Genomic DNA, 121,896 nt, shown 5'->3' with positions numbered 1-121,896 from the left:
TTCTAGATACCCCTATCAGATTATGGTCACTGCAACCAACTGGAAGGGACACAGCTATTGAACATATATTAGGCACATTGGTATATATGTGATCAATACAGGAAGATGATAAAATGCCTTCCTTACTAACAACCATCCTTGTAGGCACAGACGCTGTTTTAGTTAAATTGCAAGTACTGGACATTAGCAGTAGTCTCTTCTTCATGGGACAGTTGTCTGCAAGCCAATTTACATTAAAATCACCAAGCAAGTACATTTCTCTGTTCTCATCAGTCACTCTCAGCAAATATCATTCAGGTACTCCATGTTAGTATTCGGAGGCTTATAGCAGCAGCCAACCACTATTGGTTTGATATGTGGCAAATGCACTTGTATCCACAGAGCTTCAATATTTTCATTCATTAAATCAGATCGAAGCTTGACTGGTAGGTGATCTTGTATGTAAATTGCTATGCCTCCACCAAAACAATTTCTGTCCCTACGAAATACAGAAAAACCATTGATAGATATTAAAGAATCATCAAATGAACCATCAAGGTGTGTTTCAGTTACAGCCATGATATGAATAGAGTTGATTTTTAAAAGTGTTTCAAGTTCATGTGTTTTATTCCTCAAACTACAGATGTTTAAATGTGCTAGAATTAAACCCTTAGGTAAGTTCATAGTAGGACGATCACTAGTCGATTGTTTGGTACAGTCCATAGTAAGCAGAAGAAGAACTGAAATAAAAAAACAAACAAAACAAACAAACAAGAAAAAAAAAGACTAAACTAAAGCAGACTAAAACAGGCAGAACAGAGAACTAGGCTCTAACTCCCATCCCTTGCTTCTGGGTGGGGAGTTGGACAATGAGCCTGTCGTATCGAATGTAGGCTATATCACCTCGTTCTCTGGCCGCTTTCATGGCAGGGATAAGTTCCCTGCGCTTTTGCTTGACACCTTCAGAATAATCTTCATTCATATAGATACTGGTTCCTTTCAGCTCCTTAGCTTTTCCCAGCACAGCCATTTTGTCTTTGTGCCTGAGGAATTTGATCACAACAGGTCTAGGCCTCTTACCAGAGTAGCCAGATGGATTACCAGACCTATGTGCACGTTCAATCTCCATCCGACTGCAGTCCAGATGAAGTTTCTCAGTGATCACACTCCTGACTTTATCCTCAGCTCTCATTTTGTGACTCTGAAATACCATCCACAACAATGTTATTCCTTTTTGATTGACCCTCCAAATAGTCAGCTTTATCAGTTATTTTTATCATAGACTCACACATTGTCTTGATGTCAGTGCGAGCAGATTTACTCTCCGACTCAATCCTCTCATTGTTCTTTATTAGATATTCAATCTCTCTATGAGAAAATTGCAGGCTGCATTTCAGTTCTTGTGTCTCTTTGGTCAGTTGGTCAATCCGTTTGTTCACATTATTCACCAGTATATCCACAACTGTCTTGAAATTACTTTCCTGCTGCTTTTTTTTTGCTGATTCAATAAGTCTCGTACCTGGGAAAGTGACACAGCCTCCTCTCCATTGTTTTGGGCCTTAGGTGGCATGATGTGAAGAGATTCCTTATTAGGAGGTCCTCAACACAGGCTTGAGATTCAGCAGGTGTAGTAGGCCGAGAAGGAATCCACCAAAAATCACTGCGTGAAAAGATCATCCACCACTTTTCACTCGATGTATCATAAAATATAGAGTCTTATCTCAGGTTGTTAAAAAATCTTCGGGTTCTTGAGTTAGATTAAAACAATTCTTTAAAAATAACAAGAGCAGGAGCAGGAGCACCAACAAGGTGGGATACAGGATACAGGACTTACTTGTTATGTAAGCTCTAACCTTTGGTTCATAGTCCTCATTACCAATGTGCTTTATTGTGTTTTCTTAACATCAATATAAGTTTAAGCAGAGGTGCAGAAAATGGAAACAGAAGACAATCATGTGTTTTATTGTCTCTACAGGAAGTCTGTGACACTAAAGGGAGGGGTGAGTGGAGGGATATTCAGCCGGTTCCCCACTCACCACACCTCACCACTAAATCCTACACACTGCTCCAGCCTTCTTTAAAAGCACACACTTGATTTCGGAGTTGTTTTTAAAGATGTATGTATGTTTGGGACTGAGGGTCAGTGTTAGGGCATGGAGCCAGAAAGCAATGATGCATGCTTTTCGTCATATCGTGAGATCATCACTGAGAGAACAAGTTTTCGGGGGGCCCTGGAGTTGCCAGATTTGCAATGTTCTTGACTTCAACAGCAGCAGGAGCTTCCCAGTGGTGAAGAGGTTACCACTGCTGCTCACTGCAGGAGAGATCTTCTGTATGGACTTTGTTGATCTGGACCTGTCCAGCTGTACCCTGGCTTCGCCCGATGTCAGCGGGGATCAGCTCCAGCCCCCTGTAACCCTGAACTGGATGAGCAGTTACAGATGGATGGTCAACAGCAGTATCACCTTGCAGCCTTAGCTACAGAACCATTCTTTAGAGAACGCTAGCAGTAATATCCACTCGTCAGTCACCTGAAGAGGTGAAATGACCTTAGACACAGCAGATGAAAAAAAACTGAAGAATGTCTTTTGCTGCATTTTTTCTTGAATTTTATTAAGCAGTAGTAGTACAAGTCTCGGAACACGTGTATTTAAAAGACATGTAAGAAGCCTTCATCATGTAACATTTTCAAATAAGACTTGTGAGGATTAGAAGACAAGCACAACACAAGCTAGGAAACATATATGATAAGCTAGCCATTTTAATGTGAGAAGTAGATGTTAAGCAGTCTGTAGTTCTATTAAGCAGTCTAATAAACTCATCCAATTAGGTTAAAGGTGCTATATATACAAGACTGGGAGCAATTTGTTTGCCTCTAAACAGCTCTTAACATCAACATGAGGCCAAGGCTCACAGCTCACAGCTAACAGCGCTGACAGCACTAACTGTGCAATCTGGCAAAAGTGCGACAGAGCTATTGCAACACACCCACACACACACACACACACACACACTAAATATCCAGTTGGATGATTAATGATGGAGATCATGATAGACGTCACTGTGAAGGTTGAGGAGAGAGAAAATCCCCATGGTGACCTTCTTCATTTACTAATAAAGATGATTTTGTAAAATACTTTTTTACAAAGCTGCTGTGAATTCAGGCTTTTTAATATGCAACAATCTCTTCATGAAGTATATTGCACCTTAAATGCTAAAAGATGTGATTGTGTCTAAGAGATAATGAGCTGCGACAGCATAGAGGAGTCTGGAGTGAACTCCGTGTTTGGACTGACGTCTGGTGTCAGTGTGTCTACTACTCATAAGCAGAGTGGGGTGTCCTCTGTGACGTGGTCCTGGTGTTCTGGCTGCTGAGGCTCATGTGACGCTTCAGACAGGGGACCCTGTTAGCCAGCAGCCTTCTGAAGTGGCTCTGGAACTTCTTTCCCACAAATGTGTAAAACACAGGACTAATGCAGCAATACAGATAGGCTACGTTCCGAGTCACGTACAGTGCGTAGTCCAAGGTCTCTGCAACAGAACAGGAGCCACGGGCCTCGCTGGAGATCTGAATCGCTCGAAGGAGGATCACAATATTGTAGGGCGTCCAGCAGGCGAAGAAGGTGAAGATGATGACAAATATGAGCTTGATGGCACGACACTTCTCCTTCATGCGGGTGGAGAGGATGCGGACAGTGATGCTGATGTAGCAGTACATCACCATGAAGAGAGGGAGGAGGAAGAAGAGCAGGAATTGCTGGTAATAGCTGACCAGACGCCAGTACTCCATGGTGCTCTCAGAGTATCCTGACTCCTCACATATCAGTCCTTCAAGCGGACTCGTCCACACATTCTGGAGCACCAGCTCTTTCACACTAGCCACAATACTAATGCACCAAACGACCACTGACGCAATGATGGCATATACCTTTTTCCTGCTCTTAGCAGCGGCCACCGCATGCACCACTGCAAGGTATCGGTCAAATGTCATTAATGTGAGGAAGAGGATGGAGCTGTAGAAGCCGATGAAGTAGGCACTGCTGACTATCTTACACATAGCCAAGCCAAAAATCCACTCAGACAGATGGTATGTGGCCCAGAAAGGGAGACTGGAGGCAAAGAGAAGGTTGGAGAGGACCAAATTCAGGAGGAAGATGTTTGTCACTGTGCTGAGTTTCTCATACTTGTAGAGAATGAAGAGGACAAGGCTGTTACCAAGGTAACTCAGGAGGAAGTTGGTGAAGTAGAAAATGGGGATGAACCTGGCACCAAACTTGTTGACTTCCTGCTTTGCACAGAGCTTGACAGTGTCACTGACCACATAGGCCGGGTCGGTCGCATTGTAATCTTCGTCGTCGTAAAATTCCTTGAAGAGCAGATATTGGTCTTCCTGGTTCATGGCTGGAGTTTGACCTGTGAGACATTAAAGATCCATATTAATCTGTTTCAACACAGTCTTGCAGCACTTCATGAAATAGATCTCCTAATTCATATACATGGACAGGAATTTTCCATTTATTTATGTTGAAACTGTGTAAAAGAATGTGTTTCAGTTTAAAGTATTGTGCCTCCACCTGGTTTTTGTCCTTCTAGACAGGATGATATTATTATAAAACCAACGTTAGGTTTAGACAACAAAACCACTTATTTAGATGTAGGGAAAACATCATGGGTGGCTTTAAATAAATACGTACAGTGTGAGGTTGTTGGGGAACTAGCAGAGGGTGGACCCAAAATGCAGGACACATCTCTCAGAGAAACAAGGTTTTAATCCAAAAACGGGTTTGGTACATAGGTAAACAAATCCAAATAGGCTCAGGCAGAGGCAGGGTCGAAGAAACAGCAAGTAAGCAAAAAAACTCTACGAACGCTAGGAAATAACTGGAACGCTAGACTAGCTAAAATGAAGTGGCCCCGGAGTGGGGGGGAGACAGACTATTTAAGACGATGAGACACAGGTGAAACACATCAGGGGAGGGACAGGTATCACACGGGGGGAGGACATGGGGCAGGAAGTGACGGACCTAGAACAGAGACAACAGGGTGAGTAACAAAATAAAACACAAGACAGTGGGCCCTAGTTTCGTGGCGCAGCGCAGGGCTGCGCAGGGTGGCGGAGCCGGCGCAATGCAAGTTTCAACCAGCGCAGCCTTGCGCACCGTCAGTTTGGCAGTTTGGTGCATCGCCTGCGCCAAGATGGGTGTGGCGGCGCAGCAGGGGGAGGCGTCACAGATTCAGCTTGGCGTAGCGGAAGTTTCGTGGCAAAAAGCCTCGCCGAGACTGCGCTGAAAGCTCGCCAGCTCCAACCTGGTCTACTCTCGGCGCAAGGCGTAAAAAAAGTCCATTCATTCAATGCGAATCACAGCTGGCGGAGTGGAAGTTTGGCTGACGGCGCGCAGTGCGTACACGTCACCGAGACCTCACAGGCAGGTTTCCACAGTTCCAGGCACATTTAAATGCAATACATAATCACAACAAACACTATTTAATGCAACTAATTGAATCAACACGTGAATTTATATCTATATAGATTGTCCCGTCACATCTGACGTCAGATCAAAGGCGGATGGCACGCGTAACGGAAACTCTGCCTCTCGGACCAAAACATCTCCCTCTCTCTCTCCTGTTTTTTATAATATCAGCATTGTTATTATTATGATACCCACGCACAGCGCGTGATGCGCGTGGTGGGAGCAGCGGCGCTGCTTCTGTCATCGGGTTGTCAAGTGACGGAATTTGCACTGAACCTCCCCTAACGCATTAAAGGAGAGGAGAGGAGCTCATTTGATTGGTGAAGATCTGAATCGGCTGTATTAATCCCAGTCCACGCCTCGTCTCCTCCTCGTCTCCCACTCACGCCTTCTTCTCCTCCCTCTTTCCCACTTGCGCCGGTGGGCGAGACGGGAGGTGTGCCTGCGCGAGCCTGCGCGGTGCACGAAACTTGCAAAGTCCAGGCGGACACACCCCGTCGGCGCGGCGCAGGTGCGCTGAGTGCTGACTGCGCCTGGTCTACGAAACTAGGGCCCAGAGACTGACAAAATAAGAGAAAAACACTTAGCTGGGGAGGCGTGACAGAGGTTTAGCTTTGGGAAAAGTTGGACCCATCCACCTCCCAACTAAACACTAGGGGCCCTAGTTTCGTGGCGCAGCGCAGGGCGGTGCAGGGTGGCGGAGCCGGCGTAATGCAAGTTTCGACCCGCACAGCCTTGCGCACGGTCAGTTTGGCAGTTTGGTGGATCGCCTGCGCCAAGATGGGTGTGGCGGCGCAGCAGGGGGAGGCGTCACAGATTCAGCTTGGCGTAGCGGAAGTTTCGTGGCAAAAAGCCTCGCCGAGACTGCGCTGAAAGCTCGCCAGCTCCAACCTGGTCTACTCTCGGCGCAAGGCGTAAAAAAAGTCCATTCATTCAAGGCGAATCACAGCTGGCGGAGTGGAAGTTTGGCTGACGGCGCGCAGTGCGTACACGTCACCGAGACCTCACAGGCAGGTTTCCACAGTTCCAGGCACATTTAAATGCAATACATAATCACAACAAACACTATTTAATGCAACTAATTGAATCAACACGTGAATTTATATCTATATAGATTGTCCCGTCACATCTGACGTCAGATCAAAGGCGGATGGCACGCGTAACGGAAACTCTGCCTCTCGGACCAAAACATCTCCCTCTCTCTCTCCTGTTTTTTATAATATCAGCATTGTTATTATTATGATACGCACGCACAGCGCGTGATACGCGCGCACAGCGCGTGATGCGCGTGGTGGGAGCGGCGGCGCTGCTTCTGTCATCGGGTTGTCAAGTGACGGAACTTGCACTGAACCTCCCCTAACGCATTAAAGGTGAGGAGAGGAGCTCATTTGATTGGTGAAGATCTGAATCGGCTGTATTAATCCCAGTCCACGCCTCGTCTCCTCCTCGTCTCCCACTCACGCCTTCTTCTCCTCCCTCTTTCCCACTTGCGCGGGTGGGAGTGACGGGAGGTGTGCCTGCGCAAGCCTCTGCATTGAATGAATGGACTTTATTTACGCCTTGCGCCTTGCGCCGAAAGTAGACCAGGTTGGAGCTGGCGAGCTTTCAGCGCAGTCTCACGAAACTTCCGCTACGCCAAGCTGAATCTGTGACGCCTCCCCCTGCTGCGCCGCCACACCCATCTTGGCGCAGGCGATCCACCAAACTGCCAAACTGACGGTGCGCAAGGCTGCGCTGGTCGAAACTTGCATTACGCCGGCTCCGCCACCCTGCGCCGCCCTGCGCTGTGCCACGAAACTAGGGCCCTAGCTCACTAGCTCTGGACGTGACATGGGCTCATGGATGTGTGTTCTGGATTTCAGCTCAACCTTCAGACACAGCAAAGACGCCAGATGCAAGATGTGGGACCAAATCTGCTTGTAAAAATGTCTCAAACCCATAAAACATTTTAATCAGAACCATCAACGTCTGTTTGTGATTACCTTCAGTAAGTAAACTCCATGACCATTTTGGAGAATGAATACATTGGTTGACTGATGACCGACCTCCTGACCAGAAGGCAGTATTTGTTGTGATTTGTGACCATTAATAAATATTTGAATCTGTTGGTGCATATGATCCTTTCCAGGTTATATCATTCAACAATGTGATTCAATGAAGGCTCCTCAACAAATACACAAAGGCTCTACTGGAGATCCAAATATACTGAGGATTCCAAGACAAGTTACCTTGTGAAGCTTTATTTTGAGAAAAAAAAACCTTTGGAATTCTACTTTGGAGTTTTTACTTACTGTATCTTACAAATAATACACAAAATGTATTGGCAAAAATGGAATATGATAACAAAGAAGAACAAGGTTGATGTATTACACAAACACAGTATCATTATCAGCCACTGACCTGTTTATTGAGACATGAAGTGCATGATGACGTGCATATGTCAGTTCTAAAGAAAAACATTTTATGTGTGGGTGCATTAGTCTTCTCACTGGGAAATGTCATACAAGTTTGAACAAAGCAGCTGAGATAGTCTGAACAAGCCAACAGCCCTGATACATATTGTTGGTATAGTCTGATCACCTGGAAGGTTTCTATACCCTACCATTTCTAACTAAGTGGATTGGTTCTCTAAACATAATGTTTTATGTACTGTCGTCCCGACAGACAGAAAATAATGTGGTGCAGGCACAAATGATACTTCCCATCAAAATCCTTAAATCCTTCAAATAGTTTTAAAGTTGTGCTGACTAATACATGTACACAAATCAGTAGATGTAAATCAGTAAATGTCGCTCAGTAAAGTCCAGACTCTTCTCTGTTCTCGCGCCTCAGTGGTGAACGAACTCCCGACTAATGTCAGGACAGCAGAGTCATTTGCCATTTTCCGAAAAAGGCTCAAGACTCACCTGTTCAGACTTCACCTCGACTCTACATAGCATGACCCACTAACACCCCCCCCCAAAAAAAACCTTACCTATAGCACTCTGATCATAGCACTGTTGCTCTTGAAGTACTAGTTTACTCAGATGAGGACCTAACACTTGTTCTATTTTTAGCTCTTACTTTATCAGCAATGATACGTTGTGGTTTCTTTGTTTCCTTCTTTTGACAAATGTACTTATTGTAAGTTGCTTCGGACAAAAGCGTCTGCTAAATGACCTAAATGTAAATGTAGATGTGTTTTTTGTGAATATTTCAGTAACTGCCATGACTGAATGATGATAGATGGAGTAAATCTAAAGGTAAAGTGCTTTTATTGTCATTATACATTGTACAACGAAATGATGGCGAGTGTTACTGGATTAATAATTCTGCTGCATGTTCTTGATTACATACATGTAATTCATATTTTGTTTTCATCTGTGGACATTGAGCAGTGACTACTTTCCAACAACACAGAGTTTCTGCTTTCTATACGGTAAAATAATAGTGTTTTTGAAACAGCTGACAGCTATAGAATAGTGATAGAGAACAGAAACTGCTGACTGAGCCGTAAAAAAATGTCCTGACTCTCGCAACTGGTGTGCAATCCTTGTTCCCAGAAATGAGTCATTACCCGCTAAGCAGCTTAGACTTTTATATTTTGTACCTCTGAAATTAAAGAGTAGATTCTCTGAGGTGTATTTTTTATTGTTATTTATGAATACAATTTTATTATTTACTCGCCTATGCTCTCTCATTGTTTGCCACATCCCTTTTTTAATAAATCCACCCTTCAGACTACACCCTGCTGACACACACAAACACGCACGCACACACACACACACGGTGGTATATAATGCTTGGTTAGTGGCCATCAGTATTCAATATTTTTTTAGATGAATTGGTGGATACTTTGAGTCCAATATTTAGGGTGTAATAACCACGACCTGCACATTCAGACAACAACACAACATGGAGAACTCACAATCTAGTGTAGTGAGTGAATTTAAGATCTGTATTAAGTAGTTGCAGGAAACAGGAAGTAGATCTTCCTCCAGTTATTTTGAGCCCATGTTAAGATCTCTTTTCACTGACATGTAGAGACAGACAGGTAACCAGTCTATCACAGGGCCGACATGTAGAGACAGACAGGTAACCAGTCTATCACAGGGAGACATGTAGAGACAGACAGGTAACCAGTCTATCACAGGGCTGACATGTAGAGACAGACAGGTAACCAGTCTATCACAGGGCTGACATGTAGAGACAGACAGGTAACCAGTCTATCACAGGGAGACATGTAGAGACAGACAGGTAACCAGTCTATCACAGGGCTGACATGTAGAGAAAGACAGGTAACCAGTCTATCACAGGACTGACATGTAGAGACAGACAGGTAACCAGTCTATCACAGGGCCGACATGTAGAGACAGACAGGTAACCAGTCTATCACAGGGAAACATGTAGAGACAGACAGGTAACCAGTCTATCACAGGACTGACATGTAGAGACAGACAGGTAACCAGTCTATCACAGAGCTGACATGTAGAGACAGACAGGTAACCAGTCTATCACAGGGAAACATGTAGAGACAGACAGGTAACCATCATGTCTTTGGACTGTGGGAGGAAGCCGGAGAATCCAGCATTTTAACTGTGTTGTCCTTTAAAAATGGATTATCAGTCATTGACATAGATCATGAGATCCTAAAATAATAAAATATAAAATCTTTGTCCTAGTGCTCCTTGTTAGGGCTTGTGCTTTTTAACTACTCAGCAGTTTTGTCTACTTTGCATTAAAGAATGGTCATTGGGTATTTGTTAGTCATTCATAATTACCTATGGAAGTTATCATAAAGTGTTACTATTACATCACATTAGAAACTCTCTGTCTACAGCTACATGAGCTGGTTAAGACTGCAGTTAGTTTGAATCAGTTTATTGGTTGTCAGTGTGACAGATTCGTTTTCATATCAGTATATAAGATCGAAACCTTAGCTTAACTGTCATTTCAAATGGTATTCATCGTATACATTCATTTTTCATAAGGAAGCAAAGATTATTGTGAAAACAAATTGAGCAAACAAAAAAAGGAGTGAATGAAGGCTGAGTGAACTCACCAGTGCAGTGCTGTGGTGCTGAGATGGACAATGAGGACACAAGGAAGCAGAATGACTGCAGCTGACTGAGCTCCAGAGGTTAAGTGCCAAAGAGGCCTCTGCAACAGAAGGGCAGTCCTCCAACACAAGCAAGACGGTGACGTTTGGCCTCAATGGAGATTCTACTTGAATGCATGAAGACAGCTGTATATATATATATATATATATATATATATATATATATGCATTTTAAATGGTGTGCGGGCAGGAAAAAATGGAAATTTCGATATTTTGGAGGTTTCGAATTTGGCCACAAAAAAGTGGCTCGCTAGCGCCACCTAGGGCCAGCATTTCCCAGCCCCGCCACAGCGTAACTCTGATTGACATGCTATTTTGTACACATGTGCAGGTGAGTTTCCTCTACAAAAAATCCCCTTGGAGTACTAAAGTTCGTCTTGAAAAATGTTGCTAATTTCTCAGACACCGTTGATCCGATTTGGACGAAATTCACTTCTTTTTTTGTGCATTAAGCTCCTGTTTTGGCGCCGGGCTCCTGCATCACTCCATTGGGGCCATAATGACCACCCCACGTTACATTATCCCTGATTTAAATCAATAAATTTAGTAGTTAGTTAGTAACGCCGTTACTTTTTTCAGTAACGAGTAATCTAATTGATAACTCATCTCATTATTATAACGCCGTTATCAGTACTGCCAAAAAATGTGTCGCGTTACTTCATTGAAGGCAGAAAAAAACAAATGTTACGCTATATTAAACAGAGAAGCGTCAAGCACTAGGACCAAGCGGAAAACAGCCGCTCAAGCTGAAGCCTGTGTGATTGGCCGTCCCCGCTGTCACTCCATCTTGCTTGCACACCGGTCTGCTAGTCTGCGGTCAGGAGTCCTACAGGAGTCCGCTACTGTAAGTTGGGAGTTTGTTCTGCCTGGTTCACGTCAGCTAGAAGGATGTTAATATCAGAGGTTTCATTTACATCAACGTTTGAGTCGGTGTCCATGTGAGTATGTGTGTGTGTGTGCGTATGTGTGTGTGTGTGTGTGTGTGTGTTTGGTAATTAGACGCAGCCAGGATGTCTAAAAAAGAAAAGTGGACATAAGAGACTTCTTTAGAAGTCAAAGTCACTCAAGTTACTCAAAGAAATCCGTTACACCCATCCTGCAACACCTTCACTGGCTCCTAATAAAGCAGCATATCCACTTCAAGATCCTCTTCATCATTTACAAAGCTCTCAATAATCGGATCAATAAAATATATTATTATTATTGTTGTTATTATTACTATTGGATTAGAATTGGGTGATAATGTTTTGCTACATGGCCCTGTGATAGACTGGCGTCCTGTCCAGGGTGTACCCTGCCTTCGCCCAATGACAGCTGGGATCGGCTCCAGCCCCCCCGCGACCCTGAATACAGGATAAGCGGTAGATAATGGATGGATGGATCGATGGATGTTTTGCTACATGATTTACAACCAGTCAAACCAAAAAAGGGAACAGTAAACTTTAAAGTAGCAATAGAAAACTAGAAGAACTACTAGAAAACACAGTGAACTGAAAGAGTTAGTTTTATTAATAATACCACCTCTGAAATCAAAACTTCCTCATTGCACACAACATTACGTAAAAACATACGTAGGCCTACAGTATGTCTACTGTTTTTTCCCCCTAATTTACACTACAAAGAGTAAATATATTTTTATTTATTTTTGGTACATTGCTTAACAAGCATAATTTAATTTTGCTTAGTTGTGACCTGTTGAGGTGCAATAAATATCAAAAGTTCCAAAAGATATATTGTGTTATTTTTATCAATCCACTCTATAAGCATAGTAATTATAATATCTCCAATAAAATTGTTTAGATTTGAGCACTGTGGATTTCTGTTTGTAATGTATTGAGTATCCATTTCATTATAATACTCAGATCTATCATAAATAATTGATCATGGACATGTATTTTAAGTTCCGTCAAGGGGTCCAAATTATTTGACACATCAGTATTTAAAAATGATTTGAAAGTAACGCAAAAGTTACTTTCCAAAGTAACTAGTTACTTTTAGAATTTGTAACTCAGTAACTACTTTAGTTACTTTCTGGGAGAAGTAACTAGTACTTTAACTAGTTACTTTTTTAGAGTAACTTGCCCAACACTGCTTGTAACGGAGTCAATTTTGACCAGTAGTATTTGTACTCTTACTCAAGTACTGGGGTCGAGTACTCTGTCCATCTCTGCATATTGTGTCCATATTGTGTCTTCCAGCACTACAGAGCGACTCTACCAGGGGCGCTCACACAGCGTGTTTTAACTGGGGCCAGTGGTGGACAGTAACGGAGTAAATTTACTTACCGTAGATGACCATTTAGTAGCCCGGGCGTTTAATATGCTAAATCGACTTGGAGCCCAGGCGTTTATAAGAACCAGGCGCGTATTTGCAACAGGCTACAATTTATTTTTGCAATGAGCAGCACCAGACCATCATGCAAAGAACAAGGAGCTCACCATAGCACCATAGCACCACTGGAACAAAACTACTTTTCCCCCCCGACGCATCTTTATTGACATCAGACAATAAATACAAAGACAGTTTGTCTGTGTTACCGCGACACAGGGAGCTGATCAGAGCAGTGTTATGAATGATAACGGAAGGGGGGGTCGATCGCGGTAATTTCAACACTGTACATTAGCGCATTTATCTATATCCCTATATCCCTCAGTCTAGCGCGCCTGTGTTTGTGTGTCTGTGTGTGTGTGTGCGCGCGCCTGCATGCGAGAGAGAGACAGAGAGAGAGAGAGCGAGAGGAGGGGCTGACTGACAGAAGAGGTGAGAGCCGGTGAAGTGCTGTTAAAAAAAAACTTTTGTTTTCTGTGCAAGACTATGGTAAACACTTAATCGCCCGGGCGTTTAATTGAACCGGCGTTTATTATGCCAAATGAGGTCGGACCCCGGCGGCTATTAGAGCACAGGCGCGTATTTGCACGCGGGCGATTATTTGGTCATCTACGGTAAGTACTGTACTTATGTACATATCCAGAGGATTTGTACTAGGGATGCAAACAATTAATCGATTATCGATTAATTGTCATTGAAATTACTCGATTAAAATAAATTAATTGCAATTAATTGCGTTTTGAACCCGTAATTCCCCGCCAGTCCACGTGAGGGCGCTCTTGACGACAGACGTACTTGACGCACATGCGCGAACACAAGCGAAGCAGGACAACAACAAGACAAATGAGAAGTGGTGTTTCCCACACACTACTAACGCGTTACAAAAGTAATGCATTACTGTAATGCATTACGTTTTGCTGTAACGCGGTAATGTAAGGCATTACTAAAAAAAAAACTGGTAATATTTTACTCGGTACAAATTTCAGTAACGCGCGTTACAATGCATTTTAAACCCGAAATCAATTGACTCTACATTCACGATCGAGAGATGGGCATACGCTCCACTTTGGGAAAAGTGTGACTCTACACTATGTTAATTAAGCGCTGTTGTTAGCAGGGTCCATGAGCTGGACACCGACTCACGGAGCGGCTCCCGGTCAGTCAGAGCGCAGCCGACCCGCCACACCGAGGATCAACAGCTGAGGGGCGGCGAAGAGGCGGAGGCTCCGATTCTTCCCGTCGGTTTGAACCGCTTTTATGTCCGCGTCATAACGCTTTTGGTGCGTGTTTAAAACAGTAGGTTTACTTCAAAACGCGAGCGTCAGACGCTGTCAGAGCGTTTATGAACAGTGTTTTAGAGCTCCCCTAAATGTCTCAGGTAGGCTTTCAGGTAATTTCGCAGCATAACACAGCGCCTTCAGGGTCATTAAAAAAGACGAATGGCAAATCTGGAATGAAAAATGGCACTGTTATTTCATCCCCGAATCCCATTCATGAACACAATATCTAATATCAGTTAACGAGTTGTTTTCCGTTTCTCGTTTTCCGTTTTTAAAACGAATAACGGGATACGAGTCATTTTCCGGGTTTCGTTCTTTTATTTTGAAGCGAAACACATCACATCCTGCTGTGTAATGAGGGTCCGTGTATGTTTTGGTCATTCGATTTTCAATTCACAAACGGATATTAAAAAACAAAAAATGAGTGGTTATTTGATTTTCGTTTTAAAGTACTAAAATTAAAATTGAATTACAAGGCGTTTTTCTTTGTCGAGGTCAGAAAGGGATGGAGTCAATTTAAAAAATGATTTGTTTTTCATTTTCTAGTTATAATAACAAAAATTAAAATCACTAGAAGACAGAAGCGAAAAAATGCCTGTTTTTTCATATTGTACGACCGGAAGTTGCCGTTTACCGTACACAGTTAACGTTAGAGCGCGCATGAGGATGGTGCTGTGTCGGAGAGGGGAAAACGTAATTGATGGATCATGGATCAGTAGGCTACGTTGTTTTTCGAAACAATAAGAGAGTGTCCCTCAGGGAAGACGACATGACTGCAGAAAAACTGAGCCGCATATTTCAGGTAAAGATGAAAATAATACTACATAATCAGGGAATAGCTAGCTAATAACGTTAGCTTACATTACGGGTCTGCTCTGCGTCAGCCTACTTGTTGTCGGGAGCCTCCTATAACATTATGTTTGTTACTAGCATAATATAGATGTTTAACGTTAGCATTTGGAGAAGTTTCCTCTCGGTAGTCACAGAAGAATAAAAAAAGGTTTCTTTTATTTTTTCACAGGTCTCAGCTCAAAGTATATACATAACTGATGATGCAAACGTGGCCTTGTTTCCTGGAGCAGCGTCAGGTGTTTTCAACTCATTAGACCTTGCTCCAAGAGCTCACTATGAGGTTCATGGTGAGGACGAAGTCACTCCATCAGCTCCAAATATCACGGGCCAACGGTTTTCATTCATGCGATCACCTGCGACTAGTACTGCTAGTTCAGCTGCACAGCGGGCTTCAGCCCCCCCTAGAGCCACTGCCTCCAAAACATTTCAAAGGTTACCCTGAACGACTAAACTACTTAAGTCGCTTACTGTGAAACGATTTATAATTTCAATTGTACTAATTGCAAGATGGGAAATAAATTATAATTTTATGTCGTTGCATAAGAGCTAGATTTGATAGATATGATCATTTCAACTCCAGTTGCCATTCTTTGTCTCATTTGTAATTACTAATTAATTACTTATTAATAAATATTAATAAAAAGTATTAAAATGTACATAAAGTGTGCATATAGTGGTATATATACACTCAACAAAAATATAAACGCAACACTTTTGTTTTTGCTCCCATTTTTCATGAGATGGACTTAAAGATCTAAAATTCATTCCAGATACACAATATTACCATTTCTCTCAAACATTGTTCACAAATCAGTCTAAATGTGTGATAGTGAGCACTTCTGCTTTGCTGAGATAATCCATCCCACCTCACAGGTGTGCCACATCAAGATGCTGATCTGACATCATGATTAGTGCACAGGTGTGCCTTAGACTGTCCACAATAAAAGGCCACCCTGAAATGTGCAGTTTTGTCTCACAGCAAAATGCCACAGATGCCACAAGCATTGAGGGAGCGTGCAATTGGCATGGCATCTGGAATGAATTTTAGATCTTTAAGTCCATCTCATGAAAAATGGGAGCAAAAACAAAGGTGTTGCGTTTATATTTTTGTTGAGTGTATATCACATGACTGAACCAGCCACTTAAATTATATTGTTTTTACCTGGTTACTACCACCACTCCTAAGGGTCCCAATACTGGAAGCAAAATGCACGAAAGATTCTTGCTGTACCAGAACAGGACTTCCATGAGTTTCAAGGCACAAAGAGGAAGAGACAGAGGTATCTTATGTATTCATATTACTCTCATTTATACACATATTGAAATACATTATGTGTTTTTACCTTTGAAATCAGCACCTATTTGCTTACCCTCCGACCATTACTGCTTCTGTATATACGGTGGCTTTTATGTTTGGGACATAACTTAATTGGACGTTCCAATATATTAACACATTTGCAGGCCGCTAGGGCAAAAGCTCCCCCACAAAAGTATAAGAGCCTATCAATTAAAAAACAAAAAACAAATCCACATAATCAAGGAGTGAAATTGAGCTTGTTTTGAATGCCCTGACCTGGCCAAGCTACATTCATGAATAAAAATACTTACTTTTGTTATTTAGTCCCCCCTTTTCTAATCTTTCAAATAAAAGGTTAGATAGCCATTACCAAAACCGATTTAACAATACCAGTAATTATCTCTTTTTTTCTGTTCAGCAGCCGAAGAGATGAAGATGCTGCAGGTATTGGAGAGGTCACCGAAAAAATCGAAGAGCTGGTACTGGCATCACAGAGCTTACCGGATGTCACTGCAGCAATCAGAGACCTCACCAATCTGACTGCCACTCAAAGAGTCATCCTGACTCCTTCCCAGCTACAGACCATCAAGCAAGGGTTCTGCTGTGTTGTTTGTTTGAGTAAGTATGTAATGGATAGTAAATAAATACCACACACATGTAAAATAATTCTGAATCTTTTTTGCCTGTTGTGTGCCAGAATTTGTGTTTTACAAATACATGTTTTTACATTCTCTAACCAAGGTCATATGTGTTTAATTCACTACAGTTACTTGCATGTACTGATGCAGGCAGGCCATAGTATGATATAATAACAAAAACATTTTTAAATGCATTAAAGTTAATAAAAAATAAAACACTGTCACCCAATACAGAATAATATTTTAATGGACACACAGAAAATTAGTAGTTTTTCTCAATTTCTTTTTTTAGAGTTCATCGAGGAGCCAGTCTTCACACAATGTTGCAAAAGCATCATTGGCTGCAAAAGATGTGTGGAACAGTGGCAGGAGACATCTGACTACTGTGCAAAATGTAGGGGGGACTCCAGAGGCAGCAACATATTTGAGGTTAATGGTCTGTCAGAGGTATTTTCTGTACTGAAATCCCTTTGTGAAGAGGAGTAACATTTTGCACTTTTATGCAGGCACGGTGTATTTGAGTTTACATAATTGACTTGGGTCAGAGTTCTTATTTAACACAAAGAAATAAGTTGAACATTTGATCATCTGGTCTTATTTACAACACTATTTGATTGACATTAATATTATCTTTATCAAACACCCACTGCCACCAATTACTTGTTCCTGTTACTATATTCTGTAAGTTCAAATGGAGCAAATGGATTTTCACACATTGCGCTGAGTTGTAGTTATGAGATAGAGCAATGCCTCTTTGAATGGTGCAAAGTCGTTGTTCACTGCTCTCGAGAACAAGTCTGATATGTCTGAATATGTCTCTGCAAACTGATTCTCCACTGTAATTTTGTTCTTTTCGGTTGAAAATGGATCAACTCCAAAAGTAGAATGTGCGGTCAGTTGTGATCCCAGCTGTTGGCTATAAAGGTCTGCTGCTTCAACTGAATGAGGCAACAGCTCCTCAGGGATTTGTTTTGGACAACCACTGCCAGCCAAGTTGTTTGGTATGCCTTTACCTGTAAAATAAAGAACATATACTTGATCTTGAAACTTATGAATGCCTGTTGTAATTATTTTAGTTTTCGCTTCACCGGTATATTTCACCTGGTATTCGGTGAGCGTTCCATGACTCCACTACCTTTGTAAGACCAATCTGGCACAACTGGATTGTCAGGTTGGACACACAATATCTAACAAGGTTGTCATCCATGTCTAGTTCCTCTTGATCCACCAATTGCAGAAGGGCTGTCTTGAGGGGATAGTTGACACGATTATTTACCTCAGGCCAGATTCGTTCAACTTTATGATTCTGGAACCAGAAACAGATTTGTCATCAGTTCATTTATTTTGATGGTTTAATGGAACTTATAAATGTTTTCTTAGATTTGGGAGACATAGTCATGCAGAACTGCCAGTCAATCTGTAACTTTACCAACTCAGTCATTATGCACATGTAACAGAAATTACTATATATGCAGGTATCATGCACAATGACTGCTAAGCTAGTAAATTCACAGTTTTACCAGGAATTGGTAGGACAATTATGCAAATGGACTGTAATAAAAAATGTTCATCACATAACTACAATATAAGGTTTGAATAAACTACAGTGTGGTTGCTTATGCAGTTTAATATTAAGTTATAACCAGATAATTAAAAAACTCCCTGTTCTTGGCCAAGGTTAATGTTATGTTCAATGGCATGTTACAACTTTACCCTTGTTGATGAAGTCTGTAAGTAAGGCCTTCTCTCCTGATTATGGCGATATGGCGACAACAGCTCCTGCATGAACAGTGTCAAATAAAATTCCTTGCCATGATCTACTCGCACCTGATCCCACATTCCATTGGCAAGTACTGCAGACCTATTGGATGAAAAAAAAATGTAATTTGGGGAAAACCTTTCAAACGCAACTGCTCTGAATAAGTTGCTCTAAGTATTGGCTATGATATGATAACAATGTTATAGCCTACTGACAATAACAATGTAGATGTTAAGCAGTCATTTAGCCACATTGTACAACTACTTCAAAGGCTTAATAGTATGGGATTAATGAATGTAGCTTTGTCATTTGCCGGTTTTTCTTTTTTCTCCATTGTCTAAAAGGAATTATAAATGACAGGTGGGTCAATGAATAGGGGAAATCTGCAAATGGCCAACACAAAATAGTGGGGGGAACGAGGGCCAAGCAATATAAACAAGTTCAAATATCATATCTTTGGCTGAATACCTTGAGACCTCATGAAATATTTATGCACAAGATATTTTTTTGATAAAGAACCATTAGTAATGTTGATATGATGACCGGGCTGGTTGGGGCAAAGAATAAAACAGCCACAAGTCTAATAACTTCATAGTTGCATAACTTTCCCTAAAATGTAGCCTTTTAAACCAGAGACTACACTTCTGTCATATTGTTATGATATCCCAGACCATATCTAGTATCATAGTACAGCACAATATTGATATAATATCCATAAATTGGCCGACAACCACTGTCTTGCAGAAATGACAGATTTAATTAATCCCTTCAGTGTCCACAACAATACATGGGCTGTTACCTGAAAACATCTTGGTAGATCACTAGGTTGTTTTTTATAGGCATTGTAGAATGAGCAACAACCTTTTTGCTGAAGCCATCAATGGCTACAACATGGGTGACCCCAAACATAGCCAGCTTTTCATTTTGGTCCATATGAACCTTTTGACCCATGTAGTCTGCTTGATATGGTGTGGGGTTGAGATTGCGGGCACCCTAAAAGATAGGAACATTAATTATCACAAATATGAAATCCCATTACTCCTTCTCTGCAATGGTTGCAGGTTTTGTAAATAAAATTCAATCTATTTGTAAATGTAATTACATATATTGTCACAAAAACGCTTAGTTTCTAGTGTTATACAAACTACACATGCATTCTACAAGTATAAAGGCTGAGACAGTAACATAGACTACCTGACGTCTTGCTTCATGGTAAGGCTGATGCAAAGTCCTGAGCACTGATCCAATTCGTGTCTCTGCAGCATGCACTCCTTTCATGGCGAGATACCCCTTCATCATCCTTCTTCCGTATGTAGGTCCCGTCTAAAAAAAAACAAAAAAAACATGACTTTAACATTCCTAAATTACCCCAGTTGATATATTAATCATGGAAATAGACAATGTTGTCTATTAAATTTACTCCATCCCTTTCTGACCTTGACAAAGAAAAACGCCTTGTAATTCAATTTTAATTTTAGTATTTTAAAACGAAAATCAAATAACCACTAATTTGTTTTTTAATATCCGTTTGTGAATTGAAAATCGAATGACCAAAACATACACGGACCAATGAGCTGCATTGAACACAAGAAGATCTATTGAGAACAAAAAATCCATATTTCCTTTTATTTTGGTGAAAAGTAATGCAAAAGTAATGTAAAAGTAGTGTAATGCCTTACAATTCAAAGACAGTAATATTGTAATGTAACTAATTACTTTGAAATGACAGTAACAAGTAATAAATAATGCATTACGCTTTTGAAGTAACTTGCCCAACACTGACTATGGCGCACCGCCATAGTCTAATTTAGGCTGCCATAGTCTCGATGTTCGCCCATAATTATTTCATCAAGGCAAATGGACTTAACTAGCGGCTCTAATGATAGGCCTAAACAGGAGGGCAGCAGCGCTTATTATAAGGGGAAATCCTCGCGGCTGGTTTGGCTCATCAACGTTCTGTTTTCCCCCGTCGCCATGGCAAGGCGTCCCCCGCGCCGACCCCCCCTCAGCTGGCGAGTTTGACGGCACGTATAGCCCCGTTCACATATGTCGCTACTCGCCCGTCACTCACTTTCTCGCTGAATTCTACTCGCTGGCAAGAAAAAACTCACTGCCGCCGACGGCTAGTTCAGGCAGCAATTCTCTCTGGAACTCTCTGTTGTCGTCACTGTCAATCATCTCTATTCTACATTGTGATTGGTACTCGCTTGGTACTCGCTTCAAGTTATTTTCTCTCCGTCCCCGCCCACATCGCATCGCCTGTCCTGGCCACATTCCGCTAGAACACATTCACATTCATTGACAGTTGTCGCTCAGAGATGGGCGAGTGGAGACGTATGTCAATGAGGCTTCAGTCAAAACCAAAACACCAAGGAAGGCTGAGGAATATTCACCCACTTATATTAATAATACTAGTTATAATAAACTAATAGTGTAAAGGCTCAGCACTGTGTTTTAGTCATTTTTGTTCTCATCTTTTCTTGAATGCTTAAACTCCTCAACCCCATTTAGTATGTCAACATTTGGATCAGAACCAGCAGTTTGTAAGAAATTGGTCAGTAATTGATATGTCATATTTTGGTTCTCAAAATTCACCAAATTGATGCATTAAAATTAAATTATTCAAAATATGATTTGCATTTTTCTTTGCATAAGGAAGATGGCATTTGATGTTACGTATACAGTAGATAGAACCTATTCAGAGGGAAAATTCAGCTTCTCAGAAGAATTGCCGCTTATCAATTAATCGATCGATAAGATGAAACAACTATCGTTTTAATGAATTACTCGATAATTTGCATCCCTTATTCCCTTTACTTGAGTACCGGTATTAGATTTCTTTGGTACTTATTACTCTTACTTGAATACATTTCCAAGACGAATACTTTTACTTTTAATCAAGTTAATTTCTAGAAAGGCTGAAAGGTACTCGTTACTTTCAGGTCTGCTCTTTTTTTTTTTTTATATATATAAAAATACTATTGGACACAAGCCGTTTGTCAAAGAAGGAAACCTATCACAGTGCATGCTCTCCACTGGGATCTACGTAAAAGCGGAAATACATAATCCCTCCCCATATGACAAGGCCTGACTCAGGATCTGAACCCAGAAGCACGACTCGGTAGTCTGGTTTTCACCATACTAAGGTCAATCTTTTAAGATTGAACATTAGTCTGGGGAAGCTGCGCTTTGTTTCTACTGCTCAAGAGGCGGGATCAATGGGCATTGTTCAAATGACTCCGTACGCAATTGGATAGTCCTACAACCAATCAGAGCGTGCCAGGAGAGAATGGCCGTTTCTGATTGGAGCCAAAGATTCTGGCAATGTAACAGCGAAAGTAAGCCTGAGGGTGTCCAGCCTAAACTGCCGAGCGAAATCCAAATTTCCCGGAAGTTCAGGCAGGGTTCACCCAGCCTAACGACTCGGTACAAAGTAGTCAAAGTAAAAAAATAGAAATTTATTAAATAAAGACAATATAATAATACACTGGCTGGTAAGTGAACAAAAGAACTCAGGCGCAAAGGCCAAACGTCTATACAAAAAAATGAACAGAAAAACTCAGGCACTGAGGCAGGCTAGTCTAAGGAAAGGAACTGAAAATCACTGAGCTAGAAAACTGACAGAAAAACAAAGGAGAAAACAAACTGAAAATCACTCTGGGAAAAGAACAGAGGAACTAAGGCTAGAAAGTAACAACTTAGGAGAAGCAAAGTAGCAAAACAAACCCTCAGCTCAGGAACCGACAGGACAAGGACAAGAACGCGGGTAAGCACGGGTGAACACATGACAAACTGGCAAAGGACAAGGGAAAGACGCTGACAATATATACACAGGGTAATGGGAAACAGGTGGAAACAATCAGGGCGGGGTTAGACAATCACAGACGCAGGAACAAGAGGGCAGGAAGCAAAAACACCTGAAACGGGAGGGAGAAAACATTACTTCAAAATAGAACAGGAAATGACCGGACAACAAGAGACGGGACAAAATGAATAACTTAACAGGAAAACAGACAGGACATTACACCATAAGGATACCGTCAAAGTAGCCACGCTCTCGACTGTGTTTGTCAACACAAAACCGCGACAATGGCTGAGTCTCAGACTGAGTGTGATAATGATCCGGAGGAACTTTCAGAAAATCCTTGGCCTTATCTGGACTCCATGTTTGAGTTTTACAGAGTAAAAAACATGGACACAGACAAACAGTCATATATTTTCAAATGTGTATTGTGTTCGCCGAAGGAAAACTACATCTCTGCTTTCAACAACTCGTCCAACTTAAAGAAACACGTTGACGTAAGTTAACCAGACTTTCACCATGTTTTTTTTTCTATTTGTCTCGGTCAATGTCATCATGTTGTGAGAATGTGTGTGTGTTGATCACAAAAACTACGTGTGCGTGTGCGTGTGTGTGTGTGTCCGAATGAAACGCTCTCGTAACGTTATTTGTTATTAACACTCACCAAACTTTTGTCGACCCCCTTGCTTTGCTTTAGTTAATCCTTTTGCCATATTACTGAGGAATATATAATATGCTGCTTTTGGGCTGAATAAACTGGATGTATACTTTGTCGTACAACATCCTTGCATGCCTGATTAACAGGCAGGCTCATAGCAGAAGTCAGAAGTTTGCGTTTGTGAGCTTGTAGATGGGCTATGTTCGATGCAGTTTCCCTGGCAATATAACACCGTAAGATACAGTATGTTAATCTAGTCATACTAGTTAAAAGTATATGTATTGTATTATATTTTACTTATCTTGTGTGACTGTATAGCAGTGGTTGGTATTTACTGGTGGTGCAGGAAGACATGAACCCCCATAGCCTTTTTTACACAAATATTTATTGTTATATTAATATTTGTTTGTATGTTAAGCCTAGAACCATTCATTTTATTTGAAATGTACTCTTACTCTTACTTAAAGTGAATTTAAAAGCATGTACTTTTGGATACTTAAGTACCTTTAAAAGCAAGTACTTTTTTACTCTTACTCGAGTACCATGTCGACTGAGCTACTTTTACTTGTAACGGAGTAAACTTTGACCAGTAGTATTTGTACTCCTACTCTGTCCATCTCTGACTGGGGCCTACGTCCCTGATGTGTGAATGAGTGTTGTAGAGTGTATTTTGATTATTTGAGTTAATTGTGGGCCATTGTTATTGTTTTTTAAGTTTATTTTTTTAGCAATTATAGTCTTGTTTATTTGAAATAATTTAGTTTAATTTGTTGGATTTGCCCACTGAAGTATTTATTTCTTTTTTTCAGTTGTTCAGGAGACCGGTGGTGGCGTGCTGTGTCCTGGTGGTGGTGCCCCCCCTTGTCTCGTCTGCTGTGCCTTGGGAGCGGGTTTCCTTCAGTGTGTGTGCCGGGTGATTTTTAGTTAATTTCATTATTTTGGTAGAACCCCCCTTGCACTAGTCACTGTCCACTTACTCGGCTCCAGCCTCTTTATTTGCTTTGCTTTTCTTTTGTTTAGTATGAATGATAAAAAGACCTTTTAAAGAGATTATTTAGATTTGGGGCACGTCGACGAGATGGCAGGCTGACCTAACGCTCTCCCCAAATCACAGATTATTTCCCCAGATTCAAGTGCTTTAGTGTGGCAATATAGTTGTTAAACGAAGGAAGGGGACAAAACCAGCAAAGCTAAAAGTAAAATGAATACAAGATCCGGAAAACATGATAAAGTAGCCATGGAGAGCGACGTCGAAGCTAATGCTAGCTCGCCTAGCCCGGCCGGACTTGACGCGACTGATGCTAGCCTGCTAGCTAGTATTCACACTGAGATCAAGGCAATGCGCTCCGATGTAAAAAGTGAGCTGCACTCATTCCGGTCTACACTGAGAGAGGACGTGAAGAAGGAGCTGACTGAACTCAGAGAAGAGCTTAACCAGGCCCTGGGAGATATCAAGGGGGACTTGGAAAGCACAACAACGCGAGTCGAGGAAGCCGAACAGCGTGTGGCCCGAGCTGGAGGAGCGCAACCTCGACCTCGAGGACTCGCTCCGACAAATGCAGCAAAAACAGGAATCCCTGCAAACGAAAATGACAGATTTGGAGGCCCGGTCACGGCGAAATAATTGTAGCCTAATTGGCGAAGTTTCGGGAGCAGGACCACACCTCAACAGCGCCAATTTCCGCATCCTATAAATAACCACCTGACCATCTCCTCCGCTTCGCTCCCGCACTCTGCGCCTTCGCTTTCGTGAGAGCACGCGACTTCGCCTCAAGAAAACGAGCAATTTTGCACGAGCAAACCCGTGTGGCTCACTTCATAGCCAACTCACCTCAAGATTGACTTCGTCTCTCTTTCCCCTTCCGACGACGACCTCTTCCACCGAGACCACAATTCACCAGAAGCCGACGTCACCTCCATACCCGAGACCCCGACTTCAGTGGCTCCAACGATGTCCCGGACGCCAGCGTCCCCGACGAAACCCAGCTCCGTCTCATCCATGGTTTGTATCCCGCCTCGTTCATCCCTTCTCCATATCCAAGACTATCATAGCTCGCCCGACGAATCATCCAGGTCTCCCAGCCCACTTCCTCCAGCAGCCAAGAGAGGACAGGGAAACGCGCGGACAGAACGTCGCCGTCGCCGGAACTCGCCGACCCCTTCACCGCCGAGGACCGCTCCAGCCTCCCGCCGCCATTCCGACAAACCCGGCCGAACAACTCGCCGGTCGCAACGGCAACATGCTCCAGCCAGATCCCCCGACCAGCCTCCAGCTTCAAAAATCTCCGACTGGAAAGTAGCCACACTCCAAAAGACCTTAAAAGATAAAGGCATTCCGTTTCACAGATCCGATAACAAAGCAAAACTGTTCTCCATACTCATGGCCGCCGGCTCCGTCAACACCAGGTCGCTTCCGGGTGACGTCACCACGCACACCCCTTCCAGCAGCGACGCCGACGCTCTCGTTAAAGGGACAGTACCATCAAACAACTCGGCCCAAAGGAAACAGAGTCAGAGATCATCCGCCAGAACTAACAACCCCAGAACCATCACCACCACCTCCCGTCATCCCCACACTCCAGAGGGGGCGCCCAGATGGATGTCAGGACCCTCCAACCCCCACCAGGTTCATCACCACCACCAGCATCAGCAACCAACTACCTTTTACCAGCAACCATCGCAGCCAGTTCCAGCCGGGGCACCTGACACCGGGATGTCAGTGACTCCCGCTCCTTACTTCCAACTACAGCAGCCAGTTCCAGCAGGGGCTCCTGGCACCGGGATGCCAGCGCCCCCTGCCGGCTATTTCCAGACACAGCAGCTCGCGGCAGCGGGGGCACCTGACACCGGGATGTCAGTGACTCCCGCTCCTTACTTCCAACTACAGCAGCCAGTTCCAGCAGGGGCTGCTGGCACCGGGATGCCAGCGGCTCCCGCCCCAGTTTTTCATCAACCACAGTCCGCTCCAGCTCCTGGCACCGAGATGCCAGCGCCCTGCGCTGGGTGGCAGGGACCCGTGCCATCCCAGTTCCAGCAGTCCGAGCAGCCCTGGTCAGCTGGGGTCATCGGCTCCGGGATGCCAGCACCCGGGCTCCCCCCCCAGCAGGCAACCCCTAGCTTCACTTCACGTTCTAGAGAACTTAACCCCACAGAGTTTGCCTACGCCTTCTCCCTTTTTCGAGACGTCTTATGTTCCAAATTCCCCATGCGACGACATGAACTGGACGACTATCTGTCCACCATCCTGAACCTTGCCCTCCGCTTTGGAGGAAACGTTTTTTATCAATACCACATACACTTCGTCTCCCAAGCTGCAGCCCGCCTCTCTCAATTTAACGAGGCCACCTACTGGGGCACTCTCGATAACGAAATATACTGCCGCATCTTCGCCGCCCGCGCAGCTCTCCAATGCCCCCTTTGCGGCGGCCCATCTCACCCAGCCTCTTCTTGCTCCATCCCCACCCACAATGAGCCGTATCGAAGCCGAACGAGAGCGTCAGCATTCTCCCGCTTGTCGTCGGCACCTCCACCAGCACCCATTTCTCCTAAACGGGTGTCATCCGCACCCTCCACCTTCCCCATCACCAAAGGCATCGATAAAAAAGGCAGACCCATCTTCCACCAAGGAGGACGTTCCATCTGCAACAACTTCAATAGCACCGGATGCTCCATGTCCCAGTGCCGCTTCCTCCACGTCTGCTCCTTCTGCGGCGGGGGCCACGCCCGCCCAGCATGCCCGCACAACCCTACCTCGCCGAAACCAGGTGAGCACTTATCTACACCCATTAATATCACAGCTTTAGCAGAAGCACTTCGTAACCACCCCGATCCAGCTTTCGTTCACTTCCTGATTAAAGGATTCAAAGAGGGTTTCCATCCCGGACTTTCCACACACCCATCCATTCCTTTCGAGGTTAAAAACCTCAGCCATAACCGATCCAGAATCAGTCGACTGCCTGCTGGCAATAGAAGTCAAGGAAGGCTTCATGATCGGACCATTCGTCCATCCCCCTTTTCCTAACTTTCGCATCAGCCCCCTCGGCATTGCAACTAGGAAATACTCCGGCAAGAAACGCATTATCATAGATCTTTCAGCACCCCACAGCAGTACCATCCCCAGCATCAACAGCTTGGTCCCGAGTGAGGATTTTTCCCTTCACTATGCCACCATCAACCATGCCATCGCCCTCATTAAACTTGCCGGCAAAGGGTCATGGCTCTCAAAAACCGACATCACCAACGCCTTCAAAGTCCTCCCCATCCACCCCGACTTCTGGCGCTTCTTCGGTGTCCGCTGGCGCGGTGTATACTACTTCGCCGTCAGGCTCACTTTCGGCTGTAAAAGCAGCCCCAAACTATTCGACACCCTGTCCGAAGCCCTTTGCTGGATCCTGTCCAACAACCATGGGATTCCTTACGTCATCCATCTCTTGGATGATTTTCTTATCATTTCCCCCCCATCGTCACCACCAGCCTCCGGCCTGGTCATCTTGACTTCAGTCTTTGCCGACCTTGGAGTTCCACTGTCCGCCGAGAAAACCGAGGGCCCCTCCACATCCCTAGAGTTTCTCGGTATCACCCTCGACACAAATAAGTTCCAGGCTTCTCTCCCGGTTGAAAAGCTCAACCGAATCAGCCTCCTGATCTCCAATTTCCTTTACGCCCCGTGCTGCACCAAACGTCAACTGCTGTCCCTTCTGGGCCACCTTAACTTCGCCCTACGCATCATCCCCCAAGGGCGAGCCTTCATATCCCACTTACTATCTGTCGCTTCTTCCGTTCCATCACTCTTGACCTCCATCTCCCTGGATAGCCCAAGCCGTGCTGAACTCCGCCTGTGGCTCAACCTCCTCTCCAACTGGAACGGTATCACCTTCTTCTACCACGACCAACTTAGGCACCCACATGACATTCACCTGTACACCGATGCCGCTCCTTCAGTCGGTTTTGGGGGTTTCTACAACGGAAGATGGTTCGCAGCAGCATGGCCCCCAGAGCTCGCAAATGAATGCCAAGTCGCTTCCTCTGCGCTCTTCGAGATCTACCCCATAATAGCCGCCGCCATCTTGTGGGGACACGAATGGTCCCGCGAATCCATTCTCATATATTCCGATAACCTCGCGGCAGTAGACATCATTAACAAAGGTCGCTCCAACTCCCCATCCATCATGCCATTCACACGACGTCTCACCTGGCACTCCGTCACCCACCAATATGTTCTCCGCGCAGCCCATGTACCCGGCCATGCCAACGCCATTGCTGACTCTCTTTCCCGCTTCCTTTTCCAGAAGTTCAGAAGCTTGGCGCCTCACGCCAACATCTTCCCGACGCCAGTTCCTCCATATTCAGCGCTGACATTCACCTTGTGACTCCAGCGCTAAGACTCCTGATCAGCGAATCCCAGAGCTCCATCATCAATAGCCTATCACCCTCAACACTCTCTTCCTACTGGACGGCTTGGAAAAGCTTCCACCAATTCCACAACCTATACAACATAACCTTTCCGTCGTTCGATCTCATCACTTTGACTTCTTACATCACTTATGCCCATTCCATCAGGGCAATCAAAACACACACCATCAAAGCTTACCTTAGTGGCTTAAGCTTCTTCTCCAAGTTAATAACCGGCAGTCCGGGGCTGGCCACCAGCCATCCCCAAATATCTTCCCTCATCAGAGGACTCCTATGCCAAGAGCCAGCCACGAAACCTCAGCGTCTCCCTCTTACTGCAGACCTGCTGTGCACCTGCCTCCACACAATCCACTCTGGGTACGGCACTCCCCAAATCGCCAGAACCCTGGAAGCCATGTTTCTGCTAGCCTTTTTCGGTGTCCTACTTCAACCATCTACTTCGACCCGAGCCGTCACGCTTGCATTTCCGATTTGTCCCACTTTTCAGACGACATCATGGTGTTCCACTTAAAGCAAACCAAAACTAACCAATTTGGTCCGCCTACACCCGTCTTCTTCTTCCGGGTCCAATCACCACTAAACCCCTTCGAAACCCTCTCGAACTTCTTGCAATTCCGCAAATCCCAGAGCTCTACCACGACAGATCCCCTCTTTATTTCCAAATCCGGCCAAGTGGCTACACGATTCTGGTTTCACCATCACCTTCGCCTCGTGCTCTCATCGTCCGGTATCGCGCCCCTCAACTATTCCGGGCACTCCTTCAGGATCGGAGCCGCCACTTCAGCCTCCCGTAGTGGCGTCCCAGAACATTTCATTCGCATCATGGGCCGCTGGTCCTCCCAAACGTACCACCGCTACATCCGTTCGGATCTCAAAGATCTCAGGTCCGCTCAATCCCTGTTAAAATAATTGGAGGTTTTGGGGGTCCGTCGCCGCCCGGGAGCAGCGGCTGATTCCCTACAGAAGCCCCACAACGCTCCGCATCCGGTATCGAGATCTTCGACACGTCTTTTGTTCAATATCAATAAAACCCTTAAACGTATCTGGTTGACGGTGTGGTCCTTGCTAGTGAATTGTAGCCTAATTGGCGAAGTTTCGGGAGCAGGACCACACCTCAACAGCGCCAATTTCCGCATCCTATAAATAACCACCTGACCATCTCCTCCGCTTCGCTCCCGCACTCTGCGCCCCTCCCCCCCACCCCTTTTCTCTCCCTGCTCTTCTTTCCATCCTCTCCTCACAGGTCCATGAGGGGGGTCCGTCGCCGCCTGGGAGCGGCGGCTGATTCCCTACAGAAGCCCCACAACGCTCCGCATCCGGTATCGAGATCTTCGACACGTCTTTTGTTCAATATCAATAAAACCCTTAAACGTATCTGGTTGACGGTGTGGTCCTTGCTAGTGAATGTCCGCATTTATGGAATACCTGAAGGTGAGGAAGAAAATAATATGATGGACTTTGTGGCCAAACTATTAAAGTCTGAGCTGGCTACTCCAAGCGAGCTCGATCTGAAAATACAGCGCTGCCACAGAGCCCTGGCTCCGTGACCACCACGAGAGGCTCCGCCGTGTTCCATAATAATTAACTTTCACAAGTATAAAACTAAAGAACTGATCCTGTCGTCTGCTTGGAAGAAGAAGGAGGTCTTTTACAAAGGCAAGAGAGTTTATTTTGACCACGACTTCCCGACGGAGGTAGTTAAGAAAAGAAGAGAGTATGCAGGAATAAGGAGAGTGCTTAAAGAGAAGGGTGTGCGGTTTCAGACCCCCCCACCCGCTAAGCTCAAGGTGTTTTTGGACGGTGGACCCAGGATTTACAACGACGCAAGAGAAGCCGCAGATGACCTGCGGAAAAGGGAGTTCCCCATCGACCAAAACGAGCCAGGTCCAGTCCCAGAGCCTCGCATCACAGCGTGGGAGAGGGTCAGGGATAAGCATCGTCAACGAGCATCCCACCCGGAGCTGATACGAAAGAAGCTGGGTGCTTTCCGCCACAACCCTCAGGAGACCTGACTCCAGTGCCAGGCTCTAAATGTGTCTGATCTCCCTTAGCCCCACCAGGTGATTTGATAATTAGCAAATGACTCATAATAACTGTTATCCTCTCCCTCCTGCCCCCCCCCCCCTTTTTATTATTATTATTTTATTAATTTATTTAATTTGATCTTCTTCACGTTGATCAAAGACTGACTTTTAGCTTGAGTTAAGCAGGCCAATTGAAAATGGGAGAGTGGTCTGGTGGAAAGACTGCCATGGTAGAGTACTATGCCAACTGAAGTAACTTTTGTAACCTCAAAGAGGGGCCCTTTTGTTAAATCAGGCTTTCCCCTCAATTTTAAAGAGCACGTAAACTCTTTACAGTTTTTCTCAAATGCTAAAACACATTTCACAAACGTTTCCTCTATGTTCCCCAATGTCTAAACACAACACCCTTTTCTAAAGCTACATAAACACAACCACACCTTCTCACTTCAAAACTCAAACTTTCACACCAAAAGAGCAGCTCGAAGCTTTCAAAAATGTAAACACTATACACATCATTACGCACTAAAGCAAAACAATTGAAAACACAATGCTCAATTTGTGAGAAGGTTCTTTGTTTCATAACTGCCAATGCATATTTTTAGAAACTTTACAGTAACGGATCTTCTTAGATCTCTGTAGAGGATTAGGCATTTAGATTTGTGAGTTTCATATGAAGAGTATAAATCTATAGAAAATACTACATGTACACTACTGTAACACAACTCAATGCAAAAACAGAATCTATTGCCCACAACAGTACTCTTGAAAACATGTTCAGGATGTGAAGTTTTTTTATTTAGTTTATTCACACCACACACACACCACAATCACTGTGCAGCATCATGTCGATGAGCTGCATCAGGCCACATCACCTCATCCACATCGCAGGCTATATTCTGTCTTGCCAGGCACCGCGGGAAAAACGCCCTGGAATGGTGCATCCATCCTTGGAAGGCTTCCACTGGGATGTCACCACAGGCCAGCTCCATTGCCCTTAGGAGGTTCTCTCTGGTGTATGGTTGTCGGTCATAAACCTTCCATCTCCACGATGAGAAGAACTCCTCTATAGGGTTCAGGAAAGGGGAGTAGGGTGGCAGACAGACGTTTAAAAACTGGTCACTGTTGGTGGTGAACCACTCTCTGATTTGGTTCGTTCTGTGGAAGCGGACATTGTCCCAAATGATCACATAAATGGGATGTGCAGGCCCAGGATGGTGTTGTTGGCGGTCCAGGAGGATGTCTCTTAGTTCCTCTAGGAAGGTGAGGAGACGTTGGGTGTTGTAAGACCCAAGGACAGCATGCCGGTGGACAAGCCCCTCTGAACCCATGGCCGCACAAAGAGTAATATTACCCCCCCGTTGGCCAGGAACCTCAGTGATTGCTCTTTGGCCAATGATGTTACGGCCTCTTTGCCTTCGTTTCTGCAGGTTGAAGCCAGCCTCATCCAGGAAGAGTTACTCATGACGTCTGGCCATCGTGTCCAACTGTAATATCCTCTGTGAAAATGTGAAAGTGCACAGGTGTTCAGAAGTCAATCAGGTAGCACAGTATTGTCCAGAAGTAATGTAGGCCACTGAGCAACACAGTATGTCCACTAACTGTACTGTGAACATGGATGTATACTTACTTGCACATACTCGTAACGTAGGTCTTTGTGTCGCGCAGAGTTGCGCTCAAAGGGAACCCTATAGACCTGTTTCATCCGCATCTTTTGGCGCCGGAGAACTCTGTCTATTGTGGCCAAGCTAACATCATCAATGCCCTCAAAGTTGACATTATCGGCAATGACTTTGTCTCTGATCTCCCGGAGTCTGATGAGGTTGTTCTCACGAACCATATCCACAATGAGGGTTTCTTGTGCCGCTGTAAATATGGCAACCCTCCCACCTCTATGCGGCATTCTTTCAACTCTAAAGAAAAAAACATGTGTTGTCAATTGACATGTTTTACAATAACAACTGATTTGAAACCAATAGACTACTTTCACAGGCTTGTAAAACTGTATTGTGACAAAGAAAGCAATAGAGTACAATACCTGTTGTGTTGTCTGAATGCCCTGATAATGGTGGCCACGGTGAACCTACTCAGGTTTGGACGGACTCTTAGTCCTGCTTCAGCCATTGTCATGCCATGGACAATGACATGGTCAATGACTGTTGCTCGCATCTCGTCCGTAATGATGGTGCGAGGTCGTCTTGCTCTTCGTCCTGGACCTTCTCCTCTCCCTCCTGGACATAAATGTGCATAAATGTAAATGTACTACAGATACCCTCTCCACCTTCAAGAAAACTCTTACAGTTTTTCTCAATTGTTTACACACAAATACTGGTACTTGAGACACAATGACCACAACATGTAACTCATTCACCAACATCCTGAACTAGCTCTGCTAAACTGCAAGCACAATTCCTGCTTTACACTCAAATTGCAGTTTTAAAACACACTTTTTTCAAAACACTACACACAATTCTCTGCATTTGGCACAATTTTCATGGGGAAAATCTCTTGTTTTCACAAGGAACACACTGCCATTCAAAATTCTAAAGTTAATTTCCCTACTATGCACACTGACTCATCACATGGGAAAACACCTGCAACACAGTTTTACAATTTGCAATCAGAACATTAGCATAAAAGTGCAACAGGTGAGCTCTTCTGTTTTGGAGCAATGGATGCCAACATTGGCAACAGGGGCAGAGCCAGAGGAGTGAGAGTACGAGGAGGAGCCTAGCATGGATTTGCCATGCTAGGCGATATTTCCCCCGCTGCTCGGCCATCGCTTGCATTGCCTGTACAGTAAATTCTTCTGGTTTTGTATGTAGACCACTGTATATGCAACTTTGTGTTGGTTGGGAGGAACACTGTGTACATTACAGTATTCTTGTGGGAAAAATAAAATATATAAAAACAATATTCTAAAATATTTTACAACACATTTATGTATGTATTGTCTGTAGTGAGTGTAACACTGAACAAAAAAAGGCCTAAGTCATTATGGTAAATGGAGAAGAAGTGTTCATCGTGTTTTACATTGAGCACATCAGTGTTCAACTGGTTCTTATAAATGTCTATTCATATGATGGTTTGTGTGTGTCATTTGAAAACAAAATACCATTTTGAGAAGAAATAACATTGTTTTGAATGTAAAGTTTCATTTTGCAGGAGAATTGAGGGGTTTTGCCCATTGTGTGTGTGTTTTTTTGATTTGTGTGTAGAGTTCTGAGAGTATGAGGCATGCTTTCAGAAAATGTGTGTAAACGATCGAGAAAAACTGTAAGAGATTTTCTCCAAGCCTAAATGCTGCACTTGACTTAGCACTTGACTTAGCTTAGTTTCCCTCACATTGTGCTGTTGTTTGAATGTTTTATCCTCGATTGTAAGTCGCTTTGGATAAAAGCGTCAGCCAAATGCATAAATGTAAATGTAAATGTAATGTACCTTCTCCTCTCCCTTGGCCTGCTCCTCTTCCTCGTTGGCCTGCTCCTCTTCCTCCTGGAACTTCTCCTCTCCCTCCTGGACCTTCTCCTCTCCCTTGTTGGCCTCCTCCTCTTCCTCGTTGGCCTGCTCCTCTTCCTCCTCTGATTCGAACTCCTCTTCCTCGTTGGCCTGCTCCTCTTCTTCCACGGCCAGCTCCTCTCCCTCCTCTCACTCGAATTCCTCTTCCCCTGACTCTGCCTTCATCCATTGTATTTGTTTGGAATCTTCAGCAAACTGTGCACTCTGAACTTGCTTTTATACATGTGGTTACAGCATTAGCAACAAGTGTCTTCAATTTTGAGTCGTTGTGTGTAATGAGTGACGCCAGGTGTGTTCATTGTGTTCAAATATTGCTGACTGTGGCAGCCATTTTGCATCACATGAGCTTTCATTTGAGAATATGAGCAGAGTTCTTTTGCAACTTGTGTTTTAGCAAGGAAAAATGTGTTTAGATTTATGAGAACGGAGGATTGTGTTTTGTGAATTGTGTCTTCATGTGAAATGTGTTTATGATATTGGCAAATGATTGCTAGATTTAGTAAATGTGTTTAGACAACTGGTCATTTGGTTTAGAGGATTGGCTTTTGTGTTTTAGCATTTGAGAAAAACTGTAAAGGCATTTCAATCGGAGGCAGTGAGTATAAGATAAGTCTGTTCGCAGATGACATATTGCTCACTTTAACTGATTTACAAAGAAGTATACCTAAGCTGATGTCTCTTTTGAGACTGTTTGGCTCATATTCCGGGTATAAATTGAATACACACAAGACCCAGATACTCACATATAATTTCACACCGAACACTGACTTGAAAGGCAGATTTGATTTTAAATGGGATGCCCCTGCCATTAAATATTTAGGAGTTTGGATCCCAAAAGACATTACCAAAATATATAAGACAAATTATGATCCAGTTATTAAGAATATCAAAGCAGATCTAGATAGATGGACTGTACTACCTTTAGACATGTCAAATAGAATTGAAACGATAAAAATGAATGTCCTTCCCCGGCTACTGTATCTATTCCAGTCACTTCCTGTAGAGATCCCCGCAAAAGATTTTAGGGAATGGAATAGAATTATATCAAGATTTGTCTGGAACAGTAAGAGGCCCGAATAAAATATAAGACCTTGCAGTTACCTAAAGATGAGGGGGGACTCTCTCTACCATGAGTGGAGGACTATTATATTGCTGCCCAGCTAAGACCTCTAGCTTGCTGGTGTAATCCAAACTATTCAGCTATATGGAAAGACTTGGAGTTAAAGCAATGTGAAACACCAATACAGGCTTTATTAGGTAATTGCCAACACCATGATCCCCACCTGGATAAATTAAATTGCTGGACCAGGGCTGCTCTTAAGGTGTGGTTTAGCTCCTGTAAAAAACTCCATCTTGGGAAGCATGCAAAATTATTGAAATGGGTGTCACATGACTCAGAATTTATACCATCACTTCTAGATAAGCGATTCAGGCAGTGGACACACAATGGTATTACCGCCTACTGCACTATAGTTGATAAGGATGGCCTACACAATCTTTCACCCACATCTGTAAATCATACAGACTGGGAAGAGAGGATATGTTCAGATATTTCCAGGTCAGAGATTACTTCAACAAGGAAATAAAACTAACAGATAATAAAGATGCCAATCTGATCAGTGTATTTATAGATGCATATAATGCTAAAGACAGTAAACATTTAATTTCACAAATTTACAAAAGACTACAAAACTCCAAGAACCATTCTACTATCCAGGTTAAGCAAAAATGGGAGGCGGAGTCTAGCCTGGAGATATCTGAGGATGATTGGAAATCTGTTTGGGCAGGTCAAGCTAAAACCACCAACTCCAGAGCTTGGCGAGAATTCTGCTGGAAGAACATAATAAAATGTTTTGTTACTCCTAAATTGAAATTTAAACAGCAGGGTTTTCAGGGACAGGATAAATGCTGGAGACAATGTGGCCAGACAATGGCCGATCACTTTCATATATTCTGGGCTTGCCCGCTTATCCAACCATATTGGCAAGAGCTTGCTGAAGAAATTCAGTCAATCCTTGGTTTAAAAGTTGATTTTTCTTTCATCACGTTATACCTGGGTAAATTCCCAGTTGGACTTATGGCTCAGGACAACTATCTTTACAAAGTGCTTTTGGCTGCAAGCAAAAAGGCCATTACACGGAAGTGGCTGCAGACAAATTTGCCATCAAAGAATGACTGGATCACCATTGTTAACGAAATACAGTGCATGGAAAAACTGACCTTCGTCCTAAGACTACGAGCTGAACAATTTGCCAAGTACTGGGAAAAGTGGACTTCATATTCTCTAACGTGTAACTCATTGTCTGTGTTAATGATAATCCCATTTTCTCTAATGTATGCCCTATGTCAACCTTGTCAACCTGTCTGTTCTATATGATTTTCTCTTTTCTCGGTTTTATGTTTCATTGTTTGTCCTTTATTGTTGAAAAAGGAATTGAAAACTTAATAAAAAGAAAGTTTCAAAAAAATAAAGAGATTATTTAATAAAACTATTTTTTTAATATAACATTCAAACCACGTCTCATGCCTGTTTATAAGTGAACTTACCTGTGTGCCTCGCACTCTAAATTAATTCCCTGGGTGAAACTCCCAGGGTGGCGTTGTTGGTTCTTTCTGGTTATTTTTGGTTAAATCCTTTAGTTTAATTTCTTCCCGCCTTGCTCCCTCGCCACGCTATCGCTACACTTAATGGCAAAAATGGCACTGGTCTGTTGGACTTGGTTGAACAAAAATAAACAATATTTTGTTGCTTAAGCTTATGTATTCAGTCATTATTCAATGGTATACTAAAAATCCATGTGAAAGAAATTACTTCTCACTGTTCTCAGGCGATTAAAATGCAATTAATTTCGATTAATTAATTACAAAGCCTCTAATTAATTAGATTATTTTTTTTTATTGAGTCCCGGCCCTAGTGTGTGTGTATATATATGTATATATGTATATATATACAGGGGTGCACATAATTTTTTCAGTGGGTTACTCAGGTGAGTACCAGGAGATGGTGTTTGGTACTGCAAACACCATCTACTCAAGTAGCGTGGTTTAAAGACTTAAAGTGCAGTCTTCCTCACTGTCGTCCTCAGTGTCGCCCCCACTGTCCTCCACAGTGTCAGCCCCCCTACCCACTGCTTCAGCTTCCTGCATGGTAGATGATGAAGATGCTGCAGATGCACCTCCCTGTCCTTGGTTGAGCCTCCGATTAGCTGTCTCCCTCCACAGGTCAACAGCTTGCTTTGGGTCAAATGTCTCTGTGGTCTGCTTTGACAGGTGAATGTGCATCAGGGCTGAGAGACGAGCATGTGACAGACGAGATCTGTACTTGGTTTTTATTATGTTGAGATGTGAGAATCCCCTCTCACAAGCTGCACTACTTAAAGGCAGTGTAAGAGACAGCTTAACCACCTTGTTGATGTTGGAGTAAGCATCTGGGTTACTTGTATTTACTATTTGGACTAAGTCATACACAGAAGAGGCTCCCAGGCGTTTTCCTGCCTGCTTTAAGCGCATCCATTCTGTCACAGTGGTGTCTTTGCCAAGTTGCAAGGTGGCCTCATATTTCTTGAGAATGTTGCAAACTGTTGTGTTTCCAAAACTGTGGAGGTCTTGCATTTCCTGAGGCCATGTTGAAGGATCAAATACTAAGAAATGATCACATGACTTGAGGGAGTCATATCTGATTTCAAACTCTTCAATTAACCCACTGAGTAAGTCTGTCTTGTCTCTGTCAGCATCAGCATTAGAAACAGTGTGTGCCCTGTGGCCTTCACCATCAAGCAGAAGTGTGAACTGTCCAATGGCCACCATGAGTTCATCCTTACATTCTCCAATGGTCAGCTTTTCCTTCTGAAACCTAATGGATGTGGTCTTCAAAATGTTGCCAATGTCAAGCATGTTTGATAGAAAGCACTGAAAACGCTCTGTGCAGATATGCTGCAAGTCACTGTTATCACTAGTAGCCAGTTGCATTTTAATGGCTGGCAATAGTCTTGATATTTTTAACAGAACATATATATATATATATACACATATATATATATATGTGTATATATACATCTATATATATATACACATATATATGTATATATATGTATGTATGTATATATATATACTGTATATGTATGTATGTATATATATATATATATACTGTATATATATGTATGTATATATATATATATATATATACTGTATATGTATATATATATATATATATATATGTATGTGTATATATATATATATATATATATATACACATACATATATATATGTATGTGTATATATATATATATATATGTATATATACATATATAGCCCCGACATGAACAAGGGGGGAGGAACAGTTCATGGCTGCTTGCAGCTTTCTTTCTTTTTTTTTACATATGTCGTATTGGCCAATCTCATTGAGACTGGAGGAGCAGCAGTGTACTTAATTGTGTTTTAATAGTATGTTGTTGTCAGAAATACCTGCAAATAAGAGGATTTTTGCAGCTGATTTTACATTTTCAGCAAATCACATTAAAAGCATAAGATGTGAAAAAGAATGGTTTAAATGGCAAATGAAAAAATGAATTCAACAAAGATCTTTAGTATTTTATTCAAAGGATATTGTATAAAAGTCTAAAAAGGTGGAAAAAAGGTATTAGCAATCCATCACTTAATGGCAGTGAGAGAGTAATGCAACAATCAGTATGTCAGTCTCATCAGACTTAAAAGAAACAGTTGGATAACATACCTTTAAATGTGCCAATAATATGACTTACAGTTTTTCTCAATTGTTTACACACAAATACTGGTACTTGAGACACGATGAACACAACATGTAACTCATGCACCAACCCCCTGAACTAACTCTGCTAAACTGCAAACACAATTCCTGCTTTACACTCAAATTGCAGTTTTAAAACACACTTTTTTCAAAACACTACACACAATTCTCTGCATTTGGCACAATTTTCATGAAGACAATCTCTTGTTTTCACAAGGAACACACTGCCATTCAAAATTCTAAAGTGAATTTCCCTACTATGCACACTGACTCATCACATGGGAAAACACCTGCAACACAGTTTTACAATTTGCAATCAGAGCATTAGCATAAAAGTGCAACGGGTGAGCTCTTCTGTTTTGGAGCAATGGATGCCAACATTGGCAACAGAGGCAGAGCCAGAGGAGTGAGAGTACGAGGAGATATTTCCCCCGCTGCTTGGCCATCGCTTGCATTGCCTGTGATGTGGATGAGGTGCTGTGGCCAGACCGAAACAGAAGAGAGGATGTGGGATAGTTGTTGTTTTTTTGTAACTGTGTACACAGTAAATTCTTCTGGTTTTGTAGACCACTGTATATGCAACTTTGTGTTGGTTGGGATGAAAACTGTATTCATTACAGTATTCTTGTGGGAAAAATAAAATATCTAAAAACAATATTCTAAAAGATTTTACAACACATGTATGTATGTACTGTCTGTAGTGAGTGTAACACTGAACAAAAAAAGGCCTAAGTCATTATGGTAAATGGAGAAGAAGTGTTCATCGTGTTTTACATTGAACACATCAGTGTTCAACTGGTTCTTATAAATGTCTATTCATATGATGGTTTGTATTTCTTCTCAAAATACCATTTTGAGAAGAAATAACATTGTTTTGAATGTAAAGTTTCATTTTGCAGGAGAATTGAGGGGTTTTGCCCATTGGGTGTGTGTTTTTTAATTTGTGTGTAGAGTTCTGAGAGTGTGAGGCATGCGTTCAGAAAATGTGTGTAAACAATCGAGAAAAACTGTAAGGGTAGTGTGTAAAGCAAATAATACAGGACCCAAGACAGAAACCTGGGGCATACCAGGGGAAAGGGCAGCAGTTTCTGACATGTATGGAGTGAAGTGGGGGAAAATCTCAGGAGAAGCATTCCAAGGTTCTCCCACAGAACAGAGTTTCTGGGCCAGACGTCCCTGATATGTCTGCACTGCATGTTGTGTGTTACAGCCAGCAACACTCAGCCCACTTATTTGAATGAATTCTGACTCTCTTTAAAAGAGATAGTCAGACCCAGAACACGTTCAAATGGTCAATAAACCCCAGCAAGCAGCCTGAAGTAATATAGCAATTGAAAACATGATCATCAAACCGTATGCATGCATTTGTTTACAAAAGTATTAATAAGTAGTGCCAACAGTCGTAGTAGTAATTATTATTCAGAAGAAAGTGGTGCCACACCTTTGTGCGTGTAAAACTTCATGGCGCATTCAATGTAATCCGTAATCTCAACGGCCACGATGGCACAGGAAGGACTGAGTACTTCCAGTTGTTTAAGTGATGATCCGGAATGTTCTGCCATCAAGGGGTGAGACCATCAGCTGGGCCGAGCCCGGTGAGTGGAGAGGCCGCCAGTAATTCCTCCAGATGACAGTACAGACTCGGGAAACCAGCAGGACACATGCCAACACCAGCAGGACCACTGATTGGACATAATAGAAGACTGATTTTAGGGAGTACGTGAAGGAGAACACGATGATTGTTATTGTAAATATAATAACAGATACAATATTTGGAAGCAGCCTTCCTCCTTTTGAAATAATCTGATGGTCTTCCTACAACTAGACAGATTGTGTTGATACTGTGTGTGAGTATATGCACTACATTTGTTTGCACACTTCATGAATATGTTCATCTAGGATTAGTTTCGACATGACACCCTTCCCTAAATATCATGATACTGATGGTGAAACGATACAAAAAAAACATCAGGAAAAGTAATTGAATAATAGATGGGCGAACATTAGGGGTGTGACGAGATCTCGTACCACGAGACCACCTCGCGAGATTTGTGAGCTATACATAGCTGAGGTTTTACAGAGAGCTGTTACTGACTGGGAGCTTAAAAAACCCAACTACGACATCGCTTATTGTTACCGACAATGCACGTAATATGGACGTGGCCGTGCGCGACGCGGGATTGAAGTCGCACATCTGTTTTGCGCACACTATAAATCTTGCAACCCAAGCTGGTTTCGGTGTTCCCTGCGTCGCTCGTTTACTCGGGCGGGTGAGACGTGGGACTGCTTTTTTTCATCGTAGTTCAGCGGCTACCGCGGTGAAAATGTCCAAGCAGAAACGGCTACAATTACCATCACACAAGTTAATGACGGGCACGTTGGATATGCTGGCTCGTTACCTTGAGGAGCAAGCTGCCATAGCAGCATCACCAGCCCAGAGATAAGACAAAACTCCCGAAGCATTGATACACTTGACAGCTGCGATGTCAGAGATGCTGAAGATGCTGTAGTTGCAGCATGTTGTTCATGACATACTTGGTCAGGCTCCGTTTGCACTATTTGCACTCTGTATTGACAAAGTAGAACTTTGATTTGGTTTTGCACATATTTACACTTGGGAAAAAGAAATATTTTAATATTTTATTAATGTTCCCATTCATTGTCTATGTAAAATCAAGACAGATTCAGCAACTGCATAGCTTATTTCTCGCCTAAAATGTTTTCAGAAACAAATTTCGCTGAATTATTTTCGTAAAATAAGAGGGAGGTGGGAGGCTGCGAGGGGAGAACGATACGAGCTCGGAGGAGCACAGAGGGGAGGGGTGTGTGTGTGTGTGAGGGTGGGGGGGCTCAAATCGTAGAATACAGCTTTAACTGAACTTAATAACCAGATATCACATTAAACTGCGTTTAATAAACCTCTTATTTATGTGACATCTGTAATAGTTCAGACGGAGAGAGGCTTCCAAAACAAAAACTTGCAAAAGTATAATACATTCAGATGAAGTTCTGTTGATTCAGAGAAGCTGCATGAATCAGGAAGACGCCACCGGCAGTAGCCGTAATGACGTCAAAATATACCGCGAACCGGAGCGTTTAGATAGAACTTTGTTTGTAGTGTTTAGATAGAACTTTTTAGTGTTTAGATAGAACTTTGTTTGTAGTGTTTAGATAGAACTTTGTTTGTAGCGTTTAGATAGAACTTTGTTTGTAGTGTTTAGATAGAACTTTGTTTGTAGTGTTTAGATAGAACTTTGTTTGTAGTGTTTAGATAGAACTTTGTTTGTAGCGTTTAGATAGAACTTTGTTTATAGTGTTTAGATAGAACTTTGTTTGTAGTGTTTAGATAGAACTTTGTTTGTAGTGTTTAGATAGAACTTTGTTTGTAGCGTTTAGATAGAACTTTGTTTGTAGCGTTTAGATAGAACTTTGTAGCGTTTAGATAGAACTTTGTTTGTAGTGTTTAGATAGAACTTTGTAGCGTTTAGATAGAACTTTGTTTGTAGTGTTTAGATAGAACTTTGTTCGTAGTGTTTAGGTAGAACTTTGTTTGTAGTGTTTAGGTAGAACTTTGTTTGTAGTGTTTAGATAGAACTTTGTAGCGTTTAGATAGAACTTTGTTTGTAGTGTTTAGATAGAACTTTGTAGCGTTTAGATAGAACTTTGTTTGTAGTGTTTAGATAGAACTTTGTAGCGTTTAGATAGAACTTTGTTTGTAGTGTTTAGATAGAACTTTGTTTGTAGTGTTTAGGTAGAGCTTTGTAGCGTTTAGATAGAACTTTGTTTGTAGTGTTTAGATAAAACTTTGTTTGTAGTGTTTAGATAGAACTTTGTAGCGTTTAGGTAGAACTTTGTTTGTAGTGTTTAGATAGAACTTTGTTTGTAGTGTTTGGGTAGAACTTTGTTTGTAGTGTTTAGATAGAGCTTTGTAGCGTTTAGATAGAACTTTGTTTGTAGTGTTTAGATAGAACTTTGTAGCGTTTAGGTAGAACTTTGTTTGTAGTGTTTGGATAGAACTTTGTTTGTAGTGTTTAGGTAGAACTTTGTTTGTAGTGTTTAGATAGAACTTTGTTTGTAGTGTTTAGATAGAACTTTGTTTGTAGCGTTTAGATAGAACTTTGTTTGTAGCGTTTAGATAGAACTTTGTTTGTAGTGTTTAGATAGAACTTTGTTTGTAGTGTTTAGATAGAACTTTGTTTATAGTGTTTAGATAGAACTTTGTTTGTAGTGTTTAGATAGAACTTTGATTGTAGTGTTTAGATAGAACTTTGTTTGTAGTGTTTAGATAGAACTTTGTTTGTAGTGTTTAGGTAGAACTTTGTTTGTAGTGTTTAGGTAGAACTTTGTTTGTAGTGTTTAGATAGAACTTTGTAGCGTTTAGATAGAACTTTGTTTGTAGTGTTTAGATAGAACTTTGTTCGTAGTGTTTAGGTAGAACTTTGTTTGTAGTGTTTAGATAGAACTTTGTTTGTAGTGTTTAGATAGAACTTTGTAGCGTTTAGATAGAACTTTGTTTGTAGTGTTTAGATAGAACTTTGTTTGTAGTGTTTAGATAGAACTTTGTAGCGTTTAGATAGAACTTTGTTTGTAGTGTTTAGATAGAACTTTGTTTGTAGTGTTTAGGTAGAGCTTTGTAGCGTTTAGATAGAACTTTGTTTGTAGTGTTTAGATAAAACTTTGTTTGTAGTGTTTAGATAGAACTTTGTAGCGTTTAGGTAGAACTTTGTTTGTAGTGTTTAGATAGAACTTTGTTTGTAGTGTTTGGGTAGAACTTTGTTTGTAGTGTTTAGATAGAGCTTTGTAGCGTTTAGATAGAACTTTGTTTGTAGTGTTTAGATAGAACTTTGTAGCGTTTAGGTAGAACTTTGTTTGTAGTGTTTAGATAGAACTTTTTAGTGTTTAGATAGAACTTTGTTTGTAGTGTTTAGATAGAACTTTGTTTGTAGCGTTTAGATAGAACTTTGTTTGTAGCGTTTAGATAGAACTTTGTTTGTAGTGTTTAGATAGAACTTTGTTTGTAGTGTTTAGATAGAACTTTGTTTATAGTGTTTAGATAGAACTTTGTTTGTAGTGTTTAGATAGAACTTTGTTTGTAGCGTTTAGATAGAACTTTGTTTGTAGCGTTTAGATAGAACTTTGTAGCGTTTAGATAGAACTTTGTTTGTAGTGTTTAGATAGAACTTTGTAGCGTTTAGATAGAACTTTGTTTGTAGTGTTTAGATATAACTTTGTTTGTAGCGTTTAGATAGAACTTTGTTTGTAGTGTTTAGATATAACTTTGTTTGTAGCGTTTAGATAGAACTTTGTTTGTAGTGTTTAGATAGAACTTTGTTTGTAGTGTTTAGATAGAACTTTGTTTGTAGTGTTTAGATAGAACTTTGTTTGTAGTGTTTAGATAGAACTTTGTTTGTAGTGTTTAGATAGAACTTTGTTTGTAGTGTTTAGATAGAACTTTGTTTGTAGCGTTTAGATAGAACTTTGTTTATAGCGTTTAGATAGAACTTTGTTTGTAGTGTTTAGATAGAACTTTGTTTGTAGTGTTTAGATAGAACTTTGTTTGTAGCGTTTAGATAGAACTTTGTTTGTAGCGTTTAGATAGAACTTTGTAGCGTTTAGATAGAACTTTGTTTGTAGTGTTTAGATAGAACTTTGTAGCGTTTAGATAGAACTTTGTTTGTAGTGTTTAGATAGAACTTTGTTTGTAGTGTTTAGGTAGAACTTTGTTTGTAGTGTTTAGGTAGAACTTTGTTTGTAGTGTTTAGATAGAACTTTGTAGCGTTTAGATAGAACTTTGTTTGTAGTGTTTAGATAGAACTTTGTTCGTAGTGTTTAGGTAGAACTTTGTTTGTAGTGTTTAGGTAGAACTTTGTTTGTAGTGTTTAGATAGAACTTTGTAGCGTTTAGATAGAACTTTGTTTGTAGTGTTTAGATAGAACTTTGTAGCGTTTAGATAGAACTTTGTTTGTAGTGTTTAGATAGAACTTTGTTTGTAGTGTTTAGATAGAACTTTGTAGCGTTTAGATAGAACTTTGTTTGTAGTGTTTAGATAGAACTTTGTTTGTAGTGTTTAGGTAGCGCTTTGTAGCGTTTAGATAGAACTTTGTTTGTAGTGTTTAGATAGAACTTTGTTTGTAGTGTTTAGATAGAACTTTGTAGCGTTTAGATAGAACTTTGTTTGTAGTGTTTAGATAGAACTTTGTTTGTAGTGTTTAGATAGAACTTTGTTTGTAGTGTTTAGGTAGAACTTTGTAGCGTTTAGATATAACTTTGTTTGTAGTGTTTAGATAGAACTTTGTAGCGTTTAGATAGAACTTTGTTTGTAGTGTTTAAATAGAACTTTGTTTTTTAGTGTTTAGATAGAACTTTGTTTGTAGTGTTTAGAAAGAACTTTTTCCTAACAACTCATATTAACACTGTCATATTTAAATTACCACTCCTAATAGAAATTGTGTATTGCAATACTTTTCTAATACCTGTATACTGTGCAACACTATCTAGGATTCACATAACACATTTCGCTGTTTGCCTATGCTTGAAAGATAGGACAGGTGCTGGTGAAGTGTGTTCACAAAGAAGAAGCATCTTTTTCACAAATTGCATAGAAAGTCAAGTGTCTGCTAAATGCCCTAAATGTAAATGTAATGCAAAGAACCAAAAGGAAATTGATGCAATGCAAATTAAGCAATGTGAATTAAGCTACGCTATACTGCTGTGTTTATGTCTAGATGACAGTGTTAGCATAGCATAGCTCCAATCGATCCGTCTTTTCGACCACTCAAAGTGCTGTAGAGATGCAGGTCCATTTACCATTTCTGCAACCCTTTGATCGGATTATTGCAATTAAATCACAACAAAATTGTATATTTAAAGTGATGGTTTGGAGTGAAATGCACCCTAGGTAATTTCCACCATGACATCCAGCCAAATACCCCCTCAGAAGCATTTTTAGCGATTATCAGCATTGGTCAAGATAGGGCTATCAGCCGAATGGCTTAGTACTAGCACTATGGTACAATTACCCCACTAATAATGCATGGAATGTAACCAAACTTCTGCAGTAGTACACATAGGGTCTGTACTCACAAAACGAGGCATTTGAAAGTTTATAAGTACACCAGGAGTTTATTTAAAAGAACACTTGCCTGATAGCTTCTATCCTCGGCTGCTATTGCTACCGCAGCGTAGGCGCCACTTCCGTGTTTACCCAGCCGAAGCTGTGACGCGAGTTTCACGCAAGAGTATGAAAAAGTTTTGCTGATTTTTTATAAATGCTTGCATTATCCGGTCAACGCTTGTCAACACTTGTTGACCTGATAATACAAGCATTTATAAAAAATCAGCGAAACTTTTTCATACTCGGCACGGCATCGGCTGGCGTCTACGCTGCGGTAGCAATAGCAGCCGAGGATAGAAGCTATCAGGCAAGTGTTCTTTTAAATAAACTCCTGGTGTACAAACTTTCAAATGCCTCGTTTTGTGAGTACAGACCCTATGTGTACTACTACAGAAGTTTGGTAACATTCCATGCATTATTAGTGGGGTAATTTACAAGATATACAAAATGTACCAAAATGTAAACTCACCCATAAACACAGAATTTGGAGTAGGATCATCGGGGTTAAAATGTTTGAGGATGTTTCCAACCAGAGCCACAATCACCACGGGGTACACTGTCAGGATGTTACGCACCCAACGGTCCAGCACCCAGTTCTCAAGGAGGAACCTGCACACAGCCAAAGGAACCACCAGTCAATCAATTAAATGCAGTGATGAGTGTCCCATCATTTTAATAATGAATGGAATGTTGCTGATGACTGAAATGACAAAGTAAAAGGTTGATACTGAAAGAGTCTTTCCGCAGTGAAGCAGCTGTTGTATTTTCTTCCAATCAAGCAGAAGAAATGTTATAGTACCTATAGTACTTATCCTACCTAGTACTATGGCAGCTAATATGCAAAGCACCATTAGTTCCTCCCATTAAAGTTACTCTGAGGAACTGTTACGTGGTAATGAAAAAGTCTTAATTTCATATTGATGCATCTCTATGACCTCCATATAAAGGAGACCATCACTAAGAAGATTTCTGTTGGGGAAGGGGGGCCCTGGAGAACAAGAACTGAGCGGGGCAGACTGTCAGACCTTGCTGGAGTAAAGTGAGACATTTTCTAAAGTGACTCCGGTTTTTGGAGTCACTTCAGCTTTTGTCCATGGGGATCACCAAAATCAACAAAAAACCTCATAGTATGTTTAAGTGGTGGATTTAAAATAACAGCATTGTCAGAAGTCGAGCTCTCTTTTACTTGTGAAATGTCTGTAATTGAACCTAGTCCGATCTAAGCTTACCATCCCACCACCTCGGCAAACAGGATGCACAGGGAAGCTGTTGCTGCTGTGCTCCTCGCCACACCCCACAGGTGGAGGACCAATGAAAAGTTGATCAGAGAAGCAATGGAGGTCCATGTGGTGTAGAGAGCCAGACCATTCTGGAGCTGAACAGATGAACATTTATGAGCACAAAGGTGACATAATTCACAGGGGACAGTCTTTAGGACTGAGACAGCATTGTTACAAAGAGAACATCTGCTCATACGGAGTGTGCAATACCAGTATTTTGAGACAGGCCAGGTCTTTGCGATGGTATGCCTTCAACCAGAGACCATAGTAATCAGTGGCATAGCAACAGAAGTACAAGGCAGTGTAGCTGGAAATCACCACGCCGATCAAGACAATCAGAGCTGCTAGCATCAACCTGCAAGACAGAAAAAGAGAGAGTGGCAGCAGTGTTTGGTCAGTGGTTTCCTTTACAAGTGCACATTTCAGAGGTTTGTAATCAGTGCGTTAACATTAACGCAGTCATTATCTCAGGCCTTGGTAGTGTCAGTCATAACCATAGAAACAGAATACGATCAGAAAAGACCTTCAACTGTCGTCAGTGGTCTTGAGATTACAACCAAATAAAATGGTGATTGTTGGTTGTTTTGAGTATAAAAAAAACAAATCCTCAAGGACTCCACTCAACTCGATAGTCATCTGTCTTGGACACCACACATATCTAATCTATGTAAGAAGCTGGTTCAGACTGCTGTTATGGTTGGTAGAATAGCCACATATTTACCCACAAAAATATTAAGACAAGTGACCCACGCTTTAATAGTCAGTCAGGTGAATTATTGTGCTGCCGTTTGGGGTAATGCTGGAGTGGGAGAAATAAGTAGACTCCAGGCTGCACAAAATAAGGCTGCAAGAATTATTCTTAGATGTCCAAATGATACCCCTATTGAAGAGCGATACAAAAAACTAGAGTGGTCATATCAGGGATATAATAGCTAGAAATGTTCTTAAATTATTTTATAACTTACATGTTAAAAAGAAGCCAAAACTGTTGATAAGCAGATTCCAGCAGGTAAAAGACAGATAGTTAGCACGAGAGCAGCTAGCACAAGTGATTATGTTTCACCCAGGACTAGGCTTGTAACTGGTAAAAGGATGTTTTGTTTTCGGGCTGTAAAGCTATGGAATTGTTTACCTGATCTCACTAGGAATTTACCAGAAAAACATTTTAAACAAAACATTAGGGGTATTTTCTAAGAAGTATTTGAACTTTTTTATTTTAATTGCATGATTGTGATTGAGGGTATAGTTTTTATTTAATATTATCTGTATAAGTTTTGTTTTGTGTGTATAATGCCATTCATGTGTTGTAATGTATGTTTTTTGGTTTGTGTCTGTTGTATATTGTGTTTCAGTTATATTGTATTGTGTTTGTATTGTATTCTGTAATGTTTTTATGCTATGGACTCTTGGAAGAATAGCCCAATTGGGCTAAAAGAGATCCAAATAAATAAACAAACAAAACTCCAGAAAGAACCCAGTGGAGATCGCCAGCCGTACCATCATCTTCACCGCGGACTTCAGTGACCATACGAGTAAGCGCAGACGTCCCTGTTACCCGGTGATGAACAGAGCCCGTGTCCTAGGTATGCAAGCCTTCCTACTCTACCCGGCTACCATCAGGCTGATCAACAGATCTGATCAGCATCTTTTCCGGGAGGTGTCGGAGGCAGAGAGGTTCATTGCATCATTTGAGGATAAGTAATATGTACTCAAATGGAGACGATTGTTTACCACTGTAGTTCCTCATACTACACGTTGGTTTGTTTACATCCGGGTACGTCATGCACTGAGGTCCCCTAAGGGTAAACGGCCCATCCATCCATCCATCCATCCATCCATCCATCCATCCATCCATTGTCTACCGCTTATCCTGTATTCAGGGTCACGGGGGGGCTGGAGCCGATCCCAGCTGTCATTGGGCGAAGGCGAGGTACACCCTGGACAGTCTATCACAGGAGGTAAACGGCCCACCTGAGTCAAAGTGGCCGGGGAAGCCTTGTTGTTTCACTACCGCTGGTATATGAGTTAAAATGAAATATGAGTTAAAATTGAGTTAAGTCTATGTTGGCTTGCTTGATTTATCACTAGCCTTATCTGATTTACATCTTTTTGTTCTATTTTTCTCCTTTTTTTTTTTCAACCAAAGAAATTATCAACTAATCAGGTAGGGTTAATTTTAAGGGAGAGGGATGGGTATCCATCTATCTTCTTACACTTCGTCACAGTAGTCTGATGGGGATTGGGTTTCGGATGGACTGGTTTTTCCATCCAATTCTGGGAGGGGACGGGGAATGTGGGGAATGTTTGTCTGACCTCATGTGTAGTCTGTTGGTTTTGTTGTTGTGTGCATTTGTGTGTGTGTTGTTGTGCATCATTTGTAATCGAACTCCATCTATGCTACGGAAGATCATTGATAGCTATATACCTGCGTCTTTCCTTAAAGTGTAAGTTTGGCGGAAATTGAAAATAAAGCTATTTTCTGAATGAAAATACATCAACTAAGCCGTGGAGGAAGTAATTATCGCTCATCACGCAGTTCAGAGCTAGCACGGGTCGGAGCTAGAGTCCAAAATTGCAAACAGTGGGTTAGCATGGGGCAGACAGCCACACGCTTTCAAAATCGCATTTTTAAACCACTAACATTGCTCAAAACAGCGCCAAACCTCGTCAGCAGCTTGCTCTGGGTGTCTACACATAAAACGAAGCACCAACAACTCAGTTCATGAACCCGAAGTTTATAACAGAAGACAGTTAAGAACACTCACCAATTCTACCCCTGCCAGCTCCTCGCGAAGGATAGTCCGTAAGTGTCGATTACCGAACGAGTTCCCGTGTGAGATCTCGCGTGACATGTATGTGCTTCAGATAAGGCTGCTGTCTTGAACTGATTGGAAGTGTATACAAACTATCCCGACGTTTTTACCCACCGTTATTAACTTATATTTGGCCAAACTGCCACTAATTTAAAAGTATACTCGTTTTATTCTGGGCGAAATCTTCAGTTTCACTTTCACTTTTGCATTGCGTTCGGTAATCGACACTTACGGACTATCCTTCGCGAGGAGCTGGCAGGGGTAGAATTGGTGAGTGTTCTTAACTGTCTTCTGTTATAAACTTCGGGTTCATGAACTGAGTTGTTGGTGCTTCGTTTTATGTGTAGACACCCAGAGCAAGCTGCTGACGAGGTTTGGCGCTGTTTTGAGCAATGTTAGTGGTTTAAAAATGCGATTTTGAAAGCGTGTGGCTGTCTGCCCCATGCTAACCCACTGTTTGCGATTTTGGACTCTAGCTCCGACCCGTGCTAGCTCTGAACTGCGTGATGAGCAATAATTACTTCCTCCACGGCTTAGTTGATGTATTTTCATTCAGAAAATAGCTTTATTTTCAATTTCCGCCAAACTTACACTTTAAGTCTGCTTTAAATGCATTTTCTACAGATCACCTATGACTGAATTGAATGTTCTATCACTAACTGTGCGCGGCCTTAATATGCCTCACAAAAGGGCAAGTATATTGGAGATGCTCAGAAGGAGAAAAGTAGACATTGCTTTATTGCAAGAGACCCATTTGGTCATCCATCCATCCATTCACAAGGATGAAAAAAGATTGAGTAATAAGATGTATCATGTTCTGGGTTTTTCCTCGGTAAACACAAAATCTAGAGGAGTGGCTGTTGTGATAAAGCGTAACATTGGTATTGGAGCTGTGGAGCAAATCCATATGGGGTCAGTTCAGTCTCATTAATAATGAATGCACAGAGACGGATTCACAAATGTATTTTGTGATTTATATATAAACGACTCTCTTCTCACAAATACATTTCGTTTTAAATAAATGTAATATAAATCCATAAACATATGAATTTAAAAAATATTTGCAATTTTCATCAAAAATGTATTTGTATGTTGTTACATTTATATACAAACTTTTAAACTTGAATTTAAAAGACGCTTTTCATTTGTGAACTTGTTTGCATTTGTTCGTGAACTGGTCTGTATTTATTTGTGGATTTTTGAGACACTCCTGACGTAGCTGGATTCACAAATGCATTTTTTCAACAAGGAACTCTCTGTAGCCAATCAGATGCCTCCCTCGTTTTCAGCCAATCACATGATTGCATTCCCACGAGGGGTACCTCACCATGGCCAGAGCACAGCTTTTTCTCTGCGCAATTTGCCCATTTGCGTTAGCTAACTAGTTAGACATAATGCTTTTAGACAACGTATCATAAGCTAACTTAGCTAGCATAATATGATCCTACTAACATCAGAAAACATAACCGTATCGGTCATTTGCTTGCTAAAGCTTACCTGTTGTTAATGGCTGCAAAAATAAGTTACAAGCAAACCATAATAACTAATAGGTAAATTGCTTACTACATTGGTTTCATAGTGCTGACTAAAAGAGCTAGCTAACGTTAGCTAGCTAATGGATTCAGCTAGCTACAAACAAGCTAACGTTAGCTAGAGAGAGAATAAAATCACTTTTTTAAATACTTTTTGTTCTTATTTCTTTTACCGAAAAGCAACGCAAAATGCGCAGAGAAAAAGCTGTCCTCTGGCCATGGTGAGGAGAGTTAATTTTGTAAGTTCTATGATACCGCTTGCTCCCTCAGCGGGAAGCTGGGAAAAATTACACAAAGATATCAACAGATTTATCTGGAGGGGTAAGAAGCCTCGTCTGAAAACTCCAACCATCCAGCGAAATAAACGGGACAGAGGGTTGTCTTTGCCCACAAATTTTATTTTTATATTTATTTTTCTTGGGCTTTTACCCTTCACTCACTTACTGTTTGGTTTAATCCCATAGCCAATATCTCGTGGCGCCCATTAGAAGAAAATATAGTGCATCCTTGGTCTCTCAGAGAAGTCCTCTTATCTAACTTACCAACTAAAATGTGCAAGTTAAAATTTGGCCGATTATATTCCAATTGATCTCAACCTGGCGTTGTGTGGAAAAGCTATGTAACATCACAATGTAATGGCATTCAAACAACCCAATTTTTAACAATTCCAATCTACGAATTGGGGGTAAACCTATTCAATTCCCACAATGGGGAGATCGAGGGATTCAGCACCTTAGTGATATCTATGATGGAAATGGCCTGCGCACATTTCAACATATTAAATCTAGTTTTGATTTACAGAACACATCTTTCTTTTTTTACTTACAGATTAGAGCACACACACTATCTTTTACCAAGTCAACGTTACACTTACACTCTCTTTCATAACTGTTGGTGTTTTGCTGTGTAAATATATGAAGTAATAAGCAGAAGACATACTCCCGGTCCCACAGCAGCAGCCATATCACGTTCATCACCATGTTGGTCAGCCAGCAAAAATAGAAGGAGTATGGCAACAGACACTGAGCCCAAGATCTATTTAAAGGAAGAGAAAGATCAAGTTTCAACTGCTTGCTGCTCTGAGATCGAGTTGTATCAGACAGGTTGAATCTACAGGATTCCACATTTAGCGGGACTATTTTATGTGAGCTTACCCTCTGAACACATATGTAGTCATGTATAAGACCATCAGGGTTAGCCAGGCATAGATGACACCCCAGATAGAGAAGGTCCAGGCAGCTGGAGTGATGTCTGTCTCATAGCGGCCAGACACATTACCTGTAGTAGAATGGAAAGGACCTGGAAAACAACAATAAGACCATTACTGAAGTCACACATTGATCCTGGCTCTCAGTCAGTGTTCCAGCTGAATGGGCAGGGCTCCAGACTGTGACCAACAAGAGGTCCCGACTCGGACCTAACTGATGAGGGGAGTGCAGGCTGCAGGGAACAAGCAGGGCTCCAGACCAGCTGTTTACATTGGTCATAATGGTGCAAATCACTTTTTCATTTAGGTGCACCCAAAATGTTTCACTGCACCTTTCTTTACAGTTCCCATGTACACTGGTAATTTCTCAATAAAGGATGTGAATGACTATTAACAGGAATACAGATAAGAAGAAAAAAAAGACAAAGATACATTTTTTTCTCTTTATTTAAATCTTAAGCAACACGCAATCGCAAAAATAAACGTAAAATGCTCTTCTTCGGTGATATTATAAGCAGTGTTTAATTCACTGCTTGGGTTTGTGGCTGCCTGGTGCTGAGACGCTGGGGGGGCTCTGTAATCTCTGGTCGTACTCTTAATAAATGCATAATGTCGGCTATTTTACCGTATCTGAGCCACAGAGATTGGAAGGCCATTCCTTCTGAGACACACATACGTTGGCCTGTTTGGATGTGGTGGCCTCTGGTTGGTGGAGAGTAGGGTTGCATGGTATACCGGTACTAATTTGGTACCGGGGTACTGAGGCATTTAAAACAGTACTATATTGCATTTGGACGGGACCGGTACTTGCAGCGCCCGCAACAGCGCGGCGAACTCGCCATGTGACGTCACCGCGTTGTTAGTACAGCTGAGAGGACGAGGAGCGAGCCGCAGCTTGGGGAGATAAAAAGACAAAGCAAGCAAACCGGAGGAAACAGCTAGCAAGTTAGCGAGCAGCGTGGACTGGAGCAACAAACGGAGCAGGAGGAAAGCTTGGAGAGAGAGACGTTGGAGAGGGAGGGGGGAGCACAGAGAGGAGAGTGGCTGCTGCAACCGTCACCACAGTGGCGGTTCTGGGGGGGGGCCAGCAGGGGCCAGGGCCCCTGTAACACTGAGTCTGGACCCCCCTGTGGCCCCCCCTCCGAACAAAGAATAATACAGTATTAATCAGTTCCGCCTTTTACGCCGACGCAAAAGGCGGAACTAATAATACGCCCCGGGTTGAATGTGCCCCTCTGACAAAACCTCTGGCCCCAGCCAGGCCCCCTCAGTAAAATTGGTCTAGAACCTCCACTGCGTCACCACGCCGCAACTTGTGGACAAACCAGGGGCGTGAAGTGCGATACGGCAGTACTTTAGCTTAAAAACAAATGAGCGAGGCGAGGTAGTTAACGCCGATGCACCACTGTGTAGACGGTGTTTAAAAACATGCATGGCTAACGGCAGAAACACCTCCGACTTAGCCAAACACCTAAAGGACAAGCACGCAGACCTGCACACTGAAGGGAACGACAGGTCATTTACTCAGGAAAAAAAGCCACATTCAGTGCTAAAAGCGCCACCCCCATTCACTCTTAACAAAAGTAGCTCTGGAAGAAAAAAATTAAATGTAAAATGCATACATGCATTATTTTAAAATTGTGTGCTTTAGAAAAGCTTGTCTTTGTGGTATTTTATTTACTGATTAATAAGTTATTGTTCGAAGATTTTCTATTAAAATAAAGTCAGTAATTACATTATTTGCATTCTCTTTTTATTTGAAAAAGTATCGAAAAGTACCGAAATACATGTTGCCGGTACCAAAATGTTGGTATCGTGACAACACTAGTAGAGAGTCGGTGGATTAACACCCAGCACTAACCGGGACTGAATCAAACAACCTGTTCTTAGAACTACGACCACCCGGTCTTCTAAGCTTCTACACTCTGATTTCTTTTTCCCAACAACATTCAACTAAGAAGAATACAGCCAATACAAAGGTAATACAGCGGTCAGCCAATCAGAGGTGAAGGCCCGCCCTTACTCTGCCTCTGATTGGCTCAGACCGTGGTATTTGTGTATGCTGGTGGGGAAAAACATTACGCTTCACGTGACAGAGCAGGGGCCTGTACTACGAAGCAGGATTTGTGCTTAGCGAGGTAACTTAAGCGTTAACTCTGGGTTTTCCGTCCTACGACGCTGGTTCACTTCTTACCGGGGTAGATCGCCATGGTAACTTATGCTGTGGAGCTAACCTGCTCCGGAGCAGGTTATGTTCCTGATAAGAGATCAACGTGGAGAAACACACCGCCGACTGACCAATCAGCTCTCTTGGTGCGCGGATATAAAAAAAAAAAAAAAGGTCGGTGGATCGTGAGAGGGTCTCGTAGGAGAACTATAGAGTGTACAGAGACCGGCAAAACCCTTTTGTCTGTGTCTGACGATGTTTTATATGAGAGATACAGATTCTCATCGGAGGGAAAGACTTTTCTTTGTCAGCGTACAGCCTACTTACCACTTTGAATTATGTTTTTATATTTATTTGATTTGCTCCCAAGTCCGTTTTACACCGCCGGGATTGCAGCTGAAAGAATGGGGCTGATATTGTCATAAACCACGTTATAAGAATACATCCAAGAAACACATTCATCATTTAAAGTTATATGTTTGGTCTTTTATTGCTGAAGGACATCATAAGAGTTAAAGAGACGAGAGAGAGCGACGACATGGTTTAAAAGACTGCCGAAAGGCGGATTCGAACCGGGGCCGCTCCAAGGAGCCTCGTAACATGGGGCGGTAACTCCACCACTAAGCTATCAGCGAAGTTAAGGAAATCATTTAATCAGTCAGCTCTAGTAGTGTCCTTATGATGGGGTAGTCATATTATACTACTACTAATAATATTAATACGACTTCTGCATTCACACAGTCGGTGAGTTTTTGCCAGCTGTCCTTCCTGCATTTGGCAGATGAAACTGTTGCCTTTTGCCTGTATTATATGTTTAACTTCTTCGTATTTCTGTAAGATTATGGTTCGCTCCTCGTACGTGAAATACGCTGCTCCGCTGCCGTAGACTGATCCATGTATGTGATTGGTCAAATGCTGCAAACGCCGCCTCTTTCATGTGCACGCGCTCACAGCTGGACAGGTAAACCCTGGGTTGAGTTAACGAGTTGATAACCAGCTTCGTGGGACCGCTTATCCCCCCCGATTGCCTTTGTTAGGGTTACTTAAGCTGGATCTCTGTAAGATACCCTGGGTATGTTGAACTCGCTTCGTAGTACAGGCTCCAGCTGAACTCTGGAGACCTGTGGGGTATTCCATCAAACTCGCTAAGCGCAAAGCCGGGCTAATTTCGATAAGCCTCGCTACCTTTAGTGAGAGTTGCGTTCCATCAATGTGACTTGAGGCACTCTCCGCTAAGTAACCATGGGAATTTATCCGACCAAACTAGCCTGCTCCGGGGCAGGCTAACCATCAGGCTTACTTTAGCAGGGGTTTCAGAGAAGTCCGTCTGTCGGAAACAACTGTACCAGCAGAAGGTTCCGCCAAGCCTAGTCCTCATGATTTCGTCACGTGAAAGACCAAAAATTACCAGAATTACATATATGAAGTACAAACAGACTATATTTTCATCAAGCGTCTAAAAATACATGCTTGCAATTTAAAAAATATGAATAAATCGTTTATTTTGTTTAAGACCGACTGGCCATATCATTATCTAAAGCCCCCAATTGGGTCAGTGGTGATGCTCCTGCCCCCGAATGTGGGCATCTCAGGTTCACATCCCGGCGAGGACATCTCATGTGTGTTTTTTTTGTTTTGTTTGTTATTTTTGCCTGTATAATTGTCTTTAGATCAGAGAATTAGACCAACATTTTACCTTAACTATGATAAATATGTCATACAATTTCCCCAGAACCCAAATATAACTTGCAAAAACATGATAGGCATAAATATGTTATTATATAGATCCCAATGACAAAGGCATTGCTGCATGCAATTTTCAGCCACATAAATTCCTTTCAGGTGAGTTCATTAATAGGTTCATTGAATGTGTTCATTGAATTGTTGAGATAAATGAGTTGATCAATGTAGATGCATTTACTAGACCTATCTTAAAAAAAAGAGAGAGAAAGAGAGGGAGAGAGAGAGAAAGAGAGAACGAGTGAGTGAGTTCCGGCCAAAGAAAGAAGTTTCACAAACTTCCATAGTCGGGAATTGAACCGTGGCCGGCCGCGTGCAAAGCCGGCGCATTACCTCTACACTATCCTCACGTTTGAGAAGTCGTAGTCAGTGTTATATTAGAACATGTTACTCTTATGGTACTTCCGTTTTTAATCGCTCGGCAATTCTTGCCCAAGCAGCCTCGCAATTTTTTATTTATCACTACAGTATTCCCTTTTTTGGTTATGATGGGTTTGTACTCCTCCTACAGTTCCATCAATAATTTTTGCTCTGGTGTTTTCTGCCATTTTCTCGATGATTCGACATTCACGGTTCTGGTCTGGCTTCATATCCCATGAACGCGTGTAACACACGACAACGTTGGCTTGAATTAGCCTCAACAAGGCGCGGCTGAAATGCGTTAATGGAACGGGTTTAGCCGCAAGTGGAAGTTGGCGTTAGTTCTAACCAGGCTTAACTAGGTAAGCGCCGCCTTAATTAGCGAGTTTGGTGGAATACCCCTCTGATAAGTATCAATTTTAACAACAGCGGCTAACACAGTACCTGTGGTTGCGATACGGGGGGGGGGGGGGGGGCTTTCAAGCTTGAAAAGTTGCACAACGACAGGACTGTGGCCGGTTTATAGGAGTGATATCAGACAACGCTGGGAGAAGACAAGACTGGTGACAACATTATAGTAGCGATCATTTATGATCGACAGTGACACTGACGTCTCCACCAAGGAATGTGATATTGTCTACGCCCAAGTCACTGATAGTGGAAGGCCTTCCAATATCCTAACTGAGTGTGTGTGTCTCATTTGTTTCAACATACATAATTAAATAATAATGAAAACTGCTGTATAACTTCAAAGTAATAGCCTAATATTTAGAATGTGATGTATATTTTAAAGTAAAGTACTATATTTATCCCTATAGGGAAATTTAAGTGTTAAAGCACATAAACATATTGCAGATATTGCTATCAATGTGTGACTGAAATGCAAAATAGGCATTGTGCATTACAAATTAAACATACAATGCCACACAATGTCCAAATGATAAAATATGATTTAATAATGATTAAACAACTCCATGTGTGCTTTATTTAAGGCAGGGGTGTCAGACTCATTTTAGCTCAGGGGCCACATGGAGGAAAATCTATTCCCAAGTGGGCCGGACCGGTAAGATTATGGCATAATAACTTAAAAATAACGGCAACTTCAGATTTGTTTCCTTTGTTTTACTTTGGTCCAAAATAGCACAAGCATATTCTCAAAATGTACACACCACAAATAATGCTATTTACAGAACACTACAAATTACTTGAACATTCTGAGGAAAAAATGGTGCAATTTCAAGAACACTATACCTCAGTGATTGGAACTTAGACTTCGTATCAGTGTAACTACAAAGGCGTACGAGACACGATATTGGGTCCACGAGAACGAGACGAGACGAGATTTTAAGAAAACTACAATGACAAAATATATGACTGGACCAACAGACTTTAATTTAACAGAGTTGCACATGCATTTTTAAATATTTTATTATAACTCTTTACATGCATGATGTAAGCATGATCTTTTAATAATTTTCTTCTTTCACAAATTTAAACTAAAACTAAAATTTATAAAAGTTAAAATAAAATAAAATATTTTCTTTTTCCCAAGTGTAAATATGTGCAAAACCAAATCAAAGTTCTACTTTGTCAATACAGAGTGCAAATAGTGCAAACGGAGCCTGACCAAGTATGTCATGAACAACATGCTGCAACTACAGCATCTACAGCATCTCTGACATCGCAGCTGTCAAGTGTATCAATGCTTCGGGAGTTTTGTCTTATCTCTGGGCTGGTGATGCTGCTATGGCAGCTTGCTCCTCAAGGTAACGAGCCAGCATATCCAACGTGCCCGTCATTAACTTGTGTGATGGTAATTGTAGCCGTTTCTGCTTGGACATTTTCACCGAGGTAGCCGCTGAACTACGATGAAAAAAAGCAGTCACACGTCTCACCCGCCCGAATAAACGAGCGAGGCGGGGAACACCGAAGCCAGCTTGGGTTGCAAGATTTATAGTGTGCGCAAAACAGATGTGTGACTTCAATCCCGCGTCGCACACGGCCACGTCCATATTACGTGCATTGTCGGTAACAATAAGCGATGCCGTGGTTGGGTTTTTTAAGTTCCCAGTCAGTAACAGCTGTCTGTAAAACCTCAAGGTGCGTGTCCACAGGCAGCGGTGTTTCCCCGCGTCCCATTCATTGTCTATGTGAAAAGCCGTGCAATGCATTCTGGTAGCGTTGCGGCGAATGTCGAGAGACGGCGCGCGAGTTGGCCGCTCCTCATTTGCCTAAAGTTGAAGTCGAATCTACTTTATGCTAATCAGAGGCGCCGGGCTCGACTCGCCGCCTCGGGAACGCTCGCGAACGCTTGCAAAAATCTGTTGTTTGAAGGAGAGCGCCTGTCAATCATCCTCTAGTGGCAGCCCACCAAGCGTGCAATACTGGGAAGCGGCGCGTCCACACGCGTTTAAAATCGCCCCTGTGGACACGCACCTTCAGCTATGTATAGCTCACAAATCTCGCGAGACAGATTTTTAACGCGACGAGAAATATCATCAACTTTAATCTTGCGAGATCTCGTCACACCCCTAGTCTAAACACTACAAACAAAGTTCTATCTAAACACTACAAAGTTCTATCTAAACACTACAAATAAAGTTCTATCTAAACACTACAAACAAAGTTCTATCTAAACACTACAAACAAAGTTATATCTAAACGCTACAAAGTTCTATCTAAACACTACAAACAAAGTTCTATCTAAACGCTACAAAGTTCTATCTAAACACTACAAACAAAGTTCTATCTAAACGCTACAAAGTTCTACCTAAACACTACAAACAAAGTTCTATCTAAACACTACAAACAAAGTTCTATCTAAACACTACAAACAAAGTTCTATCTAAACACTACAAACAAAGTTCTATCTAAACACTACAAACAAAGTTCTATCTAAACGCTACAAAGTTCTATCTAAACGCTACAAACAAAGTTCTATCTAAACGCTACAAACAAAGTTCTATCTAAACGCTACAAAGTTCTATCTAAACGCTACAAACAAAGTTCTATCTAAACGCTACAAACAAAGTTCTATCTAAACGCTAGGGCTGAACGATTTATCGTTTTCTGACCGAAATTGCGATTTCAGACAACGCGATCATGTGATCGCCAAAGCTGCGGTTTTTGCAGCGCTCCTGACTCACCCAGGATCTGTTGTCAACTATTTTACACATGCCGTCTCCCGACCATCCTGCCAAGCTCACCAATCAGACTACTCGTGAACAGGTCACGCTAACCAATCAGTATTAACCTGCTCCGTATTTGTAATTAGTCAGAAATTACTTCAACTGGACCAGAAGCAGAGTTAGGGGATTTAATCGCCAAGAAAAACAGCACGTCCGTCATTTGGGAGTATTTCTGGTTTGAGGCTGCAGACGTGCACCAGAAACGGGTACTGTGCAAAACCTGTCGCGCTAAAGTTGCAACATCCAGCAGAAACACAACCAATATATACCGGTGATATAATCTCCCGCGAGAGGGTGCATTTCACGGCAGGGGCGCTGATTACGGCACAACACCGGCACTTGAAAAATCACCACAGACATTTGCATGACGCGTGCATGACGAAAAAGTCAGGTGAAAAGTCCGGTAAAAAGTCCGGTGAAAAGTCCGGTGACTATGATGATCAGGCCCACTGTAGCAAACAGACTACAATTACAGCATCTTTTGCCAGTGTAACTCCGTACGATAAGAGCAGCGGAAGACACCGGAAAGACGGATTTAAAAACCTCCTCCGCACGCTGGACAGATATACGATTCCCTCCCGCACCGACTTCTACGCGTATCCCACAGCTATACGCGGAGTGTAAAGAAAAAGTGGTAAGCCATAAATGAATGACCCACCTATTTTAATGTCTGACATATTTTTTAGAAGGGTCATTTTATTTCAATAACAGTTTTTGTATTTGATTTACAATTAAATTATTACAGTTAAGGATTTTTGCACATTTTAAGACAGTCAAAGATGGCTCTTTTAGTTCATTTGTAATAACTGCCATTGGTCAAGGACTTTAAAGAATGAACATGCATGTTTCTTGTTAATAAATTCATTTGGAAGCAATTTTTAACTTTAGTCCTTGCATTAGAGTAATAGCATTCAATGTTTTAATGTTACTGTACATTGTGTATATTGCACTGAAGCTTGATTTGAAGGAAATCGTGAATCAAATCGAAATCGCAATATCTGTCAGAAAAATCGCAATTAGATCTTTTCCCAAAATCGTTCAGCCCTACTAAACGCTACAAACAAAGTTCTATCTAAACGCTACAAACAAAGTTCTATCTAAACGCTACAAAGTTCTATCTAAACGCTACATACAAAGTTCTATCTAAACACTACAAACAAAGTTCTATCTAAACGCTACAAACAAAGTTCTATCTAAACGCTACAAACAAAGTTCTATCTAAAGACTACAAACAAAGTTCTATCTAAACGCTACAAACAAAGTTCTATCTAAACGCTACAAACAAAGTTCTATCTAAACGCTAGGGCTGAACGATTTATCGTTTTCTGACCGAAATTGCGATTTCAGACAACGCGATCATGTGATCGCCAAAGCTGCGGTTTTTGCAGCGCTCCTGACTCACCCAGGATCTGTTGTCAACTATTTTACACATGCCGTCTCCCGACCATCCTGCCAAGCTCACCAATCAGACTACTCGTGAACAGGTCACGCTAACCAATCAGTATTAACCTGCTCCGTATTTGTAATTAGTCAGAAATTACTTCAACTGGACCAGAAGCGGAGTTAGGGGATTTAATCGCCAAGAAAAACAGCACGTCCGTCATTTGGGAGTATTTCTGGTTTGAGGCTGCAGACGTGCACCAGAAACGGGTACTGTGCAAAACCTGTCGCGCTAAAGTTGCAACATCCAGCGGAAACACAACCAATATATACCGGTGATATAATCTCCCGCGAGAGGGTGCATTTCACGGCAGGGGCGCTGATTACGGCACAACACCGGCACTTGAAAAATCACCACAGACATTTGCATGACGCGTGCATGACGAAAAAGTCAGGTGAAAAGTCCGGTAAAAAGTCCGGTGAAAAGTCCGGTGACTATGATGATCAGGCCCACTGTAGCAAACAGACTACAATTACAGCATCTTTTGCCAGTGTAACTCCGTACGATAAGAGCAGCGGAAGACACCGGAAAGACGGATTTAAAAACCTCCTCCGCACGCTGGACAGATATACGATTCCCTCCCGCACCAACTTCTAACGCGTATCCCACAGCTATACGCGGAGTGTAAAGAAAAAGTGGTAAGCCATAAATGAATGACCCACCTATTTTAATGTCTGACATATTTTTTAGAAGGGTCATTTTATTTCAATAACAGTTTTTGTATTTGATTTACAATTAAATTATTACAGTTAAGGATTTTTGCACATTTTAAGACAGTCAAAGATGGCTCTTTTAGTTCATTTGTAATAACTGCCATTGGTCAAGGACTTTAAAGAATGAACATGCATGTTTCTTGTTAATAAATTCATTTGGAAGCAATTTTTAACTTTAGTCCTTGCATTAGAGTAATAGCATTCAATGTTTTAATGTTACTGTACATTGTGTATATTGCACTGAAGCTTGATTTGAAGGAAATCGTGAATCAAATCGAAATCGCAATATCTGTCAGAAAAATCGCAATTAGATCTTTTCCCAAAATCGTTCAGCCCTACTAAACGCTACAAACAAAGTTCTATCTAAACGCTACAAACAAAGTTCTATCTAAACGCTACAAAGTTCTATCTAAACGCTACAAACAAAGTTCTATCTAAACACTACAAACAAAGTTCTATCTAAACGCTACAAACAAAGTTCTATCTAAACGCTACAAAGTTCTATCTAAACACTACAAAGTTCTATCTAAACGCTACAAAGTTCTATCTAAACGCTACAAACAAAGTTCTATCTAAACACTACAAACAAAGTTCTATCTAAACACTACAAACAAAGTTCTATCTAAACGCTCCGGTTCGCGGTATATTTTGACGTCATTACGGCTACTGCCGGTGGCGTCTTCCTGATTCATGCAGCTTCTCTGAATCAACAGAACTTCATCTGAATGTATTATACTTTTGCAAGTTTTTGTTTTGGAAGCCTCTCTCCGTCTGAACTATTACAGATGTCACACAAATAAGAGGTTTATTAAACGCAGTTTAATGTGATATCTGGTTATTAAGTTCAGTTAAAGCTGTATTCTACGATTTGAGCCCCCCCCCCCCCCCCCCCCACACACACACACACACACACACCCCTCCCCTCTGTGCTCCTCCGAGCTTGTATCGTTCTCCCCTCGCAGCCTCCCACCTCCCTCTTATTTTACGAAAATAATTCAGCGAAATGTGTTTCTGAAAACATTTTAGGCGAGAAATAAGCTATGCAGTTGCTGAATCTGTCTTGATTTTACATAGACAATGAATGGGAACATTCCCACCGGGTCGAACTCAGGCAGGACACCGTTTAGTTTCCCGGTGTGTCCGGGACTTCCACAACATGTACAAAGCAGTAATAGTGTTTATTACGGCCACGAATGATGAAACATTATCGGTGTAAATGCAGCGGGTGCCGGTCGGATTTCTTTCTCACCCCGACTGCAGTACGTCCCCTATCTCAACGATCGCTCGCCACAATCCCCCCCCCCCTCCTCAGCCTCAGCCAAAATCACGTGAGAGCCCTGCTCCATAGCTGAACGGCTCAGGGCAACAAGCGTCTCGTCCGCTCGTAGTTTCAAGCGCGGAAGTGAGTCGGGACGAGACGTGAGCAGGAGAGTGGATCGGAACATTTAGCCAATAGTAGCCATGCGGACCGGATGGCTAAAGTTTGGCTCAAGTGAAAAATCGTAGACTCTATCTTTAAGTATCAAAGAAATCACCTAAAAATAGGTTCACTACATACATGTACATTTTAAAATCAATATATTTGAACATTTTGATTAATTTTAAGTTCCATGATATGTATTGCAGATATCTCTAATTCAATTCTTCCTAGTCAAAAAGAACATTTCAGATATCCACAATGGAATTCTTCCTAGGACAAATGACGTCACTTTTGCCATTCATGTGTATTGGGCTTTCAATTTCAGATATCCACAATTACATTCTGGATATCTAGAATGAACATTCTGGATATCTGCAATTTAATTCTTACTAGGAAAAACTCCCATTTCAGATATCTTCAATCCAATTGTTACTAGTCATAATTTTCATTTCAGATATCCAAAATGAAAAACTATTCCAGATATCCAGAATGTAATTTTGAATATCGGGCTGCACGGTGGTGTAGTGGGTAGCACTCTCGCCTCACAGCAAGAGGGTCCTGGGTTCGATCCCCGGGTCGGCCCGGGTTCCTTCTGTGTGGAGTTTGCATGTTCTCCCCGTGTAAGCGTGGGTTCTCTCCGGGTTCTCCGGCTTCCTCCCACAGTCCAAAGACATGCAGGATGGGGATAGGTTAATTGATGACTCTAAATTGCCCGTAGGTGTGAATGTGAGCGTGAATGGTTGTTTGTCTCTACATGTCGGCCCTGCGATAGACTGGCGTCCTGTCCAGGGTGTACCCTGCCTTCGCCCAATGACAGCTGGGATCAGCTCCAGCCCCCCCGCGACCCTGAATACAGGATAAGCGGTAGAAAATGGATGGATGGATGGATGGAATTTTGAATATCCAAAAATACATTGTGACTAGTAGAAATGTCATTATGGATATCCACAATTAGAATTATGACTAGGAACAATACAATTGCAGATATTCACAAATGTATTGTTGATATCTGTTGACAGGTAGACAGGACGCCATTATCTGAAATTAAAATTATGACTAGTAACAATTGGATTGAAGATATCTGAAATGGGAGTTTTTCCTAGTAAGAATTCAATTGCAGATATCCAGAATGTTCATTCTAGATATCCAGAATGTAATTGTGGATATCTGAAACTGAAAGCCCAATACATATGAATGGCAAAAGTGACATCATTTGTCCTAGGAAGAATGTCATTGTGGATATCTGAAATGTTCTTTTTGACTAGGAAGAATTGAATTACAGATATCTGCAATACATATCCAGTCTAGCTATTAAATGATAAAACGGCCACTTATACTTTTTAAGGATTTTTAGATATCTTAAATTTAGTTTTGACTAGTACAATCAAAGTTGTAGATATCTTAAAATATCATTTTTACTAATAAGAATGTATTGTGGATATCTTTAATTACCATTTCTCCTAGTCAAAATGCAATTTTGACTACAACCAGTGACTTCTTCACTGGTTGTAGTTCTAATACAGTTCTCCTGGGGGCAAAGCCCCCCTGTCTTTAAATCCTAGTTACGTCCCTGGTGAGACTTGAGGTTTTGGAGAATGGGTCACATAGCTAGAGTGGTAATGAGGTGAAATTGTGTGTCATCTTAATGAATCATCAAGTTGTTTGTTGTTTCACAACAAGTACATTTGTTTGTGAAAGATTTCAAACTAAACTCGTTCCTCATTATTACCACTTGTTGGATTTTGTTCTTTCCAACCTGTAGCTGATACGGTTTTTGGTTTGTTCTTTAGATTTTACTCCAACCCTTTTGAGGGATTTTTAAACGCTCAAAACTGTTTTTGGCAAAAAAAAAAGATGAATGTGGAAGTGGGCTTGGTCAGGCCAAAGAATAACGTGGGTCCTCAGGATGTGGCCCTAGTCTTGGTTCTGCCGGCCTAGATGCTGCTGGCGGTTTTTCCTGTTTCTATGGAAGAGTCCACTGAGAGGTCTCGTCTCCAGAAAGGGATTAAAAGGGATTCAACTCCAGTTTAATGTTTGGATTGTCTCATTGTCAATATTTCTATAATAGTTATGGTGCAGCCCAGTGTTTACTGTTTGTTGTTGTATGCAGTGTTACTCCCTGGGTTGGTGTCAAATATTACCCTCGTTTGGATGGCGGTGGCCCTGCAGTTGTAAAATGTATATATTTTGTAAAGACCGTATTTCTTACCACGTCCTTGTACATGTAGTAGCCTAATATTCTCTTGTTTCTCTTGTTTTTATAAGCATATTCCATGTTAAGCAATGAGGCACTGGAACTGGATTAAAGAGGTAAATTAATTTACTGACATACGGTTTGAAAACATCATTAAACTGTCTGAACCAACCTCACTCAGGTTTCTCATTCAACAGGCTACATATGTTCACATCCCTTTAAAAATGCTGACACTTCAGTGTTTCATGAATTAGTACATTGCTACATTTGTATTTGTCTTGGAATATATTTATTGAATTATTATTTTTTGAAGTGCCTGTTTATGAACTTGGGCTCCTGCCTCTCTAACATCCTCTACTGTACTTAACAGGGAAAGGATGTTGTGTTGGATGTGACTCACCGGGGAACCACACCCTGGTCCCCGGTCCCCGGTCTCCTCTACTCAGACACATGCTAAACTGATGTACACTTGAGCCTACAGCAAAGCGTGTACGTAATCTGGCTGAACGGACCCGTACACGGCTAACAACTACGTTATTGCATGCTGCCACATCCACGGGTTCAAACAACGTGACGTAACGAGCCAGTATAACAGGCTGTGTAACTTTCCCTGCTCGGCCTACTCAGCGCAATAACAACATTCCATTGTCCCAGTGACGTCATATGAACTCACCTCTGCCCGCTCCAGCCAAAGCGTTCACTATTAACACTGCAATAAAGACCGCGGTACATGACACGATGACGACAATACGGGGCAAGCTGTGGTCCTTCATGTTGGCTCTGTTGGTGGAGTCTGTCTGCCGCTGGCTCGCTGCTGAGCTGCCTCCTCGTCTGTTCCCCGTGTCTCTGCTGGTCCTGGACCAGTTAGCTGCCTCCTCGTCTGTACCCTGTGTCTCGCGTATCTGCTGGTCCTGAAACGCCCACCACCTCTGAGCCAACGTTTGTAAAAAAACAGTTCATTCGATGCAGTTTCCACTGGAAGTCACACTTTCCGTCAAACTACACCAATGTTTGATGCGGTAATAATACTGACTGGGACTTAAGGCAGTGATACGCTTTCCTTTATTATCATGAGGTTCTTGATTTTGACGAGCGACACGTTTAAATCGTAATGGCGTCCTCTAGAGCAGAGGTTTTCAATAGGGGTCCGCGACCTCTAGGGGTTCCGCAGAGTTACTGCAGGGGTACCCGAAATGATTAGATAACACATTTTATTTTCTTCTAAAATTTTAAAATACACATTTAACATGAATACAACCTATAATAAGCAAATATAAATCTTCCAATTTGTTCAATGTTAGGAGGTGAAATTATGATGTAGAAATGCTAATATAGAATTAAAATGTTGTATGTTCTATTATAAATCTGTCAACAAATTGAATGGCTTAACATACATACATCATTACAAACCTACTGTTATACATGGCACTATAGCCCATGCTGCACATTATTATCGATCAGTTTAATAAGCAACACAATTTATATGATAGGGGGTCCCTCCACCGGGTTAATATAAGCCTTCAAGACCTCTGCTATAGAGGAATGAAACACATTCCACTTCAAGTTGCAAATATCCATGTTGTTTAGAATATGTCTTGATCGTAAAGTGGATTATTTGCTCATATTCCGAAGCTGTAAAACTGAGTTTGCGACGTAAACTGAGTCAGCACATGTCTATAACTATTACCGGCCTCACACCTTCCACGGGCTGAGCCTCGATCAGAAGGACTCAGGCCCCCGAGCGACACCGGGCAAGCGGTCTTCCGGGATTTTCAGGTATCTCTGTATTTGAGTATTTCTTTTTCTTTTTCATTTTACTCCCTACATTTTAAAACACAAATCTACGGAAGCCCTTTTCTACCACTGTATGGAAAAAATAGAAACCTTCTCAAGATAACGTTGTATTGACATACTACTTGTTGTTTAGTAGTATGTCATTATTCTGAGAAATTAAGTCAATATTTTCTTCAGGCTCAATAATACCCATCAAATGATGGGTATTATCAAAACACATTCTTATTAATATGCCTTGAGATTCACCTTGCAAAAAATGCCCTTCATACTTTTTACTTTCTACTTTGAGTGCATCTCGGAGCCTGTACTTGTACATTTGAACTTGAGTATATAAGTTGAATCAGTAGTACTTTAACCTCAAGTCTTTTTGAGTAGTATGTTTACTTGTACTGGAGTAGAGAATGTGTGTACACATCTGGTGTCCCTCAGTAATGATCAGGCCATGTTGTGACTTGCTGTTGCTATGGTTATTTATTTACTTTGTTTATTCTATTTATCTATTCAACATAAACTAAAGTGATAGTTATGGTTTTTCTGTCACCAATTTTTACAAATCCCAATCAGTTTAAACGTAAGCAGGAGTACTACGCACCAAATAAGCACTCCAAACTGCACACCTCCAGGTTGAGTTGGAAGAATAATCATCAAATACAGGTACATGACGATTGGCCTACACACTGAATCCATCTTCAACATTTTAGCGGGTTGGAAGCATGGAACGAGAGATAAATTCCGTTGCATAATAGAAATTGTAGATTTCAGTCATAGAAATAAAATAGGAGTAGAACGGACATTCATATGCAAATCATTGTAGCAGGATTGTCAGAGTGGTGGCCAATAGCTGTGTACCTTTGCCAAAGCGAAAGTTGTAGCGGATACTTCTGTATAAAATAAACCAACCTAAAACCTGTGTTGGACTCCCTGAAGTGAGTAGTGACATCACAAAGCAGAAAAACAGATAAAAAAAATCTAACAATTTACTGCTTCATCCACACTCTTATCACACCCTTGGAAACAACATTGATATTGTTAGATAATTAACAAATATTTTCAGATCGTTTTCTTTAACAAGTGCAACATTAACATTTTAGGGATTTTGTCCTTATTTAATGAAGGCCCTCTGAGGTAAATATGTGATCTGGGGCTATATAAATTAAAGCAGTGGAATTAGCTGCCTTCACCTGTCCCATTCACATGAACAACACAAAAGGAACACCCACCAAGAAATGCACCTTTCAACCTCACTGAAGACCAGGAGAGCAGCCGGTGGAGGAGACTTCGTGCAGCGAAGGATGTCTTCAACATGCGCTTGAACCTCCAGAGAGTCCCCTTGCTGTGGAAGACATCCTACCCTGTGTAGCCCAGCGGCTCCAAGGACTATAGACTGGAGGCTCTAACCATGAAGACCACGGAGAGACTTGTTCTGGAAAAATGTGGGACCATGGTAAACACTCAACTGGACCCCTCAAGCTCGCCTACCCGCCACTTGGAGTTGAGGACACCATCATCTTCCTGCTTAACTGCATATACACACAACCAGCAAGCACTGAGAGCGGCCGGCGCTAACAGACTCTACAAACTGATCCTCAAGGCTAGTGATTTTGTGAGGGAGGAGCTGGACTCACTGACCATAGTGTCGGAGAAGAGCATGCTGGGGAAGATCAGGTCTAGCCTAGACAACCTCTCCCACCTGCTCTTTAACAGACTGAACTGTCTGAGGAGTTCTTTCAGTAACAGACTCATTCTACTGAGATGCACCACAGAACAGGAGGTCATTCCTGCCCGTGGCCATCGGACTATACAACTCCTCATGCTAAATAGTGGCCACTGATTATTACCGGACTGTACAGCAACAAACCCTCCCAGTTGCTTATGTGCACTTTCTTCTAATGATACTGTAGCGGACCCTTGGTGTCAACAAATAAGGCAGAGAGATTCATGACGGGTGCTTACATTTTATTATTGCTGTTGCACTGTGAAAACTACGGAAAAGAAATACAGAAAGAAAAAAGAAAGAGATTAGACAAAACAAACATTTCACTCACAACTTCCACCCACTTTCAATAAAAAAAATAAAAAAGATACATTCATTGAAAAACATTTATTTCATTATTAACTCGGGAATAAAATAAAAGCCCAAATACGAGTTACACATACCTCGTTCAACTAAACCAAGGGAGCTAATAGTATTCTGTGTTGAAGGTGCCTTCTGGAGAACCATATTCCCCCTAATGACAATAAAACAAACTTGGAACAGATCGCAGCAACCTTAACAACATAAAGATGGTAGTGATTATATAAAATAAGGGCAAGCTTACTTCGGGATCAAAGGAACACCTCGGCAGCACATACGCCGTGCCAACCCAGCGGGAACAAAGGAGATGGTGATGGGAATGCGCACAGGTGAGGAGACGCACAGGTGAGCTTACAGAGCTCATAGTCTCCTCCCTTTTATAACCTGCCACCCTCTCTAAAGCCCAAGTTATGCTTCCGCGTTGACGCAACGCAAGGGGGCTTACGGACCCCTTACGTCCTTGCGGACCCCCCTTACGTCCAACGCAAGGGCCTGACGTGCACCTCTCAAAAATCCTAGATGCACGTCGAGGCGACGCAGCACCAACGCAGTGGCATTGGCTGGGATTGGTCCGCTAACTACATCCGCTGGAGACCGCTTTTCCGGTTTCCACTCATAAACACCGCCATTTCAACTTTTAATACTTTTATTGTTTGCACCTCGTTGCTTTTGCAGAAAGAAATAAAACACTGAAAAATTGTGGATGTTTAAAGCCGGAAGGTAAACAAATAGGCTATAACGAGGCTAAGGACGATGTACGTCAAGAGTCTTGGTCGGTCAGTCAGTCTTTACAAAAACCATAGCGCTCTTTACCGGTGTGGCACTGAATTGCATTTCGACACGTAAACCCAACGCAGAACCATCACGGTCTCCAAGCAACTGCGTGGCCATTGCGTGATCACTACGCGGAAGCATAACCGAGCCTTAAAGCCCAAGTTATGCTTCCGCGTTGACACAATGCAAGGGGGCTTACGGACCCCATACGTCCTTGCGGACCCCCCTTACATCCACCGCAAGGGCCTGACGTGCACCTCCTACAAATCCTAGACGTGCGTCAAGGCCACGCAACACCAACACAGCGGCATTGGCTGTGATTGGTCCGCTAACTACATCCGCTGGAGACCGCTTTTCCGGTTTCCACTCATAATTACCGCCATTTAAACTTTTAATACTTTTATTGTTTGCACCTTGTCGCTTTTGCACAAAGAAATAAAACACCAAGTTCTGAAAAAGTTGTGGATGTTTAAAGCCGGAAGGTAAACAAATAGGCTATAATGAGGCTAACGACGATGTACGTCACAAGAGTCTCGGTCGGTCGGTCAGTCTTTACAAAAAAAAAATAGCGCCCTCTACCGGTGTGGCATTGAATTGCATTTCGACACGTAAACCCAACGCAGAACCATCACAGTCTCACGGCTGCGTTCAAGCAACTGCGTGGCCATTGCGTGATCACTACGCAGAAGCATAACCGAGGCTTAAGACTGGCCACTAGATGGCAGTAGAAAGCCACCCACTGGCTCGCACAGACAGCCCAAAACAATCTACTGTTCCTTACAGATACTACTAGTAAAGTAAAATGCTTGTGTCTGGGTAGAAGCATAGTTAGTTTCCGTAATAAAGCACTGTATCATTTATATTACTGTGTGGGAACACTGCGTTCCCCTAAAAACTGTGTAATATTTGATTGTCATGGATGGTGGATGGATAGATGGATGACTTATTAATCCCCGAAGGGAAATTAATTTGTCATAGCAGAATTGAGCATGAGAGGGGTACTAGGTCCTAAGTGCCTTTGGACTTCCTCCTCCAGTTTGTTCCGTGGGTCCTTGTTCTCCTATGGAGCTAGAACAGTCTCATAATTCATAAATGCACACAGAAATTCATAAATGCACAAAAAAGATTTACAAATGTATTTGGGGATTTGTATATACATGTGACTCAAAACACAAATACATTTTCAATGCACACACAAATATGTTTCATTTCATATGTAAGTAAAAAATATTCACATATAAAAAACAAGATTCATAAACATATTTCCAATGCACACACAAATCTAAAAAAAAATCACAAATACATGAATGTTAAAGTATTTGCAATCTTCATCAAATACGCATTTGGGGCTTGTTACATTCATATATGAACTGTTGGACCTGTATTTACAAAGTGCTTTTAATTTGTAAACCTCCCTGCATTTGTGTGTGAAACTTTTGAGACTCCCCTGACGTGACTCTGATCCACAAATGCGTTTTTTCTAAGAGGAGGTTGTCTGTAGCCAATCAGATGTCTCCCTCCTTGGTGTATGAAGAGGTGTAACATGTGCAACCCGCCACCGGGGGATTTAAAAAGCACAGGACAACGATCCAAAGAAGATAGAAAGCCAGTAGCTGTTGTGAGGCCGCTGTTGTATCATCAACACGTTGCATAGGATGAAGAGTCGTGTAAATGTGCACGATGAGAAAAACAAACTCAACTCAACTCTAGGGGGGCATTAGCTCAGGAGGTAGAGCGGGTTGGCTGGTAACCGCAAGATTGCCAGTTCGATCCCCGGCTCCTCCTAGCTGAGTGCCTGGTGTCCCTGAGCAAGACACCTCACCCTAATTGCTCCTGACGAGCTGGCTGTCGCCCTGCGTGGTTGACTCCACCGTCAGTGTGTGAATGTGTGCGTGAATGGGTGAATGTCAGTCATTCCTGTAAAGTGCTTTGGATAAAAGCGCTATATAAATGAGGACCATTTACCAACTCTCGGTTCACCTGCCATTTCGCTGGGGTGTGCTATGTTCCACGTCAGCCTCTCAGGTTCCGCAGAGCCGCGATGCTCCTGTGGAAGGAGGACGTTGTGACGTTATGCTACAAACTAAAGTTCAGTATAAAGAGTGCGTTTGAGGACCGAGTCCAGAGCGATCCAGAGACCCCAGGGCTTAGAAAGCTTCCTAATGGAATAAATGACCCGAAACAATGACTTTCATGCAGACATATACTAATGAGTGATAATGATTATAATAATAATTGAATTCCATTTATATCAATCATGTTACACATATTCTTTAACAACAAAAACAAATAATTAAACAAATACAATGAAATGTAAATTCAGCAATTCATAATCAACTTAAATAAATATTGGCATGGCATATTCAACCGCGTATCTGGTGTCGGGTCGCCGGGGCAGCAGCTTTAGCACATGACCCCAAACTTCCCTTTCCCGGGCCACATCAGCCAACTCTGACTGGGGGATCCCAAGGCGTTCCCAGGGCAGTGTGGAGATATAATCTCTCCACCTAGTCCTGGGTCTTCCCCGTGGCCTCCTCCCAGCTGGTGCCTGAAACACCTCGCTAGGGAGGCGCCCACTGGGCATCCTCACCAGATGCCCGAACCACCTCAGCTGTCTCCTTTCAACGGAAAGGAGCAGCAGGTCTACTCCGAGTCCCTCACTTATGAATGAGCTTCTTACCCTATCTCTAAGGGAGAAGCCAGCCACCCTCCTGAGGAAACTCATTTGGGCCGCTTGTACTTGTGACCGATGATGCCAGCAGGACCACATCATCTGCAAAAAGCAGCGATGCGATCCGCAGCACACCGTACTGCAAACCTGCCGTGTGCAACAGTGTCCCATCCTTACTGTATACAGCTTGGATGGTTCCCCGTTTCCCCCTCACCTACTCAACCTAATCATATACAACTGGCCATTATTTTCTGTGTGGCGATTTCTCTCTAGTGATGATACCAAAATTATCTTCTATTTTGGTAGGGAGGGGAACATCTCTGCAAGCTGTGGAGACATTTTAATATGAATCAGCCAGAAGCATTTAATCTTTTTCATTTTGAAAAAGTTCAGCAGGTTCAGAAACATGTGGAAAGACTACTGCGTTTCAATAAACATGTCTCATCATGTTAGAGTGGCAGTCTCTAACATGTTCATCTATGTAATTGTCTTTTAAGTTCCTATCTATCAAAGAGTGAGGTAAAACAATGGTGGTTGATCATGTGACCACTAATGAAAGTGCTTGTTGCTGCTTTGTCCAGAAATAGGATCTCCGTGTCTGTGGCCACCTTCCCACTAAACTCTAAATTAGTTTTATTTTTTTCCGTCAGTCTGCAGCGGTTGGTCTGCATGTGGAGCTACTCACAGAAGTATGCTGCGTTTACTTTTAATTGGAAATCGGTAACTTCCAACTGCTGAGTCAGGCTCCCTCTAGTCTAAAGGGTTTGACCAGGTACATTTCATTACTGCTGACTCATAATGGAAGATCAACAGGCAGAGAAAGAAGACCATTCAACTTCCAGTCCAAGAAAAAGAAACAACAAACTAATGGAAGTGAAGAAGGAACGTCATCAAGAAGCAAAGTGACCGCCAACGAGGGAAAACCACGGACCTCCTTTCAGTGTGGAGCATTTGAAGGCATCACGCAGATGAGAGACAGTCACACTCAGGGCTGGACTGGGACCAAAAATCGGCCCGGGCATTTTCAGCCGAGACCGGCCCACCAGGTATCGATGGAAAGACAATGAAGCCTATGAATGAAAACAATTTTTTTTGTGACAATGCTTGTACACTGTCGGGCATCGCCCCTCGGCTGTAATTGGTCCAGCCCAGAATCAATCATGACTAAGGGGCCGATCTACCAGTTTTGTGTACCAATAGCAGTGTTTCCCACAGGATTCTATCGTGGGGGGCTTGTGATCTTGTAGGGAGGTCCAGGGGCATGTCCCCCCGGGAGAACATTTTTAATAGATTTAATTTTAATGCATCAATTTGGTGAATTTTGAGAACCAAAATATGACATCAATTACTGACCAATTTCTTACAAACTGCTGGTACTAATACAAAATGTTGACATACTAAATGGGGTTGAGGAGTTTAAGCATTCAAGAAAAGAGGAAAAGAAAAATGACTAAAACACAGTGCTGAGCCTTCCAGGGTTCCCCAATTAGTTTTCACTGAGGGCCAAATTATGTCCAGGTTGGTTGTAGTAGCAGATAGTAGTAGTAGTCATAGCCTGTGTTGAGGGACAGATAAAAATGTACGCTTGAAAGAAAATAAGTCCAATATCAACGATTTATTTATTTGAATGCCCCTGGAGAATATTTTGATCAACAACAAAAAACAACAGCACTACAGCAAGTGGTGCACAAGAGGAAAACAATATTGTATAACAGTGGAGTTAATGGTTTTTGTTTGCAGCGTCTTGCTTTTGTCTTGTAACTTGCAGACGGTCCCTGCGCACTCGCCCGGCTGCCGGCTGCGCATATAGATCAATGTTCTCCGTTCAGCTCGGAGGACAGCTGATTTTTGTAAAAAATCTGTGTTTTGGTGCTTGTAGCTCATAGTCTTTGATATTACGGTGGGAAAGAGGCATCATTTGTGTTTGAAAACGTTTCACTTCAGATGTATTGATCCCGAATCTGTGAATATATTTTCAACTTTACCGACTCTTTATTTCACCTTATGGCAGGTTATTAGTTAGTCACTGGGTCCGCACGGCCCGGATTTGCTCTTGCGGGCCGGATTTGGCCCGCGGGCCGCTAATTGGGGATGGCTGCTTTATACTATTAGTTTATTATGACTATTATTATTATTAATATAAGTGGGTGAATATTCCTCAGCCTTCCTTGGTGTTTTGGTTTTGACATACGCGCACGCACTGTCAAACTCGCGCAGCTAAGGGGGGTCGGCGGGGGGGACGCCTTGCCATGGCGACGGGGGAAAACAGAACGTTGATGAACCAAACCAGCCGCGAGGATTTCCCCTTATAATAAGCGCTGCTGCCCTCCTGTTTAGGCCTATTTTTAGAGCCGCTAGTTAAGTCCATTCAATATGTGGGAAACACTGAATATGTATCATGACTAATACCATTAATACCATTAGTAAAAAAAAAAAAAAAAAAGGCTCGGCCCAAAATCGCCATCGGCCCTTCGGGCAAATGCCCGATGGCCAGTCCAGCCCTGGTCACACTGTTGGGTGAGGGAGATGAGTCTCAGAGGCTCGCCTGCAGTTCCATTTACCTCCAAAGAGGCCGCTAGAAGCAACAGATCACAAATCTTACGGACTGCTACTTTGAGTGATTTAAGAGCCTGTCCACACAAAAACGTTTTAAGTGCGTAAACGCAGAAGTCTTGTGCGTTTCGGCCGCCCGTCCAACGAAACGTTGAAACGTTTTCAGGCATTTTCGCTGCCTGAAAACGCACTTTTTTGAAACCAGCTCTCAGGGTGGAAAAGAAAAAAACGGCACCCATCCGTTTCGTGTTAGTTTTCGCGTAGACGGCGAAAACGAATACGATGACGTCATCGGCCCGCCCCTCGAGCCTGATTTCTTCCCCCGCGATGTCTCGTAACAACAACAACAACGGCCTCCGGAGGCCTCCGTGCTCGTAGCAGATATTCTGCTCGTCTGTACGACGGCGTATCAGGGCCGCTGTATGGAAAAAAAACGGAGCGAAGAGAGGGGGGCGATATTCCGGGAAAAAAAGTTGCAGATATGCTACTTTATTACGATGCTAACAAACAACCGCTAGCTAACTTTCCATGAATGTAGGCATTTATTTGTCTAATTAATCCATCCCAACGATTGACAACGCCTCGTTAAGGTCCTTAGGGTGACGGCTGTTGATGCTTATTGTTGGTTTTATTTATACGGGCCAAATTGTCATTTTATGGGCGTTTATTGATCGGGTAGTTGGGCGGAGACTAGCCGTAACTCTCACGTGGATTTGTCTGGACGCAGATTTTCTTGAAACAACGCCAAGGCAAAACAGAGAAAAAAAGTTTGTTTTGCTTCGTATGGACGGCCTCTTAAGGCCCCCACACACCGCCCAGACGTCCAACTGCCTTATCTGCCCACTCTCCGCCCACTCTGTTGCATCTCGTCTGACCCGTTCGGCAGAAAAGTTACGTTGTACACACCGCTTCGACGTGCTTCCGACAACACAGCAGCGTGTACGTTCTGCGCTTGCGCGAGATGCAATAAGCCTCCTTAACAGCGGGTGGCGCTAGTCTCGTGCCAGTACTCCAAAACAGGAAAACAGGAAATGACGGAACTGAGTGCAGATAAAAACAATGCACACACAGTCTTGGTTCAGTATTCGTTCGACTCGAGAAGACCTTTGTGGACTAAATACTTGGCATTTCTGGAAAGATGACTGGCTAGGGTGACACTTGTGTTGTGTGCTCTCGGGCTCATTGTTTTACGAAGACGTCGTCTAAGTAGGGAACGAGTAATACGGATTGTTGTTTACCATCGTCACTTCCGCCCCGCCCACACACCGCCATTGGATACTCTGATTCGCTAGCACACCGCCAATCAGAGTATCCAATGGCTCAGACGTCCAACAGCCCACCTCCTCAGACTTCGTATGCTCAGGGTGCAGTCGAATAGTCTTTTTTGCTTAGGAAGGTTCCTAACTGAAGAAGTGACCCGGAAGTAAACAAGTGGCCGCCATGATAAGAGCTGTTCGAATTCTCTAAATGCATAGGAAAGGAGCTCCAATGCTTCCTTTCAGAGCTCCTTTAGCATAGGATGCAACGGACCTTCCTATGCCATAGGAAAGGAGATTACGCCGACCCACAATTCTTTGCGAGAGCAACATTTAAAGTGCCGCACACCTCGGCCGTTCATGAAAACAAACAATATGCCTATTTACATATTTAACAGTTACTTTCATGCAGACATATAGTCATTGGAATAGTGATGATAAATGTGTGTGGACAGTGATAATAATTGAATGTTTTTTTTTAAATTTCAATCATGTTACAAATGTTTGACAAAAACGAAACTAAAACCACAAATGAAAAGTAAATAAAGCAACCGGTCAAACAGAAAGGAGGAGCTGCTGGACCTGAAGCCGGTCAGTGAACCAGCTGTTGATAAAACCAACATGTGGAGAAGTGGACGATGCGCTTTTTGTAGTCCATTTTTGTAGTTTCTCCAGTGCAGACGCACGTCAATCGCTGGCGCTGATCATCAGCTGTCAATCATCAGCGGCCGCGTTATAATGACGTAGCTTAGTGAAAGTCCGGTCGGATTCTCTGAGCACCGCGGTCGACTATTCCTAAGTACTTTTGAGTCCTCCTATCGCCTTTCCTTAACCCCGTGACGTTTTCCCCAGAGGTCAAGGAATAGGAGTTAGGAATAGGAGTTAGGACCTTATTTTTTGACTATTCGACTGCACCCTCAGTCTGATCAGACAACGTCCGCGCGGCTCCGAAAGCTTCCGACGCAGCTGTACACACCAAACATATGTGTTCCCGACCTCGTCCGAGCCTCTCCAAACGCTTCAGACGTCCAACGGTTGGGCCGGTGTGTTCCTGCCTTAAGACTGGTTCCACAGCTTGGTTTGTGCTGGATGGTCCTGATGTCTTGGATACAGTATATACTCACTCAGATGGGTGTCAATATTTATTCATTGCTAGTTTTAGTCTGCATGTGGGATTCCTTGTTTGTTTATAACAAAATACTTCAGTAAACATTACATAAATTAATCATGAACAACAGCCTCAAAATATGTTCCAGCTTCTCAACCTAAAATCTAAATTGACTTTATTACAACAGTATCTGATGTTTTTTTTGTTTTTTGTTTGCATTTATGTGTTGGTTAAGAGGCTTGTGGTTGGCAGTCCTGAGTGTCTGTGCTGCTGGTTTCATAGTCTCTGTGTACGTCCAGCGGTCCATACAGGCTCTCCAGTACAGCCAGTACTCTGCTCTGGACCGAATCCACCTGCTCTACTGGGCAGTATTCATCTAGACTGGACCTGAAAGCACACACATTAACACATAATTATACCTCTCTTTACTATGATACAGTCTAGGATGTGCAGGCTTTTTTAGGAGATAAAGCTTACACACCATGTCTCTACCATTTTTGAAACAATGTTCTTAATCACACACACACACACACACACACACACACACACACACACACACACACACACACACACACACACACACACACACACACACACACACACACACACACACACACACACACACACACACACACACACACACACACACACACACACACAATATTCTAGGGCTGGAAACAAGAACAACAGATATTCAAATATGAAATAGAATATTTGACTGTGGAAAAAAGTACCACGATCTTTGCTTTCTGCCTCGCACACTCACCACACTGCAGGGCGGGACGTCACTTAAAACTAACTGCAACGTTAAGAATAAAATCATTCCTGTATTAAATACAGGAATGAGTTTGTGGTATGAATATTAGTGTAGTGTGTAATGCAGGTTTTATATGCCATTATGCTGATTATGCATACGTATTTTATTAATGTGTAACGTAGTTTTAGCATGTTGCTCATTTATATAATGTTGTGCTGATTATGTTGTTCATGTACAGTACACAAGAGTTGAAAAATAGCAATAGCTATCAACTCTCTGTACAGCACATCAGTTACATTCTTTGTATTGGAACTATGATAATGTCTATCATCCCTATTTAAATAAAATTCTATTCCATTCTATTTCAACACAAGCGTAGATGCCAGAGACCTCGCCCACAGAGACTCTGTGCCCAAAGTGTTATGTTACATCATGTAAAGTAACCACATATCTACTGGCTGTGATCCAGATCAGACTGGAGACTGAACCACTTAACAGATGAATCAATAGGGGTTACGGACTTCCAAGGTTTTTTCTTTTTAAACAGCATGCACATGTATTAGCAAGTAGGACATTCTCTGCTGATCTCCATCCTGCAAGTGTGTTAATTGTTGAGTTTGCACCATGGCGACTTCCTGGAGAGGCTTGAACTCTGAGTGGCTGCATCATTTACCTGGACATAGTGACCAGTGTAGGTTTAGGAAGAGCCTTCAGGAACAGTTGTACAGCTGAGATGAGTCTGTCAATCTCGTCGTCGGTGCTGATGTGGTGTGGCAGCTCACCAGAGTCACAGGTTAGTCCCGCCTGATGAACCTGAGAGAGACAGGGGAGAGTCAACAAGTGGGAATGGTTTTAATTCCTATGAACGTCCTTGAAAAGGTCAATAATACCAAAGATGTGGAATTTTTTAAGGTTTGTTGAAAAACTACACTGCATTACTGGCTGTAGTCTGTATAAAGAAGGTAAAGTAGTAGGAGCAGTTGGAAAAGTGTAAAAGTTGAACAGCAATTATTCCCTGTTAGGATGCCGCTAACTTTTGGGGCTTTTCATTTTAAAAACTAGGTCCATTCCTAGTTTCCTGTTAACACACAGTGAGAGTTGGGGGCTTTTATTATGACAAACAAGCCTTGTCCTGAGCATTCTCTTTGGGCCCACTCACACTAGGGCCTGTTGGTCCGTACTGTGCCGGGGCCCAAATGCCATCCCTCCCCAGTCCTCCGCCAGCCTGCACTCACACTGCTCCAAGAAACTCCAGAAATATAAAGATGAAGCTGCTAGATATGGCATCTTGTTTGGACCCCCAGTTCAACTTGGACTTCATCAGTGCAGACAACAAGCCCCAAGTCAAGGCCAGAGTGACAACAGAGATGTTGGAATGCCAGGAGACATCAAGGTGCAGCACAGTAGTGGAGCCCAAAGTTGCTGACACACCCCAGGAAAAGAAAGCCAAGAAGTTCTTGGGAAGTTTCTTTAAACAGAGCCAAGGGCGATTCCTCTCTGACCCTTAAGAATGCTGTGGATGCAGAGTTAAACAACTACCTGCTAACACAGACAAAGAGGAAGATCCACTTGCATGTTGCAAGTAAGCTTTCCACGACTCGCCCAGCTTTCCCACAAGTATCTAACATTTCCACTTGCCAACGTTCTTGTTCTTGTAAGCCTGCGATGGTGGATAGACTAGTATATTGGCCAAAATCCTTCTAAGCTTGAGTGAGCAATGCATACAGATTTGGGGGCTTTTATTATGACAAACAAGCCTTGTCCTGAGCATTCTCTTTGGGCCCACTCACACTAGGGCCTGTTGGTCCGTACTGTGCCGGGGCCCAAATGCCATCCCTCCCCAGTCCTCCGCCAGCCTGCACTCACACTGCTCCAAGCCCAACCGGGCCTGAGCACGGTTCCCTCTGTTACATATGTCATCACATCGTAATACGACACACATATGGCTTAACGTAGTTTCCAAGAAGCACCATCTCCGAGTCATCTGACTTGAACACAGAGATAATAAGAGGGACATCCTATAGATTAACGCCTATATCATGTCCGCGTTGTGTACCTGTGCATGTGCTCGTGCATGAACTGTACCATGGCAGAATCCATGGTCCAGATGATGAACAAAAGGGGCGTTGTGTGGTCCACTGACCTGGTGCCTGACCTTTTGTGCCCTAAGGACATCTCTGGACAGGAGTATTTTTGCTTCTGCACTTGGGATATATCTTTACGAGGCAGACCTGGACCACAGACTTCTGTGCAGCTTGTTCTAATAACAGCAGTGCTAGAATAATCTTCTACCTCCCCGCCATTCTCTTGTGGTGGTGAAGGAGCCTTTAGGATTTAGGAGGATGGGCCAGGATGCATAGCCGCATCATGATATGTGCCGTTACATTCAAAACATTTCACAGAGTATTTACAGTCTTTACCTGCATGTGAGGTTGAAGAACAGCATTTGAAACATATTCCTCTCCTTGAGGAAGGCCTTTCTTTCATCCAAGAGTTTGTTTCTGAATGTTCTACATCTGGGTCATTCCATGTGAAAACAGCCAAAATCGGGGTATCATGTACATGACACCTCTCAGATTTTGCTGAAAAGCGGTGAAAATATGCCTTATGTTACCAAACGAGGGAATCTGAAGTTTCAGGTCAGCCTGGGTGTCGTCCTAGACAGCTCTTTGTCATTCCAGACTCACATTAATAATGTTACCCGGTCAGCCTACTTCCATCTTCGCAATATCAACCGCCTCCGTCCTTCCCTCACTTCCAACAGCGCTGCCATCCTGGTCCACACCCTAGTCACATCCCGCCTAGACTACTGTAACTCCCTCCTCTTTGGTCTCCCCCACAAGTCCATCCGTAAGCTCCAACTGGTCCAGAATTCAGCTGCTCGCATTGTCTCCAGAACTCCTTCTATCAATCATATCACGCCCGTTCTTCAACAACTCCACTGGCTTCCTGTCAAATTTCGCATAGACTTTAAAATCCTGCTTCACACTTTCAAGGCCATCCACAACCTCGCACCCCCATACCTCTCTGACCTCCTCCACATCAACATTCCCTCCCGGGCACTCAGATCAGCCTCCTCCATCAGCCTCACTGTGCCCTCTGCCCGTCTGTCCACCATGGGGTCCAGAGCCTTCAGCCGCTCTGCCCCCCGCCTCTGGAACTCCCTCCCCCCCGACATCAGGAACATTAACTCTCTATCCATCTTCAAATCCCGTCTAAAAACCTACCTCTTCAAACTCTCATACTCACTTTAAGTTGTCTTCCACCCTGCAGTTTTCTGATTTTATTTTGTTTTTATTGCACTTATATGTGTCCTTTGCTTTTTTAAATGACTGTTTATATGTTGTGTAAGGCGACCTTGAGTGCCCTGAAAGGCGCCATAAATAAAATGTATTATTATTATTATTATTATTTTGTCATGAGATCCAATTCTTGCATTGTGTTGAGTTGAACTTCATCAGCTGCATTGGTGAATGAGGAGTACCACGCACGAGAATTCTCAGGCTTATCATCAAATTGGTACAGTCCTGAAGTGACAAGATACTTTGTCAAATACTGTGCCAAAGGCTCCACCAGAGGTGGCGGCTAGATGGAGAAACATACCGTGGTGTATATGGCTGAGCATGTACATTCATAGTGGGACTTCTGGTGTCAGGCTTTGTGTCCACTTTAGTTGGTACAGGTAAGTGCATACAGTTATCCTTTTCAAACTCACTGTTTCTAGCTTGTAGTTCTTGAATGTCTTTCACTGCTGGATGCCATGTTACAAAGCTGTTGTGTGATTCCGGGTGGAATCGGATAGCATCAGGTGAGAGTGGAGGAATAAAATGATTCTGAAGTTCAATTTGAGAATGAATATTTTCACTGGTGCATTCCATTTAACCTCTGATTCTGCTTTTCCATGTTCAATATTAGCATGCATTGCTTGAGCTTGCTTCCACTGCTTCCTTCACAGCTGCCTCAGCTTCCCTTTGTAGTGTTAGCACTTCAAACTGTCTCTATTATTGCTGCTTCAGACAGATTTTGTGCATCTCTTGTAGCTTTTGCCAATTTTAGCTTAACCTCTTGGCTAGCATATGACGCTCTCACATTAGCCGCTTCTGCTTTAGCACGTGCACGGGTACCAATTTACACAGTTACCAAAGAGGGTTTTAAAAATATGATCCGGTCACTTGACAAGCGGTATGTAATACCATCACGCACCTATTTTCCTCAAGTTGCCATCCCAGAGCTGTACGAGAAATGCAAGGGGGAAAAAAACAGAGCTGTCACAAGTGGAATATTATGCAACTACAACGGACTTGTGGTCCAGCCGGACAATGGAGCCCTACATAAGTCTGACCGTCCGTTCTTCAGTTTAATCAGTTTCATAAATGTTAGTTTTATAAGCAATTAATCAAAAATGAATTGTTAAAGGCACACTGATTTTAAACTGGAGGGTACACCACAAATGTAAAACTCATGAGACACAAGTTATATTCTTTGAGAATGAATGGGTTTTCATAGATCTTTAAAACATGTAAAGAAAGCATGCTGAAACTATACACATAACCTATGGTTTAATCAGTTTGCAAATGTGTATAATATTTAATGTGTACTTTTTTTGTTTACGCACACTCACTACCTTCGGGCCTGTACGGGCCACGCCAATACAAGTGTCATAAAAAAGGGGAAAAAAACCTTTTTTTTTCCACTTTCACTGCATAAACCTTTTCAACAACTTCAGACCTAACCTTAGATATAAAGTTTGTTATTAGTTTTTACATTTTTTTTCTGTTTTTAAGCCTTTTTCTCACACGAAAATTGTGTAATTTTTATGCAAAAAACAGCAAATATGCAATATTTTCCAAAAATGAGGTGCAAAGAGGATTATTTGAGATGAAGTTATTACAGCCTTGACTAGGTCAAAAATTGATAACATCATTGTTTTTGATGCATTATTATTTTTGGAGACATTAGAGTTTTTTCAAAAAACTTACACCTGTTACTTTCGGGCCCAAATGGGGTTCCTCTCATAAAAGTGTCATAAAAAATGAATGAATGAATTTTTTTTTTCACTTTCACTGCATCAAGCTTTTCAACAACTTCAGACCTAACCTTAGATATAAAGCTTATTATAATAATTATTATTATTTTATGTTTTAGGCCCTTTTTTCATACACAAAATGTCTAATTTCAATGCAAAAAGCACAAAATATGCAATATTTTCCAAAAATGAGGTGCAAAGAGGATTATTGGGGATGAAGTTATTACAGCCTTGACTAGGTCAAAAATTGATAACATCATTGTTTTTGATGCATTATTATTTTTGGAGACATTAAGAGTTTTTTTCAAAAAACTTACACCTGTTACTTTCGGGTCCAAATGGGGTCCCTCTCATAAAAGTGTCATAAAAAATGAATGAATTTTTTTTTTTTTCACTTTCACTGCATCAAGCTTTTCAACAACTTCAGACCTAACAATAGATATAAAGCTCATTATAATAATTATTATTATTTTATGTTTTAGGCCCTTTTTTCATACAAAAAATATGTAATTTCAATGCAAAAAACACAAAATATGCAATATTTTCCAAAAATGAGGTGCAAAGAGGATTATTGGGGATGAAGTTATTACAGCCTTGACTAGGTCAAAAATTGATAACATCATTGTTTTTGATGCATTATTATTTTTGGAGACAGAGGTTTTTCCAAAAAACTTACACCTGTTACTTTCGGGCCCAAATGGGGGGACCCCATAAAAGTGTCATAAAAAATGAATAAATTAATTTTTTTTTTCACTTTCACTGCATCAACCTTTTCACCAATTTCAGACCTAACAATAGATATAAAGCTTAGTTTTATTATTTTATGTTTTAGGCCCTTTTTTCATACAAAAATGCCTTGTTCACATCATCAAATCGCACCTTTCAGGTCACATGGAATAGCTTGATGTCCAAACCCTGTTCTCTGGACCCTAACCCTTACCCTCAAGGCTCAGTATTAGGACCGCTTCTGTTCTCACTATACACCAGATCACTAGGTTCTGTTATCACATCACATGGATTCTCCTACCATTGCTACGCAGATGACACCCAGCTGTTCCTCTCTTTTCCCCCGTCCTCTGACACTCACATTGCAACTCGCATCTCGGACTGTCTGGCTGACATCTCTGTCTGGACAACTGCACATCACCTCAAGCTTAACCTGAATAAAACCGAACTCCTCTTCATCCCAGGGAAAGACTGCCCTCGCATGGACCTGTCGGTCACTGTCGAGGGCATCACAGTATTACCTTCCTCAACTGCGAGGAACCTGGGTGTAATCCTCGATGACCAACTTTCCTGCACCCCCAACATCACTGCTGTGGCCTGATCCTGCAGATTTGCCCTCTACAATATCAGCAGGATTCTGACCTTCCTCACAAAGGATGCAACACAACTCCTGGTCCAAGCACTGGTCATCTCCCGCCTTGACTACTGCAACTCTCTCCTGGCCGGACTCCCGGCCTCCGCGATTAAACCATTGCAGTGTATCCAGAGCGCTGCAGCACGCCTTATCTTCAATCTACCCAAATTCTCCCATGTGACCCCCCTCCTCCGTGACCTCCACTGGCTCCCTGTTGCAGCACGCATCCAATTCAAGACGATGGCACTGGCCTTCAAGGCCATCAATTGAACGGCACCCATCTACCTCCAAACACGCTTTGGAGAAAAGCGCTATATACAGTAAATGAGGCCATTTACACTGGTCAAACCTCACGCCCTGAGGTGAGCACTTTGCTCCTCTACTTCAGCTGGCCGGCTGGTACCACCATCGCTGAAATCAAACAAATGTCGCTCAACAAAGTCCAGATTCTTCTCTGTTCTGGCGCCCTCAGTGGTGACTATTTTTTAGCTCTTACTTTATCGGCAATGATATGTTGTGGTTTCTTTCTCTCTTTCTTTTGACAAATGTACTTATTGTAAGTCGCTTTGGACAAAAGCTAAATTACCTAAATGTAAATGTAAAACCACACAGCCAATACTACAGAGGAGGGTCTCTTTTGATCAAGAAACAAAAACATAAACAAATCCCACCTGGCCCTTCGGAATTGAATTTCACAGACACAGAGACAGACACAGACACAGACACAGACACAGACACAGACACAGACACACACACACACACACACACACACACACACACACACACACACACACACACACACACACACACACACACACACACACACACACATTCACACCACTCTTTTATATCAATCCCAACACACCCAAACCATGTTTGAGCCGTTCTGGTCATGCATTTTGCAGAATACGAACTAGGCTCCTATTGTGACACTGTGCTCTGATCTCAGGCTGCTCCTCATGACTGTCTGCTGTCTGTTGGACAAATGACCAGTCTGACCAGGCTGCAAACTAGTTGTGCAGACTTCAGAGAAGCAACAGCATTGATATTTTATACCACACAGCCAACAGTGCAGTGGAGTCTCTCTTTTGATCAAGAAAAAAAGACATGCACAAATCTCCATTTGCCTGTGAAGAGCTCATTTTCACAGACACACACTCAGACACACACACACACACACAATTTATTATCAAACACATTCACACCACTCTTTTATATTAATTCCAACACACTAAGACCATTTTTGTGGATTTCAGCCTCTTCACTGTCATGCATTCTGCAGGATAAGACAACCATTCCATCCATTGAAACCGTGTGTGGTTAGCTCTACTGCCCCCAGTGGTTTGAGGGAGTCAGCACATCTCAAACCTTTTTTTCTGTTATTTTGAAGGGAGATGCTTGGGAAGTCACATTGATGCTGGCTTTAGAGAAAAAAATGACCGTTTCACAGTATGTAAAAAAAAAACAAATTTTACGGTTTTATAATGGGAGTTAATGGGGCCCGCCACGGTCCCGAAGGTGGCAGGTGTGGGAATTTTTTTTATGGTATATTCTATACACCTTGCAATCAAGGGGATGAAAAAAAAAAGTTTTAAAAATTAAAAGACAATCCTTGGAAAAGTTTCAGAAAAGTAGGCGTTAAACTGACAGAGATATTGATAATCAAAAATCAAAAAGTACCCAAACGGTCCCCCAAAGTGCCCTGAGGGTTAAGAATGCTGTGGATGCAGAGTTAAACAACTACCTGCTAACACAGACAAAGAGGAAGATCCACTTGCATGTTGCAAGTAAGCTTTCCACGACTCGCCCAGCTTTCCCACAAGTATCTAACATTGCCACTTGCCAACGTTCTTGTTCTTGTAAGCCTGCGATGGTGGATAGACTGGTATATTGGCCAAAAATCCTTCTAAGCTTGAGTGAGCAATGCATACAGATTTCCAAAAAAGTTAATTTGACTAGATTATGCAACAGTTGTTGTGAGAAAGAAATGTTAGGATTTATTTTACCAGCTAGGTACTCTGTTAAGAAAGAAACCAGATTTTATACAATTGAAAAGTTTCATTTCATCTTTTTTTGTTTAGCCATGATGACCAACACTTTGTTTTACTTTGGCACTGTTGATAAGAAAAGTTGATTTAAAAAAAAGTTTGGGAAACAAATTGTTCTGTGTTGATATTTGTTATTTAATACAAGTTTATATTTTAAGTTCAATTTAGCTTAGCTTCTCTGCACTGGCTCCCAGTAAAATCCAGAATAGAATTTAAAATCCTTCTCCTCACTTACAAGGCTCTTAATGGTCAGGCACCATTATATCTTAAAGAGCTCATTAAACCCTACTGTCCTCCTAGAGCACTACGCTCTCAGAATAACGATGCCTGGTCTGACGAGTCTCTATTTCTGCTGCGGGTCATAATTTGGTGTAAACAACATGAAAGCTTGGCTCCATCCTACCTTGTATCAACTGTTCAGGCTGATGGTGGTGTAATGGTGTGGGGGATATCTCTCCTTCCCCCACAAAATAAAACATTTCATCATCAAAGAAAGTGCATTAAGATTCTTACCATTTCATAGTCAGGGCACAGATTTCTCGACTTCAAACTGGAAACCAGTCGGGCTAATGGAGCCATGCTGAAAACAAATGGGGGGAAAAAAGGAAGATGATACACTCTAGTAGAGCTGTCAATGTTCCTCTATAATAGTATTTGAATTTCATTCCATATTTTTTCAATATTCAAACTATATTTTAATATTTAACGCTCAAATTCAACCTTTTCTTAATATTAACTACACTACACAGGCTTATACGTTGCCAATGCCATTGTCGGTAATGTGGTTGTTTTACCTCCTGTCCACTAGAGGGCGTTCCAAAAACATTACCAATAAATAGGTTGAATTACCAACAGCTGACAGCTTTCTACATAAGTAATAATTAATAAAGTAAAACAACCACATTGCCGTTCTCCTGGGGATGCTGGGTCCCCATTGCCATGGCTACGCCCTCCTCGTCTCCGCGTCAGCTCTACTTTCACTTTCTCACGTACATCCTGCTGTCGGTCTCGTTCCAGATGAATCAGCTGATGGAGACGTGGGTCGATCTAGCTAGCAGTAAGCAGCATGAATGCATCTTTGTCATGACGTCATCACTTCTAGAGCTCCGTCCATATCTTTGTTCATTATTTCACAGAGTACTGCCAGCGGTTATCTCCGCTGGGAGCTTCTGTGTTGCGTTGTTCTCCTGAGTCGACTGTTTCCGCGATCGTCAGTGTCTTCAGGTGTCAATATGCCATGGTGAGCAGGCACCAGGCCTGAAAACAATTCTGGGGTAACACCGAATGGCATGGACTTTATGCTCTCTATACCTTCTGTTCTATTGAGATAGTATTGTGACATTGGCGTTTTAATTGGTGTTTCATGTTTTTTTTGCTCTTTTGTTCAACACTTGAGGCTGCAATTTTGCATGAAATCTGCTACACAAATAAAGTTATAACATCATCATGCTTGTTTTCTGAATGGAGTCTGGCCTTATGTTTCTGTGCGATGCTAACATTTTTGCTGCATCATCAGTACTTAAAATAATAATGTCTTCTAGACATAAATACGACAGCGACGTAGACAGTCTCTGGTTTCTACACATACATTTATACACATAGTCTGGTCTCTGGACCAATATGAGGCATTGTAGAGCTCTGGGGGACCACAGGTGGAGACGATATTTGTTTCTGATTCAACAATGTCAGGACATCAGTGACGAGACGACGAGAATCTCTATATTGATAAGCTTCGGCGATACGACGTCATGGGAATTTCTGGTTCAAGCTAATTTTGTGTATTTGCCGCATTCGCATTGCGTCATTTGAGTCTTTCACACACGGTGCAAATTTGTGCATCGACTTTGATTGCCTTGCTTGGTGTTTGTGAAAACAGCAACATAGTGAAATGAAGCCAAGGAAACTTTACCCAGGGTTGCTGGCCCAGCGTGTAACCGTCTCCTCCCCATCATCCTCTAGCAAATCAGCGAATGCTGCTTCCAGGTCTTCTAACTGGTGTACACGTCGATCCACACACTCATCCAGCTCCTCCTGGAATCACACAAACACCTTCATTAGTTATGCAACAAACCACCAAAATTATACAACATATTCTTCTGTAACGTTATCGTGGCATGACACCCAACATACAATTTGTATTTTTTTTTTTTTTTTTTTAAACACAGCTCCAAAGAATACAACACTAAACAGTAATACTCCTAACGATTTTTAGGACATTACATATTTTTTAAGACGATACATCTGCTGTTTAGTGACCAGCAGAGGGAACCTGATGTTATTCATAATTTCAACATTGCGGCTGGTAAAGTCGTGGCTCAACAGTTTTGAACTTCCCTTAAATCAATACTTGGAGAGGATGGTGTCTTGACACCATAGAGAGAAGTTTCTCAGCTAAAGGTGATTCCTTTTACTAGTCTGTGGGAATTCACCGTGGGAATGCTCAATGCAGTTATTGTGGTGTGGGGGGCAACACAAGCATGTGAACAGACTGTAGAGTAATGCTGCGCTCACACCAAAAGTGAAGCAAGTTTACATACAAAGTCAATGCAAAGACGCGGCGCCAGCTAGCATGAATGACACAACATGAAGGAGGAGTATTTCAACTCACCAAAGCATGACTTCAGACTTCAGACTGATCACCATCATTATGGAGTTATGTCAGCATCCTTTATGTAATTATTGCAATTAAATCACAGCTTAATACTTTATTCTGGGTTTCTCCAACTGTGGTAAACCAGCCCACGTGGGTCTTGTTAGATCCAGTGAATCCAGCTTGGTGAAATCCACTGAGCACCTCTGGATGAAGTCATGAACTCAGACAGGAAGGTGATGTACAAAGCAGCAATAGCGATGGATGAAACCATACAGTGTCTATGTGGAGGGAAGCCCCGCCTCCTCTCTGCTGCATCTAGTACTAGTGACACAAATAAACCCAAATCATCATGTGGTCAAACTCACTCGAGGAATTCAAGGCAGGCGAAAATGTGCTTCATGTTTGGTGTGAACGCAGCATAACACCGAGTATTTTTCTTTAGGAACATCCAATCACACCTCTTTCACAGAGTATCCTATTCCTCAGGACTCTAAGGTTAAGAGTATTCTCAGAATGTTTGTGAATGTGACCCTGGTGCATGATGAGTTATAGCTTGTGTGTGTGTGTGTGTGTGTGTGTGTTTGAGGGTGGATGGATTGACTGTAATCTTTGGTTGAAAACCTTTTAGAAAACAGAGTCTGACCTCATCAGCATCAGGGCGGGGTCCTCTGAAGTTGTAGAGCTCCTTCAGGATGCCATACTCTTCCTTGTCAGACGAGAGACGAAGAGATGAATGAGTGAAGGGCAGTAAAACAGTCCCAAGCAAAATAGAGTCATACCTTTCATACATAACAGTGAGCACCCGGGACCTGCCGTGCCTACCTCACGCCATTGCTCTGTGATGTCATACAATGATGTAATGGGTGTGTCATAAGAGATTATAAATGAAATATTCACTGAGCTCCTGAGAGCGACCGATTCTTTCACACATGATTGTAGAAACACTCTGCATGCCTAGGTGCTGCTTTTATACACCTGTGGCCATGGAAGTGATTGAACACCTGAATTAAATTATTTGGAAGGGTGAGAGGGACAAGACAGGATATCAAAGCCAGTCACCCATCCCCTAACACAGTTTTGCAGCAGGCTGTGCATTCATCAGGTTCCCACTGGTGTACCCATAGCATCCAGCAGAGAACTGTGTGAGTTGGAAAGAAGGTTACGATATTTTAACACTAGTTTTATAAACACAGGTGAAGCTCTGAACTAGCGGGCCCTGCTGCTCCGCCGCTTACTGAAGAGGATGTAGCATGCTGAGCAGCCATGTGTGCCGCATGGATACAAGTAGTCAAGTCCTGATTGGCCCGCTGCACTTTTACAATTATTCAGCCGGGGAACGTGTGCTGGTGATTGGAGAAGAGTATTACTCACGGAGTCCAGCAGAGGGCTCCGATTGTGTCTATAGAACCAGGGTTACAATATTCTATCCTTCGTTACTGCAAGAAACAATTATGCAGTGTGTATTTTGGTGGCCCCTGTGGATAAAAGCAGTAGGACCGGCGTAGTTAAGCAATCACATCTGCTGAAAGGAGCGCTTACCGAACTCGAGGTAGAGGAGTAGTATATACCTGTGTGTATAATTCCTTGAAGGGATTCTTACATGAGAAGAAATCCAAATCAATGTCCAAGATGTATGGCTCGGTCTCATATAGAAATGCAGATATTATTTTAACAACATAACTGGTGGAGCCTTCACTATCCTCATCACCATCATCATCGCCCAAGCTCGTCCTGTTGCTGCCCCCGGCTGGTTGCAATGTGTCAGTACATCTTAAGAGCAGCTCAGAGCAGCTGGCTTCCCCAGCTTTACTGCATTCTATACGGGCTCTCTTGGCAAACCATCTCTCTGTGTCCTCTTCGGTTTTCTTCTCTGAAATGTCGAACACATAAACAGAAAAGACTCAAATCTATTAGTGAATAGATTTATTATCTGGAATTTAAATTAAAACGTATACGAGAAGAAAATTAAATACTAGTAAATAACTAGAAAAGCCATTTCTGAAGAAATTGCAGTGTGAATGCTGGGTGCTGCAAAGCTGATGCTACGCTGGGATGCTGGTTTAAATGTGTCAAAGGTGAAGTGAAGTTTTGGTGTCAGTTAACATGACTGGCTATGCAGCCTCGTACTATCAGACTCCTGACATCAAATGTGTCTCTTTGCTTCCACAGTGACATTACAAGAAAGCGCAACATCATGTACCTACATTTTGACTTGAAATTATGTGTGAAGAGTGAACTTGTAGGAATGAAAATGAAGGTGGAGGGAGGCTTTTTTGTTCAATGTAATTTAAATACAATGTTAAATGAGTCAACTCAATTAATTAATTAATGTTCAACTCAGTTCACACACACACACACACACACACACACACACACACACACACACACACACACACACACACACACACACACACACACACACACACACACACACACACACACACACACACACACACACACACACACACACACACACACACACACACACACACACACACACACACACACACCTGGTTGAACGGGATTGACTTTGACCACATTCAGCCTGAGGGGTTTGGAGTTTTCCAGCTGCTTCTCTGAGAGATACAGCCCATCGCTGAGGAAGTAGTTGTCTGTACTGCTCACCCTGCAGGAGAAGAGAGGACGTGGATTGTATCCATTATAGTTCTATGTCATAATGCACAATGCTCTGTGGCAACATGGGCAGTGAGCCGGCCAATGCTGCAGCTTGCAGCTGACATGATGAATTACAGGCATTACTACCACTATGGAGTAGGGGGGGGATGACTATTCTTAGATGCATTCACAAATGTCAAAAATGTATTATTTTTATTCCATATTGTTCACGGAGCGCAAAAGGCGTTATTCGGAAATGCAGCGCCCGGACAGTCTGTGGCGTTACACATAACGGACACGGCTGAGAGAGAAATCCGACCGGCACCCGCTGCATTTACACGGATAATGTTTCATCATTCATGGCTGAAATAAACACTACTACTGCTTTGTACATGTTGTTGAAGTCCCAGACACACCGGAAACTAAACGGGGTCCTGTCTGAGTTTCTACCTTTACCCAGAGGGAGGTCGGTGAATCTCATAGGCCAAGTCCCAATGTCCCCCCCTAAGGTCTAAGCCCTGAACCCTCAGGGACTTAACTGAAGTCAGATGGTGAGTGTGGGAGGCTGTGAGGGTTTGAAATGGTAAATACAAATGGGACAGCACTCGGCATGTCACTTAACTTTGATGACACACAATATATGATCTAAAAGTGTTGGTTTTTATTCAAAAACATGTACAGCCTGATCTGAATGTCTTCCAGGATTTTATCATCCCAGACCAGATGTACCTGGAAATAATGCATTTACTTGTTTTAGTTAAAACGGCTTCAATAAGTTCAATTCAAATGACTGGTTGATGATTAAACCAGGTGTGTAATGTAATATAATAATAATAATAATAATAATAATAATAATAATAATAATAATAATAATAATAATAATAATAATAATAATAATAATAATAAACTGGGCGTATAGCCTATGATGGCATTCCTATGATTTCAAGTGTTTTATGTTCCATATTAAATCTTTAATGTTAATGTTTCTGTGTAAATTTAATATTTCACACATGCGCCGTCCTCTTTTTTTACCTTTTGTTTTTTTCCCCTCTGGCTTCCCCTGGTAACCCTGTGTTTCACGTCGCAGCACTATGAACTGTGGGTAATTCCCTCAGGCAAAGTCAGCATCTGCTGTCTTACGGAAAGTGGGCATGAAGGGCTCAAAAAGAACCTCGCACACTTTACGATGTGACTGTGGGACAGACCTGAACCCTCAGGGACTCAACGGGAACAACATGAAGGTCTGTGAGGGGGGTGTTGGGATTTGGCCATAGAGCTGCATTCACAGCAGCGGTCGCTATCGTCACCGCGTTGTTAGTACAGCTGAGAGGACGAGGAGCGAGCCGCAGCTTGGGGAGATAAAAAGAAAAAGCAAGCAAGCCGGAGGAAACAGCTAGCAAGTTAGCGAGCAGCGTGGACTGGAGCAACAAACGGAGCAGGAGGAAAGCTTGGAGAGAGAGACGTTGGGGAGAGAGAGAGAGAGAGAGAGAGAGAGAGAGAGAGAGAGAGAGAGAGAGAGAGAGAGAGAGGGAGAGAGAGAGAGACAGGGGAGCACGGAGAGGAGAATGGCTGCTGCAACCGTCACCACGCCGCAACTTGTGGACAAACCAGGGGCGCGAAGTGCGATATGGCAGTACTTTAGCTTAAAAACAAATGAGCAAGGCGAGGCAGTTAACGCCGATGCACCACTGTGTAGACGGTGTTTAAAACATGCGTGGCTAACGGCGGAAACACCTCTGACTTAGCCAAACACTTAAAGGACAAGCACCCAGACCTGTACACTGAGCTCAGGGAACGACAGGTCATTTACTCAGGAAAAAAAGCCACATTCAGTGCTAAAAGCAAGCGCCACCCCCCTTCACTCTTAACAAAAGTAGCTCTGGAAGAAAAAAATAGAGCTGGTTTATTTATATTTTATATTATATTATTGTATTTATATTTTCACAGTGATTTTTAAACTGTTTGCCATACATGTAGCCATGCTGATTTACAATAAATCTGAAGTGGTCCCTTATTTTTTTCCAGAGCTGTAAAATGCATACATGCCTTATTTTAAAATTGTGTGCATTAGAAAAGCTTGTCTTTGTGGTATTTTATTTTATTTACTGATTAATATGTTATTGTTCTAAGATTTTCTATTAAAATAAAGTCAGTAATCTTTTTATCTGAAAAAGTATCGAAATACATGTTGGTACCGGTACCAGTACCAAAATGTTGGTATCGTGACAACACTACGTTGACCTCTGAATCCTAATCGAATGGTGAGGTGCCAAGAGATTCCCACCCTACTATGGAGTAAACATTTGAAAAGTGACCAACGACACAGCAGAGGAAAGGAGGGCAGGACAGCGACGGATTACAGGTTCTCATTTAAAACAGCTACCAGAACGAAATACCTTCCTGTGATTCATCAATGTAACGTGTGGTGGAGGCTTCCATAATGAAACGGACTGTTGCTCAAACTGAACACTTCACTGCCATAAAATGTTACGCTTGAAAGTCAGTCTGTCTGTCTGTGTGTGTCTCTCTGTCCGTCTGTCTCTCTCTCTGTGTGTGTGTGTGTGTGTGTGTGTGTATGTACGTGTGTGTTCTATCAGTATCTATCATATGCTCTACATTTCTTATAAAAACATTCAATAAAGCAGGAGGATTTCCCCCAGAAGTATGACAGTATGAGGTTGAGTGCTAATCCTACCTGATGGTGGTGGTGGAGGAGTCTCTTCCTACAGACATCCGGTGCTCTCCCTCTCTGATCTGCTGTGCCCAGTATGGATGCAGCCACGCCACACATGACACATGGCCAGCATACACCATGGGCATGATCCAGTTCTCGATACTCAACTCACTGAAAAAAAGCATACACTTGCACACTCATATTCCACTATTATTCTATGACAATATACTGAAATTGATGTGGGTCATGTAAACATCATATTCTGTTTGGATATTCTGAATGGAGCATTTTGATATTAAGAGATAAGTGATCCGTTGATATTCGTTTTAGGAGCATGTATACAGCACGTTCCTAGTATGCTTCTCATGTAGGTTTTATGACACTCTGTGACACACAGCATCTCTGCTGTTTATGGTCAGCTCTGTGCGTTGGACACAAACCAACTAGACAGGTAGAGTCGAGAGTTCAGTAGAGATGTAAGCCCAACAGAAAAGCTCACATTTCTGGTTGGAAGAAACCTGCACACCTGCTTTTAAGCTCAATGAAGAAATTTGATATCAACACGTTTTTGGATATGCATGAATATCACAATGCTGTGGGGACCCACAATGGGAAAAGGGAAGAGACATTCACCAGGGGGCTGGCGCCTTTTAAGAGTGAGGGTTGATGGGTGACGCTCTCCGGTTCTAGTGACGGATGTTGACACATGGTTGACACATTGTTTGGAAGTCGTAGCATTTGTTTGTGGAGAAGTAAACAGACTCAACTCGCCTTCGTCCCCTGGTCCTTGTTTACACGCCTCCACAATCGGTGACCCTTACGTAAAAACGACGAGTATGTTTGGCAACAATGTTGGCAATGGCGACGCTGTAGCGCCGGGCGGTGCTAACGACGTGGAGGCTGATGTGGTGCGGTGGCGGCCCGCTGCCAACGTGACAACGGGCTGTGTTATTACCATGCCATGTTTGGAGCTTTTGTTCATCACCGACACCTTGTCAGGCTGCCTTCTACTGGCCGAATATTATATAATATATATAAAACAAAAATATAACAGTTTGTAATTTGCCCTAAGTCTTACTTAACAGTAACAATACATAACACAGTAAAACAAATAAATAAATAGAAATATAAAATGATAAACCAGATTAATGTCTGTAATGCAGATGTAAAAAAAATACTTCTGATTGCGTAATCCTCCAGCAAAAGACACTCGCCGGTTTAAATCCAGACGCTCAACACAACAAACTAACTAAAATACACATGGGCTCAAGCACTTTGATCATACGCTTGAAATCCACATTGTGTACAATTGAGTATTTACACATCAACATTAATTATTACTTTGGCTCATGTGAATCTTTATTGCAGAAAACATTACTAATGAAACATTACTAATGAAATGGTTAAACTTAAGAGATGGTTTGATGAAAACAAGCTTTTGTTAAATTTGAAAAAAACTAAATTTATGGTTTTTACAAATCGAAAAAAGGATGAAATTGAACTTTCATTTGCAGGAGAGAGTGTTGAAAGAGTGTCTGTATTTAGGTTTTTGGGTGTTATCCTGGACGACAAGTTGTCATGGAAAAACCACATAGCATATGTAAAAGCCAAGGTGGCAAAGAGTATCTATATTTTGAATAAGGTTAAGTTTGTCTTGGACACTAACACACTAAGAATTCTGTATTGTACATTTATTTTGCCATATTTTAATTATTGTGTGGAGGTGTGGGGCAATACTTATGTAAGTAACATCACTCCTCTGATTCTGCTACAAAAAAGAGCAGTAAGAGTAATCCACAAGGCAGGTAATAGAGATCCCTCAAATAGATTATTTATTTCTGCAGGTTTGTTGAAAATGGTTGATATAATAGAATTACAGACCCTAAAAATAATGTTTAAAGCAAAGAACAGATCATTACCAGAACAATTACAAAGCTTGTTTAAACTGGAGGAAGCGGACAACAGACTGAAGCTTGACTTTAAATATACATTTGCAAGGTTGAGCTTAAAACAAATGTGTATTTCTGTTGCAGGTGTAAAAGTATGGCATTCACAAAGCAAGGAATTGAAAAGCTGTACAAGTATGTCTCAGTTTAAGAAAATGTTTAAAAAAGAAAAGATAAGTATTTACAAAAAAGAAGAAGGAGAAAGAGGAAAAAGAAGGGGAAAAAAAGATAGATAGACGAGTGGTGTTTACCGTTATTTTGTTTGTTTGTTTGTTTGTTTGTTTGTTTGTTTGTTTTTGTCATTGCTATGTTTCATTATCTTTAATATTTTGAAACAGAGAATAATATTGGTGTTGAAGTAAGCCATTTAAATTTGTAACAACAGAGAGGGGCAGGTATTATAAGTTTTTTCTTCATCCTGCTCCTTTTCATTCATGATGAAAATGTGTACACTATGTATATGTGCAACTATGTGAGAACCATGAATGAAATAAATCAAAATGAAATGAAATCTGCAGTGGGAGGAGTGTGTGTTTCAAACAAAATCCTACCTGAAGAGTTTCTCCTTATCAAAGACTGTGTCAGCAGACATGTTGACAGGAATGAGCAGATCAGGATGGGAGTCTAAATGAATCATCTTTATGTCCTTCAGGGGCAGATGTCTTGATGCAATGGCACGATAGATATGACCCACCACCTAGCAAAGGAACAATAAGCAATATTAAATATATATGACCTTTTAGCATGTAATGAGAAAACTGGTATAATATCTAAGCTATTTGATTGCCATTCATTGGAATAATCTTTGATAGAAATTATCCTCAGAAACTTAAGATGTGATCCCAGGACATGACACAAAAGGTTGTGATTTTGATAAAATGACAGCCAATTCTTGACTACTTTTTAACATATAAAAAAAAGGTAACATTTCACGGTTGGAAATTAAAGAACCATGCCAGGAACACATCAGGGCTCCAGAGTGCGCCTAATTTGGGCGCACGTGCGCCCAGAAATCGGGGTAGTGCGACCAGATATTTTACGTGGGCGCACTGGTACGCCCACTTAAAAAAAATTTTTTTTTTTTTTTTGGCCATTTGCCCAACATGAAAATGATTATTATTATTATTATTATTTGTCAGCTTGTGGCATGTTTTTATGTACAAATTCAGACAGGCATGCTTAACGAACCTATGCGCAAAGAGTGTGAACTGACGCTGAAAATGTAATATTGTAATTTGGGTGCACCTGAAATATGTGCTGGTGCACCCAAATTAAAAAGTTAGGCGCACCAGTGCACCCAAGGAAAAAGTTAGTCTGGAGCCCTGCACATGATCCCTTAGCTTCATCCCATTGGCCAAAAGTTCTCTGGCTGGCTCCGATTATACTTTCTAACCAGGAAGCAGGGAGCTAAACAAGCTTCTTGTATGAGATACACTCAATGTTGGTTTACGATCCGCAATTCAATGTAGAGAAGATACTGGTCAGAGTCCCAACACTCTAGGGGTGTGAATCTTTGGCTTCACAGCGATTCGATTCGATTAACGATACAGTAGTTGGCGATGCGATTCAAGGATGATTTTTTTTTGTAACAATTCAATTTGATTCTGTAAACCACAATTCGATTCAGTAACTTGTAACCAAAATTCTATATCTATTAAATAAACATGCAATAATGTGAGTGAGACTATCGGTATTCTTCTCAAAGGTGAAAAATTACAAATTTATTCTATAAAAAAAGTAGTCCTGCATAATATTTTATGCTGAAAAAAATGTAATTAAACATTGCTATGTTTAAAATTTTTCAATAGACTCAGGGGAGAGTGTGTCTTAAACGTATTAAAACATTAATAAGTAAGAATCACGATTCATCCGATTAAATGCATTTATATCTATTATTGGTGAAGACAAAACGATTCATTCTATTTATTTATTTTAGCAGATCAATTTAGTAGAATCTATAGGACTGACAATCGATTCATCGATTAATCGAATGAATCGTTACACCTCTACAACACTCCCAGTATGAATATGAGAAGGACGTACTGGGAGAAGTTGGACACATCATTCATTTATGGAGACTGTTGAGCTGATCAGTACGAGCCTGAAATAGACACAAGCCAATCAGCCAATCACTGACCTCCTTTATACTTTGGTTCCGCCCTCTGAGCTGTCAATCACAACACAGCAAAGAGAGCCATTGAGCCAAATTTTATTATGCCTGGGAAAATAGTTACTTCCCTCTCTCAGAATCACAGAGAGGGAGCGAGCTGGGCTCACAGTGTGGTTATCGGTTATACTGGAGATAACCCACACTAACACGGGGAGAACATGCAAACTCCACGCAGAAGTAACCAGAAACCGAACCGGGAACTCCGAAACTTTCGTCCGTCAATAACATTTTTGGGAACGGTTTCGTCAAAAACGCGATTAGTTTTTTGACCTCTCAGAGCCACCGTAGACACCGTAAACATCCAAAATATCAGCAAACCAGCTCACCCACCTCTTCACTCAAAGCGAGGCGCTGTCACAGTTAAAAGCATTGGTGGTTTTCCTGGTCAGCAAAGGTTGAAACGAGCCCTGCATCTAACAGCTAGACTAGCTCGGCTTCTTCCCTGACATGTACCCGTCCTGCACCTCTGTGGACATTAGTCCGACTCGGGCTTTTCTCCACTACGAGCTCGTTGCTGTTGGCTGTTTCACAGACGGTAGCACCGAGGGATATTAAAAGCTACCGGTAAATATGGAACATGCAGGTGCGTCATGATTGTGGGCGGCAGGCTTACGTCGTGGTGGTCCTCCACGATCCACACCGGCAGCTCGTTGTAGAGCCTCTTCAGCGGCGCGCGGCTCATTACGGCGGAGGACGACGAAGCGTGAAGTGTACTGTGTCTGTCAAAGTACGTCACGTTGTTGCAACGCTCCGCGTTTCTAAATAACGTCAGGTTCTCGTAGTTCTCCCTCTCACACGTCTAGTTTGATCACGTTTCGTCTAAAATGCTCTCTCTTTCTTCGTGGGTTTTTTTGGTGGTTGGCAACCAGCGTTGAGGTGCATTACTGCCACCTACTATGTTCTTCTTCTTCATTTGGATTTCCGGCAGTTTAGACGCTTCTAGGCGTATTACTGCCCTCCTCAGGAATCACTCTCAGGATTATATTATTGGGCTATATTACCAAAAACGACCATGCAGCGTATCAGAATGAGGTGGCTAATTTTGTCAGTTGGTGTGATGATGACCATCTCATTCTGAACATAGATAAAACTAGGGAGCTAATATTTGATTTTAAAAAGAAAAAAATTGAGGTAGCCCCTGTTCTGATTAGAGGTCGGCCAGTAGAGGTAGTCCCCTCATATAAATACCTTGGTGTCCACTTAGACGGTAAACGAGACTGGAAAGAGAACAGCAGAGTTACTCTCAAGAAGGCCCAGTCTAGACTGTTTTTCCTTAGGAAACTGAGGGCTTTTGATATGGGAAGGCCTGTTTTAAACATATTTTATCATGGGATACTGGAAAGTGTCCTTTTTTATGCTGTTGTGTGTTGGGGCGGTAGCCTAACAGTTGAGGACAGGAACAGATTCAATAAATTGATAAGGAAAGCGGGCTCCATCATTGGTTCTTGCCCAAGTTCTGTGGCGGAAATACTGGATAAGAGGGTGATGAGGAAGATGAGGAGTGTGTTGTCAAGGGAGGACCACCCCTTGCACAACATCTTCAATAGGAGTGGCAGAAGCCAAAGACTCCTCCTACCCAGATGCTCCACTGAGAGATTTAGAAGGTCCTTTGTTCCCACAGACTCTTTAACAAGAACTGTTGACATGTAGTGTTTTATGATGATGTTGCTGTTACTTATGCCCTTGTTGTGATTTATTCTGCTGGTTTGTCTGTGATTTATGCTGGTGGTATTGCTGTGATTATTGTGTCCTGTCAGTGTCCTGTCTGTGACTATTGTGTACTGTCAGTGCCATGTCTGGTGCAAATTATTTATTTACTGGTTGTTGTAGTGTGTATTGTACTGTGCCCTGTCTTCAGTATCAACTGTCCTGTCGATGTATGTTGTTGTGAGTGGTGGCTTGGTAGCAAATTAATTTCCCCTTGGGGATTATTAAAGTAAAATCAATCAATCAATCAATCAATATAGATTTGACTGAAAGTGACAGAGCTCCCAAATCAGATACTCTTTTATATAAAATGCTCCTTTCTATGGTGTTTTTGTTACATTTCAATAAAACATGTTAAACTGTTTCCACACTCACAAAGCCCATTATGATGCTTTCCAATAACATACAAAGACTGATTCAACCCACAATGCCCGAGTCTCAACCTACAGATTTTAACAGAGTCTCTTCTGGATCCATAACAATGTCTGGCTTTTTTAACCTGAGACTGCAAAGAGTAGTAATGTCCCCCCTTGGTCTCTTCTTCCCATAATCTTTGCCATTCCCTTTCAATACTTTGCTTAATTGCTTCTTTTAGTTCCACTCTTCCCAATAATATATTTATATCTGTCTCTGACTTCTTTAAACTTGATTTTGCTAAACAGTCCGCTATTTCATTTCCTTCAACTCCATTTATAATATTTGCCTCCTTTGAAGGCCATTAGGACAGCTGCAGAATCAGAGCAGATTAAGGTTTCACTGATTTTCACATCCTCAACTCACCACAAAGCCCAAAGAATTGCCAGTAGCTCTGTTGTAAATACAGAGCTTCCGTTTGTTCTTTGACTGATCCTAAGATCCAGATGATTTATATATACCCCAAAACCTGCTTTACCACTCTCTGGTTCCCTAGCACCATCTGTAAAAATGTTCAGATATAAACCCATACCACTGTTCAGATTTTGTTCCAATGTTAAAGCAATCTCATGTTTATTCTTCTCTTGTAATAAAGTTAAATCAATATTCAATTCTTGCATTAACCAATAAGGAATAGGTAATCGGATTGTGTGGAGTGCCGTGTTTCCCCCCAATTTATAGATTCAAAAAATGGTTTATTTCTTATCTTTCTATAAGAATCTAGTGTCCCTTGCATAAGACACCTTGCTGGGAAAGCTAAATTAGATCCACTCAATTTTACCCAATACTGCATTCCCAACTTAACGCGCCTTAAACATAAGGGCATTTCACCCATTTCAATGAGCAGAGCTGGGATTGGTGATGTCCTGAAAGCTCCACAACAGAGTCTCAATGCCTTCGCCTGCAGAGTGTCTAACTTCCTTAACACCGACTGGGCTGCAGAACCATAAACAAAGCACCCATAAACAATTGAAGATCTTATCATTGCCTGATATACTAAATACATAGACCCCCTCTCAGCCCCCCAGTCACAACCGGCCAGACTTCTCATTATATTTAACACCTTGTCACACTTTAGCAAAATGTTAACATGAACAGCCTAAGTCATTCGTTCTTCAAACCAGATCCCCCAAAATTTGAATTCTTTTACTCTCTCTAGGGGGGAACCATACATACATAATCCAAAATCAGGTGTTTTTCTCTTGTATCCAAATATCAGAAATTTAGACTTTGCCACTGAAACTTTAAATCCCCGTTTATCTGCCCAGTCCTCCACATTAACTAAAGCCTTTTGAATTTGTCTTAAAATAAACTCTGTATTTCTACCACGTTTCCAAATAGCCCCATCATCTGCAAATAAAGACTGCCCCATCCCTCTTCCAATATTACTAAATATTTCATTTATCATTATATTAAATAAGACTGGACTTATGACACTCTCTTGAGGGGTACCATTTTCTATTCTAACACATTTTGATCTACATCCACTCACTTGCACTTGTGTTGTTCTATTCATTAACAATTCTTTAATCCAATTAAACATTCTACCTCTAATTCCTAAATCATACATTTTTATCATCAGTCCTTCCTTCCACAAACAATCATAAGCTTTCTCAATATCTAAAAATACACTTACCACTATTTATTTATTGTTAAATACCTTCTTAATATCTTGGTCTAAAACCGCTACCGACTCCATTGTAGATCTTCCCTTTCTTAAACCATTTTGAAATTTATTAAATAATCCTTTACTTTCTAAGAAGTAAACTAATCTATTTGTTATCATTCTCTCCATAATTTTGCAAAGCACTGATGTTAATGCTATAGGCCGATATGAGCTTGGATCACTAGCATTTTTGCCTGGTTTCAAGATAGGAATTATAACTGCATGTTTCCATTCTAGTGGCAAACAACCCTCTTCCCACACAGTATTAATCAGAGCAAGAACTTCCTCAAGTACTAACTCATCCAGATGTTTAAGTAATTCATATGATAAGCCATCTCTCCCTGGGGAAGTGTCTGCACCGGAATCAATGGCATCTCTCAATTCTTTCTTGGAAAAAAACAAACTAGTTGGATTTTCATTCTCAAAATTCCTGTTCAGTTTCCACTGATTAACTGAGAACAGATTGGTCCTTTTCACACTACTCTCAATTCCTAAATCACCGGCGCTATGCACCGCTTGAAAAACCTCAACAAGCATGCCTGATTTGTCTCTGTTGGTTATTCCTTCCACCCCACCTTTCTGTAGAACTGGTATTGATTTCTTCTTATAAACCCCTGACATCCTATGTACTGCTGACCACAAGTGTTTTACAGGAGTTTCAGGGCCCAGTGTTTCACAAAATCTTCTCCAACTATTTCTCTTTGCATTTTTAATTACTCTTCTTGCTACTGCCCTTAGTCTCTTATATTCTACTGCAAAACACACCATGGGATATTTTCTTAATTTCCTATACGCTCGATTTCTATCCCTTACAGCTACATCGCACTCTTTACTCCACCAAGGAACCAACATACGAGTTCTTGGTGTCTGCTTCTTAGGAATAGTACATAAAGCTGCCTTATGAATTAATGAACTGAGGGATGCATTCCATACATCTACAGAGTTTTCACTGTCCACCATACCAACTAAATGTTTAGCTCTCTCCTGAAACTCATCCCATTTAGCCTGAGCAAACCTATATTTTGGAACTCTCTCTACCTCTTCTATAATCAAATTTCTTCCAAACCTACACAAGATTGGATAATGGTCATTGCCTATAGTATATCTATCCAAGACATCCCATTCTCCAATTCTGGCTAAGTTTGAGGAAGCAATTGATAAATCGATACAACTGCTAGTGTTCCTAACAATGTGGAACCTTGTTGGTCCTCCATAATTTATCACAACCAGATCATACTTGTCCATAAAGTCTTCTACTGTCTCTCCATTATAATACTTACTATCACTTCCCCATAACGGATTATGGGCATTAAAATCCCCCACCCATATAACAGGACCCCTCATACTCTCCATAATCTCATCAAATTCAGACAGTAGCAGTTTTTTACAAGGATATATAAATTAATAACAATTATTGGATTAGAATTACTCCAAACTTCCACTGCCAAAACCTCCAGACTGGAACTCATATCAAGCCTTCTATACTGAAGACCTGATTTAATCAAAGTTGCGCAACCTCCCCCTGGTCTATCAGACCTATCCTTCCTCAAACAATCATACCCCTGAACAACGAAATCAAGACTAGATTTTAACCATGTCTCTTGGATGCATATCAGTTCAGGTTTCTCTTTAAATGCATGTACAAATCTCTTTAGTTTCTGTCCATTTGCAATAAGACTCCGGGCATTCTACTGAAGAACATAAAACATCTAACTATTAATCACCAACATCACTGTCCACAAACACTTTCTCCATACTTTCAAGTCCTGATAACTGTGAAGTCCTCATGTTTTGTTTTCCTTTCATGTACTCATGTAATTGCTCAGGTAGAAACTGATTTACACCCAGGAACCTTTCTCCTGCTTCAACCACAATTTTGATTATGTCTGATCTCTTATTTGATGATTTTGCGCCTACCAACACATCAACAATGAAAGCCAGAAATGTTTCCCTACTCAAATTGATTGTATCATGGCAATATGCTGGAGCAACTTGTTGATTGCTGTTTGCCTTTTTGTTCCCTGCTCCTTGTTCTCTGTTAACCCTGTTAACTGCCTCTGCATATGAGATCTTGTGCTGTTCTCTTACTCTCTGGACCCGTTGGGCCTGAACAAAATGTTCACACCCACGAAACGATGCTGTATGATCTCCTCCGCATTACAACAACTAAACTAAGGTTTGATTTCATTTCTTCAATAGTGACTCTGACTGGCACCCCCCAAATCACTCCTTTACTCCACTTATTTCCTCCTTCAATACGGCTTGAATTTACTACCTTAAACCTTCCTATTTCTTTTATTTTTTCAGCACGTACTCTTTGTTCCTCAGTTTTACACATTATCAACACATTTCCATCCCTCAAAACTTTTGCCATGTGCATGTCTCGAATCTGGTTTCGTAAAATGGTTGTAAGTTTTACTGGATTAATTGAAGAAATTCCTCCATCCTCTCTAAACCTCAGGATGATTTTAAACTCCACAGGAATACACTTTGTTTCTCTCTCATGACCTCCACTATTCTTTACTTTCTTCGAGCTAGCAGAATTGTCTCCTCTTTTAGCCTTCCTGCTCTCACTACCTTGGCTTGTCTCCATGTTATCATTATCAAGTGCTCCTATATCAGTGTCTTCCCACTCTGGTCCATTCACAACATAGTTGGGGAGGCAAGTGTTTATGTTTTTGGACTCATCAACTCAGACACTGGATGTGTCCTTCCGTGTTCGACACGAGGAGACGTTTTACATGGTTTACGTGAGTTCTGGGAGCATGAAATGTTTCGAGTGTGGTGACGTGGGCCATAAACTCATTGCATGTCCGCACAGACAGCACACAGCGGGACCCGCTGAGGCTGGCAGTAGCAGGGCCGCTTTGCCTGTGCATTTGGCAGCGGCGGCCAGCGGCGGGGCCGCTCCACCTGCGCTTGCAGCAGCGGGAGCGGGCCGCCCTGCCTGTGCGTGCGGCAGCGGTGGCCGGCTCCGCGCGCAGAGCCTCAGCGGCTGACGCACAGCCGAGTGTCTCGAACGAGGAAGCAGGGAAATGTTGTGAGTGTAGAGAAGGAAAGTAGTTGGAATAAAGTGAGTAGGGCTGAACAGGCTGGGGCTAGTACTCCTGGGGAGGGGGAGCCGAGCCCAACAGAGCCGGTGGAGGCTGGTGAAGTAGGACAGGTGGAGGTAGGTACAGCAGGACAGGTGGAGGTAGGTACAGCAGGACAGGTGGAGGTAGGTACAGCAGGACAGGTGGAGGTAGGTACAGCAGGACAGGGGGAGGCTGTTGATATGGAGCAGGAGCTGCAGTCTGGTGCTGGGCAGCAGGTAGAGCTGCAGACGGTCACAGATAACAGTCAGGTGATGGGAATGGACTCAGATGATGAGATTGACTCTGACAGTGTGTCTCAGAACACAGACCTCTATTCTCTTAAAGAGGTAAATGAGTTCCTCGATGATTCTTTTGGCAGGTCAGTGGAAATAAGTGACTATTTCCCTGATATTAAAAAGTTTATTCAGACGGTGAGCACTCTTCAGAAGGTTGTAGGGATAGACCTGCTGAGTGAGAAGAGACGTTACCGTCTGAGAAAACATGTCACCACTCTGAAAAAAGGACTTAAAGGGACCAAAAGAACAAGGAAAATGAGAAATTCCAGAATAAAATAACATGATCATACAACACTGGGTGTTTCCTCTCTGCTGTGTCTATTTGTCTGTTTTTGCTTTTCTCCTCTTCTACTATGCAGGCCTTAAAGGTTGCCTCTTTAAATATTAACGGGGGGAGAAGTGCGCAGAAAAGAGCCTTAGTGTCAGAGGTTATTAAACAGAAAAAGTTAGATGTCATTTTTTTCTTTACAGGAAACGCACAGTGATAGCCTGAATGAGATAGACTGGGAAATATGGTGGGGGGGTCAGTATGTACTCAGCCATGGCTCTAATCTCAGTGCTGGAGTTGCTGTTTTATTCTCTCCCTCACTTAATGTGAATATTCTATCCAGAACAGAGATTATAGCAGGCAGAGTTCTGATGGTCAAGGCAGAAATAGAAAATTTTACCTTTACTTTTATTAAAATGTATGCACCCAATTATGGTCCTGAACGTTTAAACTGTCTTTTAATAACTTAAACACAGACAGATAGCTGTGATCAGGGGGAGTCTTTTATAATAGGGGGGGGATTCAAACTGTTGCACTGACGTCACTTCAGACAGGACAGGACGGGAGCTCCATCCACAGTCGTCTTCCTTTCTGTCTCAGCTTCTAAAGGAGGCTAGTTTAGTTAATGTGTGGAGAATGAAACATCCTTCAGCTAAACAGTTCACCAGGGTGATAAAATATCAGATGGTAGGATTTAGTGTTGTCACGATACCAACATTTTGGTACCGGTATCGGTACCAACATGTATTCCAATACTTTTTGATACTTTTTCAAATAAAAAGTCATTACTGACTTTATTTTAATAGAAAATCTTAGAACGGGCTCTCGAGGTATGGTGACTGAGTGAGACGGACGCATGAGGAGCCGCTCTCGAGCCTGTTACTTTATTCCCTACTGAATTACTACTCTTCCACAACCAGTAAGCTATACTGTGTGGGATCGAGCCAAGATTTTGCTGAAATCTAAGAAAGATGTCTGCGAAAAATGAAGCAAGTTCCATACAAACAAGATCCAACACACCTGCTCCGGGTGCAGCGTTAACGATCACTGAATTGGTCGCCGAACTGGAGAAGAACAAAACTGCAATTTCAGCCGAAATTCAGGCTTCACTCGCTCCAATTAAAAAAACTTTAAATGCTGTCAAGGCCAAGGTTGACGATTTCGGACAGCGGGTGACTACAATGGAAACGACTGCAGTCAAGCCAGCCTCCACTCGGAAAACCCCGGTCAAGCTAGCCCCCAGTCATTCTGTGGTGCCTGTTTATACTACATATTACGGTAATGCAGTCCAAGAACAGAATTCAGAATAAAAGCACAGACCTATGAACGCAATTTGCAATTTCAGTCTGTTCATTAAATGTTTAAGCGATTGAACTATTATTTCATTGATTTATTGATTGATTGATTTATTGATTGATTGATTGATTTTGCATTTAAGGAATTCATTTATTGATTATTTACGTAAATCATTTTACCAGCCTCATTCTGATCACATTTAAGCCTTAGCAGTTGGAGGCAATGGCAATTAATCTGTGTGAATAATTAGTCCAACATAAAAATAAACACAATATCAGGAGCTTCTGATGAGGAATTTCAAAATAAAAGCCAATTTAATGGTCAAATATTTTCAGTATATCCATTTGAATTCAGCTTGACATTACAAAGAAACTACCGGTTTCCACAGATTGATTTCACTTCAGACTGATAGTGGTCGACCTCAGAGACTCACCCATGTAATATCAGGAAGTTCTGATGTGTTTTTTCACAATTAACGCCCTCAGAAATGTCAGATATTGTCAATATTTAGATATGAATTCAGATCGATATTAAAAGAAAACTTCCTGTTTCCACAGACTGATTTCACTTCAGACCGATAGTAGTCGACCTCAGAGACTCACTCATGTAATATCAGGAAGTTCTGATGTGGTTTTTCAAAATTAAAGCCCCCTGAAATGTCAAATATTTTCAATATTTCTCTTTGAATTCAGATTGATCTTGGGAGGAAACTTCCTGTTTCCACAGACTGATTACACTTCAGACTGATAGTGGTCGACCTCAGAGACTCACTCATGTAATATCAGTAAGTTCTGATGTGGTTTTTCAAAATTAAAGCCCCCTGAAATGTCAAATATTTTCAATATTTCTCTTTGAATTCAGATTGATCTTGGGAGGAAACTTCCTGTTTCCACAGACTGATTACACTTCAGACTGATAGTGGTCGACCTCAGAGACTCACTCATGTAATATCAGTAAGTTCTGATGTGGTTTTTCAAAATTAAAGCCCCCTGAAATGTCAAATATTTTCAATATTTCTCTTTGAATTCAGATTGATCTTGGGAGGAAACTTCCTGTTTCCACAGACTGATTACACTTCAGACTGATAGTGGTCGACCTCAGAGACTCACTCATGTAATATCAGGCACTTCTGATGTGGTTTTTCAAAATTAAAGCCCTCAGAAATGTCAGATATTGTCAATTTTGAGATATGAATTCATATCTCAAAATTGAAAATATCTGACATTTCTGAGGGCTCTAATTTTGAAAAAACACATCAGAACTTCCTGATATTACATGAGTGAGTCTCTGAGGTCGACCATTATCAGTCTGAATTGAAATCAGTCTGTGGAAACAAGAAGTTTCCTTTTAATATCCATCTGAATTCATATCTAAATACTGACAATATCTGTCATTTCTGAGGGCTTTAATTGTGAAAAACCACATCAGAACTTCCTGATATTACATGGGTGTGTCTCTGAGGTCGACCACTATCAGTCTGAAGTGAAATCAGTCTGTGGAAACAGGAAGTTTCCTCCCACGATCAATCTGAATTCTAAGAGAAATATTGAAAATATTTCAAATTTCAAAGGGCTTTAATTTTGAAAAACCACATCAGAACTTCCTGATATCACGTGAGTAAGTCTCTGAGGTCGACCACTATCAGTCTAAAGTGAAATCAGTCTGTGACAACAGGAAGTTTCCTTTTAATGTAAATCTGAATTTGAGGAAAATATTGACAATATCTGACATTTCAGAGGACTTCTATTTTGAAAAACCACATCCGAACTTCCTGATATTATATGAGTGAGTCTGTGAGGTCGACCACTATCAGTCTGAAGTGAAATCAATCTGTGGAAACCGGTAGTTTCTTTGTAATGTCAAGCTGAATTCAAATGGATATATTGAAAATATTTGACCATTAAATTGGCTTTTATTTTGAAATTCCTCATCAGAAGCTCCTGATATTGTGTTTATTTTTATGTTGGACTAATTATTCACACAGATTAATTGCCATGGCCTCCAACTGCTAAGGCTTAAATGTGATCAGAATGAGGCTGGTAAAATGATTTACGTGAATAATCAATAAATGAATTCCTTAAATGCAAAATCAATCAATCAATAAATCAATCAATCAATCAATGAAATAATAGTTCAATCGCTTAAACAATTAATGAACAGACTGAAATTGCAAATTGCGTTCATAGGTCTGTGCTTTTATTCTGAATTCTGTTCTTGGACTGCATTACCGTAATATGTAGTATAAACAGGCACCACAGAATGACTGGGGGCTAGCTTGACCGGGGTTTTCCGAGTGGAGGCTGGCTTGACTGCAGTTGGAAACGGCACTTTCTGATCACAGCGACCGATTAATTGATCTGGAAACTCAGGTGAAACAACTTCAAGCAGATAACATACTTCTCAAGCAGAAAACAACTGGCTTTGAAAACCAAATGTTACGCCACTGTCTGAGTTTAATAAACCTGCCAGAAGAATGTGACGGTCGTTTATCTTCAGACTTTGTATCTGCTCTCCTGACCGACATATTACAAGGAGATTCATCTCCTCCAGAATTAGAGGCCGTTTACCGGGTGGGGAGAGCCAGACCAGCGGCTGAACAAAGACCCCGACCCATCATTATTCGTTTCGCACGCTGCAAACAAAGAGACCAGGGGCCTCATGTACTAAGAATTGCGTGGATTTCCTACTGAAACATGGCGTACGCTAGAATCCAGAAACGGTCGTACGCACAAAAAAAATCAGATGTATCAAAGTGTGCGTACACATGGATCCAAGCACTTTTCCTTTGTACATCCCAATCAACGTGGAATTAAGCGCACATGTGGAAGTGCTAAACTCCTCCCTGTCCACGCCCGCATTTAAATATGCAAATGCATTTAAATAGGGCCTGCACCGGGGATTCCCCTCTCTGCACCATCAGATCTACAAAATGAAAAAGGGAAGAAGCGCAACTTCACCGAGTCTGAGCTGGAAACGCTCTTAAACGAAGTCGAGACTCGAAGACCAGTATTATTTGGTAGCCTCTCATCAGGCATAAACACAAAAAAAAGAAATGTGAGTGGGAGCGTGTGTGTGAGGCAGTGAATACTGTGGGGTCGGAGCAGCGCACACTCCCTGAAATAAAAAAGAAATGGTCCGACGTGAAGGTGGAGGTGAAGCGGAGGATTTCGGCCCACCGCCGAAGCGTGACCGCAACGGGCGGGGGGACAGGAGGATATTAATATATTATATATTATATTATTATATATATTAATGACTGCAGAAGTGCGCCGTGGCTACTGCAGTGTGACATTTCCAACTTTACGCACGCGTTTATCGACACAAATACTGAACACAAGGAGACAATAAAGGGCTTGTTAGATAGCTCTGCCACTCTATTTTCACCAGGGAAAAACAAATGCACATATTTGAATGCACGTGCCCAAATGGGCATCGTGCTGGTTTACATTCGGGGCGCAATTAAACGGATACATTAACTCACGAGAACAACAAGTCCTCCAACTCATACGACCACAGTTGTCGTTGGTCCATGCACTCGAATACGACCTCTGGGAGCGTATTGCGGAGATTCTTCCGCAACGATAGTAGTGGTTAAGGTTAGGGTTAGGTCGACGTGTGGAGGCGGTCTCTGCCGATGATGCACGCGCGGGGGGTTAGGTTTAGGTCGACGTGTGGGGGGGGTCTCTGCCGATGATTGCCGGGGGGCGCGCGGGGGGGGTAGCGGGGGGGGCGCGCGGGGGCGCGCGGGGGGGGGGGGGGGGGGGTAGCGCGGGGGGCGCGTTGGGGCGCGCGGGGGCGCGCGGGCGGGGGGGTAGGGGTGGGGGTGGGGTGGGGGTAGGGGGGGGGTGGGGAGGGGGTGGGGGGAAGATGTCGTGGAATCGGGGTAGGTTTAGGTCGACGTGTGGGGGGGGGGGGGGGGGCGATCGTCTGAGACACCGGAGTGTCGATATTTACTTGACCGCTAGAGGGCGCGCTATTTTGAAACGTAACATATGGTCGTAATTCGGTGCTTGACACACGACCTATGTGGTCGTTTTCTCGAGGAGGACAGTCTGCACGAGAAGCCACCCATCGCGCACCGTGCCAGCCTCCAGCCTGTTACCAACCATGCTATTAGTAAGAATGAACGAGTCATGCGTTGAACCAGGCCACCTTGCCACGATGTTGGTGAGCTGCATTTGCGCATCACATATTATTTGAACATTTATTGAATGAAAATGTTTCCTGTTGACAAAAACAAATTCATCCTGTGATGGCGCTTTTATAGCAACATGTGTGCAGTCAATAGCTCCGATTACATTAGGGAAACCGGCTCTTGCTGCAAATTGCGCTTTAATGTTGGCCTGTTCAACAGCATTGTATGGGAATTTGATGTACCTGGATGACATTCTTATGATCCCGTCCCACACAGCTGGCATGGCTCGGCTCAGAGTGGACTGGCACACTCCTGACCGATCGGCCAGTTCCCTCTGGAAGGCTCCTGTTGCCAGAAACGAAACCCCAGAGTGGTCAGCACCTGTGTGGGCACGGACAACCCCTGGCTCCTGGCTGTGTTTCTTTCTAGGGCCGGCCGCAGCTCTGCGCACAGCTCCAGTAACACTGGCCTCGGCAACCTTAAACGACTCATGAGCCAGTTGTCGTCATTTGCTAACATATCCTCCCGTTCTCTAAACACCCTCTCACGTCTGATGTTACCGTTTGCGATGTCTTCTAACAAGGCCATGCTGCCATTGTTAATGCAATTTTTTCATCACTTTGTGCATGCTTTTATATTCATCCATATGATTGCAAACACGTGTGTGTTAATTGTCCATTAATGTGTCTCTGGTGTGCACATTACTCTGAGGACTAATTGTTTTCACATAATTAACAGTTTCCCAGCATCACCTCAGAGTGTCGCCAAAGGAACAATAGCTGTAGAAACGTGCGTACGCCAGCCATGAAGCTGCCGTGGGACACTGCACATTTCCACGCTCATTTCACTTTTGATACATCTGAACGTTGGTGTGGAAAATTACGTACGCCATGTTTTTGTGCGTACGCAACATTGATACATGAGGCCCCTGGTGATGGCGTTGGCGAAGAAACGTGGCCAACTTTTCTATCAAGACTGCAAGATCTACCTCTTCCCTGATTTGAGCCGTGATCTCGCCATGAAGCGAGCAGCCTTCAACGAAGTGAAATCAAAGCTCTACAAAGAAGGCATCAAGTTCACTTTACGCTTCCCAGCCGTTCTGCTGGTCACAATGGGAAATGTGGATTATAAATTCAACACCCCAGCAGAGGTAGAGAAATGTATTAATGATCGGGCAAATCATGCAGTAACTTTGCAACAACAAACAGCCTAGGGCTTATGTAAGTTTTTCTTTTTCCTTATTTATTTTTAATTTTCCTTTTTTTTTTACTTAAGCATAGCCTACTTAATATTTTGATTTTGTTTTACTTTAAGATTTAATGGCTAGATTTGTTATTATTATTTTTATTTATTTTTTTGGTAGAGAAAACGGCAACGTTTATATTAGACCTTTTTGCTCGTTTGTTTGTTTGTTTGTCTGTCTGTCTGTTTGTTTGTTTGTTTGTTTGTTCGTTGTTTGTCTGTTCTTTTTTTCTCTCTCTCTTTTTTTTCGTCCCAAAACTGTATTCTTGCATTATGGACTGAATGGACTCTACGAACTGAACAACGAGGACATTACTAAACTATTTGATCTATTATCGTTACTCGCTGAAACCACAGTCCGATTCGTCAGAGACTCGCAGGCTAGTTATGAACTGGACTGACGTGAATCTTCAATCCCGCTGGCTTATTGAATTGACAACGATGCACAGAGACTCTTTTTTTTCCTCTCTCCTCCTCCCCCTCTCCTTTACTTTCAAATCAACGAGTTACGAGCCTGCGGTGGCTTGATGGACATGTGTCAGCATACGATCCCAGAACGCATGATCCGGGGGACATAGTTTTTGTCTTCGTTTCGTTATTTTTCCATCTTTATTTTTTATTTTTTATTTCAAAATTGAATCCTTTTTATTTGGTGTTTTCTTTTTCTTTTTTTATTTTCTTTTTTCTCTTTTTTTAATTTTTTTTTTTATTATTACTTTATGCAAGTCCTTATTGGCACATATGTATCGCAGTGTTGTTTTGGTCTCATGTACATCTTTTCAACTGTCAATAGACTGCTATGACCGAGAACCCAGTTAGAGGGATAAAGGGAGACTCTGTAAAAATTGTTTCATGGAATGTGAGGGGTATGAACAGCCAGAAGAAGCGTATAAGGGTCTTTTCCCACTTGAAATATTTTAAAGCTGACATTTCTTTTTTGCAAGAAACACATCTGCGTACTGTAGACCAACAATATCTCAGCAGGCCCTGGATTGAACATATTTTTCATTCTAAATTTAACGTCAAAACAAGAGGCACAGCCATACTCATTAACAAGAATATTAATTTTATTCATTCCAATACTATTTGCGACGCTAATGGTCGTTTTGTTATAGTCACTGGATGTCTTAACCTCACTCCAGTGGTCTTAGTAAATGTTTACGCCCCAAATTGGGACGATGTAGAATTTATGAAAAAACTTATATCATCAATTCCCAATTTAGAAACTCACAAATTGATCTTTGGAGGAGATATTAATTGTGTAATGGACTCCACTTTGGATAGATCCAGCTCTAGAAAAGCTCCTCCATCTAAGATGTCCCAGGTTTTGTCCACCTTTATGGATCAGTGTGGCAGTGTTGATCCGTGGAGGTTCCTCCATCCAACTGGTTGTTTTTTCTTTCTTCGATAGTCTCAGTTGAATATTCTTCTATAGTTATTTCCGATCACTCACCTGTCATACTTAATTTAAAGTTTGAAAATGGACAGAAGAAATATCGTCCTTGGAGATTAGACTCCACACTGCTATCAGATGGTAATTTCTGCAGTACAATCAGTCAAAAAATTATTTTTTTTGTGCAGACCAATAAAACTGAAGGCATTAGTCCATCCCTTTTGTGGGAGACTCTTAAAGCTTGTCTTAGAGGGGAAATAATTTCATATGTAACTTACACTAATAAACTTAAAAAAAAGAGACAGTCTGACTTAATAGAGGCAATAGCTGAATTAGATCGTGAAGGCTCCACTTCTCCATCTCCTGAAATGTTTAAGAACAGACTGGCGCTCCAAACTGAACTAAATCTTCTTTCTACTAGGGACACAGAGAGAATACTATTAAAAACCCGGGGAACTCTGTATGAATATGGCGATAAAGCAGGACGTCTTCTCGCACATCAATTGAAAAGTAGAATGGCATCAAAACAAATAACGCAAATAGTGAACAAATCAGGATCTTTGACAACCAATCCCACTGAAATTAATGATACTTTTAGTGCTTATTATTCTGACTTGTATAGATCAAATGTTTCAGAAGGTGAAACTAATATGTTAACTTTCTGATCTCAACATTCCTAAAATCACACCTGAGTTTCATAACAAGTTAGAGGCTCCTTTAAGCCTTAATGAAATATCAGATGCCATTTTCTCCATGCAAAGTGGAAAGTCCCCGGGCAGCGACGGTTTTCCTATCGAATTTTATAAAAAAATTTCTGTTCAGTTAGCACCATTATTATTTGAAATGTTTGAAGACTCTCGCCAGCAGGGTTCTTTGCCCTTGACTCTCACCCAAGCTTCCATCTCGTTGATTCTTAAGAGGGATAAAGACCCGACGCTTTGTGGCTCTTACCGGCCCATCTCTCTCCTCAATTCAGATGTAAAAATATTAACAAAAGCACTCGCATGTAGAATGGAGGCCATTTTACCTTCTATTATTTCTGCCGATCAAACAGGGTTCATTAAGAGCCGACACTCCTTTACCAATCTACGAAAACTTTTTAATATTGTTTACTCTCAATCCTCTTTGACTAGCCCTGAGGTTGTTGTAACTCTCGATGCCGAGAAGGCTTTCGATCGAGTGGAGTGGCATTATTTGTTTTTTACTTTAAGACGATTTGGTTTTGGTGAGAAGTTTATTTCATGGATTAATTTGATTTACACCTCTCCTCAAGCACGAGTGTTAACAAATAATCAATTATCACAGTTTTTCCCCTTATCAAGGGGCACTAGACAGGGTTGCCCATTGTCCCCACTGCTTTTTGCGTTAGCCATTGAGCCCCTTTCTATTTCTTTGAAAAATCATAATTTTTTTTCTGGTATCGAAAGAGGCGGGACAGAATACAAGGTCTCTTTATATGCCGACGACCTTCTTCTTTATGTTACGAACCCATTAAGTTCTTTCCCTTACATCTTAGCCACTCTCGACTCTTTCGGAGCCTTCTCTGGCTATAAGTTAAATATTCAAAAAAGTGAATGTTTCCCCATTAATCAACTAGCTCAGGGAATATCTCAAGTTCATATTCCTTTTAAATTGTCTACTAGCTTTAAATATCTTGGAATTACTATTACTAAATCAATTAATTTACTTTTTGAAGAAAATTTTGAAGCTCTAACCATTAAAGTAAAAGCTGATCTACAGAGGTGGAATAACTTACCCCTCTCTCTGGCTAGCAGAGTAAATTCGATTAAAATGAATATTCTCCCCAGATATCTTTATTTATTTCAGTGTTTACCTATTTTTTTACCAAAGCAATTTTTCCGCAAATTAGATACAATCATCTCAAATTTTATATGGGCAGGTAAAACTCCAAGAGTTTGTAAAACTTTGCTACAGAGGGAACATGCAAAAGGGGGACTTGGATTGCCAAACTTTCAATGTTTTTATTGGGCTGCAAACGTACATAAAATTATGCCCTGGATGACAGGTGCAGACAATAGTTGGATCCATCTAGAAACTAACTCATGCCATGCTTCCTCTTTGAAAGCCCTTGTGTGTAGTAGCCTCCCTTCTAAACCTAGACAGTTTACTTCTAATCCAATAGTCATTGCCACTTTAAACATCTGGCAGCAAATTAGACAACAGTTTGGCTGGAGAGGTCTTCCCTTGGCCACACCTCTCTGTAATAATCATCTGTTTCAACCTGCCAGAACTGATCCAAGATTTTCTAAATGGTGTAAGTTAGGATTGTCTTCCCTGTGTGACCTTTATGTGGACGGTATATTTGCTAGTTTCACTCAACTTTCCTCCTTATTTAACCTCCAGAGTTCGGATATGTATGGTTACTTCCAAATCCGTAACTTTGCTAAGCATAACACCCCAGCTTTCCCTCATATTCCAGTAGCCTCTGGCATTGATTTTTTTAATATGACTTCTCGGCTACTAAAAGGACAGTTGTCATCTATTTACAATATATTATTAACAGCGACTCCCTCTGCCCTTTGTAAGATTAAAACAAAATGGGAATCGGAATGGGGTACTTCATTTTCAGATGAATGGTGGAATAAAGCTCTTAATACTATAAATTCATCTTCATCCTGTGCATCACTTACCCTTATTCAATTCAAGGTGCTCCACAGGACACATTATACTAAAGAAAGATTATCAAAAATGTACCCAAGTGTATCGGATTCTTGTGACAGATGTTTTCAGGCACCTGCTCACTCAACCCATATGTTTTGGTCTTGTCCTATGTTAAAAGAATATTGGAGATTTTTTTTTACATTTCTAACAGAAGTACTGGAGTTGAACATTGAACCATCACCAGAGATAGCCATTTTTGGCACTCCAGGAATTAGGATTAAATTGAATTCAATACAGAAAAATGTAATCTCTTTTTCATCTTTGATAGCTCGCCGTCGAATTCTTTTACAGTGGAAAGACCCTTTACCACCTTCAAAAGATTCCTGGCTTAAAGACCTGATGACATTTTTGAAGCTAGAGAAAGTCAAATTTACACTTCGGGGATCCACCGACAAATTCTATGAACACTGGCAACCTCTTATATTGCATTTTGAGAATATGAATTGTACATCATTAGACTAAGATATATATTTTTCTAACTGCTTTATATATGTGCTCATGCTGATAATGTGATTTTGGATAAAAGATTTAATATTATTTTTTTCATTTTTTTTTTATTTTTTTTTTTTATTATTATTATACATATACATTGTTACTATTATGATTGCTATTATTATTATTTTATTTATTATTGTTTATTTACTTTTCTTTTTATTATCTCTTTGTTTGTTTTGTAAATTTGTTTGGTAGTTTCGTTTGTGGAGGAGACATCGGGTGGGATGGGAGGGGGAAAAAAAAAAAAAAAACCCCACTTATGTACTGTTGATTTGTAAAGTGTATTCTCTGAACCAAAGTGGTATAAATAAATATTAAAAAAAAAAAAAAAACATAACATATTAATCAGTAAATAAAATAAAATACCACAAAGACAAGCTTTTCTAATGCACACAATTTAAAAATAATGCATGTATGCATTTTACAGCTCTGGAAAAAAATAAGGGACCACTTCAGATTTATTGTAAATCCGCATGGCTACATGTATGGCAAAAAGTTTAAAAATCACTGTGAAAATATAAATGATAAAAATAAAAATAATATTATAATATAATAATAATAATAATAATAATAATAATATATTATAATAATGTAAATAAACCAGCTCTATTTTTTTCTTCCAGAGCTACTTTTGTTAAGAGTGAAGGGGGATGGCGCTTGCTTTTAGCACTGAATGTGGCTTTTTTTCCTGAGTAAATGACCTGTCGTTCCCTGAGTTCAGTGTGCAGGTCTGGGTGCTTGTCCTTTAGGTGTTTAGCTAAGTCGGAGGTGTTTCCGCCGTTAGCCACTCATGTTTTAAACACCGTTTACACAGTGGTGCATCGGCGTTAACTGCCTCGCCTTGCTCATTTGTTTTTAAGCTAAAGTACTGCCGTATCGCACTTCGCACCCCTGGTTTGTCCACAAGTTGCGGCGTGGTGACGGTTGCAGCAGCCATTCTCCTCTCCGTGCTCCCCCCCCTCTCTCTCTCTCTCTCTCTCTCTCTCTCTCTCTCTCTCTCTCTCTCTCTCTCTCCCTCCCTCTCCAACGTCTCTCTCTCCAAGCTTTCCTCCTGCTCCGTTTGTTGCTCCAGTCCACGCTGCTCGCTAACTTGCTAGCTGTTTCCTCCGGTTTGCTTGCTTTTTCTTTTTATCTCCCCAAGCTGCGGCTCGCTCCTCATCCTCTCAGCTGTAGTAGATGTAGCTGTAGATGGATGGATGGATGATAGATAGATAGATAGATAGATAGATAGATAGATAGATAGATAGATAGATAGATAGATAGATAGATAGATAGATAGATAGATAGATAGATAGATAGTCATGACTTGAGCTTTGTATCGTATCAATTTAAAATATTGCAGTACATCTCTCTGCTCCGCATAACTTATTGTCTTTCGTTGGTGTCGTTTATCATTCTTTTTGTCTTTATCTCGTAACTCCGATTCCACCCGGTCACAGTAATCTAGATCAAAGGTTCCCGTCACTGGCCATCTTGTGCCTCCTGATGTTATTCTATGCCACTTTGTCATGCATTTTTTAATTTGTCTTTTTTGTCTTGGGTGTTTCAACATTACCAATTCAACTGCTGTCCGTCCTTCCGACTGTGTACTGTAACGACAGACTGACCTTTAAATAACTCTGCTTTTACTTTCCTCCTTAAAATAACTTACAGCTGGGATCGGTTCCAGCTCACCCGCGACCCTGCGTACAGAATGACGCGGTGGTCGATAGACGGACCTTTAATTAAATAACTTTCTTTTAATTCTTACTCATTTTATTTCTCTAGTTTTGCCTTTTTCACCTTTAACTAAGTTTTCTCTTAATTCTTACTTATTTGATTTCTCTACTTTTATTATTATTATTTACTACTTTCACTTTTACTCTGTCACTTTTACTCCCTTTTTTTTATTTACACTGCACTCCTGCTCTCCTCTATTTCCCGATAGCATATCACATATTTTGTCACTTTGCACAATTTTATGTACATGTATTTACAAGGCCTTATGCTTTTTTATTTTAAAGCTGTTTTCCCTACCTATTTTATTAAGCTACTCTTACAGGCAACAGCCCTCTTGTAGGTGCTGTTCCTATATCTTATCAGTCTCCAGCCCTCTTATCGGCGCTGTATCTTATCTTATCAGGCTACAGTCCTTCCCTAGGAACTGTTCCCGATGCCTCAAGGCGACAACCTCCTTTTTTGAAGTTGTCCCTCGACACTAAGTCCTCTATTTATCCTCAAAAGTCTAGATCGCCCCAAAAAAGTTCGAGCAATCCTCCAATTCAGAATTTTGAGTTCTCTCTACAACATAAATGATGGACATTAACATCTATCCTCAGCTGAGCTTTAAATTTCTCTACTCCCCCTTCCCAGTTCCATTTACTTGATTAAACTGTGAGTTAGTATTATTTTCTTGTGATATATTATGCATTATTCTCATTATTACCATATTTCTTGCAACACACCATATTATTCCACTTATTATACTAAAACACATGCAAATCCACATAAAAATTAACACAGTAAAAATCAGCTGTTCTAATATATCCATTTTTAGGCATGGTTTACACATAGATATTTCTTTCTCCAATCATTTTACACATTTTTATATATCATGATCTCAACCTTCATATGCATGCATAAATCACACAATAATAAATTGTTTGGATTGAAGACTGCTGTTATGCTTCCTTAAAATACCTTATTTCAGGTTATATAATTTGTATTTCTTTTCTAGGTTCTTTTGGAAAGGTTTTTTAGACAATACCTGAGATAAGGTTTTAGCTGACCTTAGCGGTAGATGTGGGGGCGCCTGAGCTCCACTGTCCTGTCCTTCCAGTCCTCCGCCGCAGGCTGTGTGCCGGACCAGTCCTCCTGGCTGGGCTCGCCAATTGTTGTAGCGAAAAACCTTCAACTACATTATTTCTAGGTCCTTTTCTGAAAAAAATAACTATCTAACAGATAGACTCACAATTGCAGTCCCAAGTGACAAGAAGTCCAGCCAGTCTTTAATCCAAAAAAAGACGTTTACTAGCCAATACAGGATCCAAACATCGAGGATTACCCCGGGGATAAAAAACCTTCCGAGAGCTGTGTGCCCTCGGTTTATATGCTGTTGAACCCAGGATTTCCACGTCCATGTCAGGTTGTCAGTCCCATCCTTTCTACAAATCAGGATCTTATTTTCCCCCCAAAAAATGACTGTCATAATTTCCTTGCCCATAATTTGGAGCTCTTCCAGCTATCACTGGCAGGGTTTTTCCCTTAAAGCTTCTTAAAGCGTCTCTCCTCAATCCAGCAGGCCTCTTCAAGGCCATTATGACATAATGGTGTATTCAGTTAATTTTGAACTCATGAACTCAGGTGCAGGGCCTTTAAATCACAGCCTGACATGGTAACTTAGATATCCTTCGGCTGCAGAAAAAATAACCCCTTAGCCACGACAACAGCTAGCACATCATTGTCAGAGCAAATGGAGAAGAACTCAGGCAGCCTTGGTAGGTGGGTGAGCTTATATAAATTGGAAAAAAACCTGAGGCTGTGGCTGAGTTAATGACTCAGGAGAAAGAGGGGGATTGAGGGGTCGAGGGGGTGTGGCACAGCAAGGTAGACTCAAACTCAATCATGAGGTGATCAGACAGCAATATGAACACATGATGATAAGACAAGATTTACATTACATTTACATTTAGGTCATTTAGCAGACGCTTTTGTCCAAAGCGACTTACAATAAGTACATTTGTCAAAAGAAGGAAACAAAGAAACCACAACGTATCATTGC

At 41.7% G+C, this 121,896-nt stretch overlaps 3 protein-coding genes and 2 long non-coding RNA genes across 6 annotated transcripts; 1 reads left to right on the top strand and 4 right to left on the bottom strand.

Annotated features, from left to right (window-relative positions):
- Nucleotides 1-2,565: 2,565 nt before the first annotated feature.
- ccr12a (chemokine (C-C motif) receptor 12a) lies at nucleotides 2,566-10,587 on the bottom strand. The gene is made up of 2 exons (XM_084008508.1): nucleotides 10,492-10,587; nucleotides 2,566-4,392 (listed from the first exon to the last, which is right to left on the bottom strand). Exon 2 carries the CDS (start codon nucleotides 4,376-4,378, stop codon nucleotides 3,296-3,298), a length of 1,083 nt encoding a protein of 360 aa, XP_083864634.1. The 5' UTR covers nucleotides 4,379-4,392; nucleotides 10,492-10,587; the 3' UTR covers nucleotides 2,566-3,295.
- A 7,476-nt stretch (nucleotides 10,588-18,063) lies between these two features.
- On the bottom strand, nucleotides 18,064-19,619 carry LOC311012020. Its single transcript, XR_014596970.1, has 3 exons — nucleotides 19,502-19,619; nucleotides 18,657-18,804; nucleotides 18,064-18,249 (listed from the first exon to the last, which is right to left on the bottom strand). It is a non-coding gene; the product is annotated as an uncharacterized lncRNA (long non-coding RNA).
- A 2,164-nt stretch (nucleotides 19,620-21,783) lies between these two features.
- Nucleotides 21,784-22,686, top strand: LOC311012538. The gene is made up of 3 exons (XR_014597052.1): nucleotides 21,784-21,831; nucleotides 22,137-22,218; nucleotides 22,266-22,686. It is a non-coding gene; the product is annotated as an uncharacterized lncRNA (long non-coding RNA).
- Nucleotides 22,687-38,683: 15,997 nt separating this feature from the next.
- Nucleotides 38,684-66,959, bottom strand: LOC311012803 (uncharacterized protein). Its single transcript, XM_084008512.1, has 7 exons — nucleotides 66,722-66,959; nucleotides 52,773-52,917; nucleotides 52,558-52,653; nucleotides 47,484-47,628; nucleotides 47,223-47,368; nucleotides 46,463-46,602; nucleotides 38,684-40,561 (listed from the first exon to the last, which is right to left on the bottom strand). Exons 1-7 carry the CDS (start codon nucleotides 66,819-66,821, stop codon nucleotides 40,413-40,415), a joined length of 921 nt encoding a protein of 306 aa, XP_083864638.1. The 5' UTR covers nucleotides 66,822-66,959; the 3' UTR covers nucleotides 38,684-40,412.
- Nucleotides 66,960-78,162: 11,203 nt separating this feature from the next.
- cUnh5orf22 (chromosome Un C5orf22 homolog) lies at nucleotides 78,163-100,354 on the bottom strand. Of its 2 annotated transcripts, none has more exons than XM_084008505.1 (10): nucleotides 100,082-100,354; nucleotides 97,850-97,995; nucleotides 95,374-95,523; nucleotides 92,573-92,688; nucleotides 91,631-91,932; nucleotides 90,706-90,768; nucleotides 89,379-89,500; nucleotides 87,983-88,049; nucleotides 79,709-79,848; nucleotides 78,163-78,665 (listed from the first exon to the last, which is right to left on the bottom strand). In XM_084008505.1, exons 1-10 carry the CDS (start codon nucleotides 100,148-100,150, stop codon nucleotides 78,509-78,511), a joined length of 1,332 nt encoding a protein of 443 aa, XP_083864631.1. In that variant the 5' UTR covers nucleotides 100,151-100,354; the 3' UTR covers nucleotides 78,163-78,508. The 2 variants fall into 2 exon arrangements, with proteins under 2 accessions (XP_083864631.1, XP_083864632.1); XM_084008506.1 differs by lacking the exon at nucleotides 100,082-100,354 and adding an exon at nucleotides 99,799-100,071 and having other exon boundaries at nucleotides 78,164-78,665.
- Between the last annotated feature and the right edge of the window lie 21,542 nt (nucleotides 100,355-121,896).

This window comes from Eutrigla gurnardus (assembly GCF_963514095.1).
Source record: "Eutrigla gurnardus genome assembly, chromosome: 4".
NCBI lineage: Eukaryota > Metazoa > Chordata > Actinopteri > Perciformes > Triglidae > Eutrigla > Eutrigla gurnardus.
The sequence above is the reverse complement of the archived record's forward strand: the minus strand, read 5'-3'. Positions and strand labels throughout refer to the sequence as shown.

Bases quoted from the DNA above. Each gene is read 5' to 3' on its own strand.
- ccr12a (XM_084008508.1), bottom strand. From the start codon at position 4,378: ATGAACCAGGAAGACCAATATCTGCTCTTCAAGGAATTTTACGACGAC.
- LOC311012803 (XM_084008512.1), bottom strand. From the start codon at position 66,821: ATGAAGGACCACAGCTTGCCCCGTATTGTCGTCATCGTGTCATGTACC. The intron at 52,918-66,721 runs GTGAGTTCATAT...GTTGTTTTCCAG, and splicing joins TTTGGCTGGAGCGGGCAGAG to GTCCTTTCCATTCTACTACA. The intron at 40,562-46,462 runs GTGAGTTTACAT...ATGTCCAATCAG, and splicing joins TCCAAATTCTGTGTTTATGG to TGGTCCTGCTGGTGTTGGCA.
- cUnh5orf22 (XM_084008505.1), bottom strand. From the start codon at position 100,150: ATGAGCCGCGCGCCGCTGAAGAGGCTCTACAACGAGCTGCCGGTGTGG. The intron at 90,769-91,630 runs GTATATACTACT...TCGTCTGACAAG, and splicing joins TCAAGGAATTATACACACAG to GAAGAGTATGGCATCCTGAA. The intron at 78,666-79,708 runs GTAAATGATGCA...GTGTGCTTTCAG, and splicing joins ACACTGGTCACTATGTCCAG to GTCCAGTCTAGATGAATACT.